The sequence below is a fragment of the Ambystoma mexicanum genome, chromosome 4q (assembly GCF_040938575.1).
Source record: "Ambystoma mexicanum isolate Mex_15411 chromosome 4q, UKY_AmexF1_1, whole genome shotgun sequence".
Lineage (NCBI taxonomy): Eukaryota > Metazoa > Chordata > Amphibia > Caudata > Ambystomatidae > Ambystoma > Ambystoma mexicanum.
Genome location: NC_090928.1, coordinates 606,217,959 through 606,362,137, shown reverse-complemented (window position 1 = coordinate 606,362,137; position 144,179 = coordinate 606,217,959).

Genomic DNA, 144,179 nt, shown 5'->3' with positions numbered 1-144,179 from the left:
GTGTGTGTGTGTGTGTGTGTGTGTGTGTGTGTGTGTGTGTGTGTGTGTGTGTGTGTGTGTGTGTGTGTGTGTGTGTGTGTGTGTGTGTGTGTGTGTGTGTGTGTGTGTGTGTGCGCATTGAATTGTGTGCCATACTCCAACAACTTTTCCCCTTCCCTCAAAGAATGCTAATACATTTGACAAATATTCTAGTGTCTTTGTGTATCAGCTACTGCTTTCAACTAAGTCACATTTGATCATGTGTTCAGTTGAGCCATACTACCCACAAACCTTTCCTCTTTGCTCAAAGTAAACTGTTAAACTTGAGAAGAAATTCAAGTGTTTGTGTAAACAAACTGTACTTAACTAAGTTATGTGTTAGCATGCTTTCAAACAACCAGAGGACCTCAAGTAGATTTTCTATTCCCTCAAAGTATGCTTATATAATGTATAAGAAATTGAAAAGCTTATGCCAACTGTTGCGCTTAATCAGTCATTAAGGGTAGGGTATGAGCCTAATCAAAAAGTATGCCTGAAAACACATTTGCTTTCCTAAATGTGTGCTAAAGAAATTTGAAAAGAAATTCAAATGGCCATGTCAGCAATTCCACTCAAACAAGTTGTGTGTGAGCATGTATTTAATAAAGTCACAGCCCATCAAAGATGTTCTCTTTCACTCAAGATGTGCCTATAAATATGACAAGAAATTCAAGTGCTTGTGTAATATACTACACTCAACCAAGTCATGAACTAGTGCACATTCACTCAACCAGTGTTCTCAGCTTTCCCTAAAAGTGTGCCAAGGAACATGACAAGAAATTCAAATGCTTCTGTCAGCTACTGTGCTCAATCAAGTCATGTGTGAGAGTGTGTTCAACACACAAGTGTTCCTCAAATATGTATTCCCTTTCTGCAAACAGTGATAAGAAATTTGCTCATACCAGCTTTTTTGCTCACCTAAGCAATGCTTGAGCATGCATTCAATCAACCAGTGTTTTCCAAAGATGTTTTCCCTTCTCACAGAATGTGCTAACAAATTGGACAAGAAAGTTAAGTGCTCATATATGCATTTACTGTGTCCAAACAAGTTGTGGGTGAGTGCATGTTCAATGAAGCTAAACAGCCAAAAATATTTTCCTTTCACTGAAAAGAGTGCTCATAATTTTGACAAGAGATTCAAGTGTTCCTGCCAGATACTGTTTTAACCCACATCATCAATGAGCATACATTCAATCAACCTGTGTCCCTTAGCGATATCTACCTTTCTCTAAAGTTTGCTATTAAATTTGGCAAGACATTCAAGTGATTGTCTCAGCAACTGCGTTCAACTAAATGTTGCATGTGTGCACGTTCAATCAACCAGACATTTGTCCTTCCCTCAAAGTGTGATCATTCATTTGATAAGAAATGTAAGGGTGTGTGTATGTCACCTACTGAGCTCACCCAAGTAGTGTGTGACTGTGCATTCATTCAACCAGCATTCCCCAGAGACGTGTATCCTTGCATTACATTCTGCTAAAATATTGACAAGAAATCAAAATACTGATGTCACCTCTGGTGCTTCACTAAGTCATGTGTGAGCTCATGTTTATTAAACTAGCCCTCCCCAAAGAAATGCACCCTTTCCGCAAAGTATAAGGATACATTTCACAAAAAGAAATTCAAATGATGTGTCAGCTACTTTGGCCAGCAAATTATAGAATGAGTGTGCATTTACGCAACCAGTGTTACCAAATGACATTTGTCCTACCCTAAAAGTGTGCTAATGAACTTGACAAGAAAATCAAATGTGTGTTAGCTACTGTACTCTATCAAGTCATATTTGAGAATGTGTTCGACACACCAGTATTCACCAAAGATGTTTGCCTTTTCTGCAAACATTGATAAGAAAATTTGACAAGAAATGAAAATGTTCATATCAGCTTTTCTGCTCACTTAAGCAATGCATGAGCATACATTTCATCAACCACTGCTTCCCAATGATTGTTGCTCTTCTCACAAAGAGTGCTAATCATGTTGACAAGAAAGTCAAGTGCTTGTGTGTGCATCTACTGTGTCCAAACAGGTTGCTGGCGTCCTTGAAACACAATTCAATCTTCACTTGTGGAATTTGGCCTACTCCACATGTCTTTGGCGGTCTGTGGGACGCAATGACCTCCAGCAGGGAAGCCTTGGGGTTTCCGGTCCGCTGCTCTCATCCCTTGGTCCATTGCTCTACTCCAGTAGGTGTGCCTTTGTCCCGGAAGTTCTGCTCATTCTCATGTTCCACCTTGCTCAGAGTGCATCTTTAGGTGTTATCTTTTATTCATGTGAGGAGAGCTAATTGGCATCCGGTGTAAGCACTTAGGCTAAAGTGCCTGATGTTGCCTGACCCAATTAACGGAACATGTCTAGTATGATGTGAGAGAGTTAGTCTGGTTACTCTCAGTAACTCTCTTCTTCAACCCAGTGTTTGAGTAAAAACCGGGGGGAGTTGGGACTTTAGAAAATCCTAAAAAATAGGCTGGGGTAGATTAAAAAACGGGGGGAATACTGCATCTCACCATTAGTTGGAATGACCCGAAGACCCCTCACCCAAGTGATCCTCTCACACTTGTCCACCCCCAGGAACTGGATCCAAAACCAATGGGCCTGTCCTGGCCCGCTGGATGACAAGTCCTGGAGGACTAGCGGGTGAGATACCCTTTGGTTCCTCACAATTCCCAAAGATGGGTCCCTTGTCATCACATTCTGTTACAAAATTGGACAAGAAATTGAAATCCTCATGCCAGATATAGTGTTCCACTAAGTCAATTGTGAGCATGAATTCAATTACCCAGCTCTCTCCTAAGTCATTATGCTTTCCCTTAAAGTGTGCTGATAAATTTACCATGAAGTAAAAGTGATCATGTCAGCTACTGTGGTCAGCAAAGTCATGAATGTGTGTGTATTCAATCAACCAGCGCCCACTAAAGACATTTGCCCTTACCTCAAAGTGTGTTCTTAAATTTGACATGAAATGAAAGTGTTCATGTTTTTCAGCTACTGACCTCAAAAATAATTGTTGAATGAGTAGTGTTTTGTAAAGCCACACATTCAAAGATTTCTACCCTTCACTCAAATGATGCTAATAAATTTGACAAGAATTTCAATTGCTTGTGTCAGCTACTGTGCTCAATAAAGTTGCACATGACCATGCAAATTCAATCAACCAGCGTTCCGCAAAGAAGTTTGTGTTTCCCTCAACTTATGCTAATTATTTTTACGAGAAATCCAAGTGCTTGCATGTGTCAGATGTTGGATGTCACTCAACCAAAGTGTGTGTGAGCACTAGGGGTGTACCAAACTTCGGCTTCGAGTAAGTATTCAGCCGAATTCTGGCTGAAAAAAAGCTATTCGGCTCCAGCCGAATACTTTGACATTTTCATTTGAATGCAATGCAACATAAACTCAGAAAGGCAAAACTGAATAGAATTAGACCAGACAAATTGCTATCACACAGCTGAAAACTATTTTCTGTTGTAATCTGCTCTTTAGGGCATGTTTTGTTACAGATTGTTAGACAAAAAAGGTGCTAATCTTTTAAACTTAGCCTGCAACAAAACTGGACCATCTTTTCTTTTGGCGAATGTTTATATGCAATGTGCACTTTTTTCAGTTGGAAAAAACAAACTGAAATAAATGTGCATATATACTGTCAGTTCCTGTCACGTCACTTCCCATTGCGTACGTCATAGAGCCCCCTTTTCTTTTTTTAAGGACTGGAGTCCTGAGTTTAATATTTTCTGATATTTTGTCAGGAAGTATAAGTTGCATATGTTTGTGTATTGGTGAGAAAGAGTGGCTAGGATAAGGGAAAAGTGAGCAGCATTTGTTTGGGTGGGGTGAATAGTTGTGAGATGGAGTTCACGCATTTCAGATTTCCACTTGACTTGTGTCCTGCATGAGCCGACATGCACTATTTTATATATTTCTATGTGAGTTGCAAAGAAGTTTCGAAATTCGACCGCATCGACTTGATAGAGAATGCAATGCATCTGATTCACAAAGGCAGTCTTTTTGCATTTGTGAAGCCTCCTACTTTAACTGGCACTGAATATGCAACCATCTTCTGTACATTTGGTCTCTTCATTTTGGTTAAATCTGCTTTATTTCTGTCTTTTATACTTTAAATAAAGATGCTACATTAATTACAATGAAGAGAAATAAAAATATAGAATGCATTTAAAATGGTGCATTATTTTGAAGTGAAGTGTTTTTTGAAGTTTGGAACATGATTTATTAAATAAAACAACTATCGGCTTCATATTAGGCTTCGGCCGAATAGTTAACAAACAAATGCTCCATAAGGATATCAGACCCACGAAGAAAAAAACCTTCAGAGAGGAAAAACCTACGTTGGAGTGACAGTGGTAATGGAACGTGAAGGCCACAGTATGGTCAAAGCTAACTGCAGGTGGAATATCATGAGAGATGTCTCCTGGGGACAGAACCTACAAGAGCGGATTCCAGAAGGCAGGACACAGGAGAGTATACAAATGTAGACAGGGTGCAGTAAGATGGGCTTAATAAAACAGGAGAGGAATATAGTGAGAGGCAATATGAAGAGCAAAGTACAAGGAAGGCAGAGGAATGATAGGGGGAACAGACTTGAGCAACAGTGTAACAGACAAGCAGGAAAGTTGTGAAGTGGGGACCAATCCGCAGAGTCCTGCTTTCTGAAGCTACCGGCATTCTCTATATCCAGGTTCCCATCCTGACACCGGCATGATTACCATGTCGCATTGGGCTACATGAACACGCTCCAGCGGCCATCTTCAGGATGTAGAAGGATATCCTCTCCATGCCCAGCATTACATTAGCATCCAGTGTAGAACGCAGAGCCACCATGTTCTTACACATAGCTTATCTCAGATGGTGGATGCTTTGCCAGCCTTCAAAGCTTGAATGTGGGTTGTGAAAGAGGCCAGTAAAGCCTTCAGCATTGTGATGGGAGAGGTTCATAAAGATTCCTCAGGGTTTGTCTTCTGAGGTAATGTCCTAGATCTTGTTAATTTGGCATGAACACATTTCAGTTTTGTGGGAGTTGCATGGTATGAAACATTGTCTCTGTGTTATCATGCTAAATGTAAATAATCACCTTATTGTTTTTTTTTACTGTTTACTAGCATGGGTGGTTGACAATTGTTCCTCATCACTTCATAAATGACACTTCAGGTTTATCCATTATTTAATTTCCTTGAGAGTGGAATTGGATGGATTGGTTCAAACATGTCCATGGTGATGTTATGATATGATATGATAAGTCATTTATAACGCGCCTGCACACAAGTGTTTCTAGGTTTGACACAAGTGTTTCTAGGCGTGATGGTGAGCTCAAGACTCACCAACAGTCTACCCAGGTCTATCTCAGTCAGGGGAGGGAATAGTAGATTCAGAAAAACGTCTCAGAAGGTTGAAACAGAATCTGTAAGAGCAGAGAAAATGTTTTCTTATAATCATGGACTGACCACTCTATTTGTCATGGTCTGCAGATGAATCTCCCAAGATACCCCAAATGAGAGCAGAAACCAGATCCAGTAGGCCATCCACTCTTTTGAGTCTGTGAATGTATGCAATGGGTTGCACTAATTTCCAATATTCTCCATGGCATGCTTAGCATTTTGTTTATCAATCCTGATGTGGTGTTTGCCCATAGCGATGATCCTTTTTAGCTAACATGGCAAGGTTTATCATCTCCCTGAAGGAGACTCTGAAATGCCCTTCAATAGTGTTTGGGTTGGGAGAGCAGCACATGACAACATTCTGAAACTGTTGAAGAAGCTTAACTTGAATCCAAGAGGAACGCTGTGCTACAGGAACAGGATTATCTTTAGAGGATTGGTGATTATGAGACATTGCTAAGATTAACTTGAAGTCAGTGACTAGGATATTTGAAGTATGGGCGCAAAGCGATTTTGATTGAGATTCTGGAAATTGTAATACTTGCTGAGGAGTAATGGTCTACATTGCAACATTTGCAGTATGATTTATTGGCCCTGATGAAGACCTTGAATGTGAAGGTCGAAACACGTGTCAGCAAATGCAACCTGTTGTCTCAATTCTGAAGATTAAAGACATTTGGCAAAGTTCACCCATTGTTTGAATAATTACAGATTATGACATTAGTATGAAATAAATTAGGTGGTTTTAAATTTCACTGCCATTGTGTTATTTATCAATTGGGTACTGGTGCAGAAGGGAAAATCTGTTTCAAGAGCACAACATAGTTTTCATCCAATTTCTCAACTCCTGTACACTGTAAAAAGTGAGGGGTAAATTGTGGCTGACCGTCTACAGTGATATGTTAAAACCATTGACCTGTGGGGTATGACATACTTATGTTTTATTTCTCCCTTTGTGTAATATTTAGGTTATCCCTTTGGCAATGGTGGATGATTTATGTGGGTTTCATTTTCTGATGCATACCTATGACACTCAGGTTTTTGTGTGTCTAGATTTCGGGCAGCACACTTCTGCGGCTTAACTTCAATCACGTCTTGAAGTGGTTACGCTTGCTATTCTTTCCATCACCTGAAGGTTAATGTCCCTAAATTAGGGAATTTTGCTTCTTTCTCTCCATCAGATACTTGATTCCAAGCCTTTTACCCATCATATTTGGGAACATGTCCTCTCCTGTCCTAGTTGTGAAAAATCTGGGAGTGAAATTCGATGCCTCTTTAACACTTTTTACTCATATCTGCTCTGTAGCACAAGCATGTTCCTTTGATTTCATAGTAACGTACCATAAAATAAGTGTGCCAGACGGTCAATGCAAACAGGAGGGCATACAACTAGCCCTTCTCTCCTTGTCTTCCCTGTTTGTTGCTTATCCACTTTCACCTTTCACACAGTCTAATGAACAGAGGCCTGCATTGCGAGCTCCGGGTATATTTTCTCACTGCAGATGACTACATATTACAAACTGCAATGGCCTATTTGCAAGTAAGGCAAAACCCTGTCTCACCATGAGCTAAAATAAAGACAAGCATGACATGACATTGAACAAACTCTTAAGAAATGTTTTGACATGAAAGTGCCATGTTTTTTTTCAATTATACCATACTAGTTTGAACACTTCATGCCCCTATCTTCTCCCTGCACCCATGCTACCACAAATCATGCTTCCCCTGTTGCATCCCTGTTGCATCCCTCCATCCCTGGGTTTGTAGCATCTCTTTACCACTTCTCCAGCCTTTTATCTTTTCCTGCTCATTTTAGCAAAGGAATACAATTTGGATATCCCTGGCGGGGGCACAATACACCACCTCATGGACACCTACAGGATCTCTGAAACTACTTGATTTGGCACATTAAAACGCATATTAACGTAATATGACTTAGCATTTGTGTCTACTGTGACATATTCTTACTTCTCTCTCTCTCTCAGCAATAGTTTAAGCGCTACTGTAATTCGTGAATTTGAGATTTTCTGAAAAAGGCAATGAATCAATGTTAGCGTGTCCAAAACATTGCCGCCATGATCATATTGAACTATAGACATTGTGATTTGATTCCTTCTGCAATATGTTTTTGCTTTTTTCACAGTAGACAAATGCATTTACATTCAAGGCCCTGTTCCTCATCTACAAGAAGAGTGTAGGTAAAAATCTTTCCTTTCTGCCAAATCCAGTGTTTATCAGCCTGGCCATTAGCGCCAATCTGTTTCATCTAATATTCTATGTGCTGCTTTTTTTGTTACCGGTTTAGGGGCTCAGGCATTTTTTGAACACCACTCTGACTTGAGGAACTCCTTTCCTTTCCTACTGTGTGCCTCACCTTATCTTTGTTCTTTAGGAAAGCTCTGAAAATCTGGCTTTATGGTCAGCCATGAGAGACAAGCTCTCTCTATGTTTAAGTTTGTATTATAGTTCAAGCACTGTCTTAGTGCCTTGAAGACAGCAATGGCCAGAGCCATATTTTCTAAAATGAAATAGACAGAGAAAATTATCATGTGCTAGAAGGAAAAGCATATTCAATTTATCTGACATTGGAAGGCCCACCATATGTGTCACTGCAGTTCCACTGCCTCTTCTGGATGAGCTGACTATCTTAGTCAGTTCATGGCTTTGGATAGCAGCTCATGAAACACATCTGTGAAAAGCAGAGAAACATAATTCACACACAAGGGCCACCGATGGGTGGCCGCCAACCCTATAATACTGAATCCAGTGCCTCACTTCCCGGTACCACCGGGACATTACAATTTGTGCCGGTGCGAGAAGTCAGGTGAAGGATTTTGTAAGTCCCCATTACCTTGGGTATGGGGACACAGAAGCACCGGCACTGTTGCTGAAGCTGCCTGAGCTTCCATAGCAACTCTGACTACCGGGGCCACAGTGCCCGGCAAGGTCACACCTGTCAGGCGCAGCAGCCACGGCTGGCAGACTCGTCGTGTGGCAGTCTGGAAACAAGGGTACCGGTAAACTTACCAGCACATTTAGTTCCAGACAGCCAAACTTGTAATGAGGCCCATGATGTATGATGGTAAGTAAGCAGGAAACAGCATTTTGTAATACACATCCTTTATTCCAGGTTCTTTATTATGAGGCCCCTCATCACCAGCGGACCTTCCTCCCAGCAGGCAGTCCCCAACTCCCCAAATCTTCAGTCTGATGATGACATACATATATATATTCAAGGAAAAACTTTAGGTGCATGGACATTAAGGTGAGAACTTAACACAACGAAACCCCTGAAATTCAGCTAAAGCCACCTTAACTTCACACCCCCTGTTGCTCTGCCTATGACTACAATGATGACATCACTGATGTCATCACTAATTACATTAAAACAGTAATAGGCATTAAGCATGGCCTTCAGCCATGGTCAGTGTGCATGGGCAAATATATTTTAATATATGAATGGGTACTAGTCATGGGGGGTCATTACGACCAGGGTGGTAAGGGATTACCGGTACCGGTAAGGGCATCGGTACCGGTAATCCCTTACCACCCTTTTACGAGGTCCCTTTGTGGGTCCTCCATTAACGCCTCGTTTTACCAGGCATTAAGAACGGGACCCGCAAAGGGGCTTTGGAGGTAATAACGGTACCGCAATTTGCGGTACCGTTATTAGCACCTTCCCCATTCCCATTGAGCCCTATGGGGGTTCAAATGGGAATGGGGAAGGGCCCTGGTGAATGGGGAATTACCGCCCCCTCCAACCTTGGAATGGGGCGGTAATACCTCCATTCACCAGGGCGGAGTCGGTATAGGTTTGGAGACAGCCATGGCGCTAATAGCGCCATGGTTACCTCCAAACTCGTAATGAACCCCCTGGCCTTCGGTTATGGACAGTCGTCACAGCCTTCACCCATGTGTACTGAATATTTTAAAATACTAACAGGATGCCAACCATAGATTTTGGGCTTTACCACTGGATACAGCTTTCAACCGTGTCCGTTTTATGTTAGATACACTGGTCAGGCTCTAGCCATGGACTTTAGCACAATACTGGTCAGTGGCCACAATCTTTGGTAGTACCCACTATATATTGTAACATATAAATGGGCCACTAGCCATGGCCTTTCACCTTGAGCAGTTTATACAACTTTTGGCCATGTCCAATGTATATTTTAAAATAATAAAATGCAATAAGCAATGGCCTTCGGCCGTGCCCACTGAATAGTATATACACTAAGCAGCCATGGTCTTCAACACAATACTTGCTAGTGGCCATGGACGTTGGCTGTGCTGACTGTATATTCTAACATATTAATGGGTACTAGATATGGCCTTTACTATTATTAAGGTAATCAAGCTTTTCGTGATCTAATTTATAAATGATGTTATGTCTAATTCCATTATTGATGTAATCAGTTACATTCAATGTAATTAGTGTTATCACCAGTGATGGCATCGGTGATGTGATTTATAATGTCATCAGTGTTCTCATAAAACATGTATTAGTGATGTCAACAGTGATGTGATCTGTGATGTCATCATTGTGGTCATAGACTACGCAACAAGGGGCATGAAGTTAAGGTGGCTTTCGTTGAATTTCAGGGGTTGTGTTGCGTTAAGATATCACCTTAACGTCCCTGCAACTAAAGTGTTTTCCTTGAATATCAAGATTTTTGTTATTCCATACATTTTTAGAATGCTTCCAGACCACTAGCATGGTCTTCAGCCATGGTCAGTGGGCATACGGATTGCAGGTTTTGAGAACTCACAATGTTTTTAGGCAATGCACAGTGAGATTACATTATTTGCCATGGACCCCACACTTTGGTTAAGCAGCTTGCTCCAAGCAGTACAGCCCTTTTTGGCGCCGTCATTTTGCTGAGTGCCGATTTGGGACGCCCATTGCACTGCAGCGCCCGTTTTGGCGTGCCCTTTTTGCCACTGTTATTTTGGCGAGAGTGATGTTTGGACGTGCCTCACATTGCAGCCATGTCTAAACGTCCACATGCCAAATAAGATCATAGGACTGCACTGCAACAAATCTTGCCAGCTCCCAGTTGTATTTCTTTTCTTTTAATTCAATTAAATTAGTAAAATAAAAAAGCAAAAACATACAACCTTGAATCTTGGCCTACCAGATTTTAAGGCCAGGCCTTTAACCACTAGACCACAATGGCTTGGTGTGTCATAGGGAATGCATTTCATACTTAGCCTATGATATAATATGTTCAATGATAAAAGGCTAGGTATGAAACTTGTGAGAATACAAAAAATAACATCATTGTAGCATAATTGTTAAGTGCTGCGTCTTGAACTCCTGCAGGCCAGGGTTCTCTGATGACAGCAGAAATGTGATTTTTTTAATTGAATTTTTTCTGTTTTATAATGTTGGCCAGAGACAGTGTAGTCCTCTTTTTGAATATATATGCAGCATTAGGGGGAATCTGTGGTGGGAGGGTCTGCATGCCATCTGAGAGGATGTGCATTTGTGTGTTTGATGTGAGGGTGTGTGTACATGGTGTGAAGGTGTGTGTGGGAGATTGTGCATGCAGTGTGTATTTGCTCCATGAAGATGAGTGTTAGTGTGTGCACACACATGTTCACCCATGTGTGTATGTGAACATTGTGACATGTCCAGTGTGAGTTCTCAATGTCAGTGTGTGTGTATTCTCATGTGTGTGTGTCCACGCATGTCTCAATGTAATTCAGAAGATGCACATCCAGTTCTTGGTTTTTATTGTTGCATTTTGTGACTTGTAGTTTCTTTTTGTCCATCAAGTGTCCTGTACTAAACGTCACAAAATGCAAAGTAAAAAGGAAATCCGAATGATCATCTTCCAAATAACAAGGGACGTGTGGCATATAACAATATACACAAGACATGTAACTTGGCTATATTCATGATTTCTCCTGCACCTCTATATGTTTGGGTTGAATGGCAGTAGGGGATCTGTAAGTTGTTGAAGTAGGAGGTACGTTGTGTAGAATCAGAGGAGGGGAACATTTTTTTTTTTAAATTCAGCTGAGAAAAATGGGAATAAGGGACTGAGAGGAGTGGTGTCTACTTTCCCCCACCGTTTTCACAGTCTAAAAGTAGCGCAATATGTTAAGGGAATAATGGGACTGTGTGGCAAGCCCCTCCATTGACCTGCAATGAAAGTCTTGTTTGCGCTGGCTCCCGTGCAATGAAAGATGCGCAACTATTATTAACCCATTGGTAATGCAGTTCAAAATACCTTCTTAAAATCATGCAGTGATTGGGAAATGTTTCCACGAAGGAGGAGACATGGATCAAAGGCATGCCTGTTAGAACTACATAGTCCGGAATACAGAGTGTTTACCAAAATATACTGTTTTAAATAAAAAATAAAAAGTCTTGAACACTGGTCTGCTACAGTTCAAGGAGCAGCATTAAACCACTATGCCAGAATGGCATAGTGTTTCATGGTGCATACATTTCATACTTAGCCTACAAATTAATATGTCCAATTGTAAAAGGCTAATTATTTTTTCCGTTTTATAATGTTGCCCAGAGAATGTGTAATACATGTTCCATTCTGTTTTATAATGTTGCAGTAAATAAATAAGTTTAATACGTGTTAAATTCTGCAATGACTGTGTAATACATGTCTCATCCTGTTTTATAACGTTGTAGTAAATACATATTTTTCACATTTAATCCATATTACAAAATGCAAAGTGGCTGCAGGCCCATGGCAATTGTGACCTCTTGCACAAACATCCTTGCGCCGAGAGGTACAAAATGCAAAGTGCCTGCAGGTTTATGCCGTGCCAATTGCGACCTCTCGTGTCAAAACATCATTTTGCAGAGAAGTCCCTGCGCCCAACTGGCTGCGTCTAATTGGGGGGCACCCAAACGGGACCTGCAGTGAAACAGTTTCACCATAACAGTGTGTGCCTAACTGACCGCACCAAAACGTCCTGTCCCATGCTCCAAGCCCCTTTTTTATGTGACTGCTGTGATACATCGCACAACCCCAACTGACCACATTTCAGAAGTACGGAAATGGGAAATAAATGACCGGCTGCAAGAATAGCATATGCCCAGGTAGTTTCTGCACCCATAGCTAAAATCAAACGCTGGCACTCATGAATGTACGCACAGTGGTGCTTAGCTCCATAGTGAGGAAGGTGCCTGACCCCTCAGGCTATGTTTTCTAAGTGGTATTGAATCTTTTGTGTACTTATTAGGTACCATGGCCTGAGGTGGCTGACCTTTTCCTCACTTTAAAGCTAAGCATGGTCGGTCTTGATTACTGCATGGATGGGAGACTGGGTCACTAGGGATCCCCCCCCCTGCCTCTGATGTCACTGTAGCTGTAAAAAATATCTAGGTTTTTTATTATGTATAAAAGATTGCAGGCTTTGAGAACTCCCAATGTTTATAGCTAATGCCCTGTGTGATTAGATTATTTGCCGAGGATCACACACTTTGGTTAAGCAGCGTGCCACGAGCCCCTTGTTTTATGGCCTGTCCCTTGGTGACTGTTGTCATACATCCCACAACCCCAACTAACTGCATTTAAGCAGCATGTGAACGGGAAAGAAAATGAGCCCCTGCAAAAATAAAATATGCCCTGGTACTTTTGTCCCCATAACAAAAATCAAAAGCTGGCACCCATGGATATATGCACAGTAAGTGAACATATATCTTAAAGTGAAATATACAATGTAGTTCAATAGACCTACTCCTCTAACGAAAGTGTGCAAGACAAAATAGCATTGTAGTTTTTAAAAAAGCAATGAACACCAGAGAAATAACCTGAGAAAGGAAATGTTCCAATAAATATGCTGGCAAAGTATAAAAGGTGCTCACCTTTTAAACCCAGCAATCTGTCATGAAATATTCCATGGAAAACTAAATCCCAATACGAAACAAGTGCTTGTGGTCTTGTGAGTAAGCATCTGCACTTGGAACGTGTCAACCTGAGTAAAATCCTTGTAGCCAACTACTTGAGCATGTTTGCCAACCTAAAAAAAACAAGGGCTTGTGTCCACCCTCAGAAAAAAGTTAAGCTTTCCACCCAAATGTGGTGTCCTTTACTGGTGCCCTGTAAAGCAGCCACAATCCGGGGAAAATAACTGCACCAGTGTCCAGGATTGCAAACTCTATTTCCACATCGTGGGCAAATACTCATGGCTTACCTGCCCTCTCACAATGTCTTCACCCCCATGTCTGGCTTTCAACAATTCTCTGCTTTATAAAGCTAACCTGAAAAGTACACATACCATAGTGTGACTCAAATATATAAATCCTTATATAATAATGCTGGGCAAAAGCATGCAATTGTGGCTTTATTCCCTCGACTTGACTGGGAGACTACAACTACAAGAATGCAATTCAGCAAAAGTCAAAACAATTGTCTTTGAGTACAAAACATTCAAGCTATGACACTAGCAGGGTTTAAAAAAAATAATGCAGATGATATGATATGAGTCATTCATAACGCGCCTGTAAACAAGTGTTTCTAGGCCTGACAAGACAAGATAGGGAAGACAGAGGGAGGACAAGACAAATGAATTTACGGGGCCTTGTGTCATTCAGATTGTGCAAGTGCGAGAACGAGAAGTGCAAAGGGGAAAGGGAGGAAGGAAGAGCAATTGAGAGGGGAGGAGAAAACAGGGCAGCAATGCTCTGAGTAAGTGCAGCAGGGCAACGCGGCTCTGGGTAGTGCAAGGAGAACAAGAGACAGTAGGGTTACAGTTACATCCCCCAAGTGCATGGTAGGCCCAGAGCCAGTGCAGGGGTGACTGATCAAGAAAGAGCCCGTTACAGAGTGAGACTGTGAGGGGAGCCAGACAACCAGCCGGTGCAGCAGACAGGTAGGTCAGGTAGATCAGCAGGGGAGGGAGAGAGAGAAAGCAGAAGGAAGAGGAAAGTTTTGAGCTGCTTCCGGAACTTCAGGTGGTCCAGCTCAACATTGAGAGGGGCAGGGAGGCCATTCCAGAGGGAGGCACCTGCAGAGGAAGGAGAGAGATCTACCCACCACTTTCTGCCTAGAAAAACATCTAATCCTTATAGAGTTAGAGGTAGCTGAGCGAAGGGCTGGAGAAGGAAGGTATTTTGGAAGAGAGCATTGGATGTAGTACGGGCCCTGGCCCCGGCCCCAGAAAACTTTGTGGACAATGCAAAGAGTCTTGAACTTGATCCTTGCAGCCACCAGAAGCCAGTGGAGAAATTTCAGGGCTGAAGAGATACCGTCCCTCGGCTTGAGGGCAAGGATAAGTCTCACAGTCCTGTTCTGTATTTGTTGCAGAGGGTGGAGAGTCGAGAAAGGCAGATTGAGAAAGAGGCTGCTGCAGTTGTCCAGCCTAGACAGAACCAGGGCTCTGGAGACTTTGAGTTTATGGGGGAAAGTGAGAAAGGGAAGAGTCCCTTTGATGAGGTGCAGCTGGTAGAGGGACTTCTTGGTGACATCTGAGGAGTAAGTGTGAAAAGAGAGAGTGGAGTGGAAGATGACACCAAGGCTTTTTTGCATCGCAGGAAGGTGAAGGAAGAGGGCCCAGGGCGGGCGGCGAGAGTGAGAAAGGGAAATCTGGGCCAGAGGTCCCAATGAGAAGGCTCTCCATTTTACTGGCATTAAGCCAGAGATGGCTGGAGGCGCACCAATTCTAAATCGTGGATAGACTGTCAAGAATGAGCGAGAGAGGAGAGGAGGTTGAGGGGAGCCAGAAGGAAAGCTGAGTGTCATCCGCATAACACTGCAAGTTAAATGAGAAGGTAGAAATCAGGTGGGTCAAAGGGGCCATGTAGAGGTTAAAAAACCAGGATGAGAGGATAGAGCCCTGGGGAACGTCACAGGTAGAGAGAGAGGTGATGGAGAGAAAGGGACTAAGTTGGCACTCGGAGGGGCGGTCCAAGATGAAGGAGGTCAGCCACTCCAGGGCCTGATCCATGAGGCCCAGGTTCTCATTGAGTCGATTGATCTGGATGGCGTGGTTGACCGTGTCAAAAGCAGATGAAAGATCAAGGAGGATGAGGACAGAAGGAATGCTGGAATCAAGGTTGGAGAGCAGATCTTCACAGGTGTTCAGGTGAGCAGTTTCCATGACTCTGGCCGCTCTGAAGCCACACTGATAGTCATGGAGACAACCAACAGATTCAGTGTGGAGAGTAAGCTGGAAGATGAACAGCTTTTACAAGAGGTTTCCCAGGAAAGGGGTGATGGAAATTGGGTGATAGTTTGCCGGGCAGGTAGAATCGGCAGACGGCTTCTTGAGGAGGCAGTGCACAATGGAGTGCTTAAGGGCAGAGGGGAAAGTTCCAGTTGCGAAAGAGTGATTACAGAAATTGACCAAGGCTGGAGTGAGGATGTCAATATGGTTATGGCAGAGCAGGGGAGCAGAGGAAGAGGGAGAGGAAGAGGAGATAGAGGATAGGATGTCCTGAGTTTTGGTGGAGAAGTGAGAGGCCAGAGCTGTACAGACGGCCTGGCAGGGAACAGGAGAGGTAGAGACTGCAACAGGAATGGCCAGTTCCTTGAAGATTTTAAAGAATTTGGCCATGTTGTTAGAGGCTGCAGAGATGAAGGCTTGAATGTGTGCTCTCTTCTTTGACAGTACAAAGAGTCTGTATTGTCTTTGGAGCAGATGGCAGGCCAGTTTGTCAGAGGAAGTGCCTGAAGCCCTCCACTTCCGCTCAGCCACCCAGCACTTGCGTTTCAGGATGGCGAGGTCGGAAGCATACCAAGAGTTGCACTTGTAGGTAGGCTTCAGCTGGATTATCATGACAGGGCCAAGGATGTCCAGTGTGTTGTAAATGGAAAGATACAGATTAGAAACGGCTGTGTCAGGGTGTGAGTCCGCCGCATGTTTAGGTGGAGCAGAGAAAGCAGAGGCAAATGCATCTACACTGACACACGCTTTATGGGCGAATGACCAAGAAAGTAGATGGCAGTGCTGCGGGAGGTGGGGGGGGGCTTTGCTTGAGAGATAATGAGTTTCAGATGAGATGAGAGTAGAAAGTGGTCAGTCCAAGGGAGAGGAGTGGTGAGAGTGTTAGAGAGGGGGATGTCTGAGGTGATAAGAACATTCAAAGTATGTCCGGCAGAGTGTGTCGGGCCAGAGGGCAGAATGGAAAGAGAGAGAGTGTCACAGAGGTTGTGGAAAATTCCAGAGGAGGGATTAGAAGCATCCAGGTGGATGTTGAGATCTCTGAGGAGGAGAAGTTGAGAAATAGAGGCAAGGAGATGAGAGAAGAGGAGAAGTCAGCCCATTCAGAGAGGAAGAGGGAGACCTGGCCAGGTGTCCTGTAGATGGTGGCTACAGTTATAGAGAGGCCACGAGAGATAGAGAGGCTGAAGACCAGGCATTCAAAGGAGGAGTAGGCCTGCATAGGGAGGACAGAGGCCAGAACCCACACCAGAAAGATCAGGACTACTCCACCTCCTGGACAGTTGGTTCTGGGTTCGGAGACGATCTTGCAGCCCAAAGGGAGGAGAGTGTCAAAACTCATGACAGAACTGGACATAAACTATGTCTCAGTGAGACCAAGGACATCTAGGGTAAGTTCTTCACGGAGGTGTCAGATGTCAGAGGATTGTTTGACAGCAGAATGGGAGTTGAGAGTAGCGACGTGGAGCAGGTTGCCACATTTGAAAGACTTCCGTGGAGGGGTACAGGCTTAAGGTACACCCTGCAGAGGTGGTAGACTGGCCCAGCGGTGGGCAGAGGAGGAAGATGAGGGTACCACAGAGGTGGCAGAATGCGTAGCAGAAGAAGGGAGGACGTTGATAAGATGTGGGAAACGCCTATCAAAAAGGAGGATATTGGGCTGAGGTGCCAAGTTGGTGCCATTCAGATAGACATTAATGATGGTCTTGGAGGAGTGGAAGTGAGCAAAGAGGACCTCCCACCTAGTACCACCATTAATGGGAGAAGAGGAGAAAGTAGAGAGAACAGAAGCCATATGAAGGGTCCATAGGTCTGGAGAGGGGACGACCAGGATGTCCCTCATTAACTTCTTCCTTCCAGACTTGGTGAGAGGGATATGGTAAGAGATAGAGTAGCAGTTAGAGAAGATGGGAGAGACAGAGAGCAAGCACCATAGGGGGTGCAAAGGAGGTAGGTGGAGGAGAAGTTGGTGAGCGAAGAGAGAGAGAGACGCACATCCCTGTGGCACACAGCTCAGAATGCGCAGGGGGAGGAAGACGAGGAGGGGGGCTGGGGTCACAAAAAAGGAAGACACAGAAAGGGAATAAGTAACTCACAACAATGAATGGTACCCCATGCAGGGGTATCTACGTGGGAGCTAGGAGAGAACCAGCAACAATGCCACAATTACCGAAATTTGAAATACCCAGATTCAACTTTCCCAAAAGGGGGAAAAAGTCAAGTTTTTGAGCACAGCACAATACAACACACCCAGATTGGACTTTCCCAGAAGGGGGAAAAGGAAAGAGTTTGAGCACAGCACAATACCGTAACTCACAACAATGGCACAATCAGGCTAAATGCCAAGTAAGGCTATCTGTCACAATCAGGTTATCTGGCACAATCAGGCTAAATGGGAAAATAAGATTATCTGGAACAATCAGGCGAAAATGCGAAAATAAGGCTATCTGGCATAGTCAGGTTATCTGGTACAATCAGGCTAACGGCAAAATAGGGCTATCTGGCACAATCAGGTTATCTGGTACAATCCGGCTAAATGCTGTGTTATGTGATATTTAAAACTAAGAAAACACATAGCATTCAGGACTGTGGACTGTCTCTCATCCATGCAGTAATCAGGACCAACGATGCTTGTTTCACAATGAGGAAGGATCCAGCCACCTTAGGCCATGTTTTTCTAAGTGGTCTTGAAAGGTGATCACATTTATTAGGCAACATGGCCTTAGGGGGCTGACCCCTTCCTTGCTTTGAAACTAAGCAGGGTTATTCTCAGTTATTGACAGGATGGGAAACCCACTGTTGCTGTAAATATATCTTTTTTTTTATTATTATTGACAGGGACACTACAAAAACCAGAATGCAATTCAGCAAAAGGCTCAAAGTAGCATGGAAATTATCATGGTTTCAACAAAAAACAAAAAGAAGGGTGCTCATCCATGCAGTAACTGGAACTGACCCTGATTAGCATCAAAGCAAGGAAAGGGGCGGCCCGTTTCTCTAAGTGGTCTTGTAACTTTGGCTTATTTATTGGGTCACATGGCCTGAGGAGGCTGGCCCTTTTCTTACTTAGAAGCAAAGCAGGATCTGTCCTGGTTTCCCCTCCCCAGTTTGGTTGCGCCTGAAACACTTCATGCACTTGCACTAGGAGAAATGCTGTCAGGTCTAGTACGCTAGTTACCTTTTTATTAGATCATTCAGAAACCTCAAGGCCTAAGAATGACTACTGTATCCCCTTGCTCCCTTCCTGCCTTGAAACCCTTTGAAGCACTTCATTTATGTGTAGACACTGTACAAATAAACAATTACAATTACAATTACAATTACTGCAAGGATGGGAGACCTGGATGGTAATCGTGCCACTGACCAGTGATTTTTCACCCCTCAAAGTCACTAGAGCAGTAGAACAAAACTGTAGCTGCAGGTACTGAACTATACATATCCTTGGTTATCCATAGTCCTTTATAGCCTCAGATATATCAGCAAATATCTGCAAAACAGCAGGAGAAAAATGCTTTCCTGGTTCCCAAGGGCCCTCATCTGTGCCAGCTTCCCCCACCCCCCTCTCCCCAGATGGCCTCCTCACCTGTTTCTGTGACACAGTTTGCTCTCAGATGTCAGCTATTCGAGGCTATAGCTGAAGCTACAGAAAGCTTTGTGTTGCAAACTCAGTCCCTAGACCTCCCCAACTCCCAAATTTGACTTGGTGCCCTCTAATACCCCCCCCCCACCGCCCTCTAGCCTGATGGCATTTGCAGGTTTATTGACCTGAAAATTTCTATTTTCCTGCATTCAATTTTCCCAGTTCCTCGGCTATAATGTCGACTATCTCTTGCATCGAGAGAAAAACAAGATGGCTGAGGTTTCATTTATAAAAACCCTGATCCGGCAACGCACCATGGGAGATATAACTATCAATTTTTGAGAAGAGGCAGGGCCGGTGCTATCACTAGGCAAGGTTAGGTGCTTGCCAATATGTTGGAAATGTTAGAGCAGCAAAATGCCTTGTTAACACCTCCACACAAATGACTGCCTTGACTGTGATAGCACCGGCCCTGCCCTGTAGTTACACTGTCTGCAAGCTGGCTCCATGAATGTTGGGACTCAGGGTTGGGTCAGGGTCATGAGTGGCATGGGCACGGCAGCGCTGGCACCTGTGCATTAGCATACCACGAAGCACTGCATGTTCCCCCTCAACCGATCGTCGACTCGATGGTGTAAGCCAGCGAATGCTGCAGTGCACTGTGCAGCCTGGCTGAGCCCCTTGAACCTGTTAACTTGAATTAGTCCTACCATCAGACGTGGTGACCACCTGCACACCCTGCCCTAGCTGCAGGTCTGCAGCAGCCTTTTGCTGTGCGGTTCGTACAAGGCCAGTGCCCGTACTAGGCTACCCGACCCATCATGGTGGCGGCGGCGCCTGCTGTGCCTGTGAGAGTGGCCCGGAGCCGGGCCATGGCTGTATAGTGCTGACAGAGTGAGAGAGTAACAGTCCAACGCAGGTGAGGACCGAGGTGCAGTGCGGACTACTGCCGACCAATACCATGGTGCATCATGCATGCAGTGCCCCCCAAACCTCTGTCTTAATAAAATGTTATGCCAATGCCTGGCCCACAGTGGCTCAGGCTGCAGGCTCTAACAGTAAGGGCCCCTCAGGGGCGGGTGGCGGCCTCAAGTCTGCCGCTGCGGCTTACAGCAATATTATGGAAAATAATGGAATCCGTTTTTTAGGAAATGTACTGATAATTTGTTATTATACCGCTTTCGGTGTATGAGTTGCTCACATCATTAGCATAGAATGTATCATCCTTGTGCTCTGATGGAAGTGTGTACCTGGATACGACTCTACCCTTGGTCCTGCCAGGACACTCAACCCCTGCTCTCGTCTCTCAGTTGCACACCTCATGGTCCCCGCCGCCGGCCGACCCTATTCTTGAATGCAGCATGCCGACTTTCCTGTCACTGCCTGGCTGCCCACTCTGTGCCCTGCTCCTGTGTTCTCGTCCCAGTCGCCTCCGCTCTTCTGTCACTGTCCTATTCCTCTCCCATTCTCTGCCACCTGTGCATTTCCTTCTTTACTCACACCCTCCCTTGCCCTTAGTACTCACTGCATTCCCCTATTTTGTCTTTTTGTCCATGTGCCTTTGCCGCTCTGCCCAACACCATCCGTCCTTCTGCCATGCTCCCTGGCCTCATCTTCGTGTCCACAACAGTGTGGTTAGGGTACCATCTCCCTTTCTTTAATCTATATGCCCTTCTGTCTCCACTCTTCATCCCAGTGTCCTTCACTCCATCCCTCTGTCCAGCCCCTTCCTTCTGCCGCCACTCACCTGCCTGTATGCCCAGTCCACATATTACCATTGCTCTATCCTTGATGTGTGTGTGTCCCTGTCTGATCCCCTCATGTTTCCATTTGCCCCTTTCTCTTTCTCTTGTTTCCTGTTCTTGTCCTCCTGTCCCGTTCTCAATATTTTCTTCCCACATCTTAGAGCAATTCCCCCTCCTTGACCCGTTGCCCTCTCACCTATTAATACGATAATCCAATGCCCGGTAAACCTAATCTCCTTTGCAATGGTCATGCTGGGAGGGCCGATTGGCCCCATCTGCCTGCGTGGGACCTGTCTGCCCATTTGAGATTCCATAGTCCCCTGCGACTGCTGCCCGGCTACAAGGAAGGAGAGAGGTGGTTTAGCAATAAGCAAATCTTAGGGTTACCACGGTCCACGGCAACCCACAAGATTCTGTGCAGGGGGGATGCTGAGAAGATACCCACGTCTACAACTCCCCCATGTCCCACCATGCAAAAAGCCTGTCTTTGCCAGTTTGCCCTTTTTTTTCGAGCCCCGGGCTTTCAGTCAACTGATACATTCTGGTAACTGTAGATTTGGTTACAATTTTTTAAAGAATAAATTGCAGTCAGGACCAGGCCTGCAACAATGGTGATGGAGGTGGCGGGCCGAAGGAGCAGTTGTCCTACATCCTGGACTTCACGCAGGTCATGTGTTGAGAGCATTTACTTTTTGTTTTGGAAAGCACCACCTATAATCAAAACTATTGCATCTGAGTGAGGAGCAATGGCGTATGAGGAGGGACACAAAGTTTGTCGGTGTTATTTGCTTATTGACCCACCCATTGATTACCCAAGGCCATGCTAATCCCTATGGCCAATCCAACCCACTTCCTGCCCAAACACATCCAGTCCTGGGATGTCTTTGAGCTCGCTTTACTCAAGCCTTACCATACAACTTTGCACTTGTAGTGCCTGCCAATGTTTTTTCAAAGCAGTCTTCTGAGAGTTATTGGGCCTCATTACGACCCTGGCGGAAATGGAAAAATGATGGCGGAAATGCAATACCGCCATCGAACACCGCTCGTTGCGATTATGACCCGTCACCGTAAAGTACGATGCCATTAGCGACACCGCAGTGAACGGCAACGCTAACTGCACCAAGTACGCGCACGCGCGCCTTGCAAAACCGGAATCACCGCCATGGCGCAACGGTACGCGAATTCTGACCCTAGCGGACATGTACTGAACGCCATCAAGCACGTCGTAAAGTACCATTCCGCCATGGCGAGAAATACGGCATCGTGAACCAACCGTAAATGGCCCACTGAGTGCCTGTACTCCACTCCCTGGCCACATTGCACAACTCCTGGCAGGCGCAATGTACTCACACTATGCAACCAGTGAAATCTACAATTCACCCATGCATGCCAACGTAGAAATGCATGCAGGGGCTCAAAGCGCCCCGTGAGTGGGCATCCATGTACGGCATGTCACCATAGCCGTACTGATGCAGCACAGGAATGTGAAGGTACAATACATCAAAATGAAAATCAAGAACACATGACACAAAACAACAGTAGTCCCCCATCGCTTGCCACCAGCGCAAGGCAACATCCAAAACAGCATCCTGAGGGGGATTGCACCAGCCCTGTACTCTTGCCAGTAAACAAACCAACCATCAGCAGAAGCATGTACCACACAAGTTGGCAGAGTGACTGAGCAGCCAGGCTCATCCCAAGAGGGGCCGATGGGAGCTGCAGGGCACAGATGGCATGAATACAGAAGCTATTCCAATGGACATGACCCCAGTCCCCCTCCAACAAACGCACGCAAACACAGGCACCTGTGACCAGCCACATTCTGAACATCCCATCATTCCACCAATCGACCTGGCTGACAGGCACCAGTCGGCCAAAAGCCAATCCCCCGCCCCTGAACAGCACATCATGTAAACAGTCACAATGGCAGCCCCTATCCGTGACCATACTGTGCTACGTAGGCAAACGCGGCCAGTACTGTACCACACAACTCAACTCAGAAGGCGGAACACAATGCAGATCATCTCGCAATACATACCGCCACAAATCGAAAATCGCCACATCACCTGCAAAGAATAACGCAACACGACAAATATCGGAATACAATTTAAATGCACATCCAAATGACAAAGGCCCCACAGCAATTTGCAAAATAACACCAAAACATCCATCATCACCGAGGGCTGCATCTGCAATAATTGACCAGCTTCCACTTGTGTGACGCCCTGTACCATCATGGCACACAGGGCCTACATCAACGTTCCAAAAGGCAACATGGAAGCGGCAAGAACCGCAGGTCCGTCCCATGAGGCAGGCACTAGTCGAGCTGAAAGGCCGAAATGTTGCACCTAGCCACCAGTACAGCGTAAGGGCATGTGGCCCATTGGCGATCGTCCCATAAGATCGTAATGGTGCTCCACTGATTCACCCGAAGCTGCAGGTGTCGAGAGTAAAACCCATCTGGAGGAGTGGCGTAGAGATGGCATCTGCAATAGGGCAGGAGATACCTGTCACCCAAATGAAACACAAATTAACCGATTGCATTACGGGACTCATGATGCATTACAATCTTCATTCAACACACCAAATCCACACCCATATGCATGCTAGCCCACTCCAAAGGAATATACACACCCCTAAATCAGTATCGATTCATAACGAAATCAATCGAGGTAAATACACCATTGGCAACGTCGGTTACTGTGCATGCGTCCGTCAAGATAGAACCCATGACATGGGATTAGTAACGTGCCTAGACACAAGTGTATGAAGGCGCGTCGAGACAGGGAGGATCCGACAAGGGCAGATAGACGTAAATCCCACTATGGCAGCCTTGCATCACATAGCGCAGGGGAAGGGGAGTGATTCAAAAAACCCATGTACATGGCAGACCCTAAATGGAATCATCTGTCCATGCATCCATTCATCATTCCCTCATCCCGCAATGAAAACGCATGAATATTCACTCACATAATATGTGAAACTTCCATCGCGTCTGTGCGTAATGCAGTCTGCAAAAACCACTGTGCTCCTGGCCGGATCTGTAGTGTTGTGAAGCAAGATGGATTTGGGAACGTCCTGCCTTATCGTCCACTACGCTATTGCGCATCCCATTCAATTCATATCATTCATTGCTTGCTCGTTATGGGCCATGTCCCAAGGACATTCTACAATAGAACGTTACATTTCCACCCAGACCTGTGGGCGTATCCTCGCCGCTACTTCAAAACCAAAAATGCTGGCCTTCGAATTCCTCACTTGCAACATTACGTCGAAAAGGCTTCTGTGAACGCTTGCATTCACAATTACATCAATGTAGTGCGGCTGTGTGTCATAATGCTAACTGGCTGCAATCACAAATGGGACGCCACGCCCGTCGGTGAAGTACGTTACTGTGCTGCATGAGGGTCGGCCATCGATCGAGCCCTACATACCACTGACTCTTCACAGGTATGTAAGCGGCTGCAATTATAGCATGTGTAACAATGGGAGCATAGCATGAAAATCAGTCAAAGTACATCACACTGCCATCGGGATTTGATACATGATTCCAATCCCAAGATGCCATGCGGCCAAATGCAGCCTTACGTGCGGGACGTGCTCGGCCAGAAGGGATTGCATCTGCCACAGATTCATTCAATCAGCACAGGTGGAGGCCATACAGGCCGACAGCACATATATAGCAGACCCAAACCCCTCCCACAACCACTCCCACTCCAAAATGCTACCGGCAGGACTAGCGATGTTGGGCCTGGGGGACCAGATAGCACTGCAAGTGCTACAACTACAAGAAGACGACGAACAACAACAGGTACAACAACCGGGCGCACAGGGGAGACGGAGGAGAAGGAGGAGGAGGAGGGCAAGGCAGGGTCAGCAAGGCCCACAAGCACTGCCACTACCACCACGCAGGCGGCCCGCAATCCCACGCCTCCGAGCTGATCCGTTCAACCTCACTGCTGAGCAGATCCACACCCTCTACCGTTTGGACCGGGACACCATAATCGCCATTGTGGACATGACACATGCTGACCTCGTGAGCATGATAGATAGCCCAACCGCCATCCCACCCCTACTGAAGGTGGTGTCTGTACTCCACTTCCTGGCCACAGGCACCTACCAGCACACAGTGGGACAGTTGCATGGCATTTCACAGCCACTGTTCTCACGGACACTCTTCCAAGTGCACGATGCCCTCCTGAAGCACGCCGACGACCACATCACACTACCACGCACGTACCAGGAGATTACCAACGCAAAAGTGGGATTCCATGCACTTGGCGGCATCCCGGGTTGCATTGGTGCCATCGACTGCACCCATGTTGAATTGGTTGTCCCACATGCCATGGAGGTCCAGTACCGCAACCGGAAACAATTTCATTCAATCAATGTGCAAATGGTGTGTGACTCCAACAAGATCTTTACGCATTGTTGTGCCAGGTTTCCAGGATCTACCCATGATTCTATGGTCCTGAGGAACACAAGAATACCACGCTACATGGAGCGACACGCAGGGCACAGATCCTGGCTACTCGGTGAGTCTCATTCCATGCATGACATCGTGGCCCATTTGATGCGTCAATGACCTTGCAGGAGGGGGGGGGGGCTACTTAGCACTATCATTCCACTGACACCCTTTATTCGTCTCATACAGGTGATGCCGGGTATCCACTGAAGAGATGGCTCCTTACACCAATCCGGAACCCACAGAACGAGCATGAGGAGGACTACAACCATGCCCACTCACGTACCCGTGTGGTCATTGAACAGGCATTCGGCCTACTGAAGGCTCGTTTCCGCAGCCTCAGCAGGTCTGGCGGGGCACTCATGTACAGCCATGAGAAGGTTTCTAAGATGGTCATGGCATGTGTCATGCTGCACAACATGTGCATACGTAGGAATGTGCCCATGCCCCCTGACGCTGTACTGCATGCACCTGAAGATGATGATGATGATGAGGGTGGGGATGTGGAGGCACCTCAAGGAGTCCATGAGGCACAGGATGCACGTGCAATCCGACAGAGCATCATAGATGCATGCTTCTAGCAACCACGCATGGTGCCTATTACACGGAAAGGGGACCTGTGGCACTGTGTGTGTGTAGTACAGGCACATTGTGGACTGTACGCCTATGAAGGCCTCGTACGCAAATATCAATGTCCACACATGTCATTGGATGATAATGAGGTGCTGTATTGTTAATGTGATTTGATTTATACACCCTATGGACCCGCCACCCAGTGAAGCCCAACACACCCCCTCCACCCTACTACCTCCCCCCCCAACACCAGTGTCCAAATATGCATGCTGTCCGTGGGTAGACGCTATTGCAAGCCCCCTCTACGGGTATCAGGGGCACCCCTGCCCGTGGAGCGCAGGTTCCTGCCAGATCTGCGTTGGGGGCTGCCCTGGACGGAACTTGCCACGGATGATGTCTCGGCCTGCTCGCGTCCATGCATGTCTCTGAGGGTTTGTGAGAGCTCCGAGAGCACACGGCGCACAGCAGCAAGTTCAGCACAAACGTCTTTGGACGTCGCATGCAGTTCCCCCCTCAGGCTCTCGGTGCTTTTCTCCATTTGTGCTCTCAGGCTCTCGGTGCTTTTCTCCATTTGTGCTCTCAGGCTCTCGGTGCTTTTCTCCATTTGTGCTCTCAGGCTCTCGGTGCTTCTCTCCATTTCTCCCCTGAGGCTCTCACTACTTTTCTCTATTTGTGCCCTGAGTGTCTCGGTGGATGTTTCCATGGCTGCCCTGGAACCCCCGCATTCATTTGCATGGTCCTTGAGTAGCGTGGACACTTCCTGCTGTTGCTCGATCAGCAGGTCGAGGGACTGTTGCCTCTGCTGGGCCATGGACATTTGCGGTGGTGTGACAGGGGGGCTGCTCAACACATGTTGCCTTGGCACAGGACTTGTGGGGGTTGGCCAGTCGTCGTCTTCAGGGTGCCCCTGCGTGGTTTCGTCATGGTGTAGGGGATGGAACATGCAGGGGGATTGGGAAAGGTCATGGATGGTACCTACGTCGCCAGCACTGTTTTCCGTGTCGGAGCATGCTGGCATGACAGCTGTGTCACCTATGGTGCTGCTACCACCAGAGGCAGTGCCATCAGATACGTTCTTTGGGGGGACCTGTGGTGCTGGGGTTGTGGACTTGCTGGCTGCTGGGGTGCCTGTTGCAGTCCCCTCCAGTGTGCTGCCACTTGATTCCTGCTGCTGCCGTGTCTTGATCCTTGCACCTGAGGTGGAGGCTCTTGGGACGTTGGTCCTGGCCCTCTTTGCAGGCGTGCTGGTAGGGGTGTCCTGCAGCTCGTCGTTGGTATCGGACCCTGTGGTGGAGTAAAGAGGGGCGAGCGTTAGTTATGGGTCTGTCGGATTTGGAATGGCAACGTATCAAATGCATTGGGGTGGTACATGAGGCTGATTTGGGACTGGGCCTTGGAGGTGGTCTCATTTTCGTGTGGATTGAGGATGCATTCATTTGGCTGCCTGCAGTTAGGGGGTGCATGCTGCACATGTAGGGGTTGTTTATGGCATCTTGATTGATTTGTTTATTCATTCTGACTTTTAGAGGGCGCTGTCAGGGCAAAGTATGTATTGCACTATGGGGTCACAGGGTACTGCACATGTTCGTGTTTTGTGGATTTCGCATTGTTTCTCTTGGCCAACCTACCTGATTCTCCGGATGTCGGCACTCCTTTCTCCATCCCTCCGACTCCCTCTATGCTCTCCATTCCTATGGTGGAGGCGCAGATATCCTCCCAGGGGGTCAACTTGATGGGCGACTCTGAACCCCCCCCGGTAGCTGTGGCGATGTTCCTGTTCGCAGAAAGTATGCTGCGTACGCGGATCCGCAGGTCGTCCCACCGCTTGCGACATTGCTGTGGCGTGCGGGGTGTTGTCCCCACCGCACTTACGCGCTGTGCCACCAGGGCCCATATGGCCTTCTTGTTGGCAAGGGCCGTCCTGGTCATTTGACTGGAGAAGACGACGGCGGCATTTTCCTGGAGGGTCTCGGTGAGCACGGTCAGTTCCTCTCGGGAGAAGTGGACCTGCCGCTTGCGATCACACGCTTTCTTGGCTACCTTTCCCATATTTATTTTTTTAACTGGGGTTGCTAACGGGTTGGGATGTGTGTCAGGGTCGGATTTTTAATGGTTGTGTTGGGATTCGGATTTTATAGTTGTGCGGCGTGCTGTTTCCCGTTCCGGCCACATGCTTTTACTTCCGTTTCCGTATATTTACGGTGCCCGTAATTTGCGGTGCCCGCTCGTTACGGTGACCGCTCATTACGGTGACCGCTAAGATGGGTGGCGGTATTGCACCTGGTGCAGCGTACGGCGGCGGTAAGGGCCGTTTTGGGGTCATTTCCGCCATCGCAGCCTTTCGGATTCCGCCATGGCGTAATGCTCGTGCCCGATGGGTCGTAATTAGCCGCACTTTGCTCCTTCGTGCAATGGCGGAAACGCTATTTACGCTGTTGCGGTCCGGTCAGTCACTTTCCGCCAGGGTCGTAATGAGGCCCATTCTCTTAATTTGAGCTGTACATGTGCTACTGATAGAATAAAAATCCCTTACAAGGCCTGCCTACAGTCACTCAATTTATAAGCACTATGCTCTCCTTCACTGAAGTCCTTTTAAAAACAAACATTGGCAAAGTCAACAGTTTTGACTTGTGCATAGGTATGAGAAATTTGCCAGGCACTGCAGTTATATGCACAGGTATTCGCACCATTTGCATCTGCTACCATCAATGGCCAGTTAATACCACTATGGCAGTGCCTGGCAAATGCCTTTCCCATGTCTTCTAAAAGACCCAAACCTTTGGCATTGCCAATAATTGTTTCTTTTGTTTTGGTGGTGTGGCACCAAATCTGGCACCTGAAGCTGCTGTTTTGAGTTGGCCCACATTTGTTTGTTGATTTCTTTTATGCATGCTGGCCTCGAAGTCAGCCCCTCCAGCAGAGCAATTCACGCCTAGTGAACACAAGGCTGTGGAGGGTGTGGTTGGGCGGAAAGGAGGCAATTCAATGAGAGTGAAGTGCCAACAGCTGTCTTCAGCCCTTTAACCTGGGAGCATGCTTTAACATTACTCGGCTCTTTAAAAAAAAGAAAATGAACAGTCAATCTTTTTTGAAATGTGGAGGTGGGGTTTGTTTCATTAAGTTTGTCTGCTTCTCACATTTTAATTCTCAGCATGTGTCCTTCCTCGTTTTTGACATGCCACTTGGTAGAGTTATTTACGGCCTAACATTTGAAGATATGCATTTCCTCCTGTGGTCATTTCTCCTCTAAAAGCAAACTGGACATGTTTTGCATAACATGTTTCCATCACCTTCTATATTGTATATTGCCAGATTCACATATGAGCCTCAGTTGTTCCCCAGAAAAGCCAACCAAATGTTTTGCTATGTTTGTTGGGGGATATTTTCTGTAAAGTGGGTGTTCGAAAGACAATGGGCCTCATTACGACCCAGGCGGTAAGTTACCGCCTGGGTCGTACCCTTACCACCATGGTGTAAACTAAGTTTACACCATGGTGGATGGCGGATTTAACGCCCCATTCCAAGGTGAGTGGGGCGGTAAATCCCCATTTCCCATTTTACCCTTCCCCATTCCCATTTTTGCCCCATAGGGCATAATGGGAGTGGGGAAGGCGCTAATTACGTCACCGTAAATTACGGTGGCGTAATTAGCACCATGGTCCCTTAGCGCCATGGATTTTAACGCCTGCAAAAAGCAGGCTTTAATATCACCATGGCGCTAACGGACCTTGTAATCAGGCGTTAAGGGTCGGCGCCGTTTACGGCGCCGTTAACCCCTTAACGCCTGATTCGTAATGAGGCCCCATGCCTCCTATTTGGATGGGTCTATGGGATATTTGTGCCAAACTGATGAAGGTGCATGCATGTAATTTGGCAACAGGAAAACTGGATCGGAAAACTGGATGATCCACTTTACCAAAATTGTGTGATCCTGAGCAAATCACGGTTGCTCTCTGTCGCTCAGTCCACTTAAGGGGGTAATTCATGGAATTTCGCACAAAAGTGGCGCACACGGCTGGCGCACAGGGTTCCCGTGCGATAGATTGCGCCAGCCGCGTGCGATAAAATCCATTTCATCGCACAGCGTATTCATGGATTTTAGCCTCCAAAACCAGCCGTGGCGCAGAGTGGCCCAGCGACCCTGCAGCAACGCCAGTTACGCCCCCAAGAACGCCCTCGCGCAAGGAAAATCCATCAAGAGTCCCAATTCAACGCAAAGGGCTGCGCTAACCCTGGACGAGTTTACAGGGCTGCCAAACAGCAAACGCCAAGCGGGGAACGTGTATTTCAGGGGTGCGCGCAAAGTTACACACACTATTGTGCTGGGTACGTGTATTTCAGGGGTGCGCGGGAAGTTTCACACGCGACTGTGCCGGGTACGTGTATTTCATGGGTGTGCGTGAAGTTTCACACGCAAATGTGCTGGGTACGTGTATTTCAGGGGTGCGCTGTAAGTGCCACACGCGATTTCAGCAGGGTACGTGCATTTCGTGGTGCGCGGGAAGTTCCAGACGCGATTGGGCTGGGTACGTGTATTTCAGGGGTGCGCGGGAAGTGCCACACACGATTTCAGCAGTTTACGTGCATTTCGGGGTGCGCGGGAAGTTCCACACGCGATTGGTCAGGGTACGTGTATTTCAGGGGTGCGCGGGAAGTTTCACACGTGATTGTGCCGGGTACGTGTATTTCAGGGGTGCGCGGGAAGTTTCACACGCGATTGTGTTGGGTACGTGTATTTCAGGGGTGCGCGGGAAGTGCCACACGCGATTTCAGCAGGGTAAGTGTATTTTGGGGTGCGCGGGAAGTTTCACACGTGATTGGGCTGGGTACGTGTATTTCAAGGGTGCGCGGGAAGTGCCACACGCAATTTCAGCAGGGTACATGCATTTCGGAGGTGCGCGGGAAGTGCCACAAACGACTGGGCGGGCTACGTGTATTCCTGTGGTGGGCGGGAAGATTTACACGGTCGCCTACAACGCGCCAAAAAAGACGGTCCAATCCGGAAACACGTACGCCAGCATGAAGCCGGCGTACGTCGACTCGCAGGAAGCAGGTGTACGTCGACACGCACAGCATAAAAGTGCACACAAACAACAAACAAGCTCATACGCCAGGATGAATATACCGTTCCTAGCAGCAGTGGCCGTGGGATACCGCAGGAGGAGGAGGAGGAGGATAGTCAGGGCCAGAATCTTCACACCCAGAACCAGCCTTTTTGGGATGCCTGATGACCAGGTGTATGGGAGGTACAGGTTTCCACCTCACATAATACTCAACCTGGTCAGTGAGTGGGAGGATGACCTCACATCACCCACCCTCTGCTCCCAAGCACTCATCCTCCCTGGAGAAGGTCCTCAATGTACTGCACTTCTTGGCTACCGGATCATTTCAGCGGACAAGTGCCATAGTGGGGGGGTGTCACAGGCCACGCAGTCACAGTGCCTACACCAGGTGTTGGCCATCATCACTGCACGCCCATCAGTCCGCAGGCACATATACCTGCCCAGAACACCTGCAGAAAGGCAGGCTGCCGCCCAGGATTTCTATGGGGTGGCACAATTCCCCAAAGTGCTAGGTGCCATTGATTGCACCCATGTGGCTCTACGTCCGCCCAGGGCATCTGAGCACATCTATAGAAACCGCAAACACTGGCATTCCATCAACGTCCAGGTAGTATGTGATGCCAAGGGAATCATCACCTCAGTATATGCCAACTATCCAGGGTCCACCCACGACAGCTTCATTTACAGAATGTCAACCCTAAACCGGGACATGGAAGCTGGGCGGCATGGTGATGCATGGCTGCTTGGTGAGTATAAATGCCAATGCACATGCATGCATGTCAGATACAGAGTAATGTCACTATCCCACTAATGATACCCATCACCACCTCACCAGGGGACAGTGCCTACCCTCTGAGCACCCACATGATGACGCCAATTCGGAACCCCATCACGCCTCCCGAGGTAAGATACAACACAGCCCATATTGAAAACCGGGGCATAGTGGAGCGCACATTCGGAGGGCTCAAGTCACGCTTTCGCTCTCTTGACCGTTCTGGCGGGCAGCTGTTATACGCTCCAGTATGTACAGGATCATAGTGGCAGCATGTGTCCTGCACAATGTTGCAACACGCGGGGCCTGGCTGTGGACATGGTGGTGCCCCCACATCCCCAACCACATGCACGCCCGCTGCGCATGGGAGGGGAAAGGGCACGGGGTGAGGCAGCCCGTACGCAGCTGGTGGCTAATTACTTGACATAGAAATCACACCCCTGTGGAGTGCACACAGCCCTGGCACATACCATCTGACAATCAATGATGCCTCAATCAGACAATGATGATGAATGAAGGGACAGTCAACTGTCACAACCATAGCAGCCTGAGATTGTTCACCTGGAAGTGTTACAATGTGTGCATCCCTACCTACACAAACACCACCAATGCAGTGTCATCAAAAGACACACTTCTATGCATCAAAAATGAATACCCACTTGCAAAATACAACATGAGAACAGTGCCATGTCACCCAACCCCTCCCCGGCACCTCTACACAACACACCATGGCATGTCATGCTATGTGAGAGCAAACAAAGTAATCCCCACAACATGACACAAGTGTCACAAAGTACAGTGTCCCTAATGGAAACTGGCCACACAGGAAATGCTCACAGTATGCAGGACCAACAACACACATGAGCAAATATTTAGCAATAATACAAATCAGCTACACAACCTCAAGCCTACCATAAACATGACAGTACGAATTTCAAAAAATGTGTAGTCTCACTACCTGATAATGCCAACACTTCGACCACTTCCAACTGTACAGTGTTGGCGCCACGCAAAAGTGTAGGTGCACTGCTTACAACATGGACTCCATCTCCAAAGTAGACGGCCTTGTGAAGAAATGAGGTGGATGCAGAGGCACATATCAATACACCATGCAGTGTACAATACAACAACAATATGCACTAGGAATGTATACACAGTATTGACTACAGACTGACCACACAGCACATGGGAGTCCAACGTCACTGTGTAAGTCAATGTCACTTGGGCACACCCTTTGCAAGCCCATGGAAACGGGAAGCAGGAGGGGTGTGTGTCTCACAAACCCAAGCATCTAACCCAAATTCAGGACAAGCCTGCATGTGCCCAGTCACAATACAGCGGATGCCCATGGGAGCCACACAAGGCAACACACTGAAAAAAAAATCAAAATTAAAAATTCAAAAATCAAAAATCAAAAATCAAAAATCAAAAATGGCCATGTATGGGCCGGTGGGGGAGGGAGGCCACCCAGGAGGTCCGAGGACAGGGTGCACACCAAAACCCACCTGTGTGGATTCTGAGAAAAAAAACACCTCCATGGGCTCATGGCCTGCACGGCTACCCTATTGTGGGAGAATTGCTGATGTCGCTCTCCCCACCCTCTGTAGCTGCATCAGGAGGTGGTGGCACTATGGGAGGCAGCCCATGCAAAGCCCTAGTCTGGTCCTCCATGGCAGCAAGCATGCGGGTGTGGAAGGTCTGGTTCTGGAGGATAATCGTGCGGAGGTCCCATGCAACAACTCACGGGATGCCCGGACCTCCTCCCGAGTTGCCTGCATCTCAGCTGAGAGCGTACGTGTGAGACGCCCCAGCTGCTGTTCTGTCCTCGTGTCAATTGAAGCCTCAAGCTCAACAAGAGTCACCCTGAGGTGACAGAGTTCCACCCTCAGGGCTTCCCTGTGGCCCTGGGACTCTATAGAAATGGCTTCCTGCAGAGTCTCCAGTGGCGCCCGTCTGTCCCTGTTGGCCGCCAACATGTTCTCCCTGTGTGACTGGCAAATGGAGTCTGTTGCCTGCTGTAGTTGCTCCATGAGCCTTTCTTGGGGGACAATGGAAGTGGCCACCCTATCCATGGCCTGAGCCATTATCTCAGCTGATGCTGCCTGTTGGTTTGCCATACCGTATATGGATTGCTCCCATGCGGTATTGCCAGGTGGCGTACGGCCACCGCGTCGGTGGGTACCACACCTGTCTGGGGCAAGGCGAACTGCGCCTTGCTGTGCCGGAACTGCCTGAGGCTGCAGGACTGCATTCCCCCTCTGATCTGCTATCCCAGGAACAGGATCACATGTTGCAGAGTGTGACCCTGCATCCATAACCACCAAAGGCGGACCTACCAACACTGACATCCCCATTGAGGGTTCTTCCCCTGGTGCAGGTGGGTCGGACAGAACAGAATCCTCACAGAAACACTTACCTGCGACCGCACATAGGTCTCATCATCTGAATCGACACCTGAATAGAGTTCGGGGGGAGGTGCACCCAGAGTCACCCCTTGAGAGAATGGTCTGCAGCAAGTGTGGGTTCATACCCACCACCACACCACGTCCCTCACTGGTGCCCAGTCGGCCCTGAGACCCCTCCTGGGTCTGCACCATCTCCACAACCCCAGCAGTATCAAGTGCGTCATCCCCTGCAAAGACATGAAAGAAAAGAAATGGGAACAGGCATTAGCACCATGGCACACAATTAGGGCTGAGAAGCAACAGAACCAGTACTTCATTGACACATGTCCCACATGACTATAACCCTCCCATGCATGCACCGTCACTGCGTATGAAGGGGATGAAGGGGAGGCAAATGGCACACATTGATGACACCAAGATGGAAGATCAACACATTTGCTGCATGCTGGCTAGCAGTGCCATCACACATTGGCCTGTGAGTGGCATGCCCAATACACATACATGACACATGCCATCACATCGCACAGATGGCATGTACCATAGCCATGTCACACATGTGACAATAGGCCTGAGAAATGCCTAGTGAAAGTGGTGGAATGCAAACAATCAGCCTGAATAAACACAGAAAAATATGCAACAATGTTGTGGCAAGATGACACTTCAAGGGCAACTGGCATGATGTTGGGCTAAATGTCTACTGTTGCCAGAAGGGATACTGCAATACCCAAATCCTGGTGCGCAGAATGTAATGGATGAAGCACATGGGTGACCCAAACCACTCAGGCACACACACCCTCACCTGGCACTCAATCAGAAGCCCTCACACACACACCATGCACATGGATGACACACACATGCATGTGCACTCACCGGACAATGCCTCGTAATCTGGCAGGTCTCCCACGCCTTGGATCTGTTCCTCCATGACGTAGGTCCCAGCAACATACTCATGTGGAGTGAGTTCAATGTCCTCTGCTGGAGACCCACCTCCAGTCACTAGAGTAGCGGCATGACTTGAGGCCAGCTTTTTCTTTGCCCTGCGCTTCAGGTCATTCCAGCGCTTGTAGCAATCATTAGCTGTGCGCCTCACGATTCCAAGGGCACTTATGATGTCTGCGATCGTCTGCCAGTGTGCCTGACGTTGAGCAGGTGTCGTCTTGCACCCTGCAGTAATCAACATTTCCCGGTCATGTGCGGACACATACTCCACAAGTGCATCACGTTCGGCCTCACTGAAGCTAGGCTTCCTCGAGGTGCCAGACTGTGTAGCCGTGTCTGGGGCATCAGCCTGTACTGGACGAGCACTCTTCCTCTTCCGCTTGGAAGGTGGTGGGGATCTTGAGTGTCCTACGCCGCTCTGAACACTAGGGGCAGGAGCCCCAGTGGACTGTGTACTAGGAGTGTGGGAATGAACACTGAGCATGGGACTTGGTGCAGGCATTAGCTGAAGTGTGATGTAGTCAGGGGGAACGTCAGCAGGATGGACTGGGACCGACACTGTCCTGGCTGGGTGAGTGAGAGCTGGGGTGGATGGAGCCGCAGCTGTCCCTGCAGCCTCCACACCCTGCCTACTTGGGGCAGCAGATGACATAGCTGTCCCTGATCCAAGTGGCCTGGTGACACCAAAGTGCACCGCCACACGTGGCCTAGACCTGCTGACCTGGAAGTCAGCCTGGGAGTCACCTTGTGCCAGGTCTGGTGCCACAATGGGCTGGTCCAACAAGGGCTGAGCAGGGATGGTGTCAGCCACGTTACCCTCAACCGGGGGGGGGGGCATGGGTGTCCCTGACTGGTCTTCCACACATGGGGGGCTAGGGGCACCCTGCAAGTCCCGGCCACATCCCCTACTGTATCCACCACGCCCACCTCTTGAGGCTCGGCCACCTTTGCCACCCTTACCGCGTGCTCACCTCCCAACCATGGCACTGATGTTGTTGTGCGTATGGGAGTTGCAGTAAACTATTGTCCTGGGCAATTGGGGGTCAAAGGGGTAGGGTACTAGATGGAATTCGTATCCCAGTGCTCTAGCAAGGCTGTATGTGACCCCTGGGGAAAGATGACGGGTCACGCAACGCACAGGCACCCCAAAAAAGGGAGATAACGTGCACGCAACCCCTCCTAGACCACGTGCGTGGAAAAATAAACCTGCACTACGCTGTGGCACCCAGAAACACAAAAATGAACTTATACGTGTCACACGCAGCCTAGAATGACCTCTGAAGGGGTATGCGACACACAGGGCAAGCACAGATGTTAAATACGTGCGCGACTCACCGTCTGCCTGGAAAAATAGAGTGAAAAAGACGTGCGTGTGCACGCTGGCAATATCCCTGCCAAAAGAATAATTGACGCTGTCTGAGGAGACAGGACAACAGAAGAAGTGTACGCTGTTTGAGGAAACAGGCCCAGAAAAAAGACAAAAATAGAAAAAGCTGTAAGAGGTAACAGGGAGTATGAACTTGAAACGCCGTGAAGTAAATCGCGTGTGAACCGACAAGAAGTACAGATTTCACCCACTCGCTCTCCACGAAAAGCACGTACAAGGAAATGGCGTCCTACACGTGCCTTTTAAACATGCCCACACGTCCAGCGTCACTTCCGCGTGTACGCGGTAAGGCCATATCCTCCAATTACACGAGCGGACACTCTGACGTGCAGTTATTGGACGTGTAACATGCACCCGTGTACAGGGTAACGCCCGCGCATGCACGTCACAGACGCGCATACGCGCTGAGGCCCTTTCCACCAATTACACGCTTTGACACTCGGACGTGCTTATTTTTTCCACACGCCATGGAAAACGCCTGTGCGCGTAACGTCATAGATGCGCCTACACGCTGGGGGCCTTTGGGCCAATGAATTCGCGTAAGTGTGCTGACGCGCTTAGGCGCTATGGGCCTTTCCTCGAATTACACGCAGACGTGCTGGATATTCACGTGCCAAATCACTCCGTATCAAGCTGGCCACGCGTAAGCACACGGAAGACCACGCTCCTGCCCAGAAGGCCGAATCACTGCCCCCCAGAGCCCCGAGCACGCTCCCATCTGCCATCTGCTGCTGCCTGACTGCCTGCTGCCCATGTGCCCTGCCATTTGCTGCCTGCACATCAGCCAGGGGTGCTGTTGCTGTGACCACCCCTGCTGGAACCGAAGACTCCCGACTGGGATTCCATCGCTCCACAGCCCAGCCCCAGGACCCAGTTGCCCACCCACTCCTGCCTCTGGGGTTGCCATGTCGGGCACTACACCATCTGGCACCACTGGCAACCCCCAGCCAGAGAGGCAGAGGGGCACCAGCTTCACTGCCACTGAAGTTGGTGTCCTGGTGGAGCTAGTCCTGGGGCAGTATGATGCCCTCTTCTGAAGTTTGCGTGCCGACAAGGAAGGACGGACTTGGATCTGGACGGACATCGTGACTGCCATCAACGCGGAGGGTGTGGCAGTCCGACAATTCCATCATGTCAAGAAGCGCTGGGAGGACTTCAGGTCCAGGACCCTGAACAAGGCCCGGCGCCTCTTGAAGGCAGCGGATGCTAAGGGGAGCCGGGGCCACTTGTCGGAAGATCAGATGAGGGTCCTGGAACGCATATCCCCAGCGCTCCACGTCCAGGTCCTTGAGAGGCAGACCCTTCTGGAGTCGAGCGGTAAGTGTACATGCATACTGATTGTAAGCTGTGCGTGTGGTGGTGTGCCAGTAGTGTGCAGGTTGCACATGTGGTTTTATGGGGCCAAGTATGGGGGTGTGTGTACAGGGCCATGAAGCTAACACATGCGAGGGCTCTCATGTGTGCGACATGGATGGTGCTTGTGTGCGTAGACTTGCATGCCAAATGCAGATGTGTGTGCACACATGTTTGAATGAATGTGTATGTAAGTAGGCATGGTTGTGATGTCACACATAGATGTTGTTTTCAGCTGCATGTATCTGCACCGTGTACATGTGCATGTGTGTGTATTGAACAATGGTGCAACAGTGATGCAACATGGATGCATGTGACACCAGGATGTGGAAGACTGATTGGCAGATGTGACATGGATGCCGATCGCAACACTGCGACAGTTGGTGGAGGTGTACACATGAATGCAAGTGTGGTGGTGTGTGTGCATGTGTAGTCCACTCCCTGTGTTGCATGTGATGTCTGGCTCACCTTTGCCTGCTCATGCTGTTGTATGTGTATGGATGGTGCTGGCTGTTGCGATATGGCTGTGGTATAGCTCATGTGTGCGAGTTGAAATGACATGTGTGTTGGTGATTGTGATGCCATGTCTGAGGTTTGCCAATGCCACTCATGTACCACTGTCATGTGTGTATGAGTCCATTGTACAGTGCCCGGATGCCTGTGTTTTATTTCTTCCTGTCTGCAGCGTCAACTGATGAAGAGGGCAGAGAAGGTGCTGTGGAGCACAGCGGCTGGGATCGCACCGCCAGCCGGAGACGCAAGGCCCGGCTCCCCTCCCAGGTTGTCATCTCGTCGGGGAGTGAGGAGTCCGGTGCCGCGTCCCAGGCCGCAGCTGCCGAGGGGAGGTCCAAGAGGCGGAGGTCGGAATTGGACTCCTCGACAGCAGAAGGGGCAGCTGGGATCCCACAGGGCCCGACGGGGGAAGAAGGCACGGAGTCATCCAGGTTGGTGGGGTGTTTAATGGAGGAGGAGGCCGTGCAAGCGACAGAGACGGGGTCTGGAGGTTGGGATTCCACTGGTGCTAGTGGTGCAGTGCAGGACCAGGGACAGGAGGCAGCACAGGCCGCCGCGGAGGCGCCTGTGTGCAATCCTGTCCCTGATCCTGTCACTGCATCATCTTGCACCAGCAGGGATGCCTACGTCCAGACCGATTTTCAGGCAGGGGATGAGCTTACAACAACTGGCCTTCCTCTGCCTGCGGACGTGGCTATCCAGGTACGGGTTGAGCCTGTCCTGACTGGTGTGGCGTTGCGTCAACGGGCCATGCGAGGTGACCTGCAGTCTTTTCTCGAATGGCTCGTTGACTGCATTGGCCTACTGGGACGGGTCACCCAGGCCGGATTCCTCCGTTTGCTGGAGCTTGTTCCGACCCCCTCCTCAACTGAGCACCCTATGTGCCAGTCGTCCTCCGTGCCATCTTTCCACCCATTTGTCACCTGGGTGCCCTGTGGAGCTGCCTCTGACCATGCGGCCAGGCTGGTGGAGTACACATCCCTGCCACAGTCGGGAGTCGGACGTCCAGCAGGGGTGGCCACATCAATAACTGCACCCCAGCGGGAGGAGGATGTGCAGGCAGCAGGAGCATGGGCATGGGCACAGGCACAGCAGCAACGAGGTGGGAGCCATGATGGCTTGGGGCCTTCCACATCGGAGGGGCAGCCATCGGCCGGAGGGCAGGAGGACCCAGGACGGGAAGTGTCTTCCGTGTGGCAGCGGTTGGCCCACGCCATAGATGAGGAGCGGCAGCGGGCGGAAGAGGCACGGCTCACGATGGTCAGGGCGGAGAACTCCATGTGGAGGGCCCTGAGGTGGGCCGAGTGCCTCGAGGCAATCCGCAGGGAGTTGGAGGAGAACATGTCGTCGTCCCCTCAGACCCTCGGGGCCATGGAAGAGGACCGCCTCTGGGACATTGAGCAGGAGTTCGATGATGCCCTGGCCCGGAATATCCAGAAGTGAGCTGTCGGACTAGCCTGCTGCCCTTGTAAATAGTTCTTTAGGGTTAAGGTTCCTTTTTTTTTTTTTTTTACGGGCGGTTGGACAATGCCCAAACTTCTTGAATATAGTTCTTCATTAGGTAGGGTTTTATTTCATAGGTTTCATTTTAAGGATTGGGCACATGGACCCTGGATGTTCACTTTGTAAATAGTTTGACAATTGATTTGGATTATTATTATTTTTTTCCATGGATCAATGGTTTTTTATTATTTTTGCACCTTGGATTTATTTTCTCAGACTAACACTTTGGAGACTTGCTTTTGGATTGCTTTTCATTTGGATTTCATGCATCTTTTTCATTTATTGGACATGCAGGATTTCAATTCTTATTTCCATTTTTTTCTGTTCCATTTCATTCCCTTGTTTTTCTGTTTAATACATTATCATTTGGTACTTCAATGTGTGGTATTCTCTCTTTGGTTTCATGCATGTCACAATGTGTGTTTTACCATTCACATGCTCTCATTGTGTGGGTTTGACGGATATATGTGGATGTGCAGACTAGCCATTTGGGATGCATCATGTTGTGGTGATTTCTTGGTGGGGTGGATGTCATACCTGGTGGTGTGTTCGGACTGGGGTGGCGTGGGGGGTGTATTGAGGGGGCATGGGGACCATGATTATGGATCGTCATGAGGTGTTGGGGGGACATGTGTGGGGGCCTGCTGGCAGGTGCCCTGCACTTCTGGGGGGTGGGGGTGCAGGGGGACATGTGTGGGACATGAGTGGGGGCCTGCTGGCAGGTGCCCTGCACTGCTGGGGGGTGGGGGTGCAGGGGGACATGTGTGGGACATGAGTGGGGGCCTGCTGGCAGGTGCCCTGCACAGCTGGGGGGTGGGGGTGCAGGGGGACATGTGTGGGACATGAGTGGGGGCCTGCTGGCAGGTGTCCCTGACTGCTGGGGGTTGGGGTGCTGGGAGACATGAGTGGGGGCCTGGTGGAGGGTTCCCCTGGAGGCTGGGGGGTGGGGGTGCAGGGGGACATGTGTGGGACATGTGTGGGGGCCTGCTGGCAGGTGCCCTGCACTGCCGGGTGGTGGGGGTGCAGGGGGACGTGTGTGGGACATGAGTGGGGGCCTGGTGGAGGGTGCCCCTGACTGCTGGGGGGTGGGGTGCAGGGGGACATGAGTGGGGGCCTGGTGGAGGGTGCCCCTGACTGCTGGGGGGTTGGGGTGCTGGGAGACATGAGTGGGGGCCTGGTGGAGGGTGCCCCTGGATGCTGGGGGTGGGGGTGCAGGGGGACATGTGTGGGACATGAGTGGGGGCCTGCTGGCAGGTGCCCTGCACTGCTGGGGCGTGGGGGGTGCAGGGGGACATGTGTGGGACATGAGTGGGGGCCTGGTGGAGGGTTCCCCTGACTGCTGGGGGGTGGGGGTGCAGTGGGACATGAGTGGGGGCCTGGTTGAGGGTGCCCCTGACTGCTGGGGGGGTGGGGGTGCAGGGGGACATGAGTGGGGGCCTGCTGGCAGGTGTCCTGCACTGCTGGGGGGTGGGGGTGCTGGGAGACATGTGTGGGACATGAGTGGGGGCCTGGTGGAGGGTGCCCCTGGATGCTGGGGGTGGGGATGCTGGGAGACATGCGTTGGTGATCAGTAGTGCAAGGTGACATGTGGGTTGGCTGGGGGGCATGGCCATGGTGGATTTGATGCCTGCGGGACATGACCAGGGGTGCAGGGTAGTCCCCTGTGGTGTGGTCTGCCTGCTGCAGGGGCCGTGGAGGGTGTAGAGGGAACACCTGGGAGGACCCACACGGCCAATTCACGTGTAGTACTCCCCGGCACCCCCGAAATACACGTACCCTGCTGAAATCACGTGTGGAACTTCCCGCACACCCCGGAATACACGTAGCCTGCTGTATTCGCGTGTGAAACTTCCCGCGCACCCCAAAGTACACGTACCCTGCTGTAATCGCATGTGAAACTTCCCGCGCACCCCGAAGTACACGTACTCTGCTGTAATCGCATGTGGAACTTCCCGTGCACCCCGAAGTACACGTACCCGGCTGTAATCGCGTGTGGAACTTCCCGCGCACCCCGGAATACACGTAGCCTGCTGTGATCGCGTGTGGAACTTCCCGCGCACCCCGAAGTAAACATACCCTGCTGTAATCGCGTGTGAAACTTCCCGCGCACCCCGAAGTACACGTACCTTGCTGTAATCGCATGTGGAACTTCCCGCGCACCCCGAAGTACACGTACCCTGCTGTAATCGCGTGTGGAACTTCCCACGCACCCCGGAATACACGTAGCCTGCTGTGATCGCGTGTGGAACTTCCCGCACACCCCGAAGTACACGTACCCTGCTGTAATCGCGTGTGGAACTTCCCGCGCACCCCGGAATACACGTAGCCTGCTGTATTCGCGTGTGGAACTTCCCACACACCCCGGAATACACATAGCCTGCTGTGATCGCGTGTGGAACTTCCCGCGCACCCCGAAGTACACGTACCCTGCTGTAATCGCGTGTGGAACTTCCAGTGCACCCCGGAATACACGTAGCCTGCTGTATTCGCGTGTGGAACTTCCCGCGCACCTTGAAATACACGTACCCTGGTGCATTTGCGTGTGACACTTCACGCGCACCTTGATTTACACGTACCCTGCTGCATTCGCGTGTGACACTTCACGCGCACCCCGAAATACATGTACCCAGGCCAATCGCGTGTGGTACTTCCCGCGCACCCCGAAATGCACGCACACGCTATTTTTCACACAGCGGGTGTCCGTGTTTGTTGCGTACCCCTTTGCACGTCATTTGTCCTAGAAGGCCACAGTATGGGACATTCATCATAGCTGTATATAGGTGCTTTTTGTTAGCGCACACTTTGGCGCACATTTATTTCAGGCGCAGGGACGCTACCACCTGCATTCTTGTGGCAGACGTGTTTGGCCCTGTGCGCGTCTTTGCCCGTGCGCTGGTTTGCCCTATTCGATTCCATGAATACGTGTTGTAGGCGAGCGTGTGGGCGTTCCGCGCACTTGCCTCCTGTACTTCCCCCGTGATGCCCATATTTTCATGCGTTGTTCCCCATTCCGAGTGTTCCGCCTCGTGTTCCGCCTAGTTTTGTTTTGTGCGCCGCGCTATGTGCGATTTCGCTGTGGCCGTGGCGCATGCCGTTAGATGACCTGTGTGCCGGCATGCGCCGCATACTTTTTCAGCGCACATCCAATATTTTACTCGCGCACGGACTTCCATGAATCGATGTGCGCTGGTTTCCCTGTGATTTTCGCACTTGCACTGCGATTTTCGCTCTTTCACTGCGAATCGCACGTTTTCGCACGCTTGCGCCGATATTTTCGGCGCACATTAATTCCATGAATCAGCCTGTAAGTGTCTACATTGTGAGTGTTTAAATCTGAAACCTCCATGAAACATATTTAGATACAATTATCACCCAACTAAAGCTGGTACTCCTTTATCATCCTTGGAAGGATGAAAGGCTGAGTTGGCCATGCCGGGATTACAACATGCACCTGCAGATCAGACACTGATCGCAGCAGTGAGCGCTCAAGCCACTAGCTATCTTATGACTTACTTTCCTATGTTTTATTTGCATTTCTAGGAGGTTCTGTGGATGGTGATCCAATCCTGTTCTCAAAAGCCTATTCCCCAACAGCCTTCAGGATTAAACTAGGGGGTGGGCGGGTTTCAATAGCCTTCCTAGGAAATGTGGTAAGGTAACTTTTAAAACTTATTTATAAAATTGGTAGCTGCCACAAATCTGTTTTTTCTACAGCTCGTCACATTGGATGGAAGAGGACTTTGAAACACTGTTTCACTGAACCAAGCCCTCATGCACAAGTATATGATGGAGAAGAAGGGATTTTGCAGCAATCGGTAACAAAATGAGGACGGTTGGTTGAGAACGGTTAGGATCTGGAGTGGGGGGGTGCCAATCTGACAGTTTGCCTAGGGTGGCAAAATTCCTTGCACCGGCCCTGAGAAGAGGGCACCCTTTTCTCCATCAAATATTTAAATAACTACTGTACGGAATAACCCCAAACCATGCTTGGGTCACGAGACAATGCTTTGTGTCCAGGTTTATACAGACCTGGTCCAAATCCGTCCAACGGTTTGGGCTGCACGCTTGGGGAAAAATTTACCTTGTTTGTCTATGGGAAATGAATAGGAAGTAGGCTGCACATTTGAACGAAAAATGCTGTAATATTTTTTCATTTCTAACAAATCTTTACGGAACTTTGCAGTCAGGGGGGCCCGAGTACTTAATCACTTTTGAAATGACGGTCAAATCAGTTACTCAAATAAAAAGTTATTAACAATAGAATTTTGAGGGGTTCCTATGAGAGTCCGACTCACCTTAACTATTGGGCGGCTATCGCCACCCTATAATATATATATATATTGTATTGTTTTGTATTGTATTGTATTGTATTGCATTTGGTTATTTATATAGTGCTCTTTACCCGCTTGTGTGGCCTCAATGTGCTTTTTTCCTTGGTTGGAATGCCCTTGGTGACATAGTCGATGTGGTTTGAAATTCTAGGGGGTTTAGTTTAGGAGATGTATGTGTGCATGTTGCCGTTCTAAGACTTAGGTGGCTGACAAGGCTCAACTAAGCAGACCAAGAGGGTCAGACACATGGGTGGGTGCTGTTGAGGGTTAGAGATAAATTGCTATTGTTGAAACATTCTATGTGAGGACAGCTATACCGCATTCCATTTGGGTGGTGGTCGCTGTATGCTAGTGGCAGAGGTGTTGAGGTTTGTCGGGTGTTTCAGTCTGGACACCAATGTCTGAAACTAGACCGGATGTGCTTAGCCATTGCCGTATTCTAACATACATGGATGCATTGGCCGTGCCTGCGGCCTGTGTCCACACTAGTGGTGTGAGATATACGTATCGTAGGCTGTGCGATTGCTCATCTGGGGCAATATTTGTCCAGGTCCAAAATTGAGAGTCCTAAACCAATGGGCCTAGGTTTCCTACTGTAGCAGGTATCCACATATATTAAACAAATATGGAGGCTACACCTAGATTTTAGAATCCTGTACAGTGGGAAAAGGGCCTATGTTTCACAGTGTGAAAGTTTTAAGCATATGGTAAACGTAGATGGAGGCTATGCCTAGATTTGAGAATCCAGTATAGTGGGAGAGAGGCCTAGGTATCACAATGCAGTAGGTTTCATCATACAGTAAACAAAGATAGAGGATACACCTATATTTCAGAATCCGGTATAGTGGGCAAGAGGCCTAGATTTCAAAATGCAGTAGGCCTCATCATACAATAAACAAAAGAGGAGGCTAGACCTAGATTCGAGAATCCTGCATGGTGGAGGGCTGGGGGAGAGGTCTAGGCTTCACAGGGCTGTGGGTTTCAGACTATATTACAGTAGGTTTCCGTAATGTAACAGTCATCGATGGTTTGTTGTACCTAGATTTGGGAATACGTGTGTAGAGGGAGATTGCTAGTGTTGAGAGCTTCCCTGAGTGAGCGATGCAGGTTAACAGTGGTAGTGATTACTTAGTGATGGGCGTGTGCTACCCTGGACTACTTTTGTTTGTCGTCTCTCATGTGGATCGGTGGGCGGGGGTGCAGTGAGAATGTTACATGTGTGCCACAGCGAAAGCTGCTGGCATACCTGGAGTACTTGTCGGGTGGGAGTGTTGTTGAGGGTGGGTTGATAGTGGATCAGGTGTGCCACAACGAAAGCTGCTGGCTTACCTGGAATACTAGTCGGCTGGCAGCGTTGTTGAGCAATATGTGGTGGTGTGTCAGGTGAGACCGCTGTGAGAGCTGCCGGCCTCTGAGTTGTGATTGATGTGGGGAAGTTTATTAGTTGTGTATTGACAGAAACATACTGACTCAAAGCAGAAGGAACCAGATGTCCATGATTTAGATTCCAAACTTTTCAAAATAGCAATAATCACGGACATTACCCCGCAGCAAAATGCCACAGAGATCCCGCTCCCCTAGCTTAACTTTTAGTGGCACGCTTCGCTGTGTCCCACCGACTACCTGCAATGCCAGTTGTTGAGCAATATGTGGTGGTGTGTCAGGTGAGACCGCTGCGAGAGCTGCCAGCCCCTGAGTTGTGATTGATGTGGGGAAGTTTATTAGTGGTGTATTCACAGAAACACACTGTCCTAGTCATCTGTGACATTACCAAACTATATGACACCCGGTTCATCACCTGGTTCATGGCGCAGGCTTGCGCCTCCTCTGGTGAGCAGAACTGCGACCACTGGTAGATTGACTGGAAGTGACGTTGACATGCTGAGCAGGTTCGGGTACCACATCTACCTCGGCCATGCCAGGGCGACGAGGATCATCCTGCACTGGCACTGTTTGAGTTGACTGATTACTCATAGTAGCAGAGGCAGTGGTGGCAACGCATACAGGAACAGACCTTCCCATGCTCCCTGGCTGGTGGAAGTTGAAGGCCATAAAATTCCCTGGCCTGCCAAAAATATTGTTATATTGGTAGTTTGTGGTTTCCACTGTGGTTGGACTTTCTCTGATATTTTATTTTGATTTTAGCCCCATGATGGTTTTTTTTCACCTATGTCTGTCTTTAAATGTAAGAGAATCCGGGTTGGAATCTGTAGGATGGTGATACATGGAATATGTGAACTACGGTTACATAGATACATGGGTGCTTGGAAGGCTATATGGTGTAGAATATGATATGATCATCTGAGTCTAACATAGGACAAATTAGCCATTATAATATATTATAATATTGTGAGAATATAGGAGAAAAGCAATGCAGCATACAATACTTTATATATTTGATTGAGTGAGCTCTCTTATATGCATAAGGGATGGCTTTTTATCAATGGTTTCATGTTTTAGTGTATTTAAGATGCTGAATAGCCATAGGTCATCAGTATCGATGGCTTAAATAGCATGTTGCACTTTATATGTTCAGAGGTTAAGAGTACCTACGGGGGAGGATTTGCTATTTGCACAATGTCTTGCAATGTTTATGGACAAAACACTATGCAAAATGTATGCATGGGTCCCATGTGGGTCAAATTGCACTTTTATTTAAGAACGGAAGAATACTAGTGATCTATGCAGCGTAGTGTGCAAAAACATATACAATGGGTGATATATAAGCTTGACAACATATTTGCACATATTTGCACATAGTAAATTGCACCTTTAGCAAAATACATCAGTCGAAACACGCACCCAGTGGGGTGATTGATGATTGATGAAGAGTGCTCTACTCCATAAAGTTCTACATAATATGCTGCTTTTAACTCTGGCATACCACATGTCCCGCATATTGCACCTTATAGTACATTTCAGAGGGTATGGCATGCTTTCATTGGCTCAATTCTTTAGTCTGCTTAGATGTTTCATAGACATATATCACCAGTACCAACAGTCCCTATAGCACGTTGCACTTTACACTTTCAGATGTCAAGAGCCTCCATTGGGGAGGATTTGCCATTTGCATAATATCTTGCAATGTTTAATGTTTGTGCACAATGTACTATGCACCGAGTATGCATCAATCCCATATTGGGTAATTTGCACTTTATACTTAAGAACGGACGAAAATGCACATAGCACACTGCACTTTACTGCCAAATTCATTAATTGCAAGACATACCCGTTGGGTATGACAATGGGCGATTCATAAGGCTGGCAATCCATTTGCACATAGCATACTGCACTTTATAGTCAAATATATTAGTTGCAAGTTGCACCTACTGTGTATGATAGCAGGTGATGCATAAGGCGGACAATCCATTTGCACATAGCATACTGCACTTTATAGCAAAGACATTTGTAATGTCATCTTTCATGTTCTGGGTGTTAGTCTTAGCAGTGCACGGTGGTGGCACGAGTAATGGTTGCTTAGCTTACCATAACTGGTGTATTTCTGAGGTTTTTCAGTTTTACTGGTAACCATAATGTCCCTTTAACAACGTTTTTTCATTTAATTTTATAGGTTTTTATTAGTGCAACTTAACCATTAAGTCCATTTTACAAAGTTTTTTTGGTGAATTTCATGAGTGTTTGCCAGTACAATGTAATTTCCTACGACTTACTAATATCATACTTACCCCACTATAGCAACATATTTCTCCAATTTACAAAGGTTCACATTAAAACTCTGCCATTCCTCACCATCTAGCATTATTTTTAACACTTGTATACACTTTTTGCAACTTTTTCCACTGTTTTGTGTTCGCTGATGTCCGCCAACTTCTGACATCATCTCTGACTTTTCAGACATTGTCACGTGACCTCACGTACATGTGCGGCGTGATGACATGTCTGTGAATGCATCTGCACTTTGCATCTGTGCTTCGCAGACAGTTCAGAACTGCATTTTCTGCTAATCTAGGAACTTTGAAGCTCAAAATGTACTCTTGCACAGCTCCTACACCTATTCATACTCATTATCCATTAACAATCTAGCACAGAGCAGATATTTGGAAACACATTAGCAAAACTGTTATTTATGTCTTTTGTTCGCCAGTGATTAACTTTCACACCTCATCTGCATGTAATTTTAAGATCGTTGATGGTGGGTTGAGGCAATAACATACCACTGAGCCCTGGAAAGTAAGGGAAGTTAGGAAAGTAAGATATTTACAGACAAGGTCTGTTTGCTCCATAGAGGGCAGGATATGTTCTAAGGGACTATGATAGTTCTGGACCTCACGTTCAGGGAACATTCCTTACACCATTTTGGAAAATCCCAGCATGCTTAGGTTTTGCAATGAAGTAACTCCTTTAGGAGAAAACAAATGTGCATAATCATCGACTTGGGAGAGATCTTTATTGTATTCTGGCAGGAGCCTTGGTAGCCATCAATTCACAGCTTCAATGTACCTCCAAATTTAGTGCAAACTCCCATTTTGTGGACTACCTGATGAAACTCTTGTCAATTCAAAGTCCCTTTCCTTAGGGTTGAAGATGGCTGATGCAAGGACGCTAAAACACTTTCCCCCTTAACTTTCCAGGAGAACAGAAGTGACATTGGTGCTTGGCTGCACTGATGTCCCCTTCACCAGGATACTTGTAGGATATTCAGCATACTTCCTCAAGTGTACAAAGTGCCGCAGAAAGACACTGGCCTGTGAGGTTATTTTGTATAAACTCTCAGCACTCTTTTAAACTCAGAGACATTTCCTGTGACATCGAGCCACCTTTTAACCTCTGATTGAGCTACAACACAATTTCTTGAAAGATTTATCAAGTTTGAGGCATCTGGACTGATCATTCCACTTCATACTAACCCTATCAAAATCCCCTAGAAGACCTAGTAGATGCTGTTGAGACTTAGATATAGAATGTGTAGTCTAGCTGTCCTTTCCTAGGCATGCTCGGAACCCTGACATCCAGGCCTTACCTTGGACCTTAAAGACTGGTTAGGTTCACATTTCACTACCTTGGCCAATTTGTGTTTCCCATTGCCTCCTTTTCCCCCTTTTTTTGTATTCATCCTGCAGTACACTACTTATTGTACCTCTCTACCTAAAGTATATATACTTCATGTGTGGGTTATTTGTGTTTTTAGTGACTATGGCCCTCATTACGACCTTGGCGGAGATCCATGGTGCTATTTGCACCATGGTCCATGGCGCTAAGCTGCCAACTCCGCCATGGTGGTTGGCGGACTTACCGCCCCATTCCGACCTTGGCGGGGCGGTAAGTCCCCAATCCCCATTTACCCTTCCCCATTCCCATTTTTGCCCCATAGGGTATAATGGGAGTGGGGAAGGCGTTAATTACGCCACCGTAAATTACGGTGGCGTAATTAACAACAAGGTCCCATAGCGCCATGGATTTTTCCGCCTGCAAAAAGCAGGCGTAAAAATCACCATGGCGCTACGGGAACTCGTACTCAGGCGGAAAGGGGCGCCATGGTTTACGCCGGCGTAAACCCCTTTCCGCCAGGGTCGTAATGAGGGCCTATATGTTTTTTAGTAAAGACTTATTTTTATAGAACTTTGCTTGTTTGGTACTTACCAAACTGTTGTTGTTTGGAAGCTTTCACTGCTGATCCGACTCTCTGGACTTTTTTGCATGCACTCGGCCCATAATATCAGCATACAATCAAACAAGGTATACTATCTACTTTAATCTGTTTTACCTTAATAACTGAAATAATGCTGTGCTAAGTTTTGGTGCATGTTTGGCAATAGCATATAGAATTATTTTCTCCCCCTTATGCTTCTTCTCGCCAGAACAGGATTCAGTCAGGGCACGGTCTATTTTTTTCCAACAAAATCTTTATTAGTTTATAAACATTCACAAGTGTCAAAGTGTCATCACACATCATGTACAGAGTTTCCTTCCAATGCTCCTTTTAACAACCCAATTTCCGAACAATATCTGCTTCAGAACCCCACCCCACCGCCCTTACTAGTCTGGAGATGAAAGGTCCCTTCTTTCCTCCCCTCCCGGGCTCAGTCCTCTTCTTCCAGCCATATTTGAATGATACTTTCAATTGTACTTGAAGCACTTCTCTCTATTAATTGACAGCATCTTCAATTTCAGTCACTTTCTGACAGGCTCACTCTGCTGGAGCTGGACATGAAAGCAGGAAGAGCACAACTGCTTTCATTTCTTCGAGTTATGCCCCTTCTGCCTTGATTCTGGTAACTCTGTATGCAATCGAGGTGCACACTGAAAAACAAGCAGAACCTAGAAACCTATGTCTGTCACCGCTCACATGTGAATCCATGTTGATCTCTGCTGTGCACACCAGTGCACACAGCAGCATCCAGCAATGGCAGCCACCAGATTAATTGTGGTGACCAATATTGCCAATAAATCCCTTTGGTCTGCACAAATCGAGAATCAAAATGCACAGGAATCCAGCCTATCATTATGAAGAAAACCTGTCGGGAAAAATCTGGTTCAAATAATTCCTGGAGGTGTTCTGTCTTAATGTGGAGTTGGATGCAGAGTAAGGCACAGAATGCCTTTTTCTAGGCATGAGGCATGGTCTCCACACCTGCACCAACCAGAATGAGGTTGTTATATGTCTTGAGAGATAACATGTAGAATGTAGATTACTTTATGATGCCTCCAAGGAGAGAAGGACTTTTCTAGCGGAAGCAGTTACATCAAACCTGAGCTGCGGATGGATGTGCGCGGTGGGTGTCTCGCCAAATATACCAGACTTTTATTCGGATGTTGCATGCAGCAGTACATAGATGTTCTTAGAGTGGCAGTTACACATGAGTGCGGGGATGTTGGATATACTAGTGGTTGTGGTATCTTGCATCTTCTACTATATACATTTCCAATGGAAGACCATAAAGGAGATTGTTTCCTTGTGTAACACTTACTGTCATGTGGTCACTAAAAAGAGGCACACCTCTGTCAAATCACCTAGAAAGTGGAATTTAGGAAATGGTGGCGCAGGTCGTCATTCAATTTAATGTAAAACGTGTCCTTTCTCTGGAGTTGTGTTTTTTGGAGCAGTATCCTTTTGACACTTCCAACCTAATGAAGCATGGCTGTTTGTGCTTCTTTTGTTCATTGGAAAAGTTACTTCCATATTTGACAAAATCAACCTGTTTGGTGGGTCTTGCTTTTCCACATTTCACAAGTGTATTATGTACCTCCCAAAACATGTATTCTGATGGAATCACACTTCTATCATTTTACAGAGATCAGCTGTAGTGTGTCCATGCATTTTATCATTATTCACCCGCAATGTCTGCAGAGATGATCACCAAAAGAATAATATTGTGATTCTTCGCTATGTAGAATATCATAGGTTTTCAACATAAAACATTACATTTATTAACATTCATGCATTTTGAGCCTTACCCTTTGCAATTTTTCAAATGAGCTATACTGAGGCTGTGAAAAAGGCACCATCATTGCAAAATCTAATTGCCAATATAAGCTGATAGCACAACCGTTCCATTTATCACATGAAATCACAAACCAAATGGCAACATCATTCTTCATGGAACCTCTAATTAAATCTAATGTGTTAATTAATGTATTCATACAACTAATACAATTCTAAATTGCCCAATTCACTTAATTTAAATGAATTGCATTTAATTCAAATGAGTTTGTTCATTCTAAATCAATTAGTACAAATGGGGTTACTGCAATTATCAAAGAGAAAAGGCAAACAAAACAGCAAGACATAATAAACAAAATAGCATGCAACAATGTAAATCAACGTATTCTCCACAACTAATGTGTACGAGTGGATAATACACAATGCATCGTAAATCTGTGATCATTTGCTAGACCACTAGATGATTACCCAATAATCCCAAACAAATAGCTAATTTCAACACATCCGCAGAGAATCACTTTAACAATATCCAATCAAAGTGACCAGTTGTTGTTTTGTAGTTGTACAGATTATTTAGGAAAGCAGGCTTTTTTGTCCAAGCTTCCGTTTTGCAATGCTAACGTGTGGTGTTTGAATAGTTGCTTCAAACCTGAATGTGTTGAGTTTAGGCATAATTTACTTGTTCAAACTCAAGCTTGGTTATAAAGAATCTTGAGAGAAAATATTCAGAGTGCATGATTATGAAAAATTCATATTGTGTCCATATATCGATGTTCTCCTTAGGGAGTTTTACAGACTGATCCCTGCTTTTTAATAATGATTATTAATAATTGTATGTGTACACAGCACTTTTATCCTAAACTTGTGGTACTGTACCAATCATTGACATTCTATGCTGGAGGAGTGGGGAGCTCCATCTTAATCGCATATTTGTTACAGTTATAAAAAGTAATGAACGAGTGGCTATTTCTACTACCTATTATCATTACTCTTAACCTGTTTGATCTTCAATGAATTATATGTTGAATGAGGAGGAAAATTCGATGCAACAGTGACCCAATTAAAGCCATTTTATCTTTTTTATAGGGGGGTCAAATTTGTTCTGGGAAGATGACATCTAAAAGGTGAGGGTGAGTTGCTAGGGGTGTGAATAGAGAGCTGAAGTGTCCTAGATTTCTTACAAATGGACACAAGATTTGAGACAACAAAAGAAATGAGGTGGACAAATATCTTGCTGTACATGACTCTCATACAAACACAATCAGCACATATTCTATACTCTCCTACTGTGAGATCACAGGTTAAGATTTCTGAATTCATAATCAACTGCTGTGATGTCATGGCAGGGAAACTCGACTTTCTTCTCTTAATCCTTCCGTCTTCTGAGTTCAAAGGGAAGCAGAAAATGTCTAGCTTCCTAGCTACAACATTTTAAGGCTTGCTCCCAAGAATGCTCTCTTCACCACCATCAATCGGGCAGTGCTGGCATATGGGGAAAACTGCATCATGCTAAGAACTTACCTTCTTCGTCCTATTGTTCGTGACACAGGCTTTACCAGCTGGTAAATCACTCTTTCTTCCAAGCAACTCTTGAGCTGCACGTCAGCTGTTGCAGCATTCCATTCTCTCCTGTTTGTGTCTTCTCTCGCCACCGCGGCCACCACCGCCATTGTATTGCAATATCCATGTATTCGGCAGGCTCCGGACCTGTTATAGGAAACGCGGTTTCAATACACACTTCCTCGTTCTTCTTGAGCTAACTCCATGATGTCCAACATCAACTTCACTCATTTTGACTGCTCCTATTCTGCTTGCGACTGACCAATGACATCCTTCAACATCACGGGTGCTCTGTCCCTCTAGAGCCTAGAGGGAGAAAGAACTCATGATGCTGAAAGATATCATTTAATTTCAAAATTATTTTCCATGTTAATCTAATACCTTTTTCTTTTCAATACATTACTAATGTGTGCATTGAATGTGGCAAATTTCATAAGTAAATGTAGTGCTTATTCTCCATAGTGGCCATCTTATAATTCCAACATGGCTGCCATACATTCAAACTGTTTACACATTGAATGGTCTGGTCTCTCTCTTAATGATGGGCATCGCCATTTTGAGGCTGTGCTCGGCATCAGGCTTCCCGTTCGCGTACGTGACCGTGAACGTGTTGCAATTAGTATCCTGTGAAATACACCCGGGATTCTAATAGCAATAAACCCCTCACTGGGGTGGCATTACCATGTCAGGGAATGCCCTGGGGTCTTCATTAAGCCCTGAGCAGAAACTGGGGCCCTGGGGCATTACCGGATGTGGTAATGCCCCCTCACACCCAGCAAGGGCTTTATTGTTCAAGTGTTGCAGACGGCTATCTTTCAACTACTGGATGTAGTCCACCTTGAGGAACAGAGTGACATCAGAGACAACTCCAGCGTTGCTCATAGTACCTATTTGATGTCATTCAGAGCCCTTCAGTGGAATATATCCAGTAGTTGATAGCTAAATTCTATATGCTGTCCAGTAACTAATTACAACCAAATTAGCAATAGTAGATGGTGAATATTAGATGCCCTGTTGTATGCCTGGAGCTACTAGAGGAATATCAAAGACAGGTTCATGAGAGGCTGTAAAGCAGTTAGAAATGTCCTTTCTTAGCAGTGACATGAGCCTTTTAGAAATGCACAGTTGCACATCACCATCGGAAATGCAGTCAAACGCATGTAGGTGTGTTTTTTGTGAATAGCTGGTCCCATCTTCGGACATTGTGATGAGAGTCATAGGGTACTTTCGATAGGTACATTTCTGTACCCAGAGGCGTTGCTGTGGGGGGGGGGGCAAAGGGGGCTATAGCCCCTGGTCTTTTGGTTGTAGCCCCAGATAGAATATCAGGAGCTACAGCCAAAAGGCTAGCTAGCCCACAGTCCCAACAGTTTCGACATCAGCGTAGCCCCGGGTCCACACTAGATTCGCTCATTCAGATGCCCGTTTAACCCTTTTTGCCATTTGCACATATCAGGGGCCATTTCCGGGCATTTAAAAGTGCATTCCAAATTCACAAATGGGATGCACTGTTAAATCTTTACAAAAGAGTGCCATGTCTTTTTCTCATTTATTTTTTATTGTATTCTCGGTGAAATGCTAAATAAACGTGGCTTTCACACTTAAAAAAAAAAACATGACAGGGGCAGAGATGACCCTGTCTTCATGTGCACCTATTTAAAAAAGTCACAAGGAGGTGATAGTCCCTTGTGCTGATTTAAATACATCGCATTTGTGAATTCGTGATGCACTTTTAAATGCCCAGAAATGCCCCCGGATATACTCAATTGTGCAGAAGTTTGGCATCTGAATGAGCGCAGGTAAAATGCGCTCATTCAACTGCCCTTTGAGAATGGACCTGCTCCTTTCTGGCGCACGTGATGCGTTAATGCATTTCATCACTAGCACCAGAAAATGAATTGAGATTCTGTCCCATAGTGTACATATTGCTTTCTGCAGCGTGTGGTCTGAGTAAGCTATACCTAGTATATAAGGGGTCCTTATGAAGAGGGTTTTGTAATGATGTGCAGTGGGTTTTGGGGCAAATTAACAGAACCATGCTAATATAATAAGAGCACGAGGCATACTAATCAAGGCATACTAACCATTCATAGCTACAGGAGCATTGAATGTGCAACTATGGCACTGACAGTAATGGCAATGATGCACAGTGGAAAAGTCTATGCTGCACAAAATAGCTGGCAGATTGCATCCGTCATTACAGAGCTGAGTAGTTGAACTCAAGGTGCTGATGAGTTCATATGAAATGCAGGGGCGTAGGAGACCCATAAAATCTGAGGGGGGCAGGGGACACCTTGGGGACTTTGTATTTTTTTTTTATTTGTTGTGTTTAGGTCAAAGAACTTGACTTTTCACAAAATTAAAACAGCAACATGTATGAAATTACATATATCATCACTGTATAAAACAAGAGAAAAGAAGGAAAGAAAACCAAAGAAAATTAAGAAAAAGAAAAGCAGTTCAGAGTATAAAATCCTCCCAGCGATGGACCTTTAGAGAGATCTTTTATGATACTCTCACCTGCGCTTTAAGTGCAGATGCTTTATGGAGTTTCCCCAAACCTTCCTATTCTATTCCACTTGAACCCTCAATGATGGAACTTGAGTGTGCCCCTTTACAGCAATGTATGGGCTGCAATCATACCTCGGCACCAGGGTATTCACTGGATATTCATGGATAGCGGAACAAGTGCTGTTTTGAATCTCGAGGCTCTGCTTTATATTTTTTCTAGGTCACCCAGATAGCTTATGGTGGCCTCTATTAAAATTTGCCTCCAACTCATTATTCAGCTGGTGGTGGGTATCAAAAATGCAGTGCATCCCAACGAGCGTTGGAAACGCCAACCGTTTGAGCTTTAATGTAGGCTTGGACAAGGCCCTTACCAAGCACCGCCATTGTGGTATTAGGTACACACTCATGGTAGCAGCCGCAAAATGGTGCATGTACCTGAACATTTAATAGCAGTGCCTGGAAAATGCCCAATACGTATAGACAAGCAAACACTTGCCATTGCTGGTTTTTAACAGGACTTCAGTGAAGGAAATGCATAGTGCTAATAGACTGATTGATTGATTTTTGATTCATTGATTGTTTATTTGTATAGCGCCTATGCACAATGTGTTTCAAAGTGCTTCATGGGGGAGGGGGGACATGGGAGAATTACAGTTACATTCCTCCAGGTCCTTTAAACAATTAAGAATGTGAAGAATAACTATCATAATCAGCCTGATGACATTTCAGATAGTGCAAGTCCAATGAACAATTAAGGAGAAAAGGAGTGGATGAAGCCATCCCTGGATAAGACATTTGTATTACACCAGTAGTATGTTCCCAGCTCCAATTAAGTCATTAACTACACAGGGCTTTGTAGTAAACATCCCTAAGTCAGTGGATTTATCTAAACCAGAACTGGCACTTTACGTGCCCTTTATAGATCATTCTAGTGTTTTTTTAAAGGAATAGGTTATGGCGTAAAATGAGTCTGCGGCCCGCATGGCTTTCATCCAACAAAAACCAATGAAAGTTGCTAAAGTAGCCCAAATAACATGATGCTGTGTCGCAAGGCAAGATGCCACGCACCCTGGCACCAGCTCCCACTACAGGACAGGTCAGAGGTGAATATATACTTCATTTAAGATTAGTCCTGACTTCGGAGCTAGGCTACAGGTGGGATTGAGTGAAAAGGGAGTTGATGCAGGAACAGCTTGCTGTGACTGTCTGTTCCTGGAGAGGAACCAGACAGCAGCGCAGATGACACTGGGGCAGTGGAAGAGCGCCAAGCCCTAGCTCCCACGTTCCCTCTAATAAATACTCCCAATGCCGCCCTGCACCTGGGAAAGGGGGCCAGTTTGTTTATTATCAGGCCCAATCAATGTGCAGACAGATATGGTGTAGTGTATATATCTGCAATTATTTTTCAACAAATGACTTAAAATCGTCCTCGTGCAGGCCTCGTGAGCATGGATCAAGCGTTAGAAGAAGACACATTTGTGACTGCGCCCTTTATCTGGGAACATGAGGCAAGGCACCATTCTCCCTTGTATAAATCTCCTCTCTGTACCATTCTCTACTCCACATTCTCGTCTGCTGTACCCCCTTTTCTCCCAAGTCCCTTCCCTGCACCCCACACCAAGTCACTCCTCTGGCACACTGCCCTCTGCACTTTCTCACTTGTCTGTACTTCTCTCTCATTTGCAAAACCTGAAGCACCTCCAATGCCATTTCTGCCCTACACCACTCTACCTGTGTTCTAGTCTTTCCTGCACCCCTCTCTCCCCTGTACACCCTGGTCACCCTGTGCTACAAACCATCCCTATCTGTCATCTGCACTTCGTTCTTGTTCCCATCTCTCTCCTCGCTTGCTCCTCTCTTTTTCTGTCCTCTGCACCCTTTCTACCCTTTTTCACTTTGCAGTCCCACAATCTACTGCACTGCAGTTCCTCGCTTCCCATTCCCCCATGGCCAGCACCCCACAACTCTCATCTACACTTACTCAGTACTTTCTCCTCTGTCTTCAGAGCACCCTTGATATCCTGGCTTACATTTCACAGGTTTTCTCTTGCATGCCTTGCATGACCAACCACTCCATGTAGCTTCTCAAAATAAGCTGAAACAGGCATGCCAGATCCATGACCTTAAAAGGGCCCATTGATACCTGCAAGCATTAACTCTTAAGAAATAGTCAGGAGCATGGATATTTGGAAGGGGGGACAGACACAGAAGTCACAAAATCCACGTACTGCCGAGGCTCTACCCCCAAAATCTGATCCCACCGCGACCACTCAAGTACGCTGACCGAAACAGCCAGGCTGAATAAAACAGGGTGAAGTTTAGCAAGACCTACAGAAGATTAGCGTTTGATTTCTTTTAAGAGATGCGCAGGATAGGCACCAGCAAATGGTTTATTTTGGGCAGGGACAGAGTTCAGGTCTGTGTTGGTAATAGTTTGCTTTATGGAATATAATAACACTTTGGTCATAGCGCTTCATGCTAGATGCTTTCAGTTTCTAGGCAATGTAATAACAGGTATTATTACCCTCATTTGAACAACACTGAATTTATGAAAGGTTAAGTGGACCCTGCTGCTGGGCTTGAACTAGTGAAATGCAGGTAGCCCTCATTTCAGAGACCAAGCTTTAGGTGTGGTACCATCCAAACTTCAAGCAGGTGTGTGTTGGTGGGAAGATGTGGAGGGGTGTGCCTTAAGTGAGGCCTACTGATATTAGAGTATACATCAAGTGTTTTCCGTTACCTATTGTTAAGACGGATTTCTGAACTCTGTCCTGGTGGCGCAGAAGTTCAGAAGGCCAACCTAATTACTTGGAACAGGGTAACCTCTGGGCGAGCCAGACCAATCAAGGTAGCGATCGCGGCGGTCAAGACTAGGTCTCAAGAGGGGTGAGGGTGACTGAAAGCCCGCAATGAGCACACAAAGCAAGATCACTTACAAACTACTCCAAACAGTTGTTATATTAAAAATATATACACATTTATTTCAAGGCCTTTAAAACAATGACCGTAGCGAGAAAATCACAATATAATGATAGTAAACCAACACATACCATATCAACACAATATATATACAAATACAAGTCTCAAGCGTTATATGCACGAAATGTGTAGTCCACCTAAAAGGGAGGGAAAACAGGCACTGCGCAATAATGCTTAGACCCAGTTCGCCTTCAGAGGCACCTAACTAGATGGAAGTCCGAGCCCTGCGAAGAGTGGAGCCTTGTGCTCAAAAGTACCTGCACGCGCTGGTGCCAACGGGCAAAAGGAGAAGCTCTTCGAGGGAAATCAGGCAGTTCAGTTTAGTGCACAAAAGAAGAAGAACAAGTTCCGCGACTGAAGCGCAGCCTCCACAGTCGGCAGAAGCAGAGCGCGAGTACGGAAAAAGGTGCTGTTTGACACAGCGGGGAAAAGCAATGGGCTCCTGCAGGAGGGCGACCAGATCCTAGCTATGCTACTCACCGTTCCCCGATGCAAGCAGACCCAGGCTTCTCCGCGTCAGTTTCAGCAGCTGGCAGGTTCAGAAGAGCAGGGAACGCCTCGTCGTCGTGTTGAGTAAAAAGACGTCCCAATCGAAGAAACCCGCACAGTTTGTTACCACAGCAGGGCAACGGAGCGGCCGTGTGTATCTGAGCCACTTCAGACCTGGGAACGCCAAGTGTACGAAGCGTGTGAGAGTGACAAGGACTCGAAATACTACACAACCTGGCGGCGGTTACAGAGCAAGACTCCCGTGTAAACTGGTCAGTAAGCTGGATGGCCCAGAAACGCTTCCGAAGGCTTACTGGCAGGAGATGGTGAAGATGCCGAGAATAGCTGTTCCCGCTGTTCCAAGGGTCGAAGTACCAGTACAGGCCTTCTGGTTCGATCAAAGGTGAAAAGGGTTTCACAAGACGACAGCAGTGCAGAGGAGAAGTCCTTCAGCGGGTCACCAGCGATTCCTCGGTCCAGCCTCTTGGTTGCAGGATACTTGGCTCCTGTATTCCTTCGTTCATGAGAACTCAGGAGATCGACATGGTAGTGGTGTTTCCAGCCCCCTCTTATCCACGGTTCCCTTCGCGCCAAAACGGAGGGGACCCAATGGGAGATCCGCTCATCAACACTCACACCATTCGTGGACCAATCACGGACCACGGTGGTCCCAGGCATTCACACCACCCTAGACTCTCTGGCACCCAGGATGTGTATTGGGACCAGACATCCCAGCTCACATCCTGGAGGCACACACAAGACATGTAGAAGCCCGCGAAAGCATCCGTGTTTCGCGGGAAAGTACATGCCCAAATAAGGAAGGCTCCGGGTCGGCTCGACCTGGGAAAGGTGAAGGGAGCAAGACGGTCAGCGGACAGGACAAAGGAGCCTCATGGTCTGGCCATTTTGGGAGCCAGGCCACCATTTTGGGTTAAGCGCGAGAAACGCGCTTAGAACGACAAAAGGAGCTCAAAACACAAGAAACGATCGCTGCCACCATTCCCGTCCCTGAATCACTTGCACCGATCAGATACAATCCTAAACGAGTATCTAGGGCCTGTAGAAAGCTAGAGACCCAAGAGAGCTGTAACTTAGCTTACAGTGCCCTCTTGTGTCATGTTGCACGAAAGCCGCAACATGATAAAAGAAACTACGGGAAACAGCGTTCCCCGGTACTGACTGTCTTAAGGGCATGTCAGTTTCCCCGTAAGAAAGGAGCGAAAGCCCAGAGGAGTGCGGCAGAAGGCTGCACTTCTCTGGCAAAGTCAAGAACAAGGTGAAAAACAACAGCAAAAAGTTTAGGGGTTGCCACATGGAAGGAAAATTACCTACAATTACGAAATCTTTCCTAACACCTATCTTAGACATTACTATGGAAAAGAGCACACATCCCACGTAGCGGCCATTCTTGAGATTGGCTCATCCTCATTTTACTTTATATGGTTTCATGAGGATTTTGTACAATGTCAGGCTGATATCTCAGGCAGTGTCTGCACTTTGCAAGCCAGGCCTGGGTATAGGCACATTTGGGAGAAAATTCAGTCTTCACCAGATTGTGTGATCCTGGGCGAATCGTGTGACCCCCCACTGTGCATTATTTTCTATACATGTTTACTTGGGATCACCTAGAAGTGACTCAGTTGGCAGTGTACACTATAACGAAATGCCTCAATCGTGAATGTTCTAACAGAGTTTCTTGTTGCTCCATGTATGCTAAGCATGTTGAGTGAGTGTGAAGAAGGACAAAGGGCCTCATTACGACCCTGGCGGTAGGGGGTTAACGCCAGCGTTAGCTGCGCCGACCCCTTACCGCCAACTACGAGGTCCCTTAGCGCCATGGCGCTTTTAACACCTGCTTTTAGCAGGTGTTAAAATCCATGGCGCTAAGGGACCATGGAGTTAATTACGCCACCGTAATTTACGGTGGCGTAATTAACGCCTTCCCCACTCCCATTATGCCCTATGGGGCAAAAATGGGAATGGGGAAGGGTAAATGGGGATTGGGGACTTACCGCCCCGCCGACCTCGGAATGGGGCGGTAAGTCCGCCAACCACCATGGCGTAAACGTAGTTTACGCCATGGTGGTAAAGTCACGGCCCAGGCGGTAACTTACCGCCTGGGTCGTAATGAGGCCCAAAGTGTCACAGCAATAGATGTCACCTCCAGCTGGGAGACCAGGTCTCATTTTGTGAAGCAGTTATAGATACATAGAATTTGTAATGTTTCGTGATCCAACTCTAAGGAAATAAACTAGAAATAATCTCAAAGTAACCTGACGGTTTCGGGTACTAATAGAGTGTAAGCAGCAAAAATAATCACCACGCCCTTCTCGTTAAAAAAGGCAATACATAATATATTAAACAGTGTTGTGGCATTTGTATAGAAACTGCATGTACATGTCAATATATAACGGCTCCTATTGTGCACCCTTGATCCTCTGCTGTATAGGTGAATGGCCTCTTTATTTGTTTGTGTGGCCTTGCAAGCCAGTGTTGGCCAATGCTTGGAGCTTAAATGTGAGCCCTGGCTGCCCATCAGTAAGGAACGAACAAAGAGCCGTTCCGAAATGATGTTCCTCCTTGGCAGGGGCTTTGGCACACTTTCATGAATTGAAAAACATGAGGGCGGCACTGGCAGGGCCTCAGGTTTTTCAATTCACGAAAGTGTGCCACTGCCAACATCAGATATACAGTTTATAAACACGCGCAGAATGTTGCAAACTGATCAGGGAATCCTGGCCTCTTAATATTAAGAGGCCAGGATTCCCTGATCAGTTTTGCAATGCACTGCGCGTGTTTAGAAACTATATCTGACTTGGCACAGCCGCACATTCCCTCCAATAAATCCTCCCCATGCCGCCCTGCACCTCGGAGACGAGGAGGGGGCACTTGACTGACTTACCTTATGGTAGCTGCTGCCTGCTCAGCCTGTTCTCACTCTGTCTCCCTCGATAACACACACGCTGTCACGAGCACAGAGTCACTGCAGCACACGTCGCTGCCTTGCTCCTCCTTCATTCTGAAAAACAAAGGCTGAGGCTGCGCAGCAGGGCACTGCAATGGCAGGGAACGTGCAGTTTGTTTGTTCCCCAGCACGGGCACGTTCATTATGCGCAGGTGCGGGAGCGCAGCAGAAGTTGCAGACAGTCCGTCTACTGTAAGTTTGCAAAAGTAAAAGTACACTCTACTTTAACTTTTACAAGCTTACATGCAGTGGCTTAACACTACCTTTGGGGGCCCCCTGCAAGCCATGCTGAGGGGGCCCCCTCCAATCCGACAACAAATCATGGATCGTGCCACACTATGGGCTGGCCAAGATTACCACGCTTGCCCAATATGCACGAGTGTGCTGCTTCAAGGGTACGCTGCACACTGTGCTTGCAGCAGCATACATACATGTGTGTTTTAATGCATTAAACAGCACACTTTCTGAGAAAAATTGGCTGAAAAGGCAGAGCGTTTGCATTTGTTTTGTAGGGTAAAACCAGTCCAAAAATCCAATACATGCATGTAACCAACAGTGCACAGGAACATTAACATTTTCATTAATGGAATGTTTTGCTATTATAAATGACATGCCACAATGAAAACATGCCCAACCGGCTGTACAATGCAGACCAGTCTAGACACTGAAAGTGAGCGTCCCTCAAAAAGGCATTTGGAGCTCCAAAATGAGAGTCAGTGATGGTACACCCCGGGTGGGAATGAGACCACAACCAAGTGCGGGTGAAGTCAAAAAGTATAAGTTTATCTAAACCAATATAGGGAAAGCAGAGAACTCTGCAAACTCCGAGAGCGCTCTGCCGGACAATAGAAAGACATTCATATTTATTACAAAATAACGTCATCAGTGAGGTAAGCTATAGGGGGCACATAGTCATGGGGATTGGGTGGCGAAGAATAGATACTATGTAATGTGTAAGGGCGTGCTCCAGGATTGGCGGAGATCCACGTGGTGCCAGTCCGGGGTGCTCAGGTCAGCTGGGCTCATCTGTGTGGAGCGCTGGGTCCGAGGAAGACCAAGCTCTTACAATTTATGCTACATAACAGTTGCCCTTGTGGCCACACATACCTTGACCATCATCTATCTAAGTTAACACATGAGAGACATACTCTTAAACATTTGACCTGAGCAATAAAAGTGAGAACACATAGGTCCAAGTGGCAAAATTACTCATAAGATTATGGAGTCACATTCACCAATCATTCTGTTAGATCTCCTAAAGCAATTATTTGTTGTTTGGTTGTGGGAAAAAAAATATTGCCACCCAGGAGGTCAGGGGTGAGCTGGGGCGGTAAACTTCATGAGGGGCATGTACTCTTACTTCAAAAAGCATTAAGATTAAGATAAGGGGCTTACTTCCCATATTTCAATAACCAGAGTCTGGGGGTGCCAGGCAGATTCATGGTAGCATCGTGAGTTAAGGGGGCTGAGGGGAGGGTGCATGCTTGGTGCAGGCTCAGCGAAAAGGGTGAGAGGGTACAATTGTATCATCACATCATTCACATGGCTAAGGCTTCAAATCCCAGCCCGGCCAGAGGGGGAGGGTAGGTGGGGGCTGTGCATGTGGTGGTACCTGAGAAGGGAGAGGGGAGAAACGGTCCCGTAGCATGTTGGGCCTTGCATTTACTACGTTGTGAGGGGCACACATAGTGCGTCCATTCAAATGAGGTAGAAATAGGTTAGTGTGTGCATTGGTACAGTGAAAAGTCTGCAACATTCTGCTTATGATATGACATGCATAATTCAATGCTCAGAGGTTAAACAAATGCTACAAAGGACACCCTATTATACAGTCGGCACCCATTTAATCAAAACCATACATATTGCAATACTTAATTGAATACATTTGAAATTGTTCATTTTTAGGACATCATTGTGTATATATTGATATCATACATTACTTTGTGTATTGTGCAACAACAGTAATCCTTGATTAGTAATGAAAGGCTTGAACATACACTTCATGGTTTCGTGTGTGATCTGGGATGGGTGAGGGCCATCTTATTTCAATATGTACAATCAATCTCATGGACTCAAAGCAAATGTTTCGTCCCTTCAGATGGCTTAGCTGCATGGGTGAAACAGGGTGGCACACGGGCTTAGTATACATGTCTGGCACTTCAAACGGGTATCAGGGTTTGGGTTATCCACAGCATATGTCATGAGTGTGGAGTCTGCGAGAGGACACCACACGTTTTATGGAGGTAGCTTGTTTTTCTCAAACCCCAGCTTCAGAGTATGCCTGCTGGGACCGCTGCACCCGACAGGTCTGACCCTGGTGGGCGCAGCGGCCCCAGTAGGCAGACTCATCACAGAAGCATAGGCACAATTAGTGGCAGTGCCGGTGCTTCTGTGAACCCATGGGGACTAACATTTGCTGGCACCTAACTTCCCAGTCCGCCAGGACTTGTAATGTCCCAGTAGCACCGGGAAGCTAGGTGTCAGAAATGGTATTACGAGGTCGGAGGCAACCAGTCGGTCACACTGGCTATTTATCGCCGACCTCGTAATGAGGCCCTATTTCTTTTTGAAGTCATAGGGCTCCTGCCCCATGCCTTGGAGGCCACTAGCCTTTAGGCTTCTACGTCATGTTGGGTGTCCTAACCCACGTTTGAGCTATCATGCTGCAACATTTGGTGCTGTGGGCTTAGAAAATCCAAGATGGCCAAAAAGCCCACACGTGCGCCAGAATCCAGGAGTACCACGCAGTTTGTGCGCACACCAAAATGGTTACCTGACTTGCCACCCACCAGTGTAAAGAAAGATCTTTGTTAACAAAATCCACTGTTACGGATGTCAAAAAGTTGCTGAAATCGTGGCTCATCGGACCACTTTAAAGATTCAACCCTTTTGTGGGGTTCCACATAACCATTTTACTGTAAGGAGCCCCATCAAAACAATGTTAAGCAAGGATTTACTACCATGTAAGAACCATTCCTGTTTAGAAGGCATTAATCCAAGAAAGATCCCAAAATTGCATGCAGTACCCGCTTTTGACTGAGGGCGGTGCTAGCGGTCTAAACTCTGACAGGGAAACTGCATGTCAGGAGTTGCAGGAGAGGCCTTTACATCAAAGGCTGGGAGTTAATTAAAATCTTAGCCACATGCTGTTCCCAGAAGACAATCTGATTTAATTAACAGGCCAAAGGCTGGGAAACCTCTCACCTCCAGAGATACACACCAGGAGTTAGAATCTCACATGACCTCTTGATTGATAGAAGGCAGACTGGCTGGGAGCCTCCTGGAAACCACACAATAGGCTCTCGCACTTGAATAGAATATGTTGATTTTGACTGTTTCCTGTCAACAAAGGCCTGCCTGCCAGAAGACACATGTGATCACTGACCCACCCAAGTCTTGGAGGCGGACTCCAACACTCTGACAACTGAATTGAAAGCAAAATATATATTTTACAGAAACACTGATAACCCTTTGTAATCAAATGACAGGAATGTATAACTTTGAGAGCCTTCATTTATAAAATGTACCTTCGATTCAAGCCCAAACTCCAATTTGTGTGATGTTCTGGGGCAAAACCCCGCTATTTATGGATACTAGAGACTCTGTGTTTAAGCTCGAGACATGGGAATTTACTGGAGTATGTAAGGACAGGCATGTATATGTGTATAATTTTTAATGAAGAACCAAGGTTGCATAACCCACTAAAATCGAAAATAAGTTGCCATTTTTGAATGCAAGCCCTCAGGAAGAGCAGAGTTTGAACAGAGTATACCTCATGTGATAGGTAATATGTACATGCAATGACAAACCACTATGTATTTGAGAAATGTGTATTTTGATCAAATATAGATTTGTGTGCAATTTGGCAGGGGAGTGTCCTTTCTGCAAGCCATTAAATGACATCATTCTGACACACAATCCTGCTCTCCAGTGAGAACGCAAAGAATTCTCCAACCTATCAGAACTCTGAAGGGGTTGGGCCTAGAAAGCTAGCCTCTCCACCCACTTTCAAAACACATAAAAAGAGACTGCTGGGACAGGTAGACACATTCAAATCCATTTGCTGCAACGCGCTCTGCCGGACCACACAACATCCAGAAGATACTAGATCCAACACTTAGACTTTAAAACTCCAAAGAACTTGATTCAGAACTCAAAGCAAGGGCCTAAACCCACAAACTGAGAACTCTTCTCAGTAGGCCTCAGCATCCAGCAAACCTAACAGCGGTAGCAGCATCCAGGAGCCGTGCAGATCAGCGCTGGGTCCAGAGAAAGCTGTGCAGAAAGATCCAGAAGCAGTGCTGTACCCAGAGAAAGCAGAGCAGTATCCAGAACCAGAGGCCAGAGATCCAGAGTGACCCAGACCGCTGTTAGCAGAATCAGAGAGCTGACCCAGATCACTGTGAAGTGCCGAGACCAGAACCGGAGTCCAGTCCAAAACCTGACCAGATCCGTGGCAAGGCCTATTTCTAAATATATTGTGAGTACCTAGCAGAACTGTGCAGAGCCAATCACTTAGTTAAAATAATCTAATCCAAACTATTTTAATCTAAGTAGAACTGCCTCCACTTGTCAATTCTAGCTGCAAAGCTGTCACCTGTCATTTTCTAGCTGCAAGCTGTAACCTGTCGCTTTGAACTTTTAAAATTTCAAATCCGAAAAACAACCTTCACAAAATCGTTCATAACTCCGTAACCGTTTGGGCTAGGAACGGAATTTAACTTTTATTTTGAAGCTGAGATTCTAAGCTTTCCAAAAAACCCAAGACGATAGGGCTATTTCAGTCACGTGTAAAAATCTGCAGCTGCTTGCCTTCCGTTAAAAAAATTTGTTTGCAATATGCTAATCATCCATAGAGCATTGGTAACCCGAGCCTGAACAATATAAAGTAGCCATCACCTATCCTGAACCTCTAGAGGGAATTAAAGGCATTTTTGGCGCATTTCACTTCCTTGCCACCACATTCCAAAGCATTTTCGGCCTGTGTTTAAAACTACGACCTGTTTTCCTCTAAGCTTGCTGGGGGGGAACTGAATTTCATATTGTATTGATTGCATTCCTGAGAACTGTGTGCTCTCCTTTCCATCTCCTTATATTGCATAAAGGGGGGGGTGAATTTTCAAAGAAAAGTGATTGCATTGTCTTTTAGTGAAGTCCTATCAAGTCAATTTCTGTGCTGCATTCTTTTTCATCTGTGCAATTCATTGAAACCATAAAGCATTCTCTGATACTTTATTCCCCTGTTCCTAGTCATAAGTCACCAGAACTGTGCTATTGTAGGATTGCTTATTGCTGATTACTGCTCATATGCCTAAGTGTGCTATCAATTATTAATTTATTATCAAAGTGTGATATATCTATAAATTGTTTAATTTTTTCAAATAAATCTTATAAATTTGCAAAACAAACCTACTTCTTGGCTCAGTGGGGTCAGGGGGATTCTAAGAGAGGGGTGTTATACAGGGGTAGTCATCCAGAACTCATGAACTGGACATAAAGTTATATCAATAAGGGTTTTCATTCAGTATTCCAGACTAGGCGTTGACTTAGCTGTAGTGTTGAATTGAATCCTCTTACAAATTGGGGGCTCGAGCCGGATGTCTGGGTTAGATCTATCACTTGTGCAGATTAATACAGTGTGCTAGCTGACCAGATACACATATCCGGTCGGATCACCACGCTGTTTTACGCTGTAAAGCACTCCTCAAAGGAACGCTCTAAGGAAAAGGTCTGTTTTGCAAAAATAAAATACAAACTTCTGTACGTCAGGAAGGAACTCAAATTCCAGTATGACGACCTTGGTAGATATGAAAATAGCCAGAGAACACTTCTTACATAAGCTATTTGTGAGAGGTGAGTGGACTCATCAGGACCAAACGGTCTGGTTGCAGGCAATCGCGCAACAGGTCACTGAAACAGGGTCAGATATATTGGGAGATCAGGGTCCCCTACATGTGGCCCTGAGTGAACTATATATGGCCCCTAAGACCAAGGATGAGCACCACAAGATTGCCAGGGTAGCAGCATATTTATATTTACATATGGGAGCCATGCAGGACAAATGTGCTGAAGGCCAAGATCTGGCGAGTATGCAACTGCTGGCATTACAGAAGGCCCAATCTGATCTGGACTCTTCTGAGCAGAGGCTGCACAGAAGCCAGGAGTCCGAAAATGAGAGTAGACAGTCCATCATTAAAATAAAGGAGGATATGGATGTGCTGCAACAGGAAAAGGCGGACCAGGATACCAGATTTCTGGCCTTGCAGAAGGAGTACCAAGAAGGTTTGGACTCCCTACTGCAGAGCCAGAAAAAGCTGGAGCAACAGTTAGACTTCAATAGGGCATGTGCTGAGCAGGTAGTCACCCTGCAAAGCCACCTAGATAGGGAGAAGGTAGAGAGCAATAAACTGATTTTGAAAGACCTGGATACCCAGGCAGAGTTTGACCAGGAGCGCCAGAAAACTGGTGCCTTCCAAAGGCAAAGGGACGACCTGGCGGCACAGATGCAGGCTCTTAGTCAGGAAAGGGATACCTTAGGCCAGGAAGTCTGCCACTTAAAAAGGAAAATGGAAGAAAATCACCTGGCCCTCCAGGGACTGGGTGACCTCCAAAAGGAACACCAGAACTTGTTAGAGCACACCAGGAGGGTGGAGGATGCTCTGGCAAGAAAGGAGCAGGCCAATAGGGACACAGCTCAGGAGGTAACCCTCCTGCAGCAGAGGCTGGCCCAGTACTCCAGGACCAATCAGGAGGCACAGAGAGAAAATGAGGCTCTCTGTCAGCACAATGATAGGCTCCAACAACAGGTAGCGATGCAGGAGCGACTGATAGAGTCTAATAAGGCCTTAACTGAGGAACTGAAAGCGCAGGCTCTTGCATTGCAACAGGGAGCAGGGGCGGATAGATACCAGGTTCGCTGGGAAAGGGAAACTCCTGAGCATAACCTCAGGAGCCCTAGTACCAGAGGCCTTTATCTCTCTCAGTCCCTGGACTCTGCCACCCCCATGTCCCCTGGCGCACATGAGCACCGGGCCACAGGGATGGCAGATTACTATCCAGCCAGAAGCATGGGGCTCATAGGCCAGTACCTCCCAGGAATGGATGGGCGGGCATCCGGGTATGGGCACCCAAGCACAGTGCAATTTAGTGGGGAACCCCAGGAGAATAGGCCCATTAAGGGCATCCTGAAAACTTCTGCCCAGTTAGGTCAGTGGGAGGGGGGTACCCATCAAATCCTGGCAGCAAGGAGGAATCTGAAGACTCCTCTGAACGGCGCAGGACACAGGAGACTAGGTCCCCACATTCTGCCAGCCATTCCCAGGCTCGCAGAATCCGGGAAAACCTGGAAGATCAGACAGGAACCTCTGGGAGCAGTGCCTCTGAGTCAGAGGATGAATGGACCAGGGTTACCCGAACCAAAAAGGCCAATAAGGCAAAAAGGGCCTTGCTTAAGGACCCATTGAAACAGATTAAGGCAATCAGGAGTGTCATCACGCCTTATCATAAGAACGCCAAGTACTCTGTTTGGGAACACTTGGAGCTCTATGAGCAAATGATGGAGACTGTTCATTTGAAGGACAGCCAAAGCTATATCCAATATGTAAAGTGGACATTCTCCCCAGAGTACTCCAGTTTCTTTGCGGGGCTGGAGGACCAAAATCATTCAAGGTGGTCCACCTATAGGGCGGCCATATTAAAACATTTTTCTGTTCACAGAAATCCCCAAGAGGCTCGCAAGGCAGCCTACAATTTGCAGTGTGGGGAGGATCAGGCCCCACAAGAGTTTGTGCAAGAATTAAAGCGTGCTTTTGCGCAGACCACCAGAAGGGTGCGCACAGACAGCAGAGAATTTATCAATACTTTTTTCCATGCCTTGCCCAAATACATCATGACCCAGCTCGTGAGAGATTTTCACGAGAAAAGATCTTTAGACTGGGTCATTGAACAGGCTACCCAGATCTATGAGGTGCAGAAGCCTATCGAAAATAAAAATAACGTGCCGAAAAACCCCAAAACCAACAGCACCCCTGCTGCTGCCAAGGTGGCAGAGGTAAAGGTCACCCCCGTTTTAGATTTGGAGATGGGGGGCCTAAAAACCTGCCTGCACCAAATAATTCACAGCCCAGAAGGCCCTCAGGCCAGTCACAGACAGGGAGTCGAGGAGGTAGTCCCACAAATGGGGTCCCCCGCTCCCCTGACTATGTAAGTCCCCGCTACAAGGGAAACCGACCAATCCTGGGTTATGTGTGGACTCCTCCAGCCCAAGGGGGGGATCCAGCCAAGCACCTGACCCGGGGAACTTCCCTCCTAACTTCCCCCAGGAGGGCAGAAATTCTCCAAATCCTGGGCAGAACTTTTTCCCCAGGTATCCACCCAATTTCCAGCCCCAAAATCCTCCACCCTTCTTTCCCCAATTCCCTGAGCCCAGACAACCTAATCCGGGAGAGGAGAGGCCAAGGGTGGAAGGGTACCAAAATCTTCCCAACCAGGGGTACTACCAGAGAAGGGATAGCTACCCTTCCCGGGATCAGCCCAGGGGAGAAAATAGAGCCCCGTATCAGCCTGAGCGGGTTTCCCAGTTAGAGCGCCAGGTCCAAAATATGGCACGGGATCTGGGTCACATACTGAGGGCTCAACAGAACCCTCAGATGAGCATGCCACCGCAGAATGCCCCAAACTCTGCACCTGGTGCTCCAGAACAATGACGGGGGCAGCACCCCGATAACACACCGGTTCCCAGGGAGGAGGCACAAGGGGGAGAGGGGTGTAAAGCCTTGGAGGAAGCTTCCTTCCCAACTTGTAAACAGCCCCTGGAAAACCAGGAACCGGAAACAAAATCTCCTGCCCCTGAAAGCCTGCCTCCCAAGGAGCAGAGGGGGGGTAGGAGAAACAAAGAACCCAAACAGACCCACTTTGTGGAGGAGGTACAGATCTTCCAATTTGAGGGAGAGGGATCCTCAGAGGATTCTGGGGAAAGGACCTTCTCCTTCAGAGATAGGGGAACTCCTCCCAAAGAAAAATGGGTCCCAAGGGATTCCAATCCAGACTGGGGAGATATGGAGACTGAGCTACCGCCGCCCATCATCTCATCCCAGAACCCACAATACCAAAATCCCCTGGTTCAAATCCATCCTGGTGACTGCCTCCAAAAAGGGGGGGGGCGGCCCAGAACCGGAACCAGGGGAACCCACAATGGCTCTGATCTCCAGTTGCCAACTTTTTCTTTCAGATTCCCAAGACTCTCCACAGAATTCTGCCCAAATCTCTTCTCTAGCAAGGTCCAAAACCAGAAAGTTAGCCCACCATTTGTCCAAAAATGTGCATTATCTGTGCCCCCTTGAGGAGAAGGAGGGAAGATACTATGCCCCGGTACAAGTACAGGGGCAGGGTACAATTTTGGCACTGGTGGACACTGGATCCCAAGCTACCCTTCTGTCCAAATGGGCCTTTGAGGAACTAAATGCCGGAAGGGGGGAGAATTACCGTATTCCTCTCACCTCTCTTCCTGGACAACTGCAGAACTTTGACGGGAAGGAAATTCCCGTTGAGGGGACTGCAGACTTGGACATTAAAATTGGGCGACACAAGGTGAAACACCCGGTCATAGTAGTGACTCCAGAGGGCACCCCTTGTTTACTAGGGAATGACCTCCTGAGAAGGTTGTCACCCCTAATAGATTGTGTAAACAAGGTCCTCTGGACCCAGACTAGCCGACCAATAAAATTAAAACAGAGTGTCAACCATGTTAGTTTAAACGGCACCTGCCACATGGTTGAACACAAATCTGACCAAGTAGAATTTCACTTCCAGAACAACCAAACTCCAGACGTGACAGTAATAGCAGTAGGACAACAGACTGGTGATGAGGGGTCCTCTCTATTTCAGGGTGTTTCCCTGAAGGGAGGTTTAAGGTGGTATTCCACACTGGAAGGAAACACCCTGAAATTCTTCACCAATCCACAATCAGAAACTCCCACTCCTATAGTCCAGAAAGATGTGAAATCAGCTCAGAGCCTGGCTGATATTCAGCAAATTGGAGAGCGGTTGTTCATCCCTGTTCAGTTAAATGATGGGAAGGACTCTGTTCTCGCTCGAGTGTGTGTGAACAACGGTAAGAGCTTCATCAGCGAAGCCATGTTCCGCCAACTCCCAAAAGATGCAGCCATTCCCACATTCAAACTGATAGACAAATGGGAAATGGACCTGGAAGCACCTAATTCCAAACAGATCCTGCCAAGCAGGTGTATGCTCAAAATCTCCATTGTCAACAAGAGCATAGTCCATAATTGTTGGGTCGTGCGAGACGTCACTGCCGCCTTTTACTTAGGCAGTGACATTCTCAATCGCTTAGCCATTAGTTTGGACCTAATAAACTTCAAAGCTTGGTCCCGATTAGCGGATAATCCCATGGGCTTTGATGATCCAGAAAAAGCATTTAGGTCAGCTCAATTGCTACCTTATGCAGTTGAAATTCAGATTAAAGAGGAAGTCACCATCCCAGAAAGGACCCGACAATTCTCCCTGGAAGTGAAAGTTAAAAGAGGACAACATTTGAAAAACCCTGATGCTTACATACATCTAAACGCTTCTCTCAAACAGCAAGAGTTGGGGGAAAACCCAACTCCATTAGTCAACATAGAAAATGACACCATTCTAATAGAGGTGGATAACAGCGACATAAAGAGTATTACTCTAGCTGCAGGCACCATTATTGGAATGGCGGTTGATGACCGACAGTTTTCCATCGATTTAGGAAATGAACTGTTAGGACCAATCCCCAAGGACTGTTTTGACAGTGACAGTGAGGACAATACAACACCAGACAGGATTTTTACCCGGCATGGGGGGAACTTCCTGGTGTACACTTCCTGCCCCTATGGTAAGGAAGATGTGACTTGTGACTTCAGGAGGGATGAGGTGATTTTCCAGGTCCATGAGGGTTGCCTTTCCCACCTGAGGCCTCCAGTCCAAATCAGCACTCTGACCAGGGACTTCTCCACCCAGCTGGAGGAGGCCGCTGGGATAGCCAAACCAGAAGTCTTTCCAGGCTTCAGGCAGATGGTGGAAGAGAGAGTCAACCTAGCTGATGCCTGTGTGACTCTGGAACAGAAGCAAAAGTTGAAACAAGTTTTCTTGAATTTCCAAGATCTCTTTGCGGTAGACTCATATGACTGTGGCCGCACCGACATCCACACAACAACAATCCCCACGGACCCTGGCATGACTCCAGTGTTTGTGAAGCAATATCGCTTGCCTCTCGCATCAATGGAGTCCCTTACTGAAATAATTAAGAACCTTGAGTCCCGGGGAATAATCCGTCCAATACACAGCACCTTCAATAATCCGGTGCTGGGAATATTGAAGCCAAACGGCCAGTGGAGACTCTGCGCCGACCTCAGGGAGCTCAACAAACGGGTCCATACTTCCCGATGGCCTCTGACCTACATTAACCAAGGGCTGGCCCAGATCCAGGGGTCACAGGTATTCACTGCAATAGACCTGACCAATGTATACTGGACTGTGCCTGTCAGTAGGGAGGACCAATACAAGCTGGCTTTTACCTTTGGGGGCCAGCAGTACACATGGACCCGGACTCCCTTCGGATACCTCAACTCCGGCAATGAATTCACATTTTCCTACACAAGGCCATGCCCAACCTGGGTGCAAGGGGTAACCTGGCTTATGTAGATGATGTCCTCATCAAAAGTTCATCTGTGGAGGAACACATAGCGGAGATCCGTTATGTTCTGATGCAGTTGAGGGCCGCCGGAGCAAAACTTTCCTTTCAGAAAGCACAGTGGTGTAGAACCCGTGTTAATTTCTTGGGGCATGAGATTACTCCTCAGGGTCTCTGTCCCCAGGAAAAGAAAGTGGAAGCACTTCAGAAACTGAAAGACCCCACAACTCTGCGGGAACTAAGGAGCCTCCTTGGACTGACTAATTACAGCAGAAAGTTCATTGAGGGCTACGCAGAGATCACCAGACCCCTGATTCATCTCCTGAAGGGGGGGTCAAGTGGGAATGGGGTCCAGAACAAGCCGAGGCAGTAAGACAACTCAAAAGAAGCCTCTCACAAGCGCCTTGCCTAGCTTACCCTGTCAGAAACAAGGAGTTCTTCCTGGAGACGGGGTTCTCTAATACGTGCTTGACGGCAGTATTATACCAAAAGCATGACAAGGTCAATAAAGTAATCTCCTATGCGAGCAAAACTTTATCCTCTGTGGAGGAAAAATTCAACGATTGTGGGAAGGCACTCCTGGCAACGGTGTGGGCATTGAAGAATTACCGCCCGTTTATCCAGGGGGAACACATCATAGTGGAGACTCCACACCAGCCTCTGCAATATCTCCAAAGTGACAGAATCCGGGCCGGAAATGTGAGTAATTCCCGAATTACTTCCTGGATTCTGTCAATGCAAGGCTTTCCTGTGGAGGTCAGATATGGCCAAAACAAGAAGAGTCCCCTCGCGCAAGGTCTGGCTGACTTGCATGATTGTGCCAGAGAAAACTGTCTTGAGGACGAAAGTCTAAAAATCAAGGACAACACAGAGGCATACCTTAATTCCCCACACAAAGTCTTTGAAGAGGACAAGTGTGAGGGAATGCCCACTGTCTATGTGGATGGATGCTCTTACCATGTTGACAACGACGGGGAGAAAGAACTGGTGGCTGGCGTAGGGAATGCATGGGTGAAGGAGTTTCCAGAACCCTCCGCTGGATACAAAATTGGTACCCAAAGTAGTCAGGTGGCAGAATTGATGGCTGTGCATCAGGCCATCCTCACTGCTGTCCAGCATCAACTGCACAAACTGGTCATAATCACAGATTCGGATTATGTAAGGAACGGGTTCGTGGAGCACCTGGTTAATTGGAAAACCAGAGGCATGTTATGTGCTAACAACAAACCCTTGAAACATGGGAAGTTGATCCAAAACATTAATGATCTGGTCACATCGAATGGGATGACCATCTACTGGAAAAAGATCAAGGGTCATTCCAAAGTAGAGGGACCAGACAAAACTGGAAATGACTTAGCTGATCAGCTGGCCAAAACCAGGGCCATCCAAGGGGATCTAATTGAGATTGAGTCCCTGTTGGGGGAAATCCAGGTCACTGCTATCACTAGGTCCCAGACAAATGCTCACAATGATCTTTCAGCTGCCCAATGGAGCAAGGAGACCCCTGATGCTGATTTGATTACAGCTCAGAAGGGGGATCCAATTATTGGTAAGTTTTACCAACACCTTGAGGACCCTGAGAACTTTCCCCTGATGGATACCAATTACATTGGGAAAGAGGACCTAAGAGTGTTGATGAAATGTCCAAAAATGTTCCGGATCCAAGACGGTTTGTTGGTAAGGAAATCCAAAGCTGGCCATGATCAGTGGGTGGTTCCTACCTCATTCCGAAGCCTGATGTTAAGTCACGCCCATGATGCGGCCACCGCCGGTCATAGGGGGTTTCACACAACATTGGAAATCTTAAGAGAGGTTGCATACTGGCCACACATGGGGCAGGACCTCGACCAATACTTGAAGGGGTGTCTTGTGTGTGCACAATTTCAGCCATCATCCCTCACACACCGGGCACCTCTACAAAAGAGGGGAATGACACTGCCATGGACAGATTTGCAAATCGACTTTGTTGGCCCTTCGATTCGCTCATCTAGAGGAAACAAGTACATGTTGACCGTTACATGCTTGTTTACCAAGTGGGTGGAATGTCTCCCAGCCCCAAATTGCAAGGCAGAAACAGCAGCTGCCCTGATGATTAACCACATCTTTTCCCGTTTTGGTCTACCTCAAAGGATTGAGTCAGACAGGGGTAGCCACTTCACCAGTGAAGTAATGACAAAGATGTGGGAGATACTGGGGGTCAAGAGAAAGCTACACATTGCTTACAGGCCAGCTTCTTCTGGGGCAGTAGAGAGATATAACCGAACCATTGTGAGCATATTAAAGAAGTTTGTGGCAGATTCTGGGCCAAGTTGGGATATCCGATTACCTCTGGTCCTAATGGCCATCAGATCTACCCCTTCATCTGCAACCAAAATGTCACCATTCGAGTTGATGACTGGACGCAAGATGGTGCTTCTGCAGCATTTGCTCTACAGGACCCAAGAGCAGACACTAATAAATGCCTCCACAACTCATGAGTATGTGGAGAATTTAAGGAAACACCTTCAACATGCTTTTGCCTATGCTCAGCGCAATCTAAAAAGATCAGCTGAGAGTATGAAGACCCACTATGACCTGAAAACTTCCAGGAAGGAATATCAGGTGGGGGACCGGGTCTATTTATACAATTTCCAAAGGAACCAGGCCAAACAGCGAAAATTTTTGCCTACATGGAAGGGACCGTTTGAGATTATAGACAAGATCTCCACTGTGGCCTACAAGATCCGCATCCCCAAAGGCGGTTTGGCAGAGGGGGCAGACAAGTGGGTCCACATCAACCAGTTGAAGTGTTGCCATCCCAGGCACACTCTGCAACAACTGGAGGAGTCCTCTGGAATCCCAGAGGGGACCGCTCCAGAGTAATTCAATTCCAACCCTAAAATATCCTACATATAACCTATCAAATTCTGTGTTTCTCAAGTTTATGTGTTCCTGTCTGTTAATTTAAAAAAAATGTGCATGTTCATATCTGTTGAGTTCTAAAATATATATGCCACCCCACTATATCAATGGTGGGGGAGAAATGTCCATGAATAGGTATTGCCGCTCTTCCTTTGTCGTCCTAGGAGAAAGAAAACGTGGAGACTGGCCAAGGAGGACGATCCGGAGACCGGGAGCAGAGACGCAAGGGGCCCGGGGTACCGCCCAATATTCCCATCAGGACCGGCGAGGAGAACTGATCGATCAGTACCGGATGGAGGAAAAGATGCTGAACCGTGCCATTTGCAGAATTGGAAGAAGATTATGTGGACATACCAGTGCGTGGGTCATCACCTTCTGTGCACCCGACTCCCCATCCACTCAAATTCAAAGTGCAGTCGCGTGGGGGGGCTTTGTTGGGTGTCCTGACCCACGTTTGAGCTATCATGCTGCAACATTTGGTGCTGTGGGCTTAGAAAATCCAAGATGGCCAAAAATCCCACACGTGCGCCAGAATCCAGGAAAATCACGCAGTTTGTGCGCACACCAAAATGGTTACCTAACTTGCCACCCACCAGTGTAAAGAAAGATCTTTGTTAACAAAATCCACTGTTACGGATGTCAAAAAGTTGCTGAAATCGTGGCTCATCGGACCACTTTAAAGATTCAACCCTTTTGTGGGGTTCCACATAACCATTTTACTGTAAGGAGCCCCATCAAAACAATGTTAAGCAAGGATTTACTACCATGTAAGAACCATTCCTGTTTAGAATGCATTAATCCAAGAAAGATCCCAAAATTGCATGCAGTACCTGCTTTTGACTGAGGGCGGCGCTAGCGGTCTAAACTCTGACAGGGAAACTGCATGTCAGGAGTTGCAGGAGAGGCCTTTACATCAAAGGCTGGGAGTTAATTAAAATCTTAACCACATGCTGTTCCCAGAAGACAATCTGATTTAATTAACAGGCCAAAGGCTGGGAAACCTCTCACCTCCAGAGATTCACACAAGGAGTTAGACTCTCACATGACCTCTTGATTGATAGAAGGCAGACTGGCTGGGAGCCTCCTGGAGACCACACAATAGGCTCTCGCACTTGAATAGAATATGTTGATTTTGACTGTTTCCTGTCAACAAAGGCCTGCCTGCCAGAAGACACATGTGATCACTGACCCACCCAAGTCTTGGAGGCGGACTCCAACACTCTGAGAACTGAAATGAAAGCAAAATATATATTTTACAGAAACACTGATAACTCTTTGTAATCAAATGACAGGAATGTATAACTTTGAGAGCCTTCATTTAAAAAATGTACCTTCGATTCAAGCCCAAACTCCAATTTGTGTGATGTTCTGGGGCAAAACCCCGCTATTTATGGATACTACAGACTCTGTGTTTCAGCTAGAGACATGGGAATTTACTGGAGTATGTAAGGACAGGCGTGTATATGTGTATAATTTTTAATGAAGAACCAAGGTTGCATAACCCACTAAAATCGAAAATAAGTTGCCATTTTTGAATGCAAGCCCTCAGGAAGAGCAGAGTTTGAACAGAGTATACCTCATGTGATAGGTAATATGTACATGCAATGACAAACCACTATGTATTTGAGAAATGTGTATTTTGATCAAATATAGATTTGTGTGCAATTTGGCAGGGGAGTGTCCTTTCTGCAAGCCATTAAATGACATCATTCTGACACACAATCCTGCTCTCCAGTGAGAACGCAAAGAATTCTCCAACCTATCAGAACTCTGAAGGGGTTGGGCCTAGAAAGCTAGCCTCTCCACCCACTTTCAAAACACATAAAAAGAGACTGCTGGGACAGGTAGACACATTCAAATCCATTTGCTGCAATGCGCTCTGCCGGACCACACAACATCCAGAAGATACTAGATCCAACACTTAGACTTTAAAATTCCAAAGAACTTGATTCAGAACTCAAAGCAAGGGCCTAAACCCACAAACTGAGAACTCTTCTCAGTAGGCCTCAGCATCCAGCAAACCTAACAGCGGTAGCAGCATCCAGGAGCCGTGCAGATCAGCGCTGGGTCCAGAGAAAGCTGTGCAGAAAGATCCAGAAGCAGTGCTGTACCCAGAGAAAGCAGAGCAGTATCCAGAACCAGAGGCCAGAGATCCAGAGGGACCCAGACCGCTGTTAGCAGAACCAGAGAGCTGACCCAGATCACTGTGAAGTGCCGAGACCAGAACCGGAGTCCAGTCCAAAACCTGACCAGGTCCGTGGCGAGGCCTATTTCTAAATATATTGTGAGTACCTAGCAGAACTGTGCAGAACCAATCACTTAGTTAAAATAATCTAATCCAAACAATTTTAATCTAAGTAGAACTGACTCCTAACTGTCACTTGTCAATTCTAGCTGCAAAGCTGTCACCTGTCATTTTCTAGCTGCAAGCTGTAACCTGTCGCTTTGAACATTTAAAATTTCAAATCCGAAAAACAACCTTCACAAAATCGTTCATAACTCCGTAACCGTTTGGGCTAGGAACAAAATGTAACTTTCATTTTGAAGCTGAGATTCTAATCTTTCCATATAACCCAACACAATAGTGCTACTCCTTATAGGTGTTCTATAATTGCGAGACACTCACTCGGAAATATTTACCGCGATTCGCAATTTGACCTGATTTCAGTCACGTGTAAAGATCTGCAGCTGCTTGCCTTCCGTTAAAAAAATTTGTTTGAAATCTGCTAATCATCCATAGAGCATTGCTAACCCGAGCCTGAACAATATAAAGTAGCCATCACCTACCCTGAACCTCTAGAGGGAATTAAAGGCATTTTTGGAGCATTTCACTTCCTTGCCACCACATTCCAAAGCATTTTCGGCCTGTGTTTAAAAGTCCGACCTGTTTTCCTCTAAGCTTGCTGGGGGGGAACTGAATTTCGTATTGTATTGATTGCATTCCTGAGAACTGTGTGCTCTTCTTTCCATCTCCTTATATTGCATAAAGGGGGGGGGGGGGTGAATTTTCAAAGAAAAGTGATTACATTGTCTTTTAGTGAAGTCCTATCAAGTCGATTTCTGTGCTGCATTCTTTTTCATCTGTGCAATTCATTGAAACCATAAAGCAGGGGTGCACAACTGATTTTGACAGAGGGCCGAAAGTACCTTACATGAGGGCTATAGTGGGCCGAAAAGTAAAAGTGGGCGGGACGGTAGGCGGGACATGTCAGGAGGCTTTTTCAACCCCCAATTTGTATTAAACACATGGAAAAAGATATGTTTTTGAGGGGTAACGATTTTTTATTGCATTTCAAACTTACATTTTGTACTACACATTTTCCATTGCTATCATTTATTTCGATTTAGTTATTGTATATCGTCTGTTTAATTAAATTATATATATTTTATTGACCCTTGATTGGACATTCCGTTATTTTGGACTGCTATAGTTTGCTGTTTGGGTTACCCAAGAGGAGTATGGCCTTCATTGAGTCAGGTTTCCTCAAAAAAGCAAAGGATGTACATCTCCTAACTGTGCCTGTTTTAGCTTTATTATTGAGTTCACTCTTGGAGTGCAACACTATGCCCCATGGCTCCCATCCCCAACCAAACACTATGCCCCATGGCCCACTCACCCCCAACCAAACACTATGCCCCATGGCTCCCATCCCCAACCAAACACTATGCCCCATGGCCCCCACACCCCCAACCAAACACTATGCCCCATGGCCCCCTCACCCCCAACCAAACACTATGCCCCATGGGCCCCTCACCCCCAACCAAACACTATGCCCCATGGCCCCCACCCCCAAGCAAACACTATGCCCCATGGCCCCCTCATCCTCCTAACCCCCAACCAAACACTATGCCCCATGGCTCCCACCTCCAACCAAACACTATGCCCCCTGTCCCTCACCCCCAACCAAACACTATGCCCCATGGCTCCCATCCCCAACCAAACACTATGCCCCATGGCCCCCTCACCCCCAACCAAACACTATGCCCCATGGCCTCCTCACCCCCAACCAAACACTATGCCCCATGGGCCCCTCACCCCCAACCAAACACTATGCCCCATGGCCCCCACACCCAACCAAACACTATGCCCCCTGTCCCTCACCCCCAACCATAAACTATGCCCCATGGCCCCCACCCCCAACCAAACACTATGCCCCCTGTCCCTCACCTCCCTCAAGCAAACACTATGCCCCCTGTCCCACACCCCCAACCAAACACTATGCCCCATGGCCCCCTCACCCCCAAGCAAACACTATGCCCCATGGCCCCCTCATCCCCCTAACCCCCAACCAAACACTATGCCCCATGGCTCCGACCTCCAACCAAACACTATGCCCCATGGCCCCCACCCCCAACCAAACACTATGCCCCATGGCCCCCACCCCCAACCAAACACTATGCCCCCTGTCCCTCACCCCCCCAAGCAAACACTATGCCCCCTGTCCCTCACCCCCAACCAAACACTATGCCCCATGGCCCCCTCACCCCCAAGCAAACACTATGCCCCATGGCCCCCTCACCCCCCTAACCCCCAACCAAACACTATGCCCCATGGCTCCCACCTCCAACCAAACACTATGCCCCCTGTCCCTCACCCCCCAAGCAAACACTATGCCCCATGGCCCCCTCACCCCCAACCAAACACTATGCCCCATGGCTCCCTCACCCCCAACCAAACACTATGCCCCATGGCTCCCACCCCCAACCAAACACTATGCCCCATGCCCCCCTCACCCCCAACCAAACACTATGCCCCAAACACACTCAAGCATGCACCCATACAGATCTGAACCCCCCACCCCCCAACTCAGCACACACACTCTCAAACATGCACCCATACAGACCCGAACCCCCCACCCCCCAACTCAGCACATACACAAACATGCACCCATACAGACCCGAACCCCCCACCCCCCAACTCAGCACACACACACAAACATGCACCCATACAGACCCGAACCCCCCACCCCCCAACTCAGCACACACACAAACATGCACCCATACAGACCCGAACCCCCAACCCCCCAACTCAGCACACACACAAACATGCACCCATACAGACCCGAACTCCAAACCCACCCCAACTCCAAACCCCCACCCCCAATTCAGCACACACACTCAAGCATGCACCCATACAGACCCGAACCCCCCACCCCCCAACTCAGCACACACTCAAACATGCACCCATACAGACCCGAACCCCCCACCCCCCAAATCAGCACACACACAAACATGCACCCATACAGACCCGAACCCCCCACCCCCAACTCAGCACACACACAAACATGCACCCATACAGACCCGAACCCCACACCCCCCAACTCCAAACCCCCACCCCCAACTCAGCACACACACACTCAAGCATGCACCCATACAGACCCGAACCCCCCACCCCCCCAACTCAGCACACACACAAACATGCACCCATACAGACCCGAACCCCCCACCCCCCCAACTCCAAACCCCCACCCCCAACTCAGCACACACACTCAAGCATGCACCCATACAGACCCGAACCCCCCACCCCTGCAACTCAGCACACACACAAACATGCACCCATACAGACCCGAACCCCCCACCCCCCCAAATCAGCACACACACAAACATGCACCCATACAGACCCGAACACCCCACCCCCCCAACTCAGCACACACACAAACATGCACCCATACAGACCCGAACCCCCCACCCCCCCAAATCAGCAAACTCTCAAACAAGCACCCATACAGACCCGAACCCCCACCCCCCAACTCAGCACACAAAAAACATTCAAATCAAAACATTCATACACATCCGACACACATCCGACACCCCCTCACCCCCGCATCTCAACATACACACAAAATACATTCAAATACAAACATTCACACCCCCCCGCATCTCAACATACACACAAAATACATTCAAACACAAACATTCATACACATCCGACACACCCCCCCACCCCCGCACTGGCACGGGCCGCCCTCCATTAGGAAAGTCTTTGTGCCTCGCGGGCCGGTCAAAAGGGCATGGCGGGCCGCAACTGGCCCGCGGGCCGTATGTTGTGCACCCATGCCATAAAGCATTCTCTGATACTTTATTCCCCTGTTCCTAGTCATAAGTCACCAGAACTATGCTATTGTAGGATTGCTTATTGCTGATTACTGCTCATATGCCTAAGTGTGCTATCAATTATTAATTTATTATCAAAGTGTGATATATCTATAAATTGTTTAATTTTTTCAAATAAATCTTTTAAATTTGAAAAACAAACCTACTTCTTGGCTCAGTGGGGTCAGGGGGATTCTAAGAGAGGGGTGTTATACAGGGGTAGTCATCCAGAACTCATGAACTGGACATAAAGTTATATCAATAAGGGTTTTCATTCAGTATTCCAGACTAGGCGTTGACTTAGCTGTAGTGTTGAATTGAATATCTCTTACAGTCATGAGGTGGGGAAGCCCCTGGACTTCATAAAGAAATAGAATCTTTTTTTAGTCACTCTGCCTTCACAAAGAAATTATTTCTGTTAAAAAAAATCTTTATGACGGCAGAGTGACTTCAAAAAGAAACTTAATTTTTTCTGTTTTCAAATTTGTTTTGTAAAAAATGTCCGAGGGGCCCCTAACAGGACATGCATGGGGTCCCGTGCACCGCTGAGGATGCGGGGCCCCAGTTACTCCAGTGCTTACATGACAACTGCAGCCTGCAGTGCAGACTGCAGTCCAATTTTTCAGCAGTGACACAAATAATCTGGAGGGGAATAAAAGCTATTATCAAAATTGTGGGGGGATTTGTCCCCCCATACCCGTCATGTCCTATGCCCATGGCCAGAGTTCCTCACAATTGGATAAGAACAATGCTATAAATGACAGCAACTAACAAGGCAACAGAATATGGATAAGAGATTACGAGTTTGACAAGGAGGAGAGGAAATTCGTTTTCCAGTGGAGGCTAAAGGCATGAAGAGAGGGGGCAGAACAAATGGACAGTTGCAGAGAGTTCCACAGGCCAGCAGGGAGAATAAGCCGAAATGAGAAGATAAACAGGGAGCCTTAGATACAGTGAGAAGAAAAAGTGATTGAGAGTGCATTGGGCGTGAGGGAGTAGAAAGTGACCAAAGAAGACAGGTAAGTAGGGATAAGATCATGTACAAATTTCAAGATGATATCGGGAAAATGAAAAAAGCAGACAAGAGAAAAATTGGAGTATGGGCAGCCAAGAACCGAGCGGGGCTGGTAGAGGAGTGAGGAGGAAGGCGAAAAAGTAGACAAATGGCAGAATTTTAGACAGAGCGAGAATAGAGAAATTTTAGACAGAGCAAAGGGGGGTGAGATGAGAAGAAGGAAAACCAGGTAGGTGAACCCAGCAATAGTTGACATGAGAGAGAAGATATGTAGCTTTGTAGCTGAGAAAACAAGTAAGGGATGAGCGCTGCAAAGGTTGTTCAGATGGAAAAGAAAATTGCGAGAAGTAGAAGTCATATGAGAGACGAAAGAAAGAGAGGGGTCAAAAGTGACACTAAGATTGTGGGCCGAAGAAGAGATGGGAAGAGCAGCAGCATGAAGGAATTGACTAGAATGAAGGAATGACTAGGGCGAGGGCAGGAGGAGGCTCAAGAATAGTATTTTGGTCTTGGGAGGGTTAAGGTGGAGAAAGTGGGAAGACATGCAGGACTGGATAGCCAGGAGACAGGACGAGACTAAGGAGTGAAGAGAGTCAGAAAAAGAATAGAAGGAAAGGAAAATGTGGGTGTTATATACAATGACAGTTAAGATAGTATAAGCCTATTAGCCCAGAGGAAGGGATAGTATGGAGAAATAACAGAAGTGGTCAGAGGACGGAACCTTGAGAGATATTATAGATTATTGCGTGACGAGAGGACAGCTGACCGGCTGAAGAGACAGGATAGGATCATCCGTGAAGACATGACTGGAACCAACATAATACGGAACTAGACAAACCCAGGGAAAAAGATAGGATAGTTTGCTATGGTGGGTAGACAGCAGGAAGCTTGAGACATGCAGGAGAGCCGCCTCAGTAGAGTGTGAGGGTGGGAAACCAGATTGTAGGGTGTGGGAGAGAATTGAGATTGAAAAAAGAGAATATCTGTGTGTATACAATAATTTCAAGAAATTTAGAAATAAACGCACGTAGGGTGATCGAACACAAATTAGAAGGGAGAGATAAGTCAAGAGAAGGCTTTTTCCAGATGGGGATAATGATAACATGTTTTAAGGGAAGGGAAACACGAAGAGGAAAAGGAGAGGAGAGGTTAGAAAACAGGTCAAATGTGGGAGGGAAAACAATGGGCCTGAGAATAGAAGGGATAGGATCAAGCGGTGAATGACTTGAGCGGTGTGAAGATCAGTGAGAGGAGAGTAGAAAGAAATCTGTGGGAGGTAAGGAGAGGGCGACGTGGGAGCAGGAGCGGAGAGGTCAGTAGATGAAGTGGCGGAGAAGGATGACTGCAGAGTGGTGACTTTATTAGTAAAGTAATCACCAAAGTCGATGAAGGAAATAAAAGAGGAGCGAGAAAGGTCAGGAGCCAGTATGACTATGTTGGACAGGGTCAAAACACCACCTAATGCTCATAAGGGGGCAACATGCGTCTTAGCAAAGGTTCTCGTTCTCTTGCTGCTTCTTAATAACTCTAATCTCCCCGCGTCTGAAATGTGAATTTCCGGAGCTGACAATACATGTCAACAATCGTCACACATGACATGTTCCGTGATTTTCTGCCTCTGCGAAGCTTCCATCGGATGCATTTAAATCTCGACTGCTGATTAATTACACACTACGCTGTAGCATTTTGTCTCCCTCTGATGCCTCCGTGTTCAGAACAGATTATGGCATAGTGATATTGTACTTTGCGTGATCTCTTTGGCGCTTCAGGGGAAGCGCTCGCGCGGTTCCTGTGCGTACAGCCTCTGGAAATGCAGAGATTGGCAGCGTTTGGCAGCGCTCTCAGCAGCTCCCGGGCTTGCGTTTGATTAGCGGCTTAGCAGGCACATCTCAGGGAAGCTAAACCTGCGGGGCTGGCTCCCAGGTCCTACTTATAGCTACTCACTTATTTAACAGGGCGGTCTGAGGCCCTAAAGAGTCTCATCTCTTTAATGCAGTACACATCAATGCCACTATTAAGCAAAAGTCAAATTACCTAAACTGGAAAATCTTACGCCAGGAGGGCATTTGTTTTGGAAGGGGAATGCTATGGATGTATTTCTATTAGGAAGCACATTCGTAATGTTTTAGTCACATTTGCACGATTATTGTTCTCATTGTCACTGAAAACAATGTATGCATCTGTGCAACTGTAAGTGTCCTTCCTTCACATATAATGCAATGGGCCCAAATGCAAACAATTCTAAATGAAGTGCACTTGAAAGCTGAAAAAAAGATGTGATGTTCTTTACCCTTATAGCCTTCCATCAACATCACTTTCTTCAAATGTTTCAATTTCTCGTTCAACTATCGGTTGATATAACATAACATATACAGCACTAGACAGTGACTGTGTGTGTGCATGTCTGTGTGCAAACTTGTTTCCCCCAACAGGTTTACAGCTTCAGTCAGCATCTAGGGTTATGTATTTCCACCAGTGCATTGTGTCTGTGGTGGCCAAACCTTGTCACCTGAAATATTGTATCTCATGAGCCTCGCAAGCCTGTGCTGAGGCTGTTAGAATGAGTAGAACGACTTAACACCCCTTTGACATGGGGTTTATCTCTAGTAGGTTTCAAGTGAGGGCTAATTAAGCCCTCGCTGAAGAAGCCCCGCCTTGATCGCGTGTCAATGTCACCCCACCCATGGCTAAGGTTTTGGAAAGTGAAACAGTGCGAAAACGTCAGTCCCACCTGTCCCAGAGTCATTCAGTTAGGTTTAGAACTAGTCGCAGCACCAAGATGATATTACTGAAAACGAGATGCACCCTGGGGCTGCTAGACCTCTCAGAGACTTTGGATACTATTGATTTCAACATCTGTTCATCAGCATTAGAGAAAGACAAAGGAGTTCATTTCTTGATGACCGCAGGTGGGCAGTAACCCTTGGGGAGTTCAATTTCAAAGTGTCGTTTAATGAATGTGGGGTTCTGCAAGTTTCCCTCCTCTCCCCCTTTTTATTTAAAATCTGCATCTGCCCTTTATTCACACTTATTGTGTCCTGCAACCTGAGGGGCAATTTATAACAGCACTCCAGTGGTGATGGACATGGCATAAATGTTCAATAGCATGGCATAAGCTCTGCTGATGACACCCAACTTACTGTCGTTGCCATGGGGACAAATAGGTGTAAATAGTTGGCTGTTTGATTCCAGTGGAGCATTAGATGAGGTCAAACTGGCTCCATATGAATCCCTGTAAAGTGGAAGTAATTTCAGTGGGAAGCACCATGTAACCAGGACAAGTTGCTCATCGTGAATCCTTCCCTGAGTTTCTCCATCCCCTCTAGATATAGCCAAAACGAGGGGAGAAAGCCCCAGAAAAATAAAATACCCCCAAAAAACAGCTAAAAAAGAAGGGCTTTTAAAGCTCTACGGAAGGGGAGGTGCTCCACAGTGATTCTCAGTGATAGCGGGAGCCTGTTCCATAGAGTGGCGGTCAGCACTGAGAAAGCGTGACCCTTGATCGGGCACATTGGTATCTGGGTACCTTAAAGAGTGCTTGTGAGGGGGGTCGTAAATGCTTAGGAGGATGGTAACGTTCTAGCCTACTTTTCAAATAGCTGGCCCCCGCATCAACGAGAGCTCAACACGTAACGCAGAGAGATTTCACATTCAAAATGCAGCAGTTTGGCTTTTCTTTGGTGCTGAGAAGAATGACTATATCTCATGTTTAAGGCATGCGCTCCTCTGGCTGCCTTTAAAAGCAGGATTGGCTTCCTGTTTTTGAACCCGTTATCTGGCCTGCCTTAGGGAAATAATGCACAGATTGAACATCTATCAATCTGCGTTCCCCAAACTCTAACTTTTTGGTTGCACCCAGGGGTGTTGCTACGTCTGGAAAAGATCCGGGGCTATGCTAATTTTGGGACTGTCAGGACTGGGGGCTCGCTAGCCCTTTTGGTTGCAACCCCTGAGCATCTATCCGGGGCTACAACAAAAATACCCGGGGCTATAGCCCCCTCAAGCCCCCCTAGCAACGCCTCTGGTTGCCCCCTTGTTAAACAGGTGATCATCATCGGTGTGAACAGCTTTAGTTTCGTTGGAATGGCACTCTAGAATTGTCTTCCAAGATTGCTCAGAGAGCTCCCAAGTTTGGTCCGTTTCCAAAGCGAGCTAAAACAACATATGTTCACTTATTTCAGTAACGCCCGAAAAAGGCAGAACAAAAATGTATGAATGCGTGTTTAGTGCGCATTCGGCATTGACAAAAATCACAAATCCCATAATGCTGAACTAGGGGAGCAGGGTTGCGTGGGACTCCCCATTCCCCTTGTTTGGCATGGGCTTGGGGGTGTCGCCACAAAAATTGAATACTGGTGCCAAAAAACTCCCAAAAAAATCAACAAATCCAAAAAAAGATAGGGAAATCTTCGGTAAAGCAGTTTTTAAAAACTATATCAGTACCACAGCCCAACACCATAATGGCCTCACAGGCTGTTAAGCAAAAACACCAGCAGAATGCTCAAGTGAGAAGAAATTAATCTCTTAACTTTGTTCCTGCACAGGCAATGGAGTATCCTCTGTTGGATGATCTAATGGAGGTACTAACCACAAAAAACAGTGATGATGGTAAATTTGTAAATAAAGAGGCTGTTCCGTTCAATGAGGTGTCTAGCCAGTCTAAACAAGTTATAGTAATTATTGAAATCCGTAAAGCAGTCGATGCATACATGGTGGGAGTTACTCCATCTTTATTAACACCCCGATGCAAAAGACTCTAACTGGGAGTAAATAGCCCACAAGTGCCTGCTATCGGAACACAGAAGGATAACATCGGGGAAGTTTTAGGGGCGTATTAAGTCAAACAGAATAGGTCCAATGAGAAGGTGGTTGAGGAGCCCTTGAGGAAACCCATGTGTCCCACCATCTGGCCCTTGGTGTCCCTAATCAACCTCAAGGGAACCCTATGCTAGTGGCGACCTGACTCAGATTTCTGGTGCCATTATGTCCTTAATAGAGAGTGCATTGAATAAGATGCAGGGACATAATCAGCAAAGATCTCAACCAGACCTGTCTGATAACACACAACAAGGTGAGTCTAGAATCCGAAAGCCTCTATCTAGGAGCACGCCTGCCGCTTATTCCTTAGTCTTGGCTTGTAGGAGGCCACCAGCCATGCAATATGACCTAAATAGAAGAGCAGCGATGGCCATCTTTTCTGAGATTCCGCAACTAGAAGATATTGTGTCTTCTGACATAGCACTAGTAGAATTTACAGTGAAAGGGCAGCTACATTCTGTAATACTCTGGCTCAAATCTCGAGTAGTCCAAAATTTTATTTGGCAGGCCAAAGAAGATCTGTTTAGACTGTGATTTGCTATAACTGTGGAGGCAGGAACTAACTCTTTATCTAGCTTATCAATGGATCATGTGAGCCTTCAGAAGGGCTCACGGGTGGAAAGTAAGAGGGATATGAAATCGCAACCCACTAAGTCTCCCTGTGTATGTAAATGCCCCTGTACTCAAAACTAATGCGAGGATGGGGAGGGGGAGAATTGGGTATCCCTTGTAAATTGGAATACTAGGGGATTTAAACATCTTATAAACAATGACCAAAGTGAGTTGAGTGAATGGGACATAGTACTTCTCCAAGAGACCTGGCTCACCACGGTACCCATTTTGGGAAAATCTTCAATTGCACTTAAATCCTGCTTACAAACCTATGGTAGGCCGCCCAATTTCAGGCATCCTGACAGCAGTAAAAATGGGTAGAGGCTTGTCATCGGAACTGTGGCCAATGGCAAATAAATATATGTTGTTGGTCAAAGTAATGTCTGGAAACGAAGCGTACGCAATTCTGAATGTATACTGGAACCCGATTGTCATGTCCGATGACAGTTTTTTCCAAGATCTAAATTCCATCTTAGATTTTGTATCGGATGCTCAAAATGTCAGAGCGCTGGTGGTGGCGGGAGATCTGAATTTAAATTGCTTGATGGAACTAGACAATCGAAATAATGCAAGATTCAGAAGATGGAACTCCCTAGTGAAGGCCAGAGGAGTGTTTGTTCTTAATGGGGATTTTGATCCAGACATTCCCCTGGCTGTGACATGGCAAAAGGGCGAAAGTAAATCAATTATTGATTATATATACATGAATGAGGTTTTGTGGCCCGCAACAACGAACTTCAGTGTGATCAAATCCAACGTAAGTGACCATAACATACTTATGGCGAAATGGGGGGCTGGTGTAGTTCCTGAAGGACTTGATCAAGTGTCCATGAAAGGTGCGTGTGTGGTGAATGCTGGAGGGAACCCACTGTGATGGTCGGAGAAGGAAGTAGATCAACTTGAGAGATTGTTAAGATTGGGTTTACTGGACAATTGCAATCTCCTTAGAAATGTGAGAAATGTACAGTCTGACTTATTTCAGGTTTCCAGCAACTAAATTGTAAAACAAATCCCACTATACATCATCTCCATACATGTGTTATGGCGGTTAAAGAAAGGAAAGCGCTGTTACGTGCTGACCTGAGGCTAAGAACTTGTTATAGAAACTGGAGTAGAGGTCATCGTGCAGTAATGTACCAAGAAGATGTTGCCAACATGTTAAAAATTCTGGCAAATAAAAACATTGCGAAAATGTGGACTGCGATATATCATTCTGTAATAGTGTCTCAAGTCGAGTTTGAGCTGTCCGATATTCTATTTCTGATTGGCACGGCCAGCAACTCTAAGGCTAGCGGTCCAGATGGGCTTTCCAACTATGCTCTCAAAAAACATCCTGAATTATGGGCCTCAATTCCGTATAAAATCTTTTCACTGGTGAATGTGACTCAGATCTTACCCAAAACATGGACCCAGGCGATTACGATTCCAATATATAAAAAGGGTGACAGACAGGATCCGAGTAGTTATAGGCCCATTTCACATTTGGATGTGCCTGGAAAATTGTTCTGTCGTTTAATTTTGGGAAAGTTACAATCATGGGTGAGGAGTAAAAATCTAACTGACCCTTTGCAATCAGGCTTCGTAAAAGGCCTTGAACATGATCCAGGCTCACCAGGCGGAACGAAGGCAGCCACTTTATATGGGGTTTATTGACTTCAGAGCTGCTTTCGACTCCGTAGATAGAACTTTGTTGTACCAAAAGCTATAACGGTATGATTGGCCACACTCTCTCAAGTCACTTATAATTCTCTTCCATACAAATACATCAGTGAGAGTTCGTATTACCTTAGATGTTAAATTATCACCAGAAATTGTGACACAATGAGGCCTAAAACAGGGGTGTGCATTGGCAGATTTTCTATTCAACTTCTTTATCATAGATCTGGTTTGAGAATTTATGAACTGTGATGGAGATGCCCCTAGATTAGGAGTGCAGAAAATACCATATCTGCTATATGCGGATGACCTCGTTTTGTTTTCACAAACCCTGCAGGGCCTCCAACGTATGCTGTTACGTTTGGAGGAATATGTGCATGCAAACAATTTGGTGATTAATATAGTGAAATCCCAAATAATAAGGTGTAACACAAGTTTTGGTGTAAAGAGGCAGTCGCTCTCATGGAAGCTTCAGGACATCAAATGATTAAGCATTACCCAGTATAAATATCTATGGGTAGCAATTAATAATGGGAAAATTAAGAGAGACAATACAGTAGCAGCCCAGAACAAACTTCAGCACTTAATTTCCCAGTCACAAATTTTATTAATAAGTTTGGGAAATTTTCTCTGAAACATATTGTGTTGTTTTATAAAATGAAGGTGTTGCCTATTATGCTATATGGTGTGGAGGGAAGGTTGCCAGAAAAACGAGAGTATTGGGATGCACTTGAATCAATTTATTAGAAGCAGATATTATCCCTCCCAAAGAGTGTACCTATAGCGGTTATACGCTATGAATTTGGGTTGTTATCGCTCTATTCCCAGGCAGTGTGGAAACAGTGCACGTTTTTCCGTAAATGTTTGTTGGGATTAAAGAGTGGAAGCATCTTGGAGGTAGTAGCTTACAATCTGTTTAAATCTGGAAGTGCATTTCCTATGATATGGCGGAACCATGTGATGGATAAACTGGTAGAGGCCGATTTGTCCATAGAGTTGTTGTTATTGAATCCTGATCGAGCAAAAGTCCAAACATTTTTAGCAGATTGGTCAATTAATATAACACAGTGCACACAATATAAAGACTTTAATATCTTTACCTTTGGAATGAAGCGATATGGAACTATGGCATCCTATTTAGTGAAATGCCCATCGCCTAAGGTCCGTTTGGATTATTTAAGGTTTAGACTCAAATTATGGAGCACTCAAGAGGTTCTCTGCAAAAGGAAAATGTGGGCAACTGAACAAAACTACTGTAGATATTGCCTAGTATTTCAACAAAGAAAAACTTTACAACATTTGTTGGTGGAATGTAAAGCTTTAAGTGGAGTTAGAGCAAGATGTTTTGATAAAGTGATTTCAATTCATACTGAGATGCAGAGTGATCAAATATGGCAATTGCTATTTTCAAATATACGTGTAAGGGTACAAATGGCGCTAGTACATTTTTTACAAACGATATTACCACGAGTGAAGGAAATGTAAAGTGCAATCAGTTCAGTAAGCAATGGTTGAGAACAGTGGCTATTGTAACTGTGCATAGGTTTGATTATTATTGGGGTTCCTTTTCTGTATGTCTCGTGGTATTTTACGTGTTGTTTATGTTATTGTGATAATATAAGTTATTGATTTGTAGTGGCTTAGTTTTATATTTACAAACCGAATCGGATGTATTTGTTCCTGTGTTTTTATTTTGTATTTATTAGTTGGAATGTTAGAATGATGTATGTATTAAAATATTTGAAAACTTTCTTTAGGCAGCTAAAACAAATAAAAATAAAAAAATTAAAAAATCACTTTGCTTGGTGCATCGTGCGTATAATGGGGTTGGTGCTAGCATTCTCCAGACAAAGCTTGTCCCCTATGTTCCGGCCAGATCTTTTTGCTCAGAGAATAGCTGTCTATTGGTGGTGCCCAAAATCTGGCTATACAGCATTGGAGGGCGTGCCTTCTCGGTTGCTGGTAGTAAACTTTGGAACTCTATCCAAGATACCTTAGGCGTACATCTAATCATCTTCTCTTTCATCACCTTCTTTAAACCTGGTTATTTTAACTCTTAGTTTGGTTGCTTTGTGTTATTGATTTGATACTCGCGCCAAGATACCTCTGGTGTGCGTTACAAGTACAAGTACAAATAACATAACATAACATAACATTTTATAGCACTGGAACTTAACTCATCTCCAGTGTTAATGCCAATATCCCCCCATTGCTTCATTTTCCAGACATTAAACCTGAGAGGTTTGGTGGCAGATCTGTCAAAGCACACGCTGACAAATTATGAACAGTAACACATTCCACTTCAGAAACACCCCTGATCAAAGGTCCTTCAAACATATCTTTTTTCCAAAAGATGTACAGCTTCTCCTCTGGCACTAGGTGTTCCATTAAAGTGTATGTCTGGACATTGTTTGCACTTCAGAAATATACCATGCCTTTGCATGGCATGCATTTGAACTTATTAAGTGCAAAAAACATATTTATGTATTTATTTATTTGTTTATGGTTTGTTTAAATCTTTACAAAATCATTCTTTATAGTACAAGAGGATACAACATTTAAAACAATTCAAACATCATAAAATCACTTAAACATGTAAGATCATAGACATCTTAAAAACAAAACAAAAGAGTGCAATTTTATATCTGTAAGAGCATCGTAAAATCAAAATAAACACATTAAAATTCTAATCATCATGAATAACAGCTTTGCATATTTAGGTCCAGAAGTGACATTCAGGTATATATCATTTTATAAGACCAAACTCTTTGAACAGTTATTTGTGGAATTCAAGATATATCACAAAAGTTCTTAAGAAAGGTGATCACTCTTATCTTTAGAATAGTAAAACAACTATGTCTGATTTGCTACCACAGGAGTTCAGTGTTTACACAGTATACATTCTGAATAAATTGTTCAAAGTATATTATAAATTGTGTCAATAGTGCGGGACATGAAAGGAGAAGATGTAGCAGAGTCTCTTCCATACCCTCAACTTTACAATATCTACACCAACCCCAAAAGTTGTTAAGAAGTTTCCATTTTTCAGTATATAATTTGTTTTTAGCACATTGAAACAAAATCTCATGAAGGTGTTTCTGTAATTCCGAGAAGGAAATTTCTGCAAGTATATTTCAAGAGCAGGATTAAATTTCCAAAACGCATATACTTGTTTAAACATTTTAGATTGTTGAACAGTGCATCTAGTGTGTTGCCAATCATTACATTTCGAGATTTTTTTTTAACTTTTAAAGGATTCTTCAAAAACATCTCCATTGAAATGCCTAGTAAGTTCAACATTTCTTCTGTCACCACTTTCACTTTCAAGCAGAAGAGATTGGTAGCATCATTCCCTGCTACAGTGTACAATGTTTTTGATTCATTTACTAAGCATTTTCTCCATAAAGAATTTTTTTTTCATATGATCATCGATTTTAAGGATTGGAGACCGAACTCATATCTGATAACTTCGATAGGTACACACTTCGGTATAAAAAACAAAACACCTTTCCATATCAAACTTTCTAGATTTTTTATAAAATCAGTATTTTCAAGTTCGCAAAATTCTAAGCCATACATCAGTTTTGGGATACCTGACATTACATAAAATTGCCTCAAACGGACTGTAGTCAATTTCAAATTTTTTGCCTCTATTTTACACATCTGTCTCCAGATCATGTCAGATGTCGTTCTTAGCTGTCTTTTTATCATTACATTAGAACCATTACCAGTAAAATAGTATCCTAAATATTTAAAAGCTATTTGACATTTAATTTGTTTCCCTTCACAAAACCATGTTAAGGTCGATAGGCTTTTCTTACTTTTACCTAAACATATTATTGTAGTTTTTGAAGCATTAATTTTCAAGTGAATATGAGAGGTAAAGGCAACAAAGGCATTTATCATCCATTGCAGGCCAACTTTTATCCAATCCAACAATAGAAAGTCATCTGCGTATGCAATCCATTCAATAGTCATTTTGGTGACACTAGGCCTTTATTTTTCATCTCTTTACCAGCCCTATGGACATATAAGTTGAACAGAATTGCGGCTAACTTGCAGCCTTGTCTCAACCCATTGGAGATCGGAATCTCCGAAGAAAGTCGACCATCGGAGTTCAATCTAACTCTGATTTTTGTGTCGGAGTATAATTCCATGATTATATCTAATAGGTGGCTTGGAATTGATAAGTCCCTCATAATTAGCCATAATGTTGACCGATCTACAAGGTCAAAGGCTTTACTGAGATCCATTGAGGCAACAAAGATATCTGATCCTTTTTTCGTAAAGGATTTGGATTGTAAGCTTTTCAGCATAAGTCCTCCACAGTCGGTTCCTATCTTTTTTCTAAAACCTATCTGTTTACCATCTAAAATGTTGGCGCTACAGATCCATTCTTCTAGTTCTTCTAGAATAATTGATGTAAATATCTTATATTCATTATCCAAGATGGCAATAGGTCTATAACTTTCTGGCGATGTTCTAGGACCTTTCTTGTAAATCGGGATCACAATGGCTACTTTCCATGACACAGGTATCAATTTATTAATGAGAATGTCTTTAAAAAGTATGTTTAAGATATTTCTTCACAATACAAGATCAGTTTTCAAGATTTGATTAGACAGATTGTTAGGACCTGGAGCCGCTGATTTTTTCGCTTTGATAATTACATCAGTAATTTTAGAAGCTGAAATGTCCAGTGTCCAAGCTTTAGCTTTCGTATGGTTATATTTGTCATCTAAATTATTTCGGTCATATATTCTAGTAAAGTGGTCTTTCCATGTTCTTTCACTGATCGGTGTAAAAAGTATCTCTTTTTGAGTTGATTGTATTTCATTAATCATAGCCCAAAAATTAAAGATGTCTTTTCCTTTAATAGTAGACAGCATTTTTTCTCCGTCTAATTGGTCTCTTGCAGCTTTGTGTGAAATTTGCCAGTTCTTGTATTGTTGTTTGAGCATTCCTATCTGCTTATTACACTCAACACCCAAGTGTAAAGAATTTGTAATGTTGTGAATATCTCGTCTCAGCTGTTTCTTCCGATTTAGGATGTCAATATCAAAGACATGTGTATGATTAACTCTCTGTTTTATGACGTTCTTATTCATACATATAAGATGTGTAATATCATTGATATAATTGGTAAATGTAATAGCAGAAAGATTGCCCAAACATTCTTCGTCAGACATGTCAACAAAATCTTTTAGTAGCGCAGATGTAAATCTTTTTGTTTTTATATACGACCATCGAATGCGAGTACCACTAACATTCGTAATCAGGCCTTCATTATATGTTACAATACGTTCTGTTTTTACTTTATGTCTGATGTCTATACACAAAAGATTGTGGTCACTTGAGGACATTTTCACTACACTAAGTTTAGATATATATTCGTCCAATTCGTCAGAGACAAAGATAAAATCTACAATTGAGCTTGAACCTCTGGCATTCCATGTATGATTAAAATTCACTAGTTTTGTTAGGCACATAACATCCAGAAAGTTCATCCATATGGCACCTCTTGCTTTACGGTTACAACTGGTTGGTCTGGCTTTGTTGTTAACAGCTTCTATGTCGCACAATAATGCATCAATCTCTATGTGGCTAAGATCGCAGTCAGCTTTTAGATCGCCGGCTATTACCACTAGACCAACCACACAGGTTTCCCGCCATGCGTCTATTTTTAAAGTTAAGTTGCTTAGTTCTTGAATTAAATGTTTTTCAGTTAGTTTAAGCGGGTTCCAATATACATTAATAAGACATAAATCAATAGTATTAGTACCCAATTTCATGGTGCATGTAACCATTAGAAAAGAGCTCAAACTAGTCCATATGTTGATGTATGTTGCTTCCATACTATGTTTACATGCAATTAAGCCTCCCATCGGTCTACCTTTAGTACCTTTAGTGGCAAATAATTGCCATAAGTCATAATCTTCCCAAACTAGCGGCATAGTAGCCCACGTTTCTTGCAGAAAAACCAGATCATAAGATAGTAAAATATCACAGACTTCAGTGTTATTGCACAAGTGCATATGGCCTCTCGAGGATTCCAGGATGCAAGAGTTGAGTTCTCAACCTTGCTAAAGTGGGTTAGGCAAATCTTTCAGAGAGTTAATGGCTTCCCTAAGAGCAAGGGTCAGCCCTCTCCATTCTTGCTTTCAGAGTCATCGTCGTTTATCGTATTAGTTTCATTTCCCACTGCCTTAGTGACGGGATATTTCACATTATATTATGGTTCACTCAAAGTATATTGATAAATGTCAAACCCTTTACATTGTAAGTTCTCAGCTTCCTTCAACAGTAAGTTTCTAACAAGGGGAGAAGGAATTGCCAGGCGTACATAGTCTAACCTTTGTTTGTGAATGAAGTCAACCAAGACAATATCAGGGGATGATATCAAGGAAAATGCAGGGATGGTAGCAAATAACGATAGGATGCATGGCCGATTCAGAGATATTTGTTCTCGTTCCCTAAATAGGGAAGTCAAAATCAAAGTGGGTAGTTCAATCATAGCTGGTTCCTTAAGTTCTAGCATGTCATTTACTGGATCAAAGCTTTCATCAGTTTTTCGAGATGACCTTGCCAAATCCTGAGGTACACATTGTTTATAGGGAAAAGACTGTACAATGTTTTCTCTATTGTACAATTTATCATCTAAGATTTTTTTCACAATCACGGCTATTTCATCTTTTCTAGTAATATTATTAGCATCCATTCCCATCTTTATGTGTGGCAATGAGTGCCATTCTGCCTAACATAGTCATCTGTTCTAGTTTCTGTTAGATGATCTTCTGTATGTATTTCATCATTGTCCATTTTGTGTGTTTGAGCAGCGGCATGAGCAGACAAATCACTCACACGAATGGCATGTGAACGGCATCTCTCTTCAAAGGTATTAACTGTTTTTTCACTTTTCGGGTTTGTTTTATTAGTTAACCTTGAAGTCGGCACCGTCAATGTTAATTTAGTTTTTAGACAAGAAGCAAGATTAACAGATTGCCTCTCACAAGGAGTCGCTTGTGGCCGCTCTTTGTGTGGTAGCATTTCATTGATAACCGAGTCTTTACTTATCATGTCAGGGATTTGTTTCATGGTAGACCTGCTTTCAGTCCGCATAGAGTTTGCTTTAAAAATCTCAAATATGCCAACAAGACCGGACTTTATAGATGTAAGCTGCGAAGCAATATCTGTTGATTCGTCGCTTGTTTTTTCTTTTCATCGCGTCTGGAATAGAGTTTTCACCTTCTGAATAACCGTCCTGAATCTGTAGGGTAGCAGGATTAAGCATTTTATAATTTCCTCTTTCTTCAGTGACGTCAGAGGGGATAGTTGACTTTCTTAAAACATTGGTTTCAACCAACACTTCACTGTCTTCAGCAATAAGATTTTTAAATTTCATGTCCCTTAAAAATTTCCGGGATGTTTTGCCTAGATCTTTTTTTTAATTTTGATTATTTGGTTGGGCATTTTTCTTTTTATCTTATTTTTGGTTTAATTTAGCAAGGGTTGATGTCCCCTCTGCCGTTGTCGAGGTCTGTTGTTCTATAAGAAGAACAGAGACATCCGTGTCGTTGCTCCTAACATCGTACAAGTTAGTCTGAAGTTGCGAATCTTCAATCATAATTGTTTCTTTAGAGTGTGTCTTATTGACAGATAAGGAATCTTTAGGCCTCACGTCTTCTTTACTTTTATGTACGGGGACATTATTTTTCATTAACGTTGACGCATAAGAGGGTGGAAAAGGGAGCGTTTCATTCACTTTTGATGGAACTTGTTGAATCGACATGTTAATTTGGACTAAAATCTCTGTTTGCTTTTTTAACTCGCCAAGAATCAGTCTATTAAAAATGCCCATCAGGGTGCATATGTCCGTATTGTTCGAGTTATCAACAGCAGTATCTTTAATCATAGTTCCTATAACGTTAACAGGGGAATCAGGATTATTTTCAGATTGAAAGGCATCGATATCAGCTGTTTTAAACACACTAGGTGTTTCATCGAATGATTGATTGCTTGTATTTAGTGCGCCCTGTGAGTTAACCATTTCACTCCAGAAAGATTTTAGCTTGTCTTTTTGAGGGTGAATTTCTAAGTCTTCGGCAAATAGTGATTGTGAACATTCATTCGAATCAACCGAACTATCAGGTAAGTCTGCATTTACTTTTAGTTGGTTAGAGCATATTAGAGAGCATTGTAGCAGCTCCTCCTCTTCAGTACATTGTGGAGGAAGAGGTAAAGCCGTAGCTCGCGCTAGACTAGCTCTGCGTGTCGAAACTGCAGTAAAAAAGTCAGCGCGAGGATCTTTCATTAGGCTAAGCGACTTAGTTTTTTTGCCTTTCATGGTCCGGATAAGTGGACTAACAGAGAACAGTTATGCTCGGCAGACTAAATCATACAGGGTGCTGAAATTTCAGGTACAATAAGTGTGCCTGCCTATAAATTTTGCCTTTCAAAACATCAGTGTACCACACAATCGGAGCGATTCTAACCTATATGAGCGTGTCCGCTTACTTAAATGCTTCTAAGTCCCCGATCCCTCGTTCACCGTTAACAGTGAACAGTGTGCTTTGGAGTGCTTCGAGGTGTGCGCAGGTGCGCTGCCCCATGGGTATATGTAATTACAGGGAGGGATAGGAGGGGCGGCACAAAAGTGCCACACCAATTACAGGGATTCTACAACGCAAAGACAAAAAGAAAGGACATGAGAAAGGTATGCGCGAGGAGCCACAAGATGTTCTAAAATTTGTGTCCAGTTTGTAGATTAGTCCATAATTTAGTAAAACGGAAGTGAGCCAACACAATAATCACCTAGGTCAGCTAGGTTCCCTGTGTTACACGGAAAGACGTCCTCTTGAGTATCAGCAGTCTGGTTTCCCAAATGAAAGGATCTCAGGTCGCAGATGTCAGCCAGCTAGCGTTGCGCACAGTGAACAGTGTGCTTTGGAGTGCTTCGAGGTGCGCGCGCAGGTGCGCTGCACCATGGGTATATGTAATTACAGGGAGGGATAGGAGGGGCGGGAAAAAAGTGCCACACTAATCATAGGGATTCTAGGTCAGACAGTTTCCTGTGTTATACAGAAAGACGTCCTCTTGAGTATCAGCAGTCCGTTTTCCCAAATGAAAGGATCTCATGTCAGCCGGCCAGCTTTCCGCACAGTTAACAGTGTGCTTTGGAGTGCTTCATGATAATTTCGAGGAAAAAAATGAATTAGAGAAATTACCACATTTTTAGGACTAACAAACGAAAATTATATTATGCTTTTTAAACTTTTCTTTTTAATAATGTAGAGGGAGTCCACTCACCCCCTCCCTCAACTCTTCTACCCTAACGTATACCCTTACCCATATCCCACCTATTATTTACCATAGATATACTAAAATACCTGCAATTTTTCGGTCAAATAAATTCATTCATTTCTCATTCTTTTTTTTGTATTAGGTTATTTGTACGGATTCACAAAAACATATCATATCATAAAATAATATAACAATACATAACATAAGTAAAAAAGAGTCCCAACATCACCCTAGCCAAAATCTCACACAACACCTGCTAGTGATGCCTATTTTTCAAATGGGTCATGCTTCCTTCTCTTTATATTGGCTGCCACCTGGAACTCTATTCCCCAGTGTAGCCTCTTAGTAACACACCTTGCTATCAGGAACATCTGATTTGCCTGGTCCTTGTACAACATATAAGCCAATTTAACACGTTTGTGTATATCTATTTGTATTTATTTTTTAGAGCTATGGAATAGTGCTTCTACAAGAAACATTGCATGATTGAACTAATAGAGAAAACATAGTATTCGCATAGTTGTGTGATTTGCAGTGGTAGAGGTACAAGTTGGAATGGCAAGAGGAAGAAAGGGGGGGACTTGTTGGTACACTGAAATGTAGCAACACAGACCACCAGGAAAAGGTTGACAACACACAATTTCCATTCATTACTAAACACTCTGCTGCCTGAGCCTTTTCTGTAATAATAGAGATTATCGAGCATTTTCACCAGAGTCAAGCAATTGCTTCGGTAATGTTGAATGGCGCAACAATGCTTGCATATGTCAAATGTCAATCACTCTGAATTGAAAACATTTGTTTTCTAACCCAAAACCTTGAAAAATCAAATATAAGTTATTTTAAGCCTATTTTAGCCTGCACACACATGTTAGTAGTCCACAGCCCTGGACCTCTGGGGGAAATGCGAGACATAAAAAAGTTCGCTGATTCTAGCATGTGTATGTGTCATTGGGGAAGGAAACGTGTTTGTATTATTTGCAAAAGTAACTTCAGCTGTAATTTAGAAATGTTTTAAAGTGAAATCTATGATTTTGATATTCTGACCGACAAGCATTAGAAGTGTAGCTAGAATGTTTTGTGTATTAGAAACTATATATATATATATATATATATATATATATATATATATATATATATATATATATATATATATATATATTAGAAACTATCTCTCACTATAAATAATATAGTGCAGCGGTCGCCGCATGATAATTAAGGTGTGTAGCATGAGCCATAGGAAATCGGAAAATTCTGTTGCTAATAACTTTTGACTTGCATGACAGATTTGGCTGACATTTTCCAAACAAAACGTTTATCACGCGAGCCCCCAGACTGGAATTTATGGGAAATATTCATAAAAAAATGAAACTGTTGTTAAGAAAGCAAACAAATGCTGTTTTCGGCCTACTCCCATTCCTTTTCCCAAAGAGAAAAAGTCCACATTTTATAAACCCGAAGGGAAAAAAACTGCCAGGGGGAATTAGACCAAATAAAAAACAACTTGGGCACGAAGCATTGACTTAATTCTCAGGATAGTTTTGGGGTTATTCCGTCCAGTAGTTTTAAAAATATTTGACCAGGAAGGGTTCTCCCAAAAAGATAGCAATATCTCTCATGGTGCTTTGCAGCAGAGAGGCTTTTCAGAAATTATAACCGCCATTTTCTTTTGCTCAAGGCAGTGATTACTGCAGTGATATCGGGGGAATGCGAACATGAAAAGTGAAAGAAAGAAATTTGGAGGAGGAAACATGTTGAAACTGCATCAGGCTATAGGTGTGGAGGGGGAAAGCCAGTTACATTTCAGATGTTTTCACATTATCGGGGGAATACCGGAAATTACCGCAGTAACAACACAAGACGTGATCGGGAACAAAAATGTGTCAACCTTGCCCACTGTATATTTAAAAACAGTGGTGGGCTACTAGGCATGGCTTTTAACCATACACAATGGTATTTCTTTTTAAAAACCACATGTATTAATATTTTAGTCATATAACATCAAACAACATTGACGTCTTCAATAACACCTCCACTGCAAAATCCGCCCCTCCCTCCCCCAAGCCATGCATTTTCAATCAAAAGTTCACTTCTAAGTCTGGACAATCCATCATTATTCTCATCTTGATTCCGGGTTTAATCTCATGGCACCTCTGAACGCAAAGGAAGTCTTCCCCATTCAAAGTCTCCCATTGTGGATGGTCCCAGGTTAACATAGTCTCTCCCCTTCAAAAGTTCCTCGCTGGGCTTCCACACCTCCCTCTAGTATGCAGTCATTCTGGTCCGGCCGCCCATATTTCTCAAAGAAGCTGCCTCAATATTGACCCTGGATTCCGCCATGAGGTTGGTGAAGTATTCCATGTCGTAAATAGCTTGGACCTTCGTCACCCATTCACCTCAACAGGCATACGTGGGGTTTTCTACTTCTGGGCCAGGCAGCACCTCGCCGCCACAAGCATGGTATGAAGCATGTGACCCGGATCCTCTCGGCATTCCTCACTGATCCTCACTCCGAATAGAAGGAGCCATGGAGAGAGGTCCCTCCGAATCCCGTCCACCCCCCTGATCCAGGGGTATACCGTCATTTCATCGCCGCAATTTTCATCGTGGGGTTTTTTGGCGCGATTTATTTTTCGTAAAAAAAAACATCACATTTTTTGGGGGGGTACATTTTTTAAAAAATGGGTTTGGGTGTTCGGGATGTAAAAAAAGAAAGGGGGGCTTTGAGGGTAACCCCCCCCCAAAAAAAGATTTTTTTTTTAAAAGAAAAATCGCGGCAAAAAACCTCGCGATGAAAAGTGCGGCGATGAAATCACGTAGAACCGATCCAGGAGAGGACCTCCTCCCAAAACCCCCTCACTCTAGGGAAGCTCCACCACATGTGCACATAGTCTCCCCTCTCCTGGCTTCATTTTCAGCAATGTGGGTCATGGGCTCCTTTCATTCGCACTACCATCACTGGGGAGTAGTGCCACCTATGGAGGAGTTTAAGGGCCTGATGTCTATACTGAGGAGACCGTGTAGACTGGTGGGCCCGTCTACACATTCGGAGCCACAACTCATCTTCTATATCCATACCTAGGTCTCGTCCCCATTTGGCTCTCAAGGCTGCGGGTTCTCTCGGGGCTGCCAACAGTATTAATTTATATAATCACGCTATCTGTCCTTTGGACCCCGACTGTGTTATCAGAAATTTCTCAAAGTCTGTTGGATTCCGCCTAAGATTCACCCCCCACCTCTCCTCTGTCAAAGCCCCTTTTAGCTGCAGGAAGCAAAAGGGCAATAGCCCCCACAGGGCCAGGGATTCCTCCAAATCGCCCGGGGACATGTAAGCATCTCCCACCCACAATTGACCCATCCTACAGAGCCCCACCTCGCTCCATAGTTGAAATGCCTGTGGTTCGACTATCCCATCTCAGAGTGGTGGGGCCCAAATACAGCTCAGAGGAGACGGCCAAGATGTGAGCCATCTGTCATCCCCCCTTCCTTCCAAAGCGACCATAGGACCTCCAGAACTGGATGATGCAGGACTCTACTGGGAATGCTTGTCCTAGGGACCCAGAGCCACTCACTCAGCCTCACCGGGGCCAGCACCTCGTTGTCCATTGCAACCCACTGTTTTCCTGAGTCTGGGGCAAAGTGGTCTACTAGGACTCGCAAATGGGTTGCTTTGTAATAGATGGGGTATCCCACTCCCCCCTCATCCTTGGGTCAGGTTAGTGTGTCGTAAGCTATTCTGTGTTCCTTTCCTGCCCAGAGGAACTGCAGCAAGACACGCTACACCTAGAGCAGGAAAGATTTAGGAACATTCACTGGGAGCATCTGGAATAGAAATCGAAATTTCGGTAGTATCACCATCTTAATCAAATTACGTCTTGCCATCCAGGATAGTCCCAAGCGCCCCACCTCTCCAGGTCATGCTTCACTGCTATCCACAGGGGAAGGAAGTTCGCAGGGAAGAGATCTCCCAAAGCACTAGTGAAATGGAACTCCAGATATCGAATCCTCTGTCTGAATCTTGAAAGGGAGCCCAGCTTTGGAGTTCCTCTCCCCCTCTGAGAGGTCAGGGACGTCATTCCACCAAAATGCCAGGGGTAGCGGAAGTGACATCACATGACCATTAACCCCCTGATGACATCACAGGAAGTGATGTATTTTGAGCCCACCCCAAAGTGATATTGCGGGAAGCGATGGAACACGACCGTTCATCTGTTGACAAAACAGGAAGTGGCATCACATAGCATTGTACACTACGAAAAATATGGTTACGATATCACTATAATGTGATGTACATTTCATACAAGAATGGATTGCCATATGTATCGTTAAGATCAGCATGTATAGGCCCATATTACCAAATTATTGTGAATAAAAGTAATTTTTTCTTTTGTTTTATTTTTTAGAGGTCGCAAGGGAGACCACAGAGGTTGCAACGGAGACCTCAAAGGTCGTATTTGTGACCTCTGGTGACCCCTAAATGACATCCCTGCGAGAGGTTCCTGATCAGGAATGCCATGGATTTACCCAAGTTGACCTTGACTCCAGAGCCCTTCCCATACTCTTCCAGGCTCTTCAGGACACGAGGGACAGAGCGTGACGGGTCCGAGACGTAGAGCAATGCATCATCTGCAAACAGGCCCAGCTTACAACACATCCCTCCCATCTCTACTCCTCTGATCTCCCTATCATTCCTAACCATGACCGCCCATTGCTCCATCACCAATGCGTAGATCAGAGGGGACAAAGGGCATTCCTCGAGTGTGCCCCGTCTCCGTCCCGTTGACCATGACTCTGGTGATGGGCTCCGAAAACCGCCAGCCATCCCTTCCATTTTGGATCCATACCCAGAGATGTGAGGACCTCCTCCATGAATACCCATCTCACCCGGTCGAATGCCCCATCTCACCCGGTCGAACGCCTTTTCAGTGTCAATGGTCAGGAAAAGCGCGCCTTTTTCTCGCAGTGCCCGGGAACTCATAATATGTAGGGTTTTACGCGTACTGTCCATTCCGTGCCTGTTCAGGAAAAAGCCCACCTGGTATGGGTGAATCAGGCGGGGGAGACACGATTCCTGATGCTTTGCCATGATTCTGGCAAAGATCTTTGCATCTACATTAAGGAGAGATATAGGCCTGTATGAGGCACATTCCACTGGGTCCTTTCCTTCTTTCGGTATTACAGCTATCAGAGCCTGTTGGAAGGTCGGTCACACTATTGTGTTATACAGTTTGGCCAGGGTTTAGCCAATAAGGATCGGTGTTGCTTGTAGAAATCGGCAGTGAAACCGTCCTCCCCTGGGGCCTTCCCCACCCGGAGTCCCTTGATGGCTTCAATGACTTCCTCTCCAGTTACCTCCTCCTCCAAAGCCTCCCTTTCTGAGCCTTTCAGTTTGGGGAGGTTGCATTTGGCCAGTTAGTGCCAAATATATTCCATTGACTCATTGGCGGGCCTCGAGTACAAGTCCCTATAATAGTTTGCGAAGCATTCTGCTATATTCTTCCCTCCCCTGGAGATTTGTCCTTCCCCTACCTGCATACCTGCAACCTTCCTTTCAATTCTACAGCCCCTTGCCCTTCACGCCAAGAGGGTCCCCACCACACCCCCTTCTCATAATATTTGTAGAAAGTGTACCTCATTTTCTTGAGTACTTCCCCAATTAGAAGCGTGTGTAATTCCTGCCTTTTCTCTCTCATAGTGCTAAGTAAGATCCCTCTGTCGACATCCCCCAGTTGAGTTGCATGCACAATGGCTTCAGCTCCTCACAGATCCTCCTCTCAATTAACACCCTCTCCCTCTTCCTGCGGGCCCCTTCTGCTATAAGTAAGCCCTGGAACGAGGCTTTGGCAGCCTCCCACACCATTGCCTTAGCTGTCACCCCAGTGTCACTGGTCTCAAAAGGTGCCCTCACTTCTTTATCCATGAATTCCCTAAACAGTGTATCCTTCAACAAAGTGTCATTGCATCTCCAACTGTAGGTTTGTTGTGGCTCAGGCAGCCGCCAGGCCACCAATACCAATTTGTGGTCTGACCACGTGATAGTGTCCACCCTTGGGTTACTCACCTCCTCCTCCTGCTCTTTCGGGACTGATAGAAAGTCTATTCTCGTATATGACTGATGGGGAGGTGAGAAAAAGGTATACCCTCCGGCTGTTGAGTTGGTCCTACTCCAAACATCTACCCAGAAATGATCCTGCAGGAGGTCATGGAATGCCAAATGATCCCTCACAGGGGTTCCTAGATTCTTGAGATTTAGCCAACCACCAGTCAAGTCGGGGGTCCAGTACCAGGTTAAAATCTTCCCCAAGGATCAGCGCCCCTTCCACCCATTTGTCAATTGTTCAACGTTAGGAGTGTAGAGGGTGGCAAGCATGACTCGTGTTCCTTTCCTGGTACCTTTTATAGCCAAAATTCCATCTCCAAAACCCCTCCTGGTTTCCATTCACTCCAGAACAAATGACTTTCCCAGCAGTATCCCCACCCTCTCCCTTCTGGAAGCTTTATGGGAGGCCCAGAAATTCCCAGCAATCTCCCTTCCTTTGATTTGTGATTCTGCACCCCTCCAATAGTGTGTCTCCTAGAGGAAGAGAACCTGCAGCTTCTGTTTGTGGACCATGTTACTAGTAAGAGAGTGCTTATTTTGTGAATTTAGTCCCTTCACGTTCAGGGTACCAACTAGTACTTCAGCCATAACCCTTCTTAACCCTTCTCTTTACGTATCTCCGATGTCAAACTAGACCCGCAGGTTTCCTTACGTATGGATAGCATAACATGTACCTCCCCTCCCCCTCTTCCCTCCCTTCCTCATAACCCCCTCACTCTCTCCTCCCACTCCCCCCACCCATTCCCCAAATTGAGGCATCCATCCCCATCTCCTAAACATACCGGAGATGATCGACAATCCAATAGGGTTTCTCCCTCCACCCTGAGCACTCTATTTAACAACTCCAACACACTGAACACCTTAAACTGTGAACTGGCCAAGTGGAGAGGCATGTGACAACCTCAATGTATAGTATATCTCACTCCCCCCTTCTTCGTGGACTCCCGCTGTTTCCCTGGAAATGTGCCATTTCCCTACAGGAGAGTACCCAGGTAGCACATCCTCCAAGAGCCTAGCCACAACATCAACTCAGCTGTCACCCCCATGGCCCCCGCACCACAGGGAGGCAAGTAAAAACAATCAAACAGACAATTCCCCTCAACAGGTGTGTCCCCAAGAGGCCCCTTGTATCCAGGCCCCTATAACATTTGCGTCAAAAGACAACTGGAGATCCCACCTCGTCCCCAATGAGGGTTCTCCCATTGATGGAGTATTCAGCTTCTGAAAATTAGAACCCCTCCTTCCTCTACGTTTGCCTCGCATTGCATCCAGGTCTCTAGGTCCACGGGACAGGGTCGTGTCCCATCCACCCCGCTCCGCCGAAGGTGCACCACAGGAGCTGATCAGTTCCTCTGTAACTCTTTCAATCTCTTCATCCGCCACTAGGTGGTATCTTTCCCCTCCCCATTCAAGCTCCAATGAAAACGGGTACCCCCACCGGTACCTCACACCCTTCTCCAGTAACCATTTGGTAGGGCCTCCACACTTCCGCCATCGGAGCAATGTGTAGGTGGAGCGGTCCTAGAAAATTGATACTGTAGAGTCTCCATAGTTTATCACCTTGATCCGTTTTTCTCTCTGTAGGACCCTCATTCTGTCACAATAATAATGCATATGAGCGAGGACTGTCCTCGGGACCCTTGCCCCACTGCCCACTCTGTGAACTCTATCTCTTACAAGCTTGTCACCATCTTCTGTATATGTCCTGCACTTTGCCTTCCAGGCCTTCCAGAGACTCCTCTCTGGAAGGTCCGAAAATCCTGATATTATTCCGCCTCTCAAGTTTTTCAATGTCATCTATCTTAAGGCTGAGTTCTTCTTCGCGCCGTTCCATCTCCAGGAAGTGGGCCTCCATTTGTGTTTCCAGAAGGCCTGTGGAAGTCTGGTTCGCATCAACCCCCTCCACTCCTCCAGTGTGGTCACTTTGGCTGAGAGGTCAGCAATCTTGCCCCCCATGTCAGTTCTCGTCCCTCTGATCTCCTCCAAGATAATCTGTATATTTGATTTGATAGATGACAGCTCAGCGGGAGCAGGATGAGAGATTCCCTCTTCCATCTCGTTGTCCCCAGCGCGAAACTGGATCCGTGCTAGGGACTCCCGCCAGCTCATATCTGGCCTGGTCACACCTTTGCTTTGCTCTTAAGGAGCCCAAGATACGAACTTGCTGGCCTGCCTGATCGATCGTGAACTCCAGATCCCAAGCTTGTGTTGTGTGAAGCCTCACTGTGACTTCATGCAGATGGTGGTCTATGAGGCCAGGGTGGTATGACCGTGTGGAAGGGGGGTTCCTATGACCGTTTCCGGTGCGTGCGAGAGTGCCTGGGCAAACTCTTCAACGTCCAAGTATGGTAGACCGCATCATCTTCTAGCCACCAAACAGTGGAAAAAAGGACGGAGCCGGTGCCCCAAAAGCCAAGATTGTAGTGGGATCCTCTTCTAAGCCCATAGGGGATTAGCAGATATCCCCCTTCCTGCCTGCATTCCAGGTGCCCCCTCAGGAGATACTAAAGGACCCCACGGGGGTCTGGTCTTGTGTCATACCTGTGTCAACTACCAGCCTCTTCTCCTGCCTGTCCCAGAGTGCTTTGGGGGAGGGGGGGTTATGTACTGGCCTCTTAATCGCTTCCCCAGTGGGACCCGTCCTTGCAAATATGGATGGTCTTTGGAAGGTACAGGATGTCTTTTGGGGATGCCAAGGGCTCTCTGGGTCTCCATCCGTGTAACTGCCTCCTGCTTTTAGTCTCTTGATGTGCACACCTCTTGTCATGCTCAGTAGAGTCTCTTCGAGAGTGGGATGCTTCTGTAACCAGGCCTTGGAACTCAGGGTGGCCCCTCTTCCTCACAGTCTTCCTTTGGGGTGCCCAGTCTGTCGTGAAAGGGGCTAGGCTTCCAAACCCCAGAGTATCTCAACACCACCCTTTGCCCAGCCGGTTGACTTCAAGGAAATGAGGTTGTGCTCCAGGTTCCAATTCCTGGCACGTTAATGTTACATGAATCAGAAGGCTTCATAGAAATTGCAGGCTTGAGTCAGAGTTTGTCGCATGTGGGCAACTTTATTTGAGCAAATCTATGGGCAGGGGGGAGAGCCTCCCGCTTCGGCTATGCTCCCCCCCGCTTGTCGGGTCTCTCAGGTGCAAGGGGAGAGCGGCGGGGCTCCCGCTCTCTCCCTCGGCCAGAGTCACTGTGTGGAACCTATAAATATCAAAAAATCAGGAAGAGAGATCCTACAAGCGGCTGCGTGGTTCTGAACATATACATTTATTTCAAAAACACAGAATTTTTAGATGAATTCTCAATTATTTTACACAACTTTCGATAAGCATGAAAGTAACAGACAACGGACAAGTGTGATTATATGCAGTGAAAATACAGGGTAAGTATCAACCTCTATAGTGTAGAGGTGAAAACTCCACATAAGGGCACAGTCACATATGATAGTACGATAGATCTACAATTGAGCAAAGTGCACCCGTGACGGAAAATAGTCCAAGGTGTAGTTAACACAGGGTGTACACAACAATATCTACAGAACATACACAAAAGTTTTTTTTTTGTTGTGTCACAGGGGATCGACACAGGAGTGTTTCGGCCATGTAGCGCTTGATTGGAGCCTGTCTGAGTGTTGGCCTTCATCAGGATGGACACCGGATGTGGTGCTGTCTGTATTATCTGAGGGTGAGATAAAGGCTGTAAGGATCTCAGGGTATTGTTCAGTCATTTAGGAATTAAAAAATAATGGCTTAGTGGTGCCACGATGATACATCACAGGGTGTATCAATACACAGCTTTCCTGCTGCTGCAATAGCAGTGGGGATGCTGTGTGTAGACAATCCTTAATTGGTTGCTGGATTGTGGGTGCAAATTGCTCTACGGGTTAGCCATGGGTTCCTGGTGGCTGGATTTGTCTCAGGATCCCAGGGGCTGGAAACGGGCATGAATAGGTCCCAGATCTAAGAAGAAAGTAGTGCGGACCATAAGGTTTCAGTTTGGTCCGACATATCGTTGATGCTTTTGATGGTGGTTCCAGTTGCCGAATGGGAGGAACCATAAGGGGTTAAATTGCCCATTAAATAAGCGGACTCAGTGGAGGGTGCTTGTGATTGTCTGGAACATCGATGGTGTTACTAGACGTGGTGTTCTTCGCAGAGCGACGTCCCAGTGGTCTGAAAATGCCGGCTAAGTATGCCCGTAAAGGCACAGGATGCGAGATCAACCCTACTGCATGGTCTCGACTCGACCTGGTGTGGGTGGTTGCCGTGGCTGGAATTTTTGAAGTGGGGGTGTCAGGGGAGAAGCCGGTGGCGCTGTACCAATTAACCTGTGGTCCGACTGGCAACTGTGTGGAATTTATCTCTGTGTGGTGGCTGACAGAAGGTGGACTGAGTGATGGAGTGTGGCCAACCAATATATATACAGTGCGTGCCTACAGGTCAAATAATGATGGTGGCAGAGTGGCTTATTGTGCAACTAACTAACTCGAGACATGGCGTGGTGCATGAATAAAACACAGTTCCAAAAGCGTGCTGCTGTGGAAAAGCAATCCAGAGGGTGCAAGCGTCACTGAGGCGTCCACAGCATAGAATGGTTGCTGTGAGGTTAGGATCGTGATGCCTGTTAAAGAGCAAACCCTATGGCAATAAGGAGCCAATGGGGATGCGGGTCAAGCTGGGAGGGGTGTGCCTCATCCAATCCCCGTGGTCCACGTGGTGTGTGGAGGTCACCCAATCTGGGATGAGCCGGGAAATTAAAACGAAAACAACCGTCTGTGGGAGGCGCGGACTACACTGGGCCCAGGTGATCATGGGACATGTGGTCCAGTGCGTGTAATACCCCGATCATGAGTAGTATGGTAGTGGTTGAATGCCATATACTATAATTAATGAAAGCGTTTGTGTCAGTCATACGTTGCTGTTAGTGGCAACCGTATTGGAATGGTCTGCATGGCTAAAACGTCATCTTCCAATCCCCATAGTTCAGGTGGTGTGTGAAGGTAACCCAACCTGGGACTAGCGGGGAAGTGAAAGCAAACCAGCCGCCTAAGGGAGGTGCAGACTACACTGTGCCCAGGTGATTATGGGACATGCAGTCCAGTGCGTGCCAAACCCCGATTATGAGCTGTATCTGCCATGTCCTGCACGTTGTCAAAACGCATGTAATCTGTTGTTATTGGTGGCAGTCATGTTGGAATGGTCTGTAAGTTGAAATAGTCCTGTATCTGAGTGAAAAATGTCTCAATGGGCTGGCAGAAGAAAGGGAACCCAGGTAACAATTCGACAGGAAAGTGCAACTGAATAGTACATTTTTTGCACAGGAACGTGTATTCCGCATATCAGTAGTTTACATACAACAGTCCGAATTGATTAAACATGTTGGTCTGCCTAAAACGTAATTCATACAATGTCTATGACTGAATAGAGGGAATATATTTCCATGTCTCGGAACGTGGGTAATTCCAAAATCCAATGAGTACATCAAAGACATTTGCATCCTGCTCATATTGGTTTTAAAGTTGAAACATAGTAAGCCAAAAACCCGGCACTACTTGCTCAGGTGATGATTAAAAATGGCAATATATTCCCATGTCTTGTGACGTGAGTGATTCCAAAACACAACAAGTACATAAAGACATTTGCATCCTGCACACATTGTTTTTAAAGCTTGAACCGAATCAGGCACTACTTAATCAGGTGATGTTTAGAATGGCAATGCCCAATCAGGTGATGGTTATCCAGGAGTACATGTTTGGTCAAAATAACATGGGGTTGCATATTCCCGACTGGGACCCCAATGGATGCGTTTCTCTGTGGTGTGGGTCACTTGTGTGGTGGGATTTCACTCCCAGAAGTGTTTCCATTCCACGGTGATGCTAAGTCCGTGGCAGACTGAATCGAGTTTGTGGACCCATTGTTCTAGTTTGATGAGGGCCAAATTGATGTCACCTACGCGTCTCTGGTGCTGTAGTTGTTGTAAAACAGTCCAGGTAAACTGTTCGTGCATGTGGCCTTTTTTGCTGAAGTGTTCGACCAAGGGTTTGGCTTGCACTTGATTTTTGATTCAGGATCTATGTTCATTGATCCTCTGTTTTAGGGGTCTGATGGTTTTGCCGATGTATACCAGGTTGCATGGGCATCTGATGGCATACACCACATATTTGCTTTCGCAATTACTGTGGTTTTTCATGTTCCAAGTAAAATCCTTGTGGGTGAAGGTTTTGCTGTTTGTAGTGTAGCGGCATGCGACACAACGGCCACAGCTGTAATGGCCCACCACTGGTGGAAGATTCCACAATGTGGCTGGTGTCTTTGTGGGTTCCAGAAAGGTATGGACCAAAGTATCTTTGAGGTTTTTGTTTTTTCTGAAGGTGAACAAGGTTTTTTTTGCTAGGCTGCCCTCGTTTTTGATCAGGTGCCAGTGTTTATTAATTGTAGTCTTGATGAGGTTGCTCACTGGGTTGAACGTGGTGACACAGACTCTCCTGTCTATAGGATCTTTGTCTTTCGTGGTGAGACAAATGGAGCGGTCGGTGTTAGCCGCTCTTTTCTTGGCCATTCTGATGTATTTCTTAGGGTAGCCTCTCTGTCCTACACGCATCTGAAGTTGTTTAGCATGTAGTTCGAATTTCTCTCTGTCCGTGCAATTCTTGCGGATGTGGAGGAATTGTCCATAGGGGAGATTGTATTTCAACCCTTGGCGGTGGTAGCTTGAGAAATGAAGGAGACTGTTCCTGTCGGTCGGTTTTCTGAAAAGTTCAGTTTTCAACTGGTCCCCTGAGTGGTAGATATGCAAGTCCAGGAAATTAATGGCTTGAAAATACCAGTCTATGGTGAACTTGATGTGGGTATTTTGTAGATTGAGCCAACGGTGAAAATCCAGTTGCAAATCCTTGCTGCCTTGCCAAATCAAGAGGACATTGTTGATGTAGCGACGCCAAATCTTGATGTGTGCCCTGTAGGGGTTGTTGTTGTGGTAGATGTTTTCGTCCTCATATTGGGCCATGTAGAGGTTTGCCACGTCCGGTGCGAATGTTGCACCCATGCTTACACCTTTGATTTGATACATCTGTTGCCCAAACAGAAAAAAGTTTTCTCCCATGGCTATGCGAATGCACTCCAAGATGAAGTTGGTGGGAATAGTTGTTGTATCTGCCCTTTTCTCGAGGCAGGTGGCAAGTGCTTGTAGTCCTTCTAGTTTGGGGATGGAGGTGTACAGAGCATCGACCTCCATTGTGACGAGGATCGAGTCGGTGGTCAGATTCATGGTGTTCAAGATCTTGATGGTTTCGGTACTGTCCTTGATGTACGATTCCATCTTGCCGATGAAAGTTTTTATGAAGTAGTCCATGTATAATGATAGAGGTTCCAGAAGAGAGTCACATGCAGAAACAATCAGTCGACCTGGTGGTTTGGTGGCATGTTTATGTATTTTGGGCAAAATGTAAAATGCGGGAGTCCTGGGGTGCGTCTTGTTCAAAAAATGCATTCATCAGAGCAAATCCACCCCTCTTCTTCAGCGTGTTTTGTGAGACTGCTGATTTCTTCTTGTAAGCGTTTCGTGGGTTCCCTGTTGAGTTTCTTGTACGATGTGGTGTCGTCTAAGAGGCACTGGCACTCTTTGTTGTAGTCTTCAGTATTCATGACCACGATCCCACCGCCCTTGTCGGCTGGTTTTATGGTTATGGTTTTGTCCACATTGAGGTTGCCGAGGGATTGCCTTTCTTCCCTGTTCAAGTTATCTTGGTAGAAGTTTTTTTGTGCCAATCCGCTGGTGATTGTTTTCATGTCTATTTTTTCGAAATTGTCGAACTCCCCTGGGATGGTATGGGGGGGAGGGAGTAGAGGGGGAGGAGTAAAGTTAGACTTGGGTTTCATGCCTGTCGTATTGTCTGATGATTTGTTTGGTTCTTGGATGATGATGTTCTCAGAGTCTTGTTCCTCTGGTAGGTATACCTCAAAGCCGCATAATGAGGTGTAAATGGTATCCAAAAATATGAATAATGGCTCTGCTTCCACCCCTTCAAGTTTTGTTCCTCCTGCTCAGTCCTCAAAGGAAGAGGAAGAGGAAGAGGAAGAGGATGGGCGTATAGAAGTGTTAATAAATGGAGGTAGTGATATGAGCTTGCGGGTTAGTAGTGGGAAAAGGAGTCCTTTCCCTCTGGCAAATGCATCCAAATCATCACCCCTGTTGGACAGAGCCAGTCTGGAGGCATTGGAAGCCTCAATCAATCACCATTATGTGAACTGTGTGCGTAGACTGTCCTGCACCTCACTATTGAACTAATGTAGTGCAGCACAGCTGGTGATAATCTGCTAACTTTTCCCGAGGATCCAACTTTGGCCTTGGACCCCGATTCATTAACTCTAGGTGCCAGTGTGGTTGGTTCAGATGTCGTGGCTTCCAACTTTATCGAGATCCCTCCCCCTCGTTTATCCGAGACATTCTTTGCTGCTATTCCTGCTATACCGAATATTATAGTGGACACTTTTTCTGAACTGCGGCCAGAAACCTGCAATAACAGTCTTCCTTCTGGTCAACCAGTACTGGGTATTTCCATGGGTGAGGATATGAGGAAAAATGGCTCAGAGCAGGGAGTGCAGCAGATTCGGGGGTAGGATAGCCCTGCGGCTATCACATGAGGTCTTCTACAATTGTGCACAAGGAACTGCTGGACTCTGCAAATCCTAGCAGTGCAGAAAGATTTTTGCGGAATTACAACCTTCTTGTTGTTTGTGTGAATCGGTTAATGAATGCTTATAATGAGATGAGCCGTTCATTACGTCACCTGGTGGAACAGAGATAAAAGTATGCAATTTACATGGACAAGTGTCTTGATATAATCGCATCCATTTCTAGTTTGACAGAAGGATTCTTTAAAGAGAATACTTCTCAGCCTCCACTTGTCTCTGTCCCCAATATAGGTGGAAATAGGGCTAGGGCCATTTTAAGTCAGAATACCACCTGGAAGGCAGCTGTAAATTATGTCTTAGGTGCTGGACAAATTGCTTGTTCTGAAACTCCAAATTCTCCTGTTCAGGCTCATGCCCAGGCAGAACAGATGAGGATTCCCTATGCACCTCTCCTTGGCTCCTGCATCTATGGGGTTGTGATAAATAAGGCGCTGAGCAGGAGCAATTATGCTGGGATACCCCCAGAGCCTTGCTCATGGCCCCAGAGCACTGGTGGTCCACGCCCAATTGATGATCCCTTGAGGGGTTGGAGGGAAAATAATCTAATCCTATGCTTCAAGGGATTAATGCACAGAAATAAAAATTCATACAAATGTACACTGATCAGATCCCTATCTGAAGTTCTTGAGATTAATGATATTTACTTTAAACTCTTCCTGAGTGTACAAATTATATGGGACTGCATGTATTTTAAGGGATGCAATATTTGGTTTTATTTTACAAATATGACATTCGGTCATGCATCTTAAATTGCCATGCAGGGTTGACAGGTAAAGGTATAGGAGTGTATAATGATGGTAACGCCTCAGTCTGCCACCTACATGACTCATGATATTTGTACGCAAATCTTGATAAACCACTGGCTAACTCCAAACCCCAAGTGACTGGCTGTTGTAAAGGGGCTAATTATTGGTTTGACAATATGTCTTATCAGGCAAATGAATAGTATATAGCCATGCAAACAGCACAGACCAATAGGGTAGCCCTTATTGGAAAACTCAGGCTGCCGTCTATATATCCCGGCTGCAGTTAATTACTTAGAGCCGGGGGGCAATATGGTTGGGAGCAGAATGGGGGTTACCATTGTGAATATAGCTCCTGTGGTCTTAGTACTTCCAGCAGTTTGTTTGTTGAGTTGTTATGTGGCAGGGGTGGCTAATAAATGAGATGATCCAGATTGGGTAGGCTGGTTAAAAACCTTCAATATACTATGGGCCTCATTACGAGGCTGGCACTCCCGTAATGAAGGGTGCCGGTACAGGACTGGCACCGTTCGTTATGGGATGCCTTATTACGAGGTCCCATAGCAGGACCTGCACAGAACGTCTGGTCAGACCAAGGAGCTAATAACGGGCCGTTATTAACGGGCCCGTTATTAGCTCCATCCCCATTCCCATTGAGCCTTATGGGGGCACAAATGGGAATGGGGATTGGTTTTGTGAATGAGGAATTACTGGGTCCTCTAAGGTTGGAATGAACCGGTAATTCCTATTCACAGAACCCGGTACTGGAACCCGGTATGGAGGCCCTATGTCTCCAGTAGTCATTGCTATCTGAAGAACTCTAATTGATGAAGTACTTCCCAGGTCACTTGGTTAAAATTCTACCAGCCAGAAGGGGGGGCTCTGGCTGACTCCCATAAGGGTTAAGCCACCCTGGTACACCAATCTGGGAACTGGGCACCTGTCTGTGGAGTAACTTTGCTGAAAATGTTGGGGGGACATGACATCTGAATAAAAGGTGCCCCAGCCAAATGAACGGGGACAAAATGGTGTGCCATGAAAGTTGGGGGGACAAACCACCCTCAGCCCCCCTAAAATTACGCCCATGGCACCTGTATACGTTCCCTCACCAACTGACCAACTCCTTTGGACATCTATTACACAGGGCAGCAGGGGGGACTTAAAACTCCTTATTGGGAACATATATCTACACCCAAAGGAGGAATTAAAGAATAAGTTATCCCCTAATGGATGGCTGTCGAACCATCTATTAAGGGAAGGTGACTCCAGTATACTTATCCTGGGCAATTTTAATGCTAGATGTTCAACCTCTGGGGCATCCCCTGATAGGCTCCTGCTTGAAGCCACCTGTGAAATCCTGAGGTGTAACAAGAATTTGATATATGGGGATTCACGGGGCGCTCAGTTAGATGCCTTTCTAAATGCAACTATGATGGCCAAATTTAATGGGATGGTACAGGTTGAAGAACCTCCGAAATCTACTTTTAGCCGAACTGGGAACAATTCTCTGATAGACTATGGTCTGGTTGATTGCCATTTTTCCGGCGTGTGAAAAGTATCGAGGTTCGTCCTTGCCCGTAGAGTGACCATGATCTGCTAATCATTGAATGGACTGGGGCACCTTTAGGCACCCGACCTAAGCTCTCAGCAACAATCTGTGATAAGCTATCTACTGTTTATTGTTATTGTGACAGCTGAAATTTAGGAGATCCTATGACCCACAAGGGATGTATTTCTGGAACAATCATTTGAGGATGACCCTGATGCCTCTGTAAAGTTCAGTGTGAAATTGCTGTCCTCGATTGCTGGGTTGTGTCAGCGCCTGGCTCTCATATACCCTGGGAAATGGCCAAAGGGCGCCCTGATTCTCGGTGGTTTGATGCAGAATGCCGTAGCGCTAAGTTTGTTTTGTGGGTTAACGCAAGAGCTAGTAACATCACAGCGGGTACTAGGCATGCAGCCAAGAGGGAGCATAAGAACCTTTTGAGCCAAAAGATTAAATTATTTTATGAATCCCAATGGGAAAAACTTGAAGCCACTATAAATGATAAAGACACAAAGGGTTTTGGGAAGTTGGTGTCATGTGGTTTTATTGAGGGTATGCTTGATTCGATTTGTCTTGTATCAGCTGATGAGTAGACTGACCACTTTTGGTCTATTTTGTTTGATGAGGGTGTAAAAACCTCTCTTGAAGGCTGAAACAGACCTCACCTTTTTGTTAAAGGAGGTAGAGAAAGTTATTGGAGGCATTAAAGTAGACAAGGCTCCGGGTCTGGATAATATTAGACCTGAAATAAACAGGTGGTTTCCAGACTGCTGGTCACCAGTTTTGCTAAAATTATTCAATGCAATTACCACCTCAGGCATGATTCCTTCTTCTTGGTCTCTGAGCTTAATAAAACCAATTTTTAAAACAGACTTGATACAGGATTGTCACTGCTATCACCCTATTTCATTATTGGACTGCAGCTCAAAAATGTGTACTAGCTGCCTTTTGAGCAGGCTGGAGGCATAAGTGGACGAAAATAAGATACTCCCCATTTACCAGGCTGGATTCAGCAAGGGGTTTTCAACAACAAACCATACATTTGTACTTTCGATAATCTTAGCTAAGAGTGTAAAGATCAGAAGAGGAGTTATGTATGCTGCCTTCATGAATCTAGCAAAGGCCTCTGATTCTATTGAACAACCTCTATTGTGCGCCAAACTTCAGAGACGGCTTGTCCTGGCGTCATTACTTCAATCGATTGGACGTCTATATTCGGACACCAGGGCCTTGGTAAGAAGTCATTCTAGCGCAGGCACTGTTAGTGAGTTTCCTTCAAATAGAGGAGTGCGTCGGGGCTGCCCACTTACCCTCTTTTATTTATTATTTTTCAATCTGATTTTATGCCACCCACAACTTGGTTCAATTCTTTTCCTCCTAGTTTGAATGAGGTGCCTTATCCTTCACTGCTCTATGCAGATGACGCAGTACTACTATATCTGACTCCTAATGATCTGGCTACTAGTCTGGCCTTTGCATCTAAGTATAATGGTCCAAAATGTAATTTAAATAAAACTAAGATCATTGTTTTTGGTTTAAAACCTGAAAATAAATATAAGTGGTGCATAGACGGGATTAAGTTAAGCGTGGTCGACTCATATTTCTATCTGGGCGTTATGTTTGCAAGAAAGTGTCAGTGGTCTGCACATTTATCAATTGTGGAGAACCGCCTAAGGACTAGCTTTTGTGGTCTTAGGTGATTTTACCAAAAATGTGGTGGTTTCTGCTTTGATAAATGCATTCAAGCTTGTGAGGCTAAGATTTATTCTGCCATATTATATGGAAGTGAGCAGTGGGGAAAGGCAAGTTGTACTTCTTTGGACCGAGTACTCGGAATCTGCTTAAGAAAATTGATAGGGGTGATCCCTAGCACTCCAGGAACTCCTCTTGCATTAGAGTTGTGGGTACTCAGTATTGGGGTACCGGCCGAATTTATGTTCTTAGAGTACTATTGCAAACCACATGTGTGTCTATCTCTAAATCCTAATAAGATAAATGTGAAAGAAGAAATGGATAAGGTGGAGGTGTATGCCATGTATCCCTGGCACAAAGATTGTGCTAGTGTGTGTAAGAAGTGGGGGGTCGGTCTTGGTGAGTTGAGGCGGGGCACAATTACCAAACACCAATTATTAATGAAAGCCAGAAAGCCAGAAAGAGAAACTTTGTAATGGCAACTAATAGCATGGAAAAACTAAGCTCTTTGGGGGTTTTAAGGCAGGCCGTAGGACTTATTGTGAAAATTCTGCTGGCAGTGCTGTCCATTAACTGACTCAGAGATGAATCATTGCTATTATTTGTCTCAATGTTTTACCTTTGAGGGCACAAATGAAATGGCTTTTTAATTCTAAGTTTTGTATATGTGGTAGTGGCTCTGAGGAGGATTTAATCCACTTTTTATTTTTTTGTCCAAAATTTCAGGATTTGAGACGTTTATGGCTGAAAAAATATTTTAGGACTAATAACATCAGACATATTGCAAAGGATATGAATTTTGTCTTGTCATGCGTAGATGTGCATTTTACGAATGACCTATGTAAATATGTTGTTGAAGCTTTTAAACTTCTGGTGAGAGTACTTTAATTGTGTTTTAAAATATGATGATTTTGTGTGAAATTGTATTTATTGTTAATGGTGAAAACCAAACAAAAAAGTATATTACTACAACTAGCTTCAAAGTGAGCAAGGGGCCGGCCCCCTCAGGCAATGTTGCTTTAAGTGGTCTTGTAACTTTGCCTCACTTATTCGGCAACACGGCCACAACAGGGTCGGTCTTGGTTACTGCACGGATGGGAGACCGGGGTCACTACTGAATGGTCACTGTAGCTGTACAAATATATATTTTTATATTATGTATAAAAGATTGCAGGCCTTGAGAACTGTTTTTAGCTAATGCCCTGTGCGATTAAATTATTTGCTGAGGATTACACACTTTAGTTAAGCAGCGTGCTACAAGCCCCTTGTTTTATGGCAAGTCTCTTGGTGACTGTTGTCATACATTGCACAACCCCAAATAAATGCATTTAAGCAGCACGTCAAAGGGAAAAAATGACCAGCTACAAAAATAACATATGCCCAGGTACGTTTTCCCCATAGCAAAAATCAAAAGCTGCCATCCATGAATATAGGCACAGTAAGTGAACATATATATTAAAGTGAAATATACAAATGTAGTTCAATAGACCTACTCCTGAGACAAAGGTGTGCAAGACAAAATAGCATTGGACTTTTAAAAAAAGTAATGAACACGAGAAAAGGAACATGAGAAGGTAAATCCTCCAGTACATATGATGGCAAAATATAAAAGGTGCTCACTTTTTAAACCCAGCAATCTGTAGTGAAATATTCCATGGAAAACAAAATCCCAATACGAAACAAGTGCTTGTGGTCTTGTGCGTAAGCATCTGCACTGGGAACATGACAACCTGAGTAAAATCCTGGTAGCCAAATACTTGTGCAAGCTTGCCAACCTCAATAAAACCCAAGGGGTTGCGTCCGCCCTCTGAAATAAAAGTTACGCTGTCCACCCACATGTGTCTTTTACTTGTGCCCTTAAAAGCAGCCACAATCAGGGGAAAATCACTGCACCAGTGTCCAGGATTGCAAACTCTCTTGCCACATTGTGGACCCTCTCATGATATCCCCTCCTCACCCCCATATCTGGCTTTCAACAATACCCGCTTTAGAAAGCTAATTTGACAAGTACACATATCACAGTGTCACTCAAATATATAAATCGTTATAGAACTATGTTGTGGCATTATACCCCCCCATCTTAAATGTGAGACTACGATTTACAGAATGCAATTCAGCAGAACTATGGTCTCTGAGTACAACACTTTCAAGGTATGACAGTAGCAAGATTTAATTAAAAAGAAATGATGCAGATGGCGTGTGTTATGAGATATTTAAAATGAAGAAAACACACAGCATTTGGGACTGTGGATTGTCTCCCATGCATGCAGTAACCGGGGCCGACCCAGAAAAGTTTCAAAGTAAGGAAGGATTCAGTTGCCTTAAACTCTGCTTCTCTAAGTGGTCTTGTATGGTGGTCTCATTTATTAAGCAACATGGCCTTAGGGAGTTGACTTCTTCCTTGCTTTGAAGCTAAGCAGGATTCGGTTCAGTTGTTGCCAGGATGGGCAACCCTCTGTTGCTGTAAAATATCTAATTTTTTTTGTATTATTGACTGGTAGATTACAAAGGCCAGAATGCAATTCAGAAAAAGGCAAACAATTGTCACTGAGTGCAGAATATTCAAGGACTGACAGTAGCATGTCTAAAATAAATTAATAATAATTTAGATGACCATTCAGTTGCTCATCCATGCAGTAACTGTGACTGACCCTGCTTAGCTTCAAAGCGGGACTGACCCTGCTTAGATTCAAAGCAAGCAAAGAGAAAGCACTTCTCTAAGTGGTCTTGTATCTTTGGCTCATTTATTGGGCAACATGAACCGAGGAGACTGGCCCCTTCCTCACTTTGAAGCTAAGCAGGGTCTGTCCTGCTTACTGCACAGATAGGATACCTGGATGGCAATCATGATTTTTCACCCCGGACGTCACTATAGCTGCTCTAGACTATCCATAGTACTTTATAGCCTCAAATACAGCCGTGAATATTGGAAAAACAGTCACAAAAAACATGCTGCCCCCCTCATATGTGCCAGCTCACCCATTCCCCAGATGGCATCTTTACCTCCCCTGCTCTCTCCCTTTCCTCTCACAACACACGCTGTTTCTGTGACACTGTTTGCTTTGAAATGTCGGCTATTCAAGACTACAGAAAGGTTTGTCTTGCAAATTGAATTCCTAGACCCCCTCCAACTACCATATTTCACTTGGTGCCCTCTAACCACCCCCACCTCTAGCCTGACGACATTTGCATGTTTTTGACCTGCAGTGCACTTTTTTTCTGCAATTCATTTTCCCATATCATTGGCTATAGCCACGGTTATCTCTTGCATCGAGAAAAAAACAAGATAGCGCTCATTTAATTGTAAAAAAAAACAGTTTCGGGACAATCCCTGAGCTATAGCTATCTATTTTTGAGAAGGGGAACCCCTTCTCCTTCAAATATTAAAATAACTACTGCACAGAATAACCCCAAACCATGCATGTATCGCTGGTCAATGATTTGTGCGCAAGTTGTTTTGGACGTGGTCCAAATCCATCTGGGGCAGGGGGCCTGAGTCCTTAAACACTTTCGAAATTCCGGTCAGATCTGTTACTTGAATCAGTAGTTATTAATGACAGAAGTTTGAGGGGTTCCTATAGGAGGCTGAGTTACCATAACTATAGGGTTGCTATAGTCGGCCCTGTAATATATATAATTGATAATGAAAATGAGTGCGTGTGTGTAAGAAATACTGAGATTCATGCAATTAGGTCTCTTTCATCTTTGTAGATCAGATATCTGTAATTATTTAACATTGTGGTGATTTCCCCTGCATAAAGCTGGAGACCACCTTTGCTTTGATTTCACCTTTAAGTTCTTTATTTAAATATATCTGAGTTCTGAGAAAACCGTTTGTGTATTGCCCAAAATTGTGTGGTGAGACTGTGTGTGAAAGAGCATTTTATTGGTGACCCCTATCAAACGTAGAGTTAACAAATGTATCCAAATATATCTTACACAATCAATCCTCTCTCTCTCTCTCTCTCTCTCTCTCTCTCTCTCTCTCTATATATATATATATATATATATATATATATACACACATATTTAGGGAAATGTCTGGGTATGTGGGTGTGTCTGTTTGAAATGTTCAGCATAATTCCCAACAGGCTACAAACCTGAAAGTTGGCATGTGGGTAGGTTCCATAGTGTAGACAATGTAAAATGTATAAAATATAAATGTTCCAATTATTTTTGTAAGCATTTTTTTAATCAGTCTGCAATGCTTGGATATGTGTGTGTGTGTGTTCGACATGTTCAGCATTCTTCCCAACATGTTGCAAACCTGAAATGTATCATGTGGGTAGGTTCCATGGTGTATACAATGTAAAAAGTATACAATATACATTTTTTTATTTCTTTTTTTTTAAGTGGTCTGTATGGCTTGGGTATGTGTATGTTCGAAATGTTCAGCATACTTCCCAACATGCTACAGACCTGAAATGTGGCATGTTGATATGTTGCAAGGTGTAGAAAATAACGTATAAAATATACCTTTTTAATTTTTAATTTTGTAAGCGTCCTGCAATGCTTAACCTTGCCATGAGCCTCTTTGCGCTGCAGTTCTGCCGTAGTTCTACGTTCATTGTTCCTAAAGTTCAGCAGTTCATGAAAACTTCTGCAGTTCATTGTTACTAAACTTTCCACACTTTCAGCAATGTAGCAGACATTAGTGGCACTTACTTTTGAAGTCATGCAGATGACACAATACAGTGCTTTTGTAGTGATGCTGGTGACAGAAAACGGTGCATGTCTCTTCATTAGTGTCCACAATGATGTTTTCCATCACATTGTGACAAATCTCTCATGATAATTACAGAAACTTCATTTCCCACCTAAGTTGATGAGTGTATGCCATCTCAACAGGATGAAGCTTTCATGCTTCAGCCGTATACATACAGGTACGGCACTTCAAGCTTACATGCTTCAGCCCTACATTTACGGAATTTATGTTGAGGTTGCTGCTGCCTCAGCTGTAGATCGGAACACCAATAATGTTGCTGCACAATCTCAACGCTCCAACTCAAAGCAGCTGGAACCGATTTACGGGATTCTTGCTTTTCTCACAGTCAGCTTTATGTGGCTCGCTCTAGAGATGGAAACAAATACAATTTGTTCACACTAGCTCCTACAGGAAAGACTAGCAATTTTGTCTACAATGAAGCATTGGTTTAGTTAATTAAATAAACCTCAAACTAGGACTGAAGTAGGGTACACCGGCTAGTTGTAAATAAAACAGTCTCATTTGTTTTTGTGCTAGTGAAAATACATATTGATAATATTGAACGGGGCTAAACATTTATGTTCATTCTACATTATGTAAGCAGCTTAATAGGGGGTAAATTAATTTGATCCTTTCTTGTGTGAAAATGCAACCTTTTGAAAATCTGGTCCAAGGACAATTATTAAGGGATTTATTTTATTCGTATTAAAATGCTCACCCTACCAATTAGCAGATTATGAAAAAGGGTATGAGGGAGTATTGGTTTCTGACAGGAAATTAGGTATTGAGCACTGGGTCAATAACTCATAGCCAAGTCCTCAAATATGGAGCAATAGATGTGTTTTTGGCTAGTTGCAGTATTTTCTGAAGTCAGGCTCAAAGCTCTGGAACAATTGCAAGGCGTTTCACAATGAGGATCCATGGCAGTAAGGGGATCTCCCTCAAAGCATATCTATTGTACCATCTGAAGAGATAGCTCAATTTGAGGGACGTTACTGGGTCCTGGTTCACATAAAGTTCAGCAGTGATGAGCATTTGGCCTGGTTGATGGTAATTATGCACTGCAATCGGGCACTTTTTCACTGAAATGTGCACTGACTTACTAGTCTGTGAATGCCATTCAATTGCACAACCAATTCAGAAATTGATTCTGCTCAGATTGAGTACAACAACTGCAGTTTGCACATTTTGGTCTGAGCAAATAATTGTTCTAAATGTCATGTGTCCCCAGTGCAAAATTGTCAGTTATTGGTGCAATTTATGTGATCTGGCCTTAGGCTTCTAGTTAGGTAAACATGGAGCACCTGTTTCAAATGGTATGCAGAAATTTATGACCTGAGCAAAATGTTTTTTTTCAATACCACTGACTTCTCGACTGGAGGATATACGGGTGGCCTCTTGGTGGGGCGTTGTGGTCTGTTGGAACGACTTGAACATTCTGGTATGAATGACAGTAGTAGTAGATGCGGGACTCCACAGAGAAAGTGAAACTGTGCAATGCATTTTTGATCACCAGGTAGATATGAGAAACAAATGGCACCTCCTAATCAAAATACATCTGCGGTTTCAGGTGTGTTACCTGAGCGTTAAAGTAGTGGCTGTGTGAAAATGCCAGTCAAAAGTGAATGAAATCGGATTTGTGAAAAAAGAAGGAAGACTTATGTCTGTAATGTGTTTAAGCATTGTGAATTTTGTTGCATCCATAACTGAATATCTATAAGACAGTCTGGGGGGAATGTACTGGAATAAAGACATAATTTGGCTATATTTACATACGTGCTACCCTGCTGCGGATGCACGCTAAAGAACTGTGTGTGCCATTTGCACTACAGTGCTATCACCTAGGAAATCAAGCACTGACGGAATGTATATACCATAATACCTATTCTAAATCAACCCAGATTAAAGAATTATAGTATGCACTGGGTCAATCTTGATGTTTCCAGAGAAATAACCTGTGTGCTATCATCATCATAAGTGAAAGTGTGTCATTCAGAAATCGAATGCAAAATGTTTGTTTTTTTAAATAAGATGCAGAAGATAGGGGCCTGGTCTTAATTGAAACTGTATCCAACGACCTACAATTCAACTGAACACAAAAGCATTACCAGGACTTTATGAATGTGTCCCTTATAAGGGGGCCTCAAAGATAAACTAAGAATATATGTCTGCTAATTTGGGGTATCTTGAAATACTTGTGTATAGGCGTGTTATAAATGCCATATCACATCATATCATGTCATCTGATTCTAAATGCTGAAAAATACAGGCACTTGAAGTATTTTGGCTTAACACCCTATTTAATGATGGTCGTTTGTTCTTAAGCTAATCACCAGAAAACCAACACTGTGACTAATGGCAATTTTACTCTCAAGATACGTGTTCCTTTTCTGAATGGATGGTCAACAAGTTCCATTAGTCTTGGACATTAAACACAAGGTCAACTCCCAATGAACAGACATCTGATGAAGATATTAAAGATATTAAGATGCCCATAATTAACGATCATGCATATGATGGATGAACTGGCATTGTGTGGATTGTGATGAGGTCACATACTACGGGGTGGATGATGGGTCTGGAATGACTGTTGGGGCTGGGGCTGACACCTACTCTGTGCCTGTAGGCTATTCCGCAGGCTCCCCAGTGCATCTCCAGCCATAGAACTGCAGTGGGAACAACTTGTGGAAGTGGATAAGCTGTTTCCCAAAGTGGTTTACTCCAATTTACAAGTACACTGGAGAGTAGGGGATGATGGACATAACCCCTCAAACTAGTAAGTGACTTTAAATCCACATCTCATATCTCTTTGCCCCATCCCAGCTTCTGTCTGGCTTTTGCTAGCTTTACTTAAGGTCCTTAAACAAACACCTGAAGCCAATGTTAATTCTATTGACCCCATTTAATATATTGTCAACCCTGGATGCCCATGACTGAAGAACGGTAAGCATTAATAAGTGGTTTGAAGAAAGGCCTCTTTCATGAACCCCAATCTCCAGATGCAGTGGACCACGTACCTGGAAAGTGGGAAACAGAAAAGCTCTCCCCACATCAGGAGACCTGTTCAAGTCCCCCTGGTATAGCCTTCTATGATTCAGAATAGAATATTTTTAAGAGGGTGGCGGGCAGTTTTAGGAAGGTTTGGACTGTGGACGTGCACATCGCTAAGGGAGAAGCAGCTGGGAGATCTGTCCAGCAGTTTGCCAGAGCCAAAGTCCCAGCTGAATGTTATCAATAATGTCATCAACAGGCCAACCCACTTCTTTGCATGAAGAAGCAGATGGTTGTGATCAGTGTGAGTGGCAGACGTTGGAATCAACTGGAGTGATTTGAAGTGTGCAGAAACAGTAAACTGTATGAGTCAGTGAGAGACTGAGAGAGGAGCTGATGAGCAGGATATACAAGAGTTGAAGAGTGTAAGATGACATAGATGAGTTAAAAAGACAAGAGGAGAATATTAAAGGAGAATTGAGAGGTTAAGGGTAGGAGGAAAGAACACCACAAAGAGGAAGAGAGATGGAGATATTTAGGCCCTACTAGGGGTTAGGGGGTTCAAGCCATCATGTGTGTCTCTGGTGTAGATGAAATCAGACTTAGTCTGACTATTTTATGGTTTTCTATTGCTATGTTGACACAGCTGAGGTCTCCCAAAATACTGTGTAAGTAGGACAGCTAATGCAAATGCTGCTCTCCAACTACACCTGAGTTAACCAGCAGCTATTTAAATATGTTTCGATTTACTTCACCTTGTGTCGCATGGCAATTTTTGGATTGTGCTACATTGTCCTTATCTCCTATGCAGCTATTGTTGGCATGCTGTAGACTCTCTTCAATCCTTGCTGTAGGGTCTGGGTTACCTCCAGACACCTTAGGACTTCCTTCTGTTCTCCTATACCTCCTTTGGCAGTAGCCTATGTGTACATTTGGAAACCATCAGTACCATGATCACTTGGATGCTTCCATTTTGATATCGGCACTGTCAGTGACAATGGAGAGGGACAAACTGCTATGTGTGCTGGACTCCCTAGGACATGTAAAATAACCAGCAAAGTATCAGTACCAACACCTCAGTACCAGCACCTCAATGTTCTACAGTGTCTCCTGGTGAATCAGAAGCAAGCCTCACACTTGAACGGGTGGGCCTAAACAGCCCGACAGTTTGGCTGACCTGTAGCTGCTGGAAGAGATATATTCAGAGAAAAGAGAGCCCTTTTTTGTCAGCTAGTCTGTCCTGTGTATCATCAAAGTAGTTCTTGCTTTATGTAGTTCTTATGTTGCGAGGCGTCTAGTGCCTTTCAGGGCCCTTAATAGGTGCCACAGCAGCTGACCTACCACTGTGTCCTCCAAAAGCTCCCATTGCGCAGTTGACTGATGGTTCAGCAACCCTCCCACAATTTGCAGAGGCACAGTAATAATTTGCGAGGAAGCAACCCAATCCTCTTGGAAACCGTGGGAATCAACATTTCAAAAGCAATTCATAATGCCCCACTATAAGGACCAGAGAGACCTGGAGGTGACCAATACAGATCAGGCCTGCAAGATGAATAAAGGTCTGGAAAGCACATTCATGTTTTCTGAGACAATCATCCCAAACCATGAAGCACTATGATTCCCCAAGAGCCTAAATCCTGCATTATAAGAGATTTGCATTTGAACCCTGGCTTTTCAGTGAGGGTGTCACAATTTTTAAAGTGGGACATGTGGTAACCATATCTAGTTGGGCATAGTCAATTTCATCCCTAATGGATGTGAAAGTTTGTTTTGAAACACAAAGCACATTAAAAATGCTTCAGAATATTCATTAGAGTAGGAATCAAGAGTTCAGGGTGTGCAATTCAAAGGAGGATGGCATCTGCGAACAAGGACACCTTAAATGTTTTCCTGGCATATTATATGCTGAAAATTTAATCTTTTTCTCTAATAGCCGGGGACACCTGCTGCAGCATCAAGTTGAACAACAGTGGTGATAATGCACACCCTTGACACATTCCATTGGCCAAGTGAAATACATTATGAAGAAACTCATTGATTCATACCTGGGTAATTAAATTACCATAAATGGCCGTTATAGCATTCCTATACCCATATCCAATATCTACTTTCTCGAAGACTCCCACTAAAATCCCCATTCTACCCAGTTCAATTCCTCTTCAGTTTCAAGTAGGATTAGCACAGCAGGGATTTCGCATATTGCTCTATATCTCTTAGTTTTACATAGTTTCAAACATTATCTGCCACGTGCCTCCCAGGAACGAATCTGCTTTGAAATTCTGTACATGTACATATTTTCAATCAATATTCTTTAGATGTAATTGGTCTGTATGACCCAAATAGGTAAAGATACTTTCCTGGCTTGGGCAATGCACCTCTTGTAGAGGGTCAGGAGGTCCCTAAAGAAGGGCATTTATCCAGTATTAGAAAGTAAACTGTAATTATTGAAAATGATGCCTCACTAATAGTATCATTCAATATAAGGCACTGGTCCTCCTTCTGTGTTAGTTAGCTATCATCTATGTAGGGGCAGCCACTGGATATCGGAATCCTCATACTTTTTTTTCCATATCTTTATCAGTAAAAAATAACTGCATTCGGAAACATTAAGATGAAAGCTATCTCAGATCGGATCTGAAAAGATGTTCATCCTCAATACAGGCTACATCTATACGTTGTTTTCTCAAATTCTCGAGTGGGTACGTTCTCTTATATGGCACATTTGCACCTCTTACATGAAATATCAAGTTGTTTAATATGCATAACCATTAAGGTGAACCATAACTGAAAAACTGTGCCCTAATTACCCAAGAACCCCTGTCAAGCGCAACAATATTTTAACTAATACAGTCCGAAACCTCTCTTCATGTCCAGCCCTACCATCAAGGTGAACCCCTACCTAGGAGAAAACACAGTGCCTGTGCACTTCTACTTTTTACTGAAGGAAATTAAAAAACATTAAGCACACTAGAAGAGTCTCAATCATCCCCGCCAAGCCTACAATATTGAACACTTCTTCCACAGGAAGAGTGATCTTGAGGGTAGAGATTGCGTCCTTGACTTATATTACACTATGGGGTTTGTCCATCCACCTACAAACAAGGCCAAATGGCAATGTACATCAGGACCTCACCTCATGTTTCAGCTCTCAACCTCTTCTCTGGATGCTGACAGGGGCAATATCCTGAAAAATGTATAATGCCTGTCTTTGAAAGGAAATCTTATTCAGATCGCCATCCTTCCTCAGAATCTTCTCTTTTGTTGCAAAGTCAAAGAACTTCCATAGAACATCTCTCAGTGCTGCATTCCCTTCCCTCCATCGAGTTCCTACCCTGTGGACGTTGGCCAGATGAATGCCTTGGGGTCGCTCTGAGGTTGGAACTGCTGTACCCAATCTTCTAGATCTTCACCTTCAGTCCTTCAATCAATCCCTTCAGTCGTAGGATTTCACATATTAGTCACAAAATCCTCAAGCTTATTAGATGCCATCTCCTACTGGCCAGATATTCTTTCTACTTAAAAATAGATTTCCTATTGTCACTCACCCTGGCCTCAGAAACTTGTACTTCCTGCCAGATTTCACTGATACTTGGATTAAGTCTGGCACTACTGACACACTCACTCAGCAAGCAAGGTGGGTCTGTTGTTAAGTGCATCTGTGAAGAGAAGTGTACTGTGAGTCTGGAGCTAGTGCTCTATGCAGCACGCACTCATTTCACTCCTGGTGTCGGTGTGAAGTGCTTCTCCACAGATGTTCTCAATGGGGCCTCAACACCATTTCACAACAGGACAACTTTCAAGCCACCCGGCAGATGACTAGTACCATGTATTTAGGTTGTGGCCCAGAAGAAACTCACCAGCAGCACCCTGTGTAGTTCTCCCATGATAATAATTCAATCTATTCGAGTTGCAGGTGATGTAGTCTATTTTCTCTCTTGGTTTGGGCTTTGTTTGCTTTTCTTTGACCAGTTTTTGGGGCATTAAATAAACATGACAGCCCTATATAGGTTGGCAGCCATCTCGGCTTCTGCTGGCTACACACTCTATGTTTAAATTATTTAAGATACACTATACAATTGGAAGGAAAACTAATCTTAGAAAATGTATCACATAGCACATGCTATGATGTGGCCGATGTAAGTAGCATGTGAAAGGATTTCCCTCATAATATTGCATAGATATTAATGAAAACGTAGGTGCTCTGTCCATTATTGTGAGTCCCAGAATCCAAGAGCTAATGCACTAGTAAAGGGTAACCATTTTAGAAGCCACAAGTTGCTCCACTTCTGTCTTGTAAGCAGAGAGTTGATAACAAGACAGTGCCCCTAGGGGCTTTACTAGTGCTTGAATATGATCATCATGTTGATATATTGGATGACAAAAATAGCCTATATTAATGGCATGAGGAGAAATACAATTAATATAATGGATATTGTGAGTGGGTAAAAAATCAATATAGCCTTAAGTGGTAAACTAAAATTGGTGTAGGTGGCTACTTATCCCTAATAGTGTGCCTTACAAAATAGCCTCAGCGGAAGTGACACATTGCGGGTCCTAGGTGTAGAAAATGTGTGCTAGCAGTCCTAAACAGACTTTTTGTGCATTGATTTAAGGGGTGGTGTTGATAACACTGTATAACGACTTCCAGTAAAGGGACTGGGATCTACATGGATTATACCCTTGTCTTAGGGGGAAGCAAGGATGATGCCAGTCAACCCACACTCAAAAGCCTGACTTTGCCCCATGTTAAGTGGTCTTAGATGTTGATGAGCTCTGCCCGATTCATTCATTGAACCCTAAAATTTGTGTTGTAAGGAGAAGTATTCACATTTGATCATTTATTATGGAATGCTTTGAATGGTAAAACCATGTTTGTACCCTAATGACTTAGATAACAGTCCATTTCAAATATTCCTAAATATAGGATTCAGCCTTGCGCTACTTCATGCATAATCTTAGTGTAATGTCCTGCAGTATATTTACTCATATTCCTCATAGTCATATCTCCATCTGGTTCCTTACTTGCACACATGACCCACTGTACAAGATTAGTCAATGTTTTTTGTGGATATGTTTTTTATTTGTGTGTGAACACCTTACTGATTTTAGTCCACAGGGATACAGGCCATTGAGATCCGAGAACTTCCATCAGCCTGTGATGGATATGGGTTCAATCCCTTGATTTTGCATTGAATGAACTATTGAATGAACTAGACCATGCCTCAAATTATTTCGTTTCTTAAAAGAAAACAAAAGATTTATATTTAAAATTTTATGAGGCTGGTTCAGTTTCTTATTTTTGAAGAATAGTTTTACAGATAAGGGGGCTGTGCTTGTGGAAGTGGTTAAATAGACCAATGCAAATGGTCGACCTACCTTTGCTTTTCCTTGCAGCAAAGTGGCACTGTTCTTATTGCTTGCTTGTTTGTGGGTATTATATATTAACTCTTCAGGATGGACCTGTGCTTTAACCGTGCATTTAGAAGGTTAGCTTCATTTTATCATACTTTTAGTCTGATACGTGTTTACATTCCCTTCTGAGTCTCGGGATCTGCCAAAGGGCAGATTACATCCAAAGGTGTGTAAATGCTAACTTGTGTTTTTTTTTTATAGCAGACAGATGTGGTCTGCTGATATATGCAAGAGCATGGTGTAGAGTAGGTTTAATCAGTTTATTATTTTTTAGGTTAAGTCATTCATGAATGCTGGTCAGCTGCTCTCAAGTGCAGTGCTATATCATGAAGATTTCACCTTTGTATCATTTCCATAATTGTAGCTTGGAAAGATATGGATTACGTTCAAAGATATTGATATTTTTAAAACTACTCATGTACGTGATGGCCAGATCTGGTTAAAGAGGAACACATAATGCAACCCCTTTGTTTTGTAAAGAGAAATATCCTCCATAGCAAAAGACATACTGAGACAAGGGGTCTCATTCTGACCCGGGCGCAAAGGGATACCGGGCACCGGTAAGGACACCGGTGCCGGTAATCCCTTTGCGCCCTATTCCGAGGTCCCCCAACGGGACCCGTAAGGTACGTTTGGTCGGACCAAACGTACCTTACGGTTCCCGTTAGGAGACCAGGGCGCAAATAACGGCCTTGGCATGCGCCGGCCTTTATTTGCGCCCTCCCCATTCCCATTGAGCCCTATGAGGGCTCAATGGGAATGGGCAATGGTTTGGTAAATGGGGATTTACTGATCCCTCCAAGGTCGGAATGGACTGGTAAGTCCCCATCTCACCAAACCAGAGTCGGACCCGGTTTTGGAGGCAGCCATGGTGCAAATAGCGCCATGGCTACCTCCAAACTCGGAATGAGGCCCAAGGTTGGTTGTTGGACTAAAAAATAATTCATTTAGGAGCCCATGTCATCTACCTCTTGTTTTCAGTGCTTGTGTAGCTACTGTAATGCCTCAACATTGAAGGTTTCTATGATTTCTGTGTCTATATTGTGCTATAGATTTTCCATCAAATTGAGGACATCTCTGATGTCCTGTAAGAATGGCTGAGTGTTTCTCTCTGGCGGTTTGATGAAACAAATCAACATATTTACATCACGGTTCCAGGAGTGATTTATACCCACAAACTGTAGCTCCCTCTATTGGATCACACATGTTTAAAATATAATGATGGTGTTTTGGTTATTAAGAAATATAATTTAATTGAAGCCTTTTATCCCTTTTTACATGGCATTGAGTGCAAGTTTTTAGATTTTCTATTTCATGCTTTCATATAGATCAGTGTGTTTCCCGTTGTTAAATAGTATGCAATTGATTGTGTCGCCTTTAGTAACGCTATGCTGCTCTCTTTCTTTTTGTGGGACTTATGAGCAAAAGGCCTTAGTGGGTTATTCTTGGACATTGGTTTTTCAATAGCTTTTATATCCATTTTAAAAAAAAATGTAAGTATATTGTGTAGTAGAGTCACATCTGGTGGAATACATGTTGAAATGGGTATGAAGCAATGTCACAATCCCTGATCGATATACAGATTTAAGTAGTAAAAAGACTTCAGTCTCATTTTTTAAAAATGAATAAAGAGATCTATATTTAAATTTGTGCTGTTGGTGGTGCTTGAGTTGGTACAAATGATAATCCTTTCCACAAGAACATTTCTGTGATAGGTCCTGTTCTGACATATTAAAAATAGATACTTTTATATCTCCTTTATCGCAATCTTATTGTTTCAATTGTGCTGGATATTGCCAGTTGTGCTGAGTGTAGACATGATCCTCTGCGGAGTATGGATAAACTGTGTGTTTATTGTTTTTAAATTGTGTTTTTAAATTTGTTGACTTTTCTAGAATAGTTTTCCTTTTGAAAATGTGAAAATATCGATCTGCTGATTGATATTGATTTGTTTTTCTTTAGACTCTGCAACTACTGAACTCGTACTCACTGGCTTTTTGGCAGTGTTAATGGTCAATATCATAAGATCCCTACTTGACTGTGCATATAGAACTGGTATTGCTTTCATATTTCACCATTGAGGAATGTCAACTGGAGTTTTTCACCCATTTAGTATAAGTTAGCTTTAATATGTTCTCTCAGAAAACATCCATACAGTTCTGTGCACAACTGTTTTGTGTCGGATGCTGCTATTTGTTTTGAGAGCAAAAAATACAACAAGAGCAAAAAGGGTCTGCACACTGTGCCAAACTAATCTTTTGAATTCAATCTACATGTTACATCAAAATTGTAGAACTCTTGGCGGTGCATCATTGGACAGGGTCAGCCCTCAAACCTTAATATATTAAATTACAAATAGTCCAGAAAAAAGAATTTGCCAGGAACCCAGCTGCACACATCAGAACCAAATGGTTCAAAATATACAAATATTCAAATCTTCTCTAACCAACAGAAACATTGAATGTATAATCAACAATGAAAAATGCACTCAAATACAGTGTTAGTATTAATCACATCATCAACATAGGTATATAACCTCTTACACACGGTAAAAAGCCATACAGATGTACATTGTCCCATCAAGGTACTCTTCAAACATAAACAACATGTATGTGGTGCAACTTTAGAGATAAAGATTTCAAACCATGTTTTATAAGTCAGTTGTGTCAAACAATCCCAAATGGGCAAAGGAAAATGTTGCAGAGAGGGTATGGATTTGTATATGAACAACATTGCTTTCTTATACGTTGCTTGGGATTTGGGCTGCAATACATTTTGAGTTTTCAAGTTATCCAATCAATGAAGTTTGAGGTTAGTTTTGTTGTAACAAAATATGAGGGGATGGGGCTTATTTTATGTCTGTTCAGTTGTGAATTAGATAGGTAACTACATGTTATTTACCATTTGCAGGATATCTGTGAGGGTTTACCCCTGAAGAAGGGAGACTTTTGAGGAATGCATAGTGAGAAATGGATGTGTAAAAGCAAGGCATAGTTCTTTTAACTCCCTTCTCATCCCCATTTAGTACTCTTCCCCTTTCACAGATGTTACAAGGTGAAGAAGGAGCGCAGAGGTGAAGTTAGATGTCTGCGGTGATGACCAACCCTATTTTGTCAGTACACTTCATTTTAATCCTGTAAGATTTGTATGCATGCATAAAAGAAATTGATTCCTTCCTGCGTGACAGGTAGCACAGTCCCCTATGTGTGTTATTTGCATGGAGGACTGGTATGCCTGCCTCACAGCAGGGGCTATGCATGTGTTATTTGTTGTGGAGCCCTTTCAGCTCTGCAACAAACGTAGTGCCAATATTGGGAGATGGCGGGGCGTCGGAAGACTGGCTATGCCACCTGCCATTATAGCGTTAGCAGCGTAGACACGCTGCCTGACTGGAGAGGAGCCCTCTTCTACCGGTCAGCATGTTCTGCAATGTGAACATGCTGATGTCCATCAGATTGTCCATGTCACAGTGAGGAGGGAGGGTCTTCCCTGTGGTGTTGCTGGAAGGTGTAGAGGGTGCATGCAGGTACATTTTGTAGTTTTTTTATGTGTATGCATCTATGGATTGTATGCATGTGTGTAAGTATGTAGGTGTTTTCATGAATGTGTGCATCACAAAGTTGGATGAGTGATACACAAAACTGTTTGTGTGCGTGTTCATGTGCATGTCAGCCTCCACCACTGGCTGGAGTGGCCAACATTGAATAAAGATCAGTCTAGCCATGACATAACACTTATCATGTTTGCATTACCCTTAATGCCAAGTAAAAAATGGAATACCACATTAAGAAGGTACTGGTGTCGGTCTGCATATATTTTCTTAATTTGGCATGCCATTTTTTATTGGGGATCAAGGGAAAAGCAAACATAAGTGTTACTACGTGTTACTACGTGGCTAGACCTACCTACATAGATAGTGCCAGTCTGCATATAGTTTCTTAATGCGGCTTGACATTGTTTTCATTTTACTTAACTTCAAGGGTAAAGCAAGCATAATGATTGTAATTACGTTGCTAGACTGGCTAAAATTGGTGGCTACAGTCTAGCCATATATTCTTTGTGTGTCATGACATTTATGTATTTTTCATCAAGGGTAAAAGCAAACATAAGTGTGATTACTTGGTACACTGGCCTATCTTAGTATAGCCAGTCTGGATATACTTTTTTCCTACGATATGGCATATTTTACTGGCCGGGCTTCCTTCTATGCTAATACTGGCATTAGTTGGTGCAGCATGCAAGGACATGTTTTATATACTGGCATATATTGTGGGAATAGGCATAATGAAAATACGTTGGAAAATGATCCTGTACACTGTTGGTAACTTGCATCTATTGTTTTTTCATGTGCTACCATACAAAATTGATTTCAAACTCTGTGTCCTTTTACCCACATTTTCACAGAAGGTGCTGTAAAATGAACCTTGTTAACCTATTATTTAAAAAATATTCACATGGGAGAACTCCCATCCCCCTCCCCGATAACCCCTTGTTGGGTTGGGGTCTTACTATACACTTGCATTTATGCCCCTCCAGTTGAACAATTCACCAGCGGCCACTGGCCTTGCGGATGTTTAAAATTGCATACAGAGCACTCAATGGCACATAAATGCAAATGTTGGTGATCCACTGCATGCAATTTGCATTCAAAAAGTAGTGCAAAAAGCCATTTACGCCTTCCTATTGCAATTCAGGCATTCTGCTGCCAATTGACACTGGAGTAAGGGCACAGAACAGAATTTTCGTTTTCGCCGTACATTTCTACTCCACCTTCAAAGGGCACATGATTGCACGCCTGCATGAGACCTTCAAACAGACGTAAAAGGAACAGATTCACATGGAATGTGTCTCTTTTAAGCACCATCTGAAAGCAGGTGAATTCCAGTGGAAATCATTGTGAATGTTGCCTGCAAAACTTAAACAGCCAGCATTTACATTGTTCAGGAAACTCGTAGTATTAGCAAAGAGTAAAGGTCATTTCAACTATTTTTACTCATTACCTTTGCACTCCGTTTGCTAACAGTTGAAAATGGCGTGCATGGAACCAACAGCACATATGTCGGTGGTCCCCTGCATGCAATTATCACTTTTTACAAAATTACCCTCAAACATATTTCTTGGCTGTGCAAGTTTCACTGACAAATATCGTAGTTGTGCACAGTTTATTTGCACTTTGTAGTGCAAGGAATTTTACATTCCTCCTGAAATGTTTTCCTATGGAATCCATCTGCTTTTAGAATGTGGTAGAATCCCATGCATTAACATTAAAATGAGATGCCGGTCTTAATGCATGTTTTTTTGGCAGGAAGAGCAAATTGGTCCAATTAAAATGGTAACTGTGTTTAGTAGCCCTGTTCCGCCTGTTTTTTACATCTGTTTTAACACTCTGGGATGTGGAAACTGGCCCTTTGAGTATCAATGACCCCAATTAAATGTCAAGAATAATGTCATAATTGAATTCCAGCATCACCTGCAATGTGATTCAACGGATGCAATAGGTGAGTACAGTTAGTTAAGGTCTTGGCAAGGTCAACTCAACACTTAATACTTCTGAAGCCAGTCGAGAAGCATTACATTGGCTGCAGAGACATTAAATTAGGCTGGGGCATTTGGTCCACAGAGGGTAGGCTGAGACTAATCCTGATGTGGTTATGACCTGGAGTTTTGAATCTATTCCTAAATGTTCCAACATGCCACTATCTTTGCTTAGCAGCGGAAACACACTCCCCAAAAAACAAACACATTGGAGCTCATTTCTATTGTAGAGCAAAGTCAAATTCATGCATAAAATAATGCATACACGTTTTACACATGCATTTTACTCTGCTCCATATTTTCCCTCATTTGTATGGCAAAGAGGTGGAAGGTAATACCATTGTATTTTTCAGCCATACTCATCCTCTCTGCTACACGAATAGAACAGCATGTACCCCATAATTACATTTACACGCTTGCTTGAACACTGTGGATTCTTACCGTATCTGCTTGTTTTTTGCTCCAGCACAAAAAGGCAGATGCTATAGAAATCCATTGTAAATACTGCCTGCCATGCATAAATGACAGGCAGCGTTTACTCAATCTGTGCTGCAAAGAACAAAGGGGAGACATTCTGCCTCTCTCTTTTGCACTTAGCAGTGCAAACAAGGAAACTTGCATGGATGGGACCTGTTTGCAACTAGGTCCAATTGGAAGAGGTCCGTTGCGGACAGTTTATGGCCAGGATTAAAATGTGCTCCTATGGGTTTGACCATTTTCTAGGAAAGCTCAGAAGGCAGGATTCCATCCCGTGGTTCTGGCCACGACCGCCTAGAACAACTTAGATGAAGCCCTCGGTCGCTGAACTGGTTGAGATGTAATGCCAGTGAACGGTAAAGTGAGCTGTTCATTGGTCTATTTTCCTGCAGAGGTTAAAGTATTTTTTATTGTTTTGGTTAATCTACTTTTCTGTGCCCCAGCAACTCCATCTGAAACCCATCCTGATAGACTGTTGTGATTTACATAAACAATATTGTGTGGCATATGCCTTCGGTATTGACTATTGCTTTGTGATTTGAATATAGTGGGGTAATAAATAAGAGTATTTCAATGTAGGTACCCTGCCTCAATATGCTTGTGCCACATACGTTCCAAGACCCTGGTTTTAAGTTACCTATGCTACCTATGGATAACTAGGATTATCAGCACTTGGTTGAACATTGTAGATTGTCACAGAAACATCACCTGAGGATGCTTTGCTATGCATAATGACAGTATGAGTATTGAGGGCAAGGTTTGTGTACCAAAATCAGACAAAGCAATGGCTACTAGATATCTCACACTTTTGCTGACAATGGCAACCATCACTCACTTTACTCTAAAAGAATTCCAACATCTGATGCAGGCTGTGCGTAGGTAGCTGTGGTACTGTTGAATCACATAATGTTATAGGAGAACATGGGCCAAACCAGAGTCAAGATTGAGATGGAGGTCTAAACATCCTGAATTCCTCCTAAATCTTTTGTGGTTAAGAATCAACTTCTTCAGTCCTCAGTGTTCTTCAAACATAACAATAGTGGAAATGGCCACCCCAACCAGAGGCAGGACTTCGACTGAGATTTGCTGTCCAAAGCAATGGAGTCCAGTGGACATTGTGCTGGACCACATGGTTCAGAAGCATGAGAACCCTTAGGAATCTGACATTTCCTGCAGCAGTTCTCCTGTGAATAGGTGTCTCTCATGTGTAATTGTTATAATGACTTGATGCAGGTTTATCTTCCATCTCATGTCTTATGCTTTTAGGTATGCCTTGCCAGGAGGCAACCAGCAAATCATCCAGGATGTTGAAAGCCACGCTAACAGTAGACCTGGGGGTCCAAGAGATGAACTTCCCTCATCAGGACATACAACACGATTCCCCAGATTAGCATGGCAAGCTCCTAGAAACGAAGACCCACTCTTCATCTTTATTCTCCCAGAGCATGTATTCGCACCCATGCACACAGCTCTGTCACAGCAGTTCATGAATGCACAGATGACGTTAAAGTGGAACTCCACAGGGGTGCAGCATAGTCAGCTGCTTGAAATGCAACAGAAGGAACTCAGAGAAATATGGACTCCATCTGGGGAAAGCTGAAAATATGCAGTAAATATTCTGTGAAATGGTGCAATCCAAAAATAACTGCTACAATATTCTTCAAAAAGAGCAGAACCAGCTATTTGATTTCTGGTTGGCTGGAGAGAAGATAACGTCCTCCTCCCGGCTGAAAGATTTTATTTCAAGATGGAGTTTCTGGAGGAAGTTTTTTGTATCACATCTCAATCAATTTTGGAAATGGCAGAATAAGGCAGTTCAAGGGTTTTTATTTTCAGAGTAGTAAAGGGACTTAACAATAGTCACCTTGCTCGGTTTTGCCTAGTGTGGGCTATTCCCTTCCTACCCCAGACATCCCTCAACTACAGGATTGGACCTAGAGATGGGTAAAACATACTATTTAAGAAGTTGTGTGTCTGGTTGTGATGGCCTACAGGCAAACTCCCTCTCTCTCTCTAAATCCCTCAGGGAACAATCTTGGTGGTCCCTGACGTAAATTCTTCAATGCAGAATCACATATGGATTGGTGCCTTCCAGACACTCAGGCCTCACTTTACTCTGCATGCCTGTATTACTCTCTTTATGTCTCTCTGTCTCTCTCCCTTTCCTCTTCCTACTCTCCTTCCGATTACTCCACTCCATCTCCCCTCACTCTCCCTCACACTCTCTCTTATATCCTGCTGATGTTCTTCTCACTACTGCCTCCACCATCGTATTCGCAGCTACTCTCTCTCTTCTCCACACTAATAATAAGCTCCACCCACACATTTTCTCACATTCACTCTCCTTTCATTTCCCCATTCACCTTCTCATTCACTCCCCACTCTTTCACTCTGTCATATCCTTTCAAAAACCTTGCAGGCACACTCAAACCAAAGTACCACTTTCTCCCACCAACCAATACCTCAACTAGCATAATCCTTTGACAATCCTCCTCCTTGCTCTTCTACACAAGGGGTGTTTGCTGGGATTCTCCGCTCAAGAGAACTAATGGGCTGAAATAGTGCATTATACCACTCACTTTCTGTGAAAAAGTGTATAAAAACCCAGACAGCTTGCAATCAGTTTTGCACTGTAACTCAAGGAAGAATCCAATAGATCAAGTCACCAACAGTGCATGGGATAATTTCCCAATACATTTTCTTGATGACATCCTCCACAATATATGCCAGTATACAAACACATTTTCACTCTGGCTGTGCCGATACATTTCCATGCAGGCTGCACCAATACATGACTGTATTCCCATAAAAGACTGTATGCCTGTTTGCTTGGTGCATAATGCCAGTATCCACGTGTAAGAACATACTCCTGTTGGTTTTGTCATTCAAAATGATATGCCAAACGAAAAGAGTATTCAAACTGGTTCATCAGTTTAGGCCAGGCTAGACAATTAAAAACACTTATAATACTTGCTTTATCTATGTTTCCCAGTAGAAAATGTAATGCCATAGTATGAAATCAAAGCTAGACTGACTGCACCAAAATATGCCAGTCTGGCTGGGTAATAACACTTATCATGTTTGCTTTGTCATAGATGTGCAGAACAAAATGCTATGCCTCAGTAATTATTATACCTAGACTGGCATCAGCAAAATATGCCTGTCCAGCCACCAAATAACACTTATCCTGTTTGCTTTATCCAGATATAAAAGCTATGCCATAGTAAGAAATCATGTTCTTGCTGACTGTGTGCACTCCATGCAGCCAGTGAGAACATGTTTTCATATTTTGGTATTGCCCGGCATCAATGCCCTCTCCGAGCCCCAGCCTTACACCCACACACTTACACACACAAACACACACACTCACACATACACACATGCACACACGCAGTCTCGCTCCCATACAGCATCTCTCAAGCATTCACACAGAGCCCACCAGAACACTTCACTCGTGCAGATACTAATTCAGATAAGTAGTCACACACTCATGCAGCGGCTCGCAATCATTCGCCACACAGCACCCAATAGAGCACTTCATTCGCACAGAATGACTCTGTGTCACCCACATGGAGGCACACTGTAAAAATAAAATCGCACTGACACACACAGACACACAGACAAATAAATGCACGCAGAGCATTTCTTTTTTTAATTGTAAACACGGACCTGCGCGGCCCACAGCAATGATCTTCCCTTGTCACCCGGCCTTCCTACCCCTTCCTCCAGATGTTATCAGATTGGTGAAAGAGGATCTGGGGATCAGGAGGCGCCCTTAACCCTCCCCCAGCCTATTCCTCCAGAGGGAAGGGTCTGCATTCTGACAGACAGGCAGCCTTCAGCATGCTTCATATGCCAGATTTGCAAGCACCCCTAAAGCATCCTGAATGTTGCAACATCACCCATGCTCTCAATAACGCCTCTCACATAGCTGCACATGAGTGAAGGCATGGGCATTTTTATTGGTCAGCCTTAACCCATGTAAAATGCAGTGTAGAGTGTAAGGGACATCCGTGTTTGCATTTGCAAATAATTCAATTGTCTTTAGATTCTTTGCAAATGAAAATACTGCATTCGCATTATTATGAAGAGGGTTACAAAATGAATTTGTATTTGATTTTTGGTCTGGGTTTCTTCAAGAGACCTGGAGAGTCCTGAACATTAAGGGGCGGTGGCACTGCCCTAGTGCTTCCCATGGGCAAGCACCCACTGGTTACAAGGGAGCAAACGTGTAAAGAGTGTGTTAAGCCTTACCCCTTTCCTGTACGTTGCTGCAATGGCTCTAGTCAAAGGCGGCTCACTGCGGTGACAATCCTTTTCAATGTCCCAGTTGTGTGAGGGCTTTCTGCTGTTTGTTTGATGCCAGATTGACAGTGAGGCCGCTCAGCTGCCCCATTGCAGGTAGGCATATTATCCCTGTGGGTGAGCACATTGAAATTGTTGAAAATCTGAAGGAGGACTCTGCAATCTCTATGTGGGTGACATCCCTACTTGCATTTGGGTTCCATGGGGTGCTGAGATTGTATATGCATCATTCCACAGTCTGAAACTTTCTTGCTGTCTCTCCCCTGGTCGGTGCTGCTCGCTCACTCTTCCGCCACTTGGTCTTCTGGGAAGTGCACTTTCCTAGAGGACACAGAAACAGACTGGCCAGCATTGTGCACAACAGGCATGGTGTAAGAAAAGGTGGTATTAATATCAAACATGCAGGCACATGTAGAAGAGGTAGAGAATGGGCCCTCCCCACTCCCACGTCCAACCCCTGAGGCAGGACTGGCTCTGGTGAAAACCCTACTAGGCATCCCACTCCAGGCTGAGAGGGCTTCCCTTCCCCTCTTGATAGGCTATGGACCCTGACCCTGTCAAACCAGCTACTGACCCAGTGTCCACTTCTAAGGGATAGGGTGTTGTGGGGCACCAGGGAAAGACATTTGACAAACATAGGGAAACTCATTCCAAGGATACTTCCAGAATTTGGAAGTGGGCACAGGTCTGACATGAATGTAGCTCAGCATTATGGCATGTATCCTTTGTGGTTGGCCCACATGGCACGGTGAAAAGGGCTGCACTTTACTGGCAATGTTGTCTTTTTGCATTGTTGAATATTTAATACCTGCCAGTGTTGTAGGACCTACAATTCATGAATTGTTGTCATGTGTAGCGATCATCATGGCGCCCACTGCCTTAGGAGTAGCCTGGCAGTTGTTTTCACTATTTCTCAGTCATGGGTGTCAGTGCTGTGGGTCTGCTTTTGCTTCCAGGATTATTGTCCTGTGACACTGTTCGTGCTTACTGCTAAATGAGTCCTGTCATCATGGCCCAACAATATTCAGAGGACTGTAGCTTTTATTCTGCCTTTTGCTTTTTCTCCTATTGTGGATTCTTGCCATTGGGTCCCCTCAGGTACCCTGAGATTGTGTTGTGGCATCAGGGGCAGTGTACTTGTCTTTCTGTACCAACAAGGCCAGATGAATGGGTAGGCTTCTGGAATGGCTGTTAAACATATGGCTCAATGGCACAGAGTTCTATGGTGCACCTGATGATGAAAGAAGAATGATCATTGTCCATAGCAAACTTTGAAACGGTTGGGATGGAAGCTATACCCACCTGCAAAATCTGCAATCCTTTTGCACTGCAGCTTTTGCATTTCTCCTCATTATACAATACATCCTAGTAAAACTGGAAAACCTATTCTAAAGAAGCCATCACTTTATGGTATTCTTGTTAAACAAGATTGCAGGTTTTCTTTCCTTTTTGAGAATGATTTGGCAAACCTTACAATTTTAGGTAAAGAGCAGTCTATGTGCCATATTAAAGAAATTGCTGCCCCAGTGCTTAAACTGTGCAAAATTGCATTGTATTGGGCCTCATTATAAGTTTGGCAGTCTGGAAATACAGGCTCCAGTAGCAACGTATCGGCACCCTTTCTGGACCGCGAGTTTGCCAGTAGGGACACGGAACTCAGGCCCATACCGGCAGTGTTTCCACTGAAGCACTGGCACCGTTAACACGGGAATGGGGATTTACCATTCCGCCATTGCTCATGATATCCCAGTAGTTAAGCGGCAGAAACTGTGTTATGGGTTTGGCAGTAGCCCGCTGCCTACCGGCAGGGTCTACCGCCAACCTCTAATGTGGCCTAATGTGTCTG